General features: G+C 43.3%; 4 protein-coding genes across 5 annotated transcripts in view; 1 reads left to right on the plus strand and 3 right to left on the minus strand.

Moving 5' to 3' along the window:
* Nucleotides 1-12,099: 12,099 nt before the first annotated feature.
* Nucleotides 12,100-35,021, plus strand: fshr (follicle stimulating hormone receptor). The gene is made up of 10 exons (XM_060938878.1): nucleotides 12,100-12,281; nucleotides 20,372-20,443; nucleotides 20,883-20,957; nucleotides 21,162-21,236; nucleotides 21,453-21,527; nucleotides 24,029-24,109; nucleotides 24,237-24,305; nucleotides 24,398-24,472; nucleotides 25,805-25,990; nucleotides 33,899-35,021. Exons 1-10 carry the CDS (start codon nucleotides 12,100-12,102, stop codon nucleotides 35,019-35,021), a joined length of 2,013 nt encoding a protein of 670 aa, XP_060794861.1.
* A 4,878-nt stretch (nucleotides 35,022-39,899) lies between these two features.
* On the minus strand, nucleotides 39,900-70,315 carry foxn2b (forkhead box N2b). Its single transcript, XM_060940204.1, is given in 7 exon segments — nucleotides 39,900-42,513; nucleotides 44,244-44,312; nucleotides 44,691-44,746; nucleotides 47,976-48,100; nucleotides 56,211-56,230; nucleotides 56,233-56,802; nucleotides 69,781-70,315. Coding segments are annotated over 7 exon segments (1,176 nt in total). The 5' UTR covers nucleotides 69,791-70,315; the 3' UTR covers nucleotides 39,900-42,187.
* A 7,503-nt stretch (nucleotides 70,316-77,818) lies between these two features.
* fbxo11b (F-box protein 11b) lies at nucleotides 77,819-93,295 on the minus strand. Its single transcript, XM_060940205.1, is given in 25 exon segments — nucleotides 77,819-79,567; nucleotides 80,661-80,759; nucleotides 80,875-80,983; nucleotides 81,072-81,179; nucleotides 81,267-81,377; nucleotides 81,490-81,633; nucleotides 81,870-81,946; nucleotides 82,100-82,185; nucleotides 82,272-82,394; nucleotides 82,525-82,705; nucleotides 82,944-83,161; nucleotides 83,251-83,388; nucleotides 85,594-85,700; nucleotides 85,995-86,106; nucleotides 86,223-86,329; nucleotides 86,421-86,553; nucleotides 86,653-86,669; nucleotides 86,672-86,735; nucleotides 86,861-86,893; nucleotides 86,895-86,975; nucleotides 86,977-86,992; nucleotides 88,993-89,137; nucleotides 89,852-89,933; nucleotides 90,174-90,301; nucleotides 92,781-93,295. Coding segments are annotated over 25 exon segments (2,637 nt in total). The 5' UTR covers nucleotides 92,869-93,295; the 3' UTR covers nucleotides 77,819-79,437.
* A 38,639-nt stretch (nucleotides 93,296-131,934) lies between these two features.
* Nucleotides 131,935-144,179, minus strand: part of msh2 (mutS homolog 2 (E. coli)) — a 55,131-nt gene continuing 42,886 nt past the window's right edge. For both annotated transcript variants that reach the window (XM_060940206.1, XM_060940207.1), the window contains exons 12-16: nucleotides 144,170-144,179; nucleotides 137,054-137,258; nucleotides 136,657-136,904; nucleotides 132,374-132,540; nucleotides 131,935-132,251 (exon numbers count right to left, since the gene is read on the minus strand). The exon at nucleotides 144,170-144,179 is cut by the window's right edge and continues 236 nt beyond it. In XM_060940206.1, the coding sequence (XP_060796189.1) occupies nucleotides 132,069-132,251; nucleotides 132,374-132,540; nucleotides 136,657-136,904; nucleotides 137,054-137,258; nucleotides 144,170-144,179 (813 nt within the window). In that variant the 3' untranslated portion in view covers nucleotides 131,935-132,068. The remainder of the gene's footprint in view (nucleotides 132,252-132,373; nucleotides 132,541-136,656; nucleotides 136,905-137,053; nucleotides 137,259-144,169) is intronic.

Consider the following 144,179-nt stretch of genomic DNA (forward strand, 5'->3'; position numbering starts at 1 on the left):
GAGCATGCATATCATGAATGTTGGGTCTGTTGGTTTTCTATGACTCTACTACACCTACTGGTAAATTATTTGCCATGTAGTAATATAATTTCCACCAAAAACAGTGATTGATCTGGTTAGTCGTGTTGGACTGCTATTATTTTGAACACAAGTGTATGTGAGAAAGCATTGTTAAAAGTGGCATGAAGTCATGTTATACAAAGAAAGTCTTTCTCAGTTTTTTCCCCCAGATACTGGTTATTCCCTTAACTCCTTCAGCCCAAATCTGTGGTTTCTACTGAACAAATTACATCAGTGAAGTTGGACTGTAAGACCGGAGTGACCCTCAGACACTGTCACTACATATTTACACATATTTTGGGACCATAGTGTGATTAAGTTTGGAACAATGTCTCATTAAAATGATTGGATTTGACTGAAACTCCTGTTGTTAAGAACCCTCGTCTGTGTTTACTACAGGGTGACAGATCTTTTAACTTCACACTTTCTCAAAACTGTTTGGTTTTTGCTGGTTTAACTGCTGCTGAAAAACTTATTTGACATAATTGTTTGACTATGGTTGAAAAAAATGGTTGTTATTCTGTGACAATGTTCTCTCTCTTGAGTTCACTACTGCTATGCAGTGTTGTATTCAAGTCACTAAACCTTGAATCCAAATCCAGTCTCGAGTCCCCAGTGTTCAAGTCCAATTCATTAAAAAAATTTCGAGTCAAGTCCACTGTTGATCCGAGTCAAGTCCAATACTCCAACCGCACCATTTGACGGTGGCTGTTTCAGTGCCATTAACATTAGTTTGTTCCTGAACATGACGTATGAACAGGTGAATGTCAAGTCAAGTCAAGTTTATTTGTATAGCGCTTTTAACAATAGACATTGTCACAAAGCAGCTTTACAGAATTTGAAATGAATTAAAACATGAGCTAATTTTATCCCTAATCTATCCCCAATGAGCAAGCCTGTGGCGATGGTGGCAAGTAAAAACTCCCTCAGATGACATGAGGAAGAAACCTCGAGAGGAGCCAGACTCAAAAGGGAACCCATCCTCATTTTGGAATGTGCTTCTCTTTGTCAGGGAGTGCAAAGTATTCTGTCAGAGATAGTTGGGAAATGGATGTAAGTGCGGAAGGTGTTTTTATTAATACAAGTGAAGACAGGTAAACAATCCAGAACAGCAGGCAAAATCATAAAAACAGTGAAACAACAGGCTATTGTAGACTCGGCAGAATCAAAGATGAAAAACAGGAAATCGGGGATCAGGAAACCAAACAAGGAAATAAGGCTCTTTAATGTGTCAGCAACGCAGCTCAATACTTCGCAAAGTAAGTGTGTTTTCACAGTTTTTATAGAGGCACGCTGATTGCGCCTTAATCCTGTGCAGGTGCGAGTCGTTTACGGCGTGCGTGCAAGAGTCCGCTTGGAGTGCGCGCTGTCCGGAACATGCCCGAGAGTCTATCTGATGCACACGCCAAGGCACGCAGGTGTGACGCTCTTGCACGAAATTAGTACAAAATTAATATAGATATAAATATCTTATGCCAAATTATTATGGCATGTTACAAAAAATAAAGAAAAAATTCAAGTCCTAGTCTTCAATTTACAAGTCCGAACGCAGTTAATGCATGAGTCCAAGTCTGAGTCATCAGTGCTCAAGTCCAAATCAAGTCACGAGTCCTTAAAATTAGGGCACAAGTCAGACTTGAGTCCAAGTCCTGGACTCAAGTACTACAAGCCTGCTGCTATGATTAATAAACCTAACAAACTACAATATCTGCAATGACAAGGATTGCATCATCCCTTATAGGCTTAATGTTATCGCATTAATAAACACCCTGAATAATCCAACCTCTATATGTAGTAAAAGGAACCATGAAATTATTATTATTATTATTATTATTATTATTATTCTCTCAGAAAATAAAGTACATTACTGTCCCTTTAGCGGTACAACGGCTTGTCACTGGGGCATTATCCTCCAAGGTACTTATTTCTACCCTTTATATACTGCTTGGGAACATATATGTGCCTTTTTGGCCCTGAAAAGGTACACATGGTTACCTTGAGGTCAAATAATGAGCCCTAGGGGTTACGTTAGTGTAGACTGTACCTTGGAATACAGAAATGTACGGTCTTTGTCAGATGGTATGACAGTTTGTGTTATTATGTTCATGTCATGTGATTGTGTTATGGAGAACAGGGTGCATCAGTTGCCCCCTAAAAATGAAAAGTTCCTCCGATCATGATGCATTTTTGTTTTTATGCTCCTTTTGGTAAGAAAACACACTGGGTGAAATATTTTGACAAAATTCAAAAGTTTAATGGTGGCACCAGGAGCTCAAAGTTATGGAAAAAGCTGCTATTTTATGACTTTTATGACAAAATTTCGATCACTTTTCATGAAACATTATGGCACCTTATAGAGTATACCAAATATCTTAGATACACATTTTTAGTACATATTCTAAATATATTCTCAAGCACAGTTTGAGTTTTAGCTGTTCATTGAATCATTGTTCAACTACTTTTAAACAATACAAATGTATTATCAATCACATTAATGCTTCTCAATCCCTTGCAAAGGTTCTTAACATGATCTCTGGGTCACAAGAAATCAATAAATGGAGTCCAATATTGTGATTCAAACCTTACGCGAAAACATAAAATAAGCGTTTTTTTGGCAAAAAAATGAACCTCATGGTGCCGCCATTAGACTTTTGAATATGGTCAAAAAATTTCACAGGATGTCTTTATTGGTGAAAAGGAACACCCAAACAAAAATGCATCAGATTTTATGAAAGTGAGGGCAACTAATGCACCCTAATGGAGAACTAATATAAAATTACAAGTCCTGGAAGGCATATGCTATCTATTTGTAACTAATAAAACACTTGAACACAAAATATATAAATGACCCTCAAAATGCACATTGGAGGGCTCTTTGGATAGTTATTGGTTTTTAGCTTCCTAAAATGGTTCTTCTTGGGGCCCTTGACATTTAGATCTTTAGTCATTAATTTACAGCAACAGCAAATCTATTCATTAGGCTAACGTAAAGTGTCACAAAGTCAAGGACAAGTAACAGCCAGTTTTAAAAAAGGGGTGGGGGTTTTTTGTTTTTTGAAAATACTAAACAACTTTTGGTTTCCTGCGATTGCCACAAGGGACGTCTTGATGCCAAACGGGTCACGCTGTGATCAGCAATCTGTGCTGTGGCATAAATTAAGCATGAATGTATTAGTTCTGACATTCTACAAAAATCTGAGGGAAGTGAGCAGATACTGATGATTTATTTGCAGATTCATAAAATGTACTACAAAGTTTACCCACTATTTATTTTAAAAAATATCCATGGCTAATAAAAACTAAATAAAAAAAAAAGAATGCTGCATGCAAGAAAACATGCTGGACAGCTATCCATTTTGCAAGAAATGTATAATGCAGTTTTTTCACATAGCACGCAATTCTTGCTTGACACATTTACCATCTTGTAGAATTCATGTCTTAGTAAATTCATTTTTGTAAAAGTGAAATAAAACTATCCATCCATCCATCATCTGTAACCGCTTATCCTGTGCAGGGTCACGGGCAAGCTGGAGCCTATCCCAGCTGACTATGGGTGAGAGGCAGGGTACACCCTGGACAAGTCACCAGGTCATCACAAAGAGACAAACAACCATTCACACCTACGGTCAATTTAGAGCCACCAGTTAACCTAACCTGCATGTCTTTGGACTGTGGGGGAAACCGGAGCACCCGGAGGAAACCCACGCGGACACGGGGAGAACATGCAAACTCCACACAGAAAGGCCCTCGCCGGCCACGGGGCTCGAACCCAGAACCTTCTTGCTGTGAGGCAACAGTGCTAACCACTACACCACCGTGCCGCCTGAAATAAAGCTACAGAATGTTAAATTACTCTAGTTACTAATAAGCCAAGGGAAATGATCTCTGACTAGCAAACATATGCTAATGTAAATGACTTCAAACAGCATAACGATTAGCATGTTAACATGAATTACCTCAGACTACACAGTGAATGCTAATGTAAATTGCCATGGATTAGTTTGTGAAAGCTAATGTAATGTACCCCAGACTAGCTAGCAAATGCGAACACAAATTACTTCAAAGCAGCTATACAAATCGAAATTATCAGAAACCCAGATTTGGTGATTGCAGACCTAAATAACCATAAATCGGGTACTGAATGCTTGCCTAAATGTGTATGTTACGAGTGGTTGTTTGAGGAAATGTAAACTTCCTGTCAGTTCAAACTAGTTTGGCCATTTTGTTGGTGGGTTTTTTTTTTGCAGTTGTGTAAACTCTCGAAGCCCGATCAACCATGCCATGGTTGAAGTCTCTGAGATAACTTTTTTTTTTCCTGATTGTTGTGTTTGATGTGAACGTTAACTGAAGCTCTTGATGTGTATCTGCATCATTTTATGGAACTCTCTACTGCCACAAGATCGCCAGATCGGATCTGGTGTTCCTAATAAAGTTATCAGTGTCTGTATAGACCCTTTTCAGTCACGTGACCTTCGTAAACGCGACCACCATTTTGGACATGTAGCGGACTTCGGCTCGAATTGGTTTGAATGCGAGGAAGGCGACAAACGGAGAACATACAAGAAAAAGGAGCGAGATGCAGAAAACACCTTCGCTATCCAGCGACGTAGGGCATTTACAGGGCGAGCAGAGGGAGAAATAACAACAGTAACGACACATTAGCAACGCCGTACAGAAATAACGGTTTATGGCACAGACCCTTTCGGTTCTTGCTCATCTAGCTGCTACAATGACTGCTTAGACTGCAACAATAATACCTAACACACATTTAAGTATCCGTCGTAAAGACGTGAAACTCGTCGAGTGACGAGTGTGTTCATTGATAAGCTAACACAATCTAAAAGTAGACATACCATCACACTGCCCTGGCGCTGTGTACAGTTTCCCTTCTATGGTTTGTGCACTCGCTATTTGCCATTACTTTCTCCAACCGTTGTTACAGATTACAGGGAACGGCCTGGATTTAAGAGACAAATACATGTTCCTCTTGTTTTGAACACTTATTTGTAGGCAGTGCTTAATTTGTAAAGTGGGAGGTCCCGGAGCGCAGAGGATGAGCGGCTCTGGTGCGGAAAAAAAGAGGGGGGGGGGGGGCGGCGCTGTGCTTCTGGGCATGTTTTGTAATAACACTGCAAATTAAGTTCATCTGCAGATATTTTGTGGATGTCGTTTCATGAGAGAAATCACCAACAAGACAGATATCAAAATCAGACATTAACACTAAATAAACTTGCATTTTTTTATTTAATTATTTGTGTTTGTTTTTTTTGTTACATAGTCAAAAGAGGTGTCGGATCACCGGATCCAGTGTAAATAGCTGCCGGAGCCAACGCCCGAGGTTCCGGAGCGCGCTCCGGCTTGCTCCCCCTCAAATTAAGCGCTGTTTGTAGGACACTGCCTCTGATCTGTCCTACAGTCTACCAACAGCAAAGGAACACAACGCTAGCTAATAGCTACTACAGAAGAACAAAGAGGTTACAATGAGTTATTTTAGCCTATTTGGTTACACACTCGCCGCCACAGAATGTTAACAGCAATGTAATGCCTTTTCTGGCTAATTTTATTCGTCTTACCTCCAACAAAGTGGTCACTACACAAGCGTTGGTGTGCCGCTATCCATCTTCTCCGTCGGTCAGCATCTACCGGGATCCGATAAAATGATAACCCTTGCCTTGTTTGTTGATGGTTACTACATCCAGGTGCACAACAATATAGTGGCATGATGGAAGTCTTGCTGAAAATAAACACTTTCTTTGCTGCCGTTCCTCAATGCTGGCTGTGGTAAACTACTGGTAGTACACGTCCAAAATGGCGGCCGCATTTGTCATGACATCACGTGAAAAGGGTCCATAGGGGAGAGTAGGGAGACTTGGGACAGTTTGTATTCCCATTAGGGTGCATCAGTTGCCCTCACTTTCATAAAATCTGATGCATTTTTGTTGGGTGTTCCTTTTCACCAATAAAGACATCCTGTAAAATTTTTTGACCATATTCAAAAGTCTAATGGTGGCACCATGAGGTTCATTTTTTGCCAAAAACCGCTTATTTTATGTTTTCGCGTAAGGTTTGAATCACAATGTTGGACTCCATTTATTGATTTCTTGTGACCCAGAGATCATGTTAAGAACCTTTGCAAGGGATTGAGAAGCATTAATGTGATTCATAATCCATTTGTATTGTTTAAAAGTAGTTGAACAATGATTCAATGAACAGCTAAAACTCAAACTGTGCTTGATAATATATTTAGAATATGCACTAAAAATGTCTATCTAAGATATTTGGTATACTCTATAAGGTGCCATAATGTTTCATGAAAAGTAATCGAAATTTTGTCATAAAATAGCAGCTTTTTCCATAACTTTGAGCTCCTGGTGCCACCATTAAACTTTTGAATTTTGTCAAAATATTTCACCCAGTGTGTTTTCTTACCAAAAGGAACATAAAAACAAAAATGCATCATGATCGGAGGAACTTTTCATTTTTAGGGGGCAACTGATGCACCCTAATTCCCATTAATTAATTTCAGCCAACCAGGTTTTCGATGACATCCGAAGTTAGACGTTGCCCCTTAGAGTAACCTACTTCGTTTGGAGACACAAAGCTCAACACTGCAGAAAGTTTTGTGCAGTTAAATATTTTTGTCAACCAAAACTTGTATTTTCTACTTCACCTCCATTCTATGGTGTAATGTATGCTGGTGAATTCAGGATTTGTTAGGAATTAAGGTATGTAGCCTAGAGTTATCATATATAGTATTATTTATTAAACTTAAATTCTGGGGGGAAAATTAAGGATTTGTTTCAAAATGGCTAGATGGGGAGAATTAGGACAGTTCATGATGTTACTGTTTTTTTCTTGTGGTTTACAAATATAAAATTATTTAAAATGTTCGTTAAAAATGTTGGTGTGTCCCTGCATGAGGATTAAACTTACTTCATTCCTTCTTGAGAATGGAACTGTTTTGTCTCGTCAGATTTTGGGTAAATTGACATTTTTCTATCACTGTATCAGCATTGTGTGCTCATACAGTTCATATGTTACAAGTTTTGATAATAAATAAAAATAAAGCATGTAAGATTAAGCTATGCATTTTATTTTTGTTCCATGTCTCCCCACTATGTTCCAAGTCTCCCAACATAATGTCCCATATCTCCCCTCAATGGCTCAAGCCTCCCTGCAAAATAATGACAGAAAAAGTGAAGCCTGACGGCCAGTATACAGTATGTGACAATCTGAGAAATTAAAGATAGACTGCCTTTCAGATTTTTCAACTATAGGTCATAAAAAGAATTTTCCCTGACATCCAGTTATTTTTTTAATGGACTGAAAGCTACTGAATTCGAATCACAGACTTCCAATTTTATTAGTTTTCTTTAACAGAACAATTAATGAATTTAGGGCCACATGGCCCTAAATTCTCAGCTATTTTTTCCTGCTTCACCATGACCCAGTTCAAGATACTACATCATGCATCACGTGGTGGGCTTTCCCCGTTCGCACAAGGCATTGTGAGATACAAATTTGAAACAGGAGAGGGAAATGGAGGGCGCGAGCTAGAGGTCTGCGCGGGTCGGATTTTTCAGTCCTGCTCCCGCCTGCACCCGCATTGTGCAGTCCCACTCCCGCTCGCGCCCGCAAAGAATTATGATTTTCAGTCCCGCTCCCGCCCGTGCCTGCCATATTTTGTCCCGCTCCCGCCTGCAAATCCCGCATGATGCAGACGTTCGCGTTATTTCTCAGGAAAGTTCTTGTCTTGACACAGTGTGATGGTGCCCCGCCCCCTACTTTGAGTGGATTTGAGCATAAATATCTACAGCTCACATTCACGTTTGTTATTATTTACCTTGTTTCTGAATTCAGCATGTAGTGTCTCTAATAATAATAAGTGCTGTCAAGCGATTAAAATATTTAATCACGAATCGCACATTTTTGTCACATGAGAAACCATTGTAATTCTCTGATCAGAATAAAAAAGTGAATGAGCTTGCTTTGTATCAGTGTGTTTTGTTTTTTTTTAAATTGCAAAGCAGAGCTAGCAAAAGAACCATGAGTGAAGTGATTTACTGTTTGAGTTAGTCTACAACTCTAATCAGAGAGACAGGTTACACAGTGACGGTAGGCTTGACTCAATGCTATCCCAGAAATCCTTCCTGTAATATGCAAATTTGGCCACCTCTGATTGGACAGCCAAATTTGCATATTACAGGAAGGATTTCTGGGAGAGCATTGAGTCAAGCCTACCGTCACTGTGTAACCTGTTTAAAACACGTTTTTAGTTAGCGGGACTGCAGCTTATCACTGATCGCTTCTCGGCCTTTTGGCTAAGATCAAGTGTAGTGTAGTCAGCTTATCACCGCTCCCGCCCGCGCCACATATGTGCACTCCCGCTCCCGCCCGCATATGTGCACTTCCGGTCCCGCCCGCGCCCGCAATGAGCTTTCAAAATTTGTCCCGCACCGCACTGCTTTGCGGCGGGTCCCGCGGGACACCCGCGGGAGTGCAGGGCTCTAGCGCGAGCTTGCGAATGAAACGTGAAAGACTGACTACAGTACTGGAAAGCGAGAAGAAAAGATGTTATGTTGTGAAGGAAAGGAAACGCAGGACCAAACTAATAAATATCAGCGGTCAGCGAGCACCTCGGTGTGATCAGCTGTTCGTTTAGCAACAGAATGATGTAATGGTCAGTGCACGGTCAAAGGTAAACCTGTAGATGGCAGTAATGCAACACTGTGGATGGCAGCTGCTGTAAAACCCAAAAAAAGAAAGTGGTAAACCTGCACATGTGTCCATGGACTTCCTCTTTCTGCTTGAATGCACAAAGCGAGCAATTTCATGCATATTATTTGCTCGGGAATCCCCTCAAATTAAATAACTTTCTAGCCACAGAATGGCCTGATATTTTGAGAGATATTACAGAAATAAACGTCTCTCACAATGACCAAATTTCAGAGGGAACTAAATTTCACCGATTTTATGAAATCAAAAGGCCGTCTAGCTTTAATGTTGTGGAAAGAGGGTGTAGTAAATACTCTCTAATGCAATATGACTGTGACACCACATGCAAAGAATTTCACACCATCTACAAAAGCTGAACATGTGTCCCAAGTCTCCCTGATCTCCCCTATAGATAACAAACATATAATGCTGGGGAAACCAACACTGCCAGGAGGATCAAGATTTCCTTTAGACATGGCAGAAAATATAAACGAAAAGACTCTGTATAAGTAAAATCCAACTGAAATGAACAACAAACACAAGCTACGTTTCATTGGGAGATGACAAATTAGAAATTTTGATTTACCAACCTCTGAATTTGTGAATGAGATGAGACAAGAAGAGATGAGATAAGATAACTGATCCCAAGGAGATCATTCTAACAGCATACATAAAAGACCAACACACACACATGCACACACATAAATAAAGTAAGAATAAAATAAAGTTAAAATAAGATAACGTGAACTAAATATTGAAAAGGTTAAATAAAATGTAAAAAAAAATTGTTAAAAGTGTGCATAGCATAGATTATAAATAGTAAACTAGTAAATAGTAATAAATAATCAAATAGAACAGAGTGTGCATATCTTCTACATGGAATCCATTTTAAAGTGCATATATTAGCAGTGAAGTTGTGTTGTATATAATAAAGGGACTCCAAATAATTATCAACTAGCTGGGAAGGTATTGGAAACAGCCTCTGAAACTTTCGATCTCGGGGTGGTTGTTTCTAATAAGCTCACGTGGGCTACCCATATTGAGGAACTTTGTGCTAAGGGAAACAAATGCTGCTTTTCCACTACAAACGCGGCTGAGTCGGGCTGAGCCGTGCCGTGCTGAGTCGAGCTGAGCGGGGCTGTTGGAGTTGCATTTCGACTACAACCGCGCTGAACCGTGCTGGCTGGAAGTGGGTGGACACATTGGGTGGAGTTAGCGAAAGTGGGTGGACGTCAGGTGATGTCGTTAAGCAGCGCAAACAGTGACATCAGTGATCTTTTAAGCGGTAGTCTCACGACCCGAATAGTAAACAATAAACATGGAGTCGTTAGTGTTGCTGGTCTTGGTGCTGTGGCTTGTTGTCACCGACAACGCGGACAGATACTGGCAAGAGCGTATAGATGAGGCGAGGCACATAAGGCTTCAGAAATTCTCGTAATTCTTCTTCTTCCGGGTTTGCGGTGTTTACAGATCCCAGCGCGCTCGCGGGGTGTGTGTGGGCATGTGAGGACACTCCTCCTCACCAATCAGTGCACAGGGGAGTGTCTGCTCACGCCTCCAGCCTCACTCGGCTCGCTTTGGCTCGCTTCAGCCCCACTCCAAAACGGTGCGAGTTTTAGGGGCTAAGCAGGGCTGAAGCGAGCTGAGTCATGCTGGTTTTTGGTAGTCGAAACGCGAGCCGTGTCGGGCTGAAGTGAGCTGAAGTGAGCTGAAAAAGGGTAGTGGAAAAGGGCCATTAGTGTTAGGTCTTGTGAAGCGCGTTTGTGGGCGTGATATTTACGATGTATCAACTAGGCAGTTACTGTATATGACTTTAGTTAGGCCAATATTAGAATATGCATCACCTTTGTGGTCCCTTTATACAGTTAAACATCGAAAGCTGTTGGAAAACATCCAGCGTCGCGCCACAAAGTTTATTCTAAACTATCCGGCCATAGAGTTAACATACGACAGGCTGTGTAAGCTAAATTTACTCCCTCTAGAATTTCGTAGGGAGATACATGACTTAGTCCTCCTATTCAAATTCAAGTTTGGGATAATAACAGCAAATTTTGTCAATTTTTTGTCACCTGCAACCAGCCATTATAGAACTCGTAACTATGATTCTAACAACTTTTGTCCTCTTACGTCGCATAAGCAAGATTATTTCACTAACTCGTATTTTCCTCGAACTATAAAATTATGGAACAGTCTCCCTAGTTATATAAAGAAGTCTACGTCAGTTCCTGAGTTCAAAAAACTACTTCGTAGCCATTATAATTCAAGATTGTACTCATAGCGGGCACTATGACCTATATTTATTTAACTTGGATATTTTTGTTACTTAGTCAATTGATAATTATTTTTTCTATTTATTGTTTTTCTTGTTTTTAATCATCTAAATATGTTTTGTAATGTTTTGTATTTTGTTAAGGGGTTGAATGTTAATTGGGGCTTTGCCCTGTATTCTTCTCCTGCCACTTTTGCTATTTATGTATTTATTGTGGCAAATCTCAATAAAAGAAAAAAAAGAAAAATAATAATCTCAGAAAACCACGCTCATGTAACCTGTTGTGCTGATATAATATTGTCATATTGCTCAGCACCAATTCTGCACTTGTGTTTCAAGTCAAAACTCTTTACACAGGAAGTTATTGAAGAAAGTAAGGGAACACATTGTTCACTACTATCACGTACTTTTGACACACACACACACACACACGGAAATTTTAAGACTAAACAGTGCAGGTCAACACAGAACCTCAAGTGCCTCCATTCAAGTAAGGGTTGCTGCAAACATGTTATTATATGCTATAAGAAAACATTATGTCCACCATCCATGATAGTTTAAAGAATTAATCAATATATTATGTGAAATCCCACCTCTGGAGAAAGATCTAGAGATTTGGTTCTACCTGTGAAACAATGATGAATGCTAGCATGCTGAACTTGGCCAAGTTTGAGTGTGAGAATCTTGGTAAGAAACGGGAGGAAGGATTGTGGAAAAAGGGATGTGATCGGAGTAGAGGAGAAGAAGGAGGAAGGCAAGACAGCTGGGAATAGAAAGAAGCATTACATACAGCTGTTATCAGAGGTTGTCTCTCTCAAGGTCTTCAATGGCTTTGGCTGTAGTACTCTGAACCAACCACACTGCTCAGCAAGAATCGCCCTTCCCACAAACCCAGCCACAATACACCGAACATGTAGCATCCCAAGCACCACAAATCCACAAACAGCCCCGACTCTTACCTGGAGTGTGGATTGTGGCTTTAACAGAATAAAATAAGCCATCGCTCAACCACACAGGACAGAAAGAGTGTACTGGGTGTGCATTTCTCCATCACAATGAAGAAGATGGTCTGGGCATCTATGCTGCGCTTCATCCTCTCTTGGCTCATGATGCACACCGGGAATATGTTTTTGGGATCTTATGCTTGTTTGGCTAATGGGACGACACGCTCCTTCTTGTGTCTTGGCAGCAAAGTGCATCAGATGCCATGCTATATACCAAAAAACACCACATACGTGTGAGTATATGCACTTTATACATTACAAACTTGTCACAATACGCTGTCTTTTTAATTTAACATCATAGGTATAGTGTTGCAAAAATACAATGTTAGATGATACTGAATTGGTAGAAATTGATATGCTTCCAAAAAAAAAAAAGTGTGAAATGAAACCATTTGTAATATAAAGAAATGTACAATAAAATATGGTAAAGAATAAAAGCGCAATCTGATTCAAAATTTGGTGGGAATCAGCATTCGTTCTCTTAGGTCCACTTTTATACAGTTTCATAAGGAAGTCATTGTTTAGATCTACGGTCTTTGTTTCACTTATTTCTGTTACTACAGCTCCCAGGGAAACTGGATAATTCTGAAAACTATTCTATTACTTCATATAGTATGTTATTTTCTTTAAAGACTTACAATTCAATGCAATATAATTGGGGGAGGGGGGGTGATTTTTTTTTTTTTGAAAATAAAAAAAAAATGTAAATTATTTATATAATATTTTTTCTACTGACACGCTAATGCTGGAGGCTTAAAATATAGGACAATAATATATAGCATGTATGCAAATGTATATAAAATATAGGGCACCTACTGTACTGTGGCTTTCGCACGGTACTGCACAGTACAACAAATACATAATTAAGCAATTGGATAAAGAATGATCTGACAATTGTCATGAAAACCTGTTGTACAGCAGGAACGTTTTATTGTTTTGAAGCCGATTGGTTTTTTTTTTTTTTTAATTTTGAGAACTTTGACTGACAACAAAATTATGCTGCTGTTGTGATTCCTGAAGCATCTATTTTGCAATCTCAAGGCTGTTGGACTCCACACACACAGTTCAGCCTTGGACTGGTGGGGTGGGTGGTAATTGCCTGTTTTTCATTAATCACTAAAATAAAAAATAAAAACTCACACTTTTTTCCCCCCAGCACAAAAAAAAAAAAAAAACGCTCTCGTTCAGCATGTTTGACTCTGATTGGGAATGAGAAGGAAGAAGGGAGAGAAGAGCACATGCTCAGCTTGAAGGCTCATTAAGCCCGGGAGGTTTTTTTTTTTTTTTAGGTTCTATTTCTGTGAGCTGTTCGTGCTCAGATCAGGTGACGTCACTCTCAAAGACACCTGCCTCTGTAGCTATTAGCATTAAGCCCAGTGCCGTCCCTCACACTGTCCAAGTTACACCATGTTCCACTTCTGCATACTTTTCAAGAATAGGGCTTTATGTTCAATATGGCAATTTTTTTTTTTTTTTTAATTTCAGCCATTACTGCGCAAGTGCAGGGACAAATACAGGAGGCCTGCAGCATGTGTCTAAGTAACACAAATTTGCTACTTAGCTAGAACATACAGTTCTGTTCTTGATAGGAGCTGATAGAGAAGACAAAGTGCTGCAGATGGCTCTTTTCATTCTGAAGAATATCTTAACCGCAGACAATCCAGGCACATTCCTATGCTGACAAACCCATGGGAAACACTGTTCGAATATCCCCAAGATGTACAGAGAATATCACCTGGTTTTTGGTTTTTTAAGTGGATTTATCATAATCATAAAAGCAGAAGTAATAAAAACGTCATAATTCTTGGCATGATTAAGATAACCGTTTCAAAACAAAGATAAAGAAACATAATAAATAAGAAATACGTTGAGACAAGTGGATCTTTCGGACTGCAAAAATGTGTTAAATGAAGTGTGCTCGAAAACTCAAAAACATCTCAGTGTGTAGTTTTTTTTTTTTTTAAATAAATGATTAGTACATTAGGGAGAAATCTAGCTGCAGTGACATATTGTGGCGCAAATGAAGCTCCTGTATGTGTTCTGTACTTTCTGATATTTTCAACAATGAGGCATGGGGGGTATGTTCACATCGACCCATCTGAAGAAGTCAATTTCAATCCTTCTGAGTACCGGTTTCTCCCCAACCCTATACCCATCCACACAAATCAATCTACTCTAACAAGAAGACGAGAGAACACTAGCACATGTTTTACTTGTCCCTGACATTCTGTAATGTAGGAAATGATAGGAGCTCTTCCTGTTTTGTTTTTAATTTAGCAAAAGCATATCAAATTTGCACTGGCAAGTCCAGGCACAAATACTTTCAAGTTAATGATTTTATCCTGACAGGACGAGGCATTTCATTTTCTCACTTTAACATGAAGAGAACATTTACGACTTGGAGTCGTCTTTTCTACTTTGCATTTGGTTGTGCGTCATGTCAGCCCATTGCTCATCGCATCTTTTTTTCCCCTTTCTTTCTTTTTTTAAATCTTCATATCCATTGTTAATCCTCCGGTGCTGCAGTTTGAATGAGATGTAATAAGATTTCCTTCTTTTTATCTGAGTCACTCAGTTTTCGTAATAATTTTCATCAATGCTGTTCATCCTATTTACTGTGTAATGAACATAAACTGTGAATGAACAGTTTATCAGTCAAACGGTCATCTGGTGTAATGGATACGTACACACCGATCAGCCATAACATTCTGAGCACTGACAGGTGAAGTGAATGACATTGATTATTTCATTACAGTGGCACCTGTCAAGGGGCGGGATACATCAGGCAGCAAGAGAACAGTCAGTTCTTGAAGTTGATGTGTTGGAAGTAGGAAAAATGGGCAAGTGTAAGGAACTGAGCAACTTTGACAAGGGCCAAATTGTGATGGTGAGATGACTGGGTCTGAGCATCTCCAAAATGGCACACCTTGTGGAGTGTTCCCGGTATGCAGTGGTTAGTACCTACCAAACATGGTCCAAGGAAGGACAACCAGTGAACTGGTGACAGGGTCATGGCAGCGGTGTAGTCGAGTCACTAAACCTCAAGTCCAGTCTCGAGTCCCCAGTGTCCAAGTCAAATCCAAGTCATTAAAAAAAAAAAAATTCCGTCCGAGTCGAGTCTGCTATTGATCCAAGTCGAGTCCAACACTCCAACTGCACCATTTGACGGTGTCTGTTTTAGCCACATTAACATTAGTTTGTTCATGAACATGATGTATGAACAGGTGAATGTGCATTCTCTTTGTCAGAGAGTGTGAAGTATTCTGTCAGAGATGGTTGGGGGACGGATGTAAGTGCAGAAGGTGTGTTTATTAATACAAGTGAAGATGGTAAACAATCCAGAACGGCAGGCAAAATCATAAAACCTTGAAACAGGCAGTAGATCAAGCGAGGCACAAACAGGCTATCGTAGACTCAGCAGAATCAAAGATGAGAAACAGGAAATCAGGGATCAGGAAACCAAACAAGGAAATAAGGCTCGGTAATGCGTCAGCAACGCAACTCAATACTTCGCAAAGTAAGTGTGTTTTCACAGTTTTTATATTGGTGTGCTGATTGCGCCTTAATCCTGTGCAGGTGTGAGTCATTTACGACATGCGCGAGAGAGTCCGCTTGGAGTGTGCGCTGTCCGGAGCGCACCCCAGAGTCTATCTGATGCATGCGCCAAGGTGTGCAGGTGTGACACTCTTACATGAAATTAGTACAAAATTAATGTCGATATAAATATCTTATGCCAAATTATTATGGCATGTTACTAAAAAAATAAAGAAAAAATCCGAGTCCTCGTCTCCATTTTCCGAGTCCTAATGCAGTTAATGCACAAGTCCGAGTCCACATCCAAGTCATCAGCGCTAAAGTCTGAGTCAAGTCACAAGTCGGACTCGGGTCCGAGTCCTGGACTCGAGTACTACAAGCCTGAGTCATGGGTGTTGAAGGCTCAGTGATTCACATGGGGCGCAAAGACTAGCCCATATGGTCCAATCTCACAGAAGAGCTACTGAAGCGCAAACCGCTGAAAAAGTTAATTCTGACACCTTTCTGTTTTAGCTAGCATTAACGTTTTCAGCAGTTTGTGCTACAGTAGCTCTTCTGCGAGACTGGACCAAATGGGGTAGCCTTTGTGTCCAATGCAAATCATAACCCTGTCGCCGGTTCATCGGTTGTCCTTTCTTCAACCACTTTTGGTAGGTACTAACCACTGTGCACCATGAACACCCCACAAGATGTGCCATTTTGGAGATGCTCAGACCCAGTCATCTCACCATCACAATTTGGCCCTTGTCAAAGTCACTCAGATCCTTACACTTGCCCATTTTTCCTGCTTCCAACACATCAACTTCAAGAACTGACACACGTATATATATATACACACAGACACACACACACACACACACTACCGTTCAAAAGTTTGGGGTCACCCAGACAATTTTGTGTTTTCCATGCAAAGTCACACTTTTATTTACCACCATAAGTTCTCATCTCATCTCATCTCATTATCTCTAGCCGCTTTATCCTTCTACAGGGTCGCAGGCAAGCTGGAGCCTATCCCAGCTGACTACGGGCGAAAGGCGGGGTACACCCTGGACAAGTCACCAGGTCATCACAGGGCTGACACATAGACACAGACAACCATTCACACTCACATTCACACCTACGGTCAATTTAGAGTCACCAGTTAACCTAACCTGCATGTCTTTGGACTGTGGGGGAAACCGGAGCACCCGGAGGAAACCCACGCGGACACGGGGAGAACATGCAAACTCCACACAGAAAGGCCCTCGCCGGCCCCGGGGCTCGAACCCAGGGCCTTCTTGCTGTGAGGCGACAGCGCTAACCACTACACCACCGTGCCGCCCCCACCATAAGTTGTAAAATGAATAGAAAATATAATCAAGACATTTTTCTGGCCATTTTGAGCATTTAATCGACCCCACAAATGTGATGCTCCAGAAACTCAATCTGCTCAAAGGAAGGTCAGTTTTATAGCTTCTCTAAAGAGCTAAACTGTTTTCAGCTGTGCTAACATGATTGTACAAGGGTTTTCTAATCATCCATTAGCCTTCTGAGGCAATGAGCAAACACATTGTACCATTAGAACACTGGAGTGAGAGTTGCTGGAAATGGGCCTCTATACACCTATGGAGATATCGCACCAAAAACCAGACATTTGCAGCTAGAATAGTCATTTACCACATTAGCAATGTATAGAGTGGATTTCTGATTAGTTTAAAGTGATCTTCATTGAAAAGAACAGTGCTTTTCTTTCAAAAATAAGGACATTTCAAAGTGACCCCAAACTTTTGAATGGTAGTGTATATATAAACTTTTGAATTCTAGCTTTTTTGTGCTGTTAAAATTTTGGGTAACAATTTACTTAAACTGTTCATAAACCTCCTATGGAAGACATTATATGCTGTTACAAGTCACTAAGATTTAAAGCATTTATGCTCAGTTGTATATGTCAGGGTCATGTTTGTTCTCTAGGCGGCACGGTGGTGTAGTGGTTAGCGCTGTCGCCTCACAGCAAGAAGGTCCTGGGTTCGAGCCCCAGGGCCGGCGAGGGCCTTTCTGTGTGGAGTTTGCATGTTCTCCCCGTGTCCGCGTGGGTTTCCTCCGGGTGCTCCGGTTTCCCCCACAGTCCAAAGACATGCAGGTTAGGTTAACTGGTGACTCTAAATTGACCGTAGGTGTGAATGTGAGTGTGAATGGTTGTCTGTGTCTATGTGTCAGCCCTGTGATGACCTGGCGACTTGTCCAGGGTGTACCCCGCCTTTCGCCCGTAGTCAGCTGGGATAGGCTCCAGCTTGCCTGCGACCCTGTAGAAGGATAAAGCGGCTAGAGATAATGAATGAATGAATGAATGTTTGTTCTCTAATGAGCATGTGGTTTATTACATGCCTTATGGCACATATCTGTACATCAACTCAACGGTCATAATGCTTGAAATAAGTGATATATTCACTTTGACCTCATAATCAAACAACACCTGACATGCATAGCTCATAAAATGTGCTCTTTCATGGCATGTTATTGTTAGGTCTATGGCAGCATCATAAAGCCCGATATCTCACACTGTTCTCATCACTTTTTATTCCACATTTCCACATGCTCTACCTTATCAAGCAGTTGTTTCTGCACAAGTCCGTGCCAAAAGCATTAGTAAGCTTATTATTATGGTTCATTTCAACATGGGTATTTGGTGTCATGAGCACTGATTTAGAATGGTCATAACAATTTGACCTTTGACGATGTTAAAGGTGTGTTGATACAGGAAAAACTCAGACAATTATAACCAGGTTGCTTCTTATGTCATAACATCTACCATAAACTATGCTAACTACAGCACACTCAGTGAAAATTAATATTGTTTTGGCATCAGACATTACACGCATGATTACAATAATTGCCAATAATGCTATAATTACATAACAGACTTATTACTCACCACCAAATATGACATTTTCCACGATGTGCTTATGATATGGTTATGTCAGTCTTGTGACACTGGGTTTAAGTAAAGTGTTACCAACTGCACTTTGCATCTGGCATGAAAACATAAGTTAGATGTATAAAAGATTTACATTAAAAATGGGTAAATGTGGGTGGCACGATGGTGTAGTGGTTAGCACTGTTGCCTCACAGCAAGAAGGTTCTGGGTTCGAGCCCAGTGGCCAACAGGGCCTTTCTGTGCAGAGTTTGCATGTTCTCCCCGTGTCCGCGTGGGTTTCCTCCGGGTGCTCCGGTTTCCCCCACAGTCCAAAGACATGCAGGTTAGGTTAACTGGTGACTCTAAATTGACCGTAGGTGTGAATGTGAGTGTGAATGGTTGTCTGTGTCTACGTGTCAGCCCTGCGATGACCTGGCGACTTGTCCAGGGTGTACCCCGCCTTTCGCCCGTAGTCAGCTGGGATAGGCTCCAGCTTACCTGTGACCCTGTACAGCAGCTACAGATAATGGATGGATGGATGGATGGATGGATGGATGGATGGATGGATGGATGGATGGGTAAATGCATCATTGTAATGGACTGTAGTGTTGTAGTACTTGAGATCAGTGCTGGTCATGAGGCCACTTTTTGAAGGTCTCGGTCTCGTCATGGAATCAACCACATTTTTACTCGGTCTTGTCATGGTCTCAGATATAGAGGACTTGGGATTTAAATTCAGTCAAGACCATAACTGCAGGGATATCACTAAATTACATTTGCATGGTCCAATTTATTTGTTAACATCATTACATGGAAAAAGTGTATTGAATAAAAAGGTTAAGTTGATTTCAGCTCTTCATGTTTGTTTGTAAGTGGGAGTTTTTATAGGAATATAGATCTTTCAGATCAATGTGAGAAGTGCCTATGGTTTGCATGTTCCACAGTTTACCATTAGTGTCATGCAGTATGGGACACGCCCTGCATTGGTCACATCTTGGGCTCAACCCCTCAATGTCTCAGTCCAAGACGAGACCAAGATGTTGAGGAGTTAAGCCCAAGACGACACAGAGATATTGAGGGGTTGAGCCCAAGACTTGGCCATCTCGGTCTTGACTTGGGCTCAACCCCTCAACGCCTCGGTCTCGACTTGGGCTCAACCCCTCAATGCCTCGGTCTCGACCCCTCAATGTCTTGGTCTCATCTTGGGCTCAACCCCTTAACATCTCGATCTCGACCCCTCAACGTCTCAGTCTCATCTTGGGCTTGACCCCTCAACGCCTCGGTCTCAACCCCTCGGTCTTGTCTTGGGCTCAACCCCTCAACGCCTCGGTCTCGACCCCTCAACATCTCGGTCTCGTCTTGGGCTCGACCCCTCAATGTCTCGGGCTCGACCCCTCAACATCTTGATCTAGACCCCTCAACGTCTCGGTCTCGTCTCGGGCTCAACCCTTCAATGTCTTGGTCTCATCTCGAGCTCAACCCTTAAAGTCTTTGTCTTGTCTGTCTCGATACACTCTGGTCTTGGTCTCAGTTTATGTGGTCTTGACTACAACACTGATGGACTGTAAATGGCAGTAATGGGCAAATGCTTAATTGGGAAAAATATCCTCTTCTATTGCTATTCAGAACATTCCAGGTACCCAATAATAGGGTGACAATAAGACCCGTGTTTAAAAGATAACTGACACTGTAATGCTGTCCAAAGCCTTCGGCGGTCTGAGTGTAAAAGTACTTTCCAACACATTCAAGCGATCGATATATTAATATCATTGTATTTCTAAATAAATGTTATAAGTTTAATGGTAAAACAGTTAAATGCTGATTAGGGTTTTACTCTCTGTTAATGTCTTAAACACTAAAAATCATTTGATGATCAGCTTTCTATGTATTGGCCAGGGAGATCAAGCTGACTCAGATCATCACGTTTCCAAGTAGAGCCATGTCATCACTTCATGACCTCAAGCGAATGTGAGTAAAAATAAAGGAACCACACTAATGTGTATGTGTTTAAAATAGTGTTTTCCTTTTTAAAGTGAACACAAGTCACATAAATATTCAGTATTTAGTCTGGATTAAACATGTTTAGTCTTTGATACAGAGAAGGGACAAAACACATGAGATATGAATTGCAGAAATATAGCAAGCAGAAGAACAGAAGAACATATATTATAAATTAGGCTCAAGCCTTGGTTTAGAACATGACCTTAAAATTAAGAAACAAATTAAATGAAATGTGGGTTAATACTGAAAACAACCATTTCCTCAGGAAGATCGTTAAGTTTGCAAACATCTAACAGATATGTAAATGGCAGTTTCCTATAACCAAATTAGTACTTACTTTATTATTATCATTTGTGCTGATAACGCCTGTGTGAAATGATCATTATGACTGTTATTACTCTCTCAGAATGGTGTCAGAGAACGGAGCCCTCCAGCATACTGAAGCCTACGCATTTGCAAACCTGACTAATCTGGAAGAGATGTACGTATTGAGGTGGAACCGGTGGAGCCATTATATTTATTCCTTTTTAAAAATGATATGTCCTCCAAAAGGAATTGCATGCTGCGACAGAAACAGCAAATGCAATAATAAATAAACAAACAAACAAATGCATTAGTAACTATAAACACTTTAGAATTCTAATAGCACCCATTAAAATACTTCACATGGTTTTCTTCTTTATAGTACTATTACCAAATCAAAAAATCTTGTCAGTATGGACAGACGCACATTCTGGGAACTTCCAAAACTGAGATATCTGTGAGTATTTATTTTCTGTATTTTTCTAGGTCAAAAGGAATGTATTCCCATTGGAGGCTCTGTCTAAACTTTAAAAAAGCTCTGTAAAATCTCAGCAGAAGGCACAGCTCATTATACCATCAAGCTAATAATATCTCACAGGAAACAAAACCTACAAAACGTAGCATTTTGTTTGGTTTCATTAAATCTGCCTCAACATGTCTGTGTACATTTCAGGACTATTTCAAACACGGGTCTCACGGTCCTACCCGACTTCTCCAAAGTCCAGTCTGCTGCTTTTGAATTCTTGTTGTATGTATATAATATATTCCTGTACATTATATATTTCTCGATGAATGTTTGGCTTTGTGTCCATATAAAATATCCTATATATCAAGTTAGGAAAGCATACCCTTAAATATCTCATCTCATTATCTCTAGCCGCTTTATCCTGTTCTACAGGGTTGCAGGCAAGCTGGAGCCTATCCCAGCTGACTACGGGCGAAAGGCGGGGTACACCCTGGACAAGTCGCCAGGTCATCACAGGGCTGACACATAGACACAGACAACCATTCACACTCACATTCACACCTACGCTCAATTTAGAGTCACCAGTTAACCTAACCTGCATGTCTTTGGACTGTGGGGGAAACCGGAGCACCCGGAGGAAACCCACGCGGACACGGGGAGAACATGCAAACTCCACACAGAAAGGCCCTCGCCGGCCCCGGGGCTCGAACCCAGGACCTTCTTGCTGTGAGGCGACAGCGCTAACCACTACACCACCGTGCCGCCCACACTTAAACATAAGGCACAAATATTTTAATATTTTATTACACTTTTGTTAAGTATATCTTGATCAAAAGTTTAAGTATAACGTAATATACCTAGACCTTTCTATATACTTTTCAGTATAAGCCAAGTATGCTTATGTACAGTGGTGCTTGAAAGTTTGTGAACCCTTTAGAATTTTCTCTATTTCTGCATAAATATGACCTAAAACATCATCAGATTTTCACACAAGTCCTAAAAGTAGATAAAGAGAACCCAGTTACACAAATGAGACAAAAATATTATACTTGGTCATTTGTTTATTGAGGAAAACAACCCAATATTACACATCTGTGAGTGGCAAAAGTATGTGAACCTTTGCTTTCAGTATCTGGTGTGACCCCCTTGTGCAGCAATAACTGCAACTAAACGTTTCCTGTAACTGTTGATCAGTCCTGCACACCGGCTTGGAGGAATTTTAGCCCATTCCTCCATAAAGAACAGCTTCAACTCTGGGATGTTGGTGGGTTTCCTCACATGAACTGCTCGCTTCAGGTCCTTCCACAACATTTTGATTGGATTAAGGTCAGAACTTTGACTTGGACATTCTAAAACATTAACTTTATTCTTCTTTAACCATTCCTTGGTAGAACGACTTGTGTGCTTAGGGTTGTTGTCTTGCTGCATGACCCATCTTCTCTTGAGATTCAGTTCATGGACAGATGTCCTGACATTTTCCTTTAGAATTCGCTGGTATAATTCAGAATTCATCGTCCCATCAAGGATGGCAAGCCGTCCTGGCCCAGATGCAGCGAAACAGGCCCAAACCATGATACTACCACCACCATGTTTCACAGATGGGATAAGGTTCTTATGTTGGAATGCAGTGTTTTGCTTTCTCCAAACATAACGCTTCTCATTTCAACCAAAAAGTTCTATTTTGGTCTCATCTGTCCACAAAACATTTTTCCAATAGCCTTCTGGCTTGTCCACGTGATCTTTAGCAAACTGAAGATGAGAAGCAATGTTCTTTTTGGAGAACAGTGGCTTTCTCCTTGCAACCCTGCCATGCACACCATTGTTGTTCAGTGTTCTCCGGATGGTGGAATCATGAACATTAACATTAGCCAATGTAAGAGAGGCCTTCAGTTGCTTAGAAGTTACCCTGGGGTCCTTTGTGACCTCGCCAACTATTACACGCCTTACTCTTGGAGTGATCTTTGTTGGTCGACCACTTCTGGGGAGGGTAACAATGGTCTTGAATTTCCTCCATTTGTACACAATCTGTTTGACTGTGGATTGGTGGGGTCCAAACTCTTTAGAGATGGTTTTGTAACCTTATCCAGCCTGATGAGCATCAACAATGCTTTTTCTGAGGTCCTCAGAAATCTCCTTTGTTTGTGCCATGCTACACTTCCATGAACATGTGTTGTGAAGATCAGACTTTGATAGATCCCTGTTCTTTAAATAAAACAGGGTGCCCACTCACACCTGATTGTCATCCCATTGATTGAAAACACCTGACTCTAATTTCACCTTCAAATTAACTGCTAATCCTAGAGGTTCACATACTTTTGCCACTCACAGATATGTAATATTGGATCATTTTCCTCAATAAATAAATGACCAAGTAGAATATTTTTTGTTTCATTTGTTTAACTGGGTTCTCTTTATCTACTTTTAGGACTTGTGTGAAAATCTGATGATGTTTTAGGCCATATTTATGCAAAAATATAGAAAATTCTAAAGGGTTCACAAACTTTCAAGCACCACTGTATAACTTTATTAAGTACATCTCTGATAAGTAAATAAAAAGTAAACTGAAAGCGTACTCTCTTATTTTTAGTTTAAAAGAAGTATACTAGAAGCACACTTGAATAAATTTCTTTTTTGCAAGGGTACTTACTCCAGGCATTCACTAAATATCTTTTATTATAGTGTATCTATAATACTATACTCCAGTATATCTGAAAGTGTTTATTATGGCATGATGAGCTCAGACTAAACTGCTTTCGTTGAAAACTTGCTGGCTTGCTTTTTAGTGACCTAGAAGATAACATGCATATTGACGTGATACCCAGCAATGCTTTTGCAGGACTTACCAGTGGTACAATAACTGAACTGTAAGTATGTTGTGGGGGTGTAGGCATCATTCTTTCTTCCTTTATTTGAACTGCATGTTATTTGTGGTACAATAATAAAAATTGTGTGGTATCACTTTTATTACTATAATGCTATAACATCCGAAAGGAGACTGACAAAGAACGGGATCACTGAAGTGGACGAAAATGCCTTCAATGGCACCAAGATAGAAAAACTGTAAGTGGCCTTAAAACATTTTGTTATAAATACATGTATAAAAACGTCTCTATAAAAAGTTCATTTGTGAAAAAACCTCCGCCCTCCCCTAGGTTTCTCATGGGAAACCAACAGCTGAAGCGTATCCACAACTACGCCTTTCTTGGTGCTGAAGGCCCCCTCGTTCTGTAAGCATGAGCAGCTCTCACAGTCAACAACAATTCAACCTGCCAGCTGCATCACACAGTCCAGCAAGAACTTTTACACCTCTGCTTACACAGATTCCCCTTTCTGTGGTTATCATACAACAGTTTCTAAACTGTCCAACAGTTAAAATTATAATTCATAAAATATTTGGACATACCAGAATTTACTTAAAGGAATACTCTGTATATTCTGAGATTCTGTATATAAGGCAAATTCCAAACTACAAATATTAAATTAACATGAAAGGTCTTAGGATGAGAATGTCTTACTACAAAAGTCATTTAATTTGTCTTTGACAGTGGAGCAATAGAGTAAAAAAGTAGCTCCAGTTTAAAAAACGTTTAACACTATCCAAAGGTCATTAAATCTTCATTATTATTAGCTCATCCGGCTGATGGGCGATGAGCTTACACCATCATGTGTTGTCCGTCGTCCATCTGGTGTTGTCCACATTTCATGAAAATCGCTTCTTCTCTCTCAATTCGTCACCAATTTTTATTCTTTTTGGCAGCAAGGTAGGTCTGCCTGGGGTGCATATGGCTTCTACCCAAAATTTGCACAATTGCAATTAATAATGAAGATATGAAGTAATTAAGCCCTAACGAGCAGTTTCCACACAAATCGCTTCTTCTCCCTCAATTCTTCACCAATTTTGATTCTTTCTGGCATGAAGGTAGGGGTACTTAGGATGCATATAACTTCTACCCAGATTTGCTTAATTACAATTATTAATGAAGTTATGGACTAATTAAGTCTTAATGAGCAATTCAACAAAAATCGCTTCTTCTTGGTCAATTCCACGCCATTTTGGATTCTTTCTGGCAAATAGGTAGGTATTCCTAGGGTGGATATAGCTTCTATATGTAGCTTGTATATAGTGTATATAGCTTGCAACATTTATTGAACAAGGTGGCCCACTTTAGATCGTTCCTTCTGGACTAGATGGGGCTGGAGTGAGCTACGCCATCATTGATGGTCTCGTTGGTAATGTACATCCAGATATTCTACCCCCCTGAAAAAGCAGGGTGAATTATACAAAACTCTCTTTACAAATACGTTTGAATGAAAAATTCATGAAAGTGTTCTCTGGAAATGTGTTTCACGTAAACATATACTATTATCTATAGCTGACCTTTGATTTCCATTATAAAGGAGTTTTGAGTAAACCAGTTTTCCATTCTTCCTCAATACAACACTGGAATATCCTGTTTATCATCACATGCGTAATCATCAGTTGCAAATCCAAACTCCAGAAATAATACCCACGTGTTGATATTTCTCTTTACCTGAAGCAGATGTGCTTATTTGTACAGGGACATCTCCAGCACTGCGGTCAGTTCCTTGCCAGAGAACATGCTGAGCAGATTGAAGCTGTTGATTGCCACCTCGGTCTACTCTCTGAGATGGTTACCCAACCTGGAGACATTCGCAGAGCTTACTCAGGCCAACCTTACATATCCCAGCCACTGCTGTGCCTTCAAAAACTTCAAAAAGAACAAGTAAACCAATACTGCATATGGTGCACATCTCTCATCTCATCTCATTATCTCTAGCCACTTTATCCTGTTCTACAGGGTCGTAGGCAAGCTGGAACCTATCCCAGCTGACTACGGGCAAAAGGCGGGGTACACCCTGGACAAGTCGCCAGGTCATCACAGGGCTGGTGCACATATTACATTAATATTTATTCATTTGGAGGATGCTTTTATCCAAAGGGATTTAAAATTAAGACAGGAAACCATCCAATTATACAGTAGAAGGTTGAGGGCATCACCAAAGGGTCCGACTGTGGTTCTGTGGCAGTATTCGGATCGGAAATCACAACCTTGCAATCACTAGCTTAAGAACTGTCCCCAAATGGAGTTCTGACCAAAGTTTAAGAGAAAGACCACATCTAAAGCACCAGTTTAGTCAACTTCCTATAAATTGTCATTTTTCCTCTTCGCTTCCCATAACCACCACCTCCGTAGTAGTCTTCTTTTTGTGAATACAGACAATACCCTTAACTAAATGACACAGAGAGTACTGTATTTGTTGAAATGTCAAAAATGGGGAGAACTTATGGGTTTTACATGGCAGTAGATAGCCAACCAACCCCCCACCCCCCCATCAACTCTAAAGAGTCCTGGGTAGGTGGTGTTGAATACTGTACCAAGGATGAGACAAGGGTGCTGAGTGTAGAAAGATGGATATTTAACAGTTATTCCATGAAATTGATTCATACATGAGCTATAAGCCATGTATAATGAGATTGAGTGGAATAACTGTTTTATTCTATCCTCAGTCACTGGATTTTGAGAAACAGAGCATTTTTATTTTCATTTTTTGCAAATTCAATAAATAAAAACTTTCTACAAAACGCCCGGCAAAATCATTTCCTCTTAGAATGTAAAGAAACTGGCAAAATGACAGTAGCAATTTGTCAAAAATGTGATGATAATTCTTGAAAAATAAAAAAAAGATATGTTCTTACCATGGGGGCGGCATGGTGGTATAGTGGTTGGTGGTGTAGTGGTTGGCACTGTTGCCTCACAGCAAGAAGGTCCTGGGTTCGAGCCCAGCGGCAGACGGGGGCCTTTCTGTGTGGAGTTTGCATGTTCTCACTGTGTCTGTGTGGGTTTCCCCTATAGATAGTTTTCACTGACGTCACGGCATTCCGGGGAACACCCTCCAGCCACCATCTTGTGGGGCAAACAAAACGGACCATCGCTATTACCGGCTACGTTATCTCGGACGAATTTATAAAGTTATATAGTCAGTTTTCTAAAATAAAGATCAATGTCGGCAAAATCAAGCAAACGGAAGTATATGGATACATTGGACGACATCTCACGACAACGGTATGCAGCCAAACTGGCCTTGATTGGGGGAATTGAGCCCTATGAAGTGGACAAAGATGCATTTTCAAGTGACTATGCAGGGCTGCCATCCATATCGTACCCTGATATTGTGAACTATTTCATGAATAGTAAAACTGCCTACACACTTGACGACCTCAAAGCATACAAGTCGCTGGAGTCATACAATTATTTTGTCTGTGGCTGGGTCCGTGAAGTCCATCATATAAAAACAAGTGACAGTCGTGTCCTAATTACAGCCAAGGTATGTAAACATTGGAATTTTAGAGCTCTCAACACTGCATATAAATATATGTGTGTGTATAATATCGAGTTGATTTAAGGCAAGGCAAGTTTATTTATATAGCACATTTCATACACAGTGGCAGTTCAATGTGCTTTACAGAAGTAAAAGCAGAACAGTGAACAATAGAAAATAAAATTACATAAAATAATTGGGGAAGAAAAATAAGAATTAAACAATAGTAGAAATAAAATAATAAAATGAAATAAAAGTTCAAAAAAGGAATCAGCCTCGAGATTAATTATTATTATGGGTTTAACTCATAAAGCGCGCTCTTCCCGTGGCTCTTCCATGAGGATCACCAAAAATCGTCCCGCAGACAAAATCTACGAGGATCACCAAATAAAATCGTCCCGCAGACAAAATCTACGAGGATCACCAAATAAAATCGTCCCGCAGACAAAATCTACGAGGATCACCAAAAATCGTCCCACAGACAAAATCTACGAGGATCACCAAATAAAATCGTCCCGCAGACAAAATCTACGAGGATCACCAAAAATCGTCCCGCAGACAAAATCTACGAGGATCACATAAAGCATGCTCTTCCCGTGGCTCTTCCACGAGGATCACCAAAAATCGTCCTGCAGACACAATCTACGAGAATCACCAAATAAAATCGTCCCGCAGACAAAATCTACGAGGATCACCAAAAAAATCGTCCCACAGACAAAATTTAAGACAAATTTTACATCCATTAGTGGTATTACAGTACCATGTCAGTTCCAGTTAGGCATCCATTCTCCAGAGATTGTTTACACAATGTTTTGGTTTCCAAAAACAAACTTAAACACAATTGATTGTTTATTTAAACAACTTACCACTTATAAAATGATCGGAGCAGACTTTGCTGTGTTTGGAAGGCTGATAATCCTTGCGGTTGCTTCTTGCAAGCCATAGATTTCTCCTTTGTATGTTGAGTTTCTTTGTTTGCTCGCCTTCGTGCTCCCGTACAGTGGGAATTCCATAAAAGCTCCGCTTGACGTCATCATCTGACCTATTACGACAGCCGTGAATACAACAGGTGTGCACCATTGCTAGCTTTAAATAGCCTGCTTGGGTTCTTTTGAAGACTTTGTACTCGCGTGTTACAATGTGTGCTCAGTGACCCGTACGGTAAGCTTGACCCGCAAGATGGCCGCCACTAGGGAATCCCAGACTCTGTGACGTCATGTGAAAACTATCTATAGTCCAAAGACATGCAGGTTAGGCTAATTTGTGGCTCTAAATTGACCGTAGGTGTGAATGTGAGTGTGAATGGTTGTTTGTGTCTGTGTGTCAGCCCTGCAATAATCTGGCAACTTGTCCAGGGTGTACCCCGCCTTTCACCCATAGTCAGCTGGGATAGGCTCCAGCTTGCCTGCGACCCTGTAGAACAGGATAAGCAGCTCCAGATAATGGATGGATGTTCTTACCATCAAATACTTTTATTCCATATTTTGCTGCTTTTTTTTGTTTTTGTTTTTTTTGGGGGGGGGTTGTTTTCGAGTAGAGTTTTTATTTCGTCCTTGGTTGGTTCAGCAACATGTTCTGTCATTTTGTTTTTCTCTACTCAAGGTATATGAGCTGATAGCCTAGTAGTAGAGTAGCCAATCAGAGTGCGTGATTGCTCATATCCAGTGAATGTGGATAGAATAATTAATATTAACTTAACTAGGAGGGAAGCTGAGCTTCAGGCATTGTCCTCGTTCCAAACTCTGCACATTTAAAAAAGCAAAAAAAAAACACATGATCAAATATTTATTATTGAGTTCTTATAGATATTTGACTAGTCTCTTGCATTGTATGGTTTTAATCCAAACTTAAAATACAAGTAGGCCTATAAATAATGTTAAATTAGACCCAATGTGTTTTCTCAGTGGAAAGTTATCGTAGCCATATTCTCAACTATAATTTTGGATATGATTACAAAATGATAAAATATACCGGCTAGTGGCCTAGTGGTTAGTGTGTCTGCCTCTTGATCGGGAGATTGTGAGTTCTACTCACATTCGGGTCATACCAAAGACCATCGTAAAAATGGTACCTACTGCCGTCTGGCAAGGCACGCTGCAATACAGATGCGAGTAAGGAGTCAAACTCTCGCGGTTACCAGAGGACCCGCCCCCCACTGTAACCCTAGCTGTGTAATAGGCGAGAGGCTGAGGGCTATGGAAACGGAGATCAGCGCCACCACATGGTGTGGGAAGGACTTTGATTTTTGATTTTGACAAAATGCTAAAACACTAAAAATAGTATACTATATCATGAATTTGTCATCATATATTTAATATGGACTTAACTAGAAAGGAAATGGTGCTTTAGGCATGATCTTTTTCCCAAAGTCAGGTTTTCTGATAACTCAGTTTAGATGAAAGGCTCACAGGTTGTCTGGCACAAAGCTGTGCAGAACTGTGCAGACATACTTGCCAACCCTCCCGATTTTGGCGGGAGGCTCCCGATTTTAGCCTCCGTCTCCCGCTTCCCGATCGCATTTGTTAAAAACGATAATCTCCCGGTTTTGGGAAATCCCTACCGCCAAGTTAAAAATACTCCCGATTATGTCCAATCAGAATCGTATGAGAAACACTGCTGACGTCAACCGATTTTTAACCAATCAACGAACAGAACGACAGTCACTTCCGTAATGTAGGATAAACCCAGGCTGTCCGACATTTTTTACAAGCAGTCATTCATCATGGCCACTAAACCCAATACCAAACAGCAAAAACATGAATGCAAATTCCAGGTTGCATGGAAGAATGAATTTCCATGGATAAGCAAATGTTCGACCAGCCAGTTACACATTTTAAGGTAAAGATACCTTAAATCAGAATATAATGGACATTTGAGTGTGAAATTAAACTAGTCTTCCAGACCATTTCAGAAACAAACTGTACAGCTTCTAAAGTGTTTAGTGAAATTTTGCATGACAAAGAATTTGTTTGGTGAGTGTATTTGAATAGTGTGGGAGTGTCTTAGTGCTATTTTGAATTTATGTTTGAAAGTTTTAAGTGAAAGTTTACAGGTGAATTATCTGGAAAGTGATTAATTTTGATAGAGTTTTGAGGTTTTAAAGGTCCCATGGCATGGTGGTTTGTTGATGCTTTAAACGGGCTCGTGGAGGCTTCCGGATGTTATATCCGCAGCCTTTCTCGAAATGAACCCTCGGCACGTAGATATAGCCTCCTGGGAGAAAGCCCCATTTCAGCGCTTTTCCCAGTGCGTCGTTTTGCTAATGAGAAGCAGGAGGCGGGGAAGGGTAGAGGGTGGGGGCGGGTCTTATCATTAATATTCATTACATGTAAACGTTTTACCTCTGATTGGCTAACAGCACTGTGACGCTACCTCCAGTGGGTCAGAACAAGCGGATGTGGGTGTCTTACTATGGCGAGAGAGAAGGAACAAACCGCGAAGGGAAAAATACCGCGCGCTGACGTCATTAAGGTGCGACGCGAGGAAATAAAATAAATTCAACAAATGTTTGGGTTTTTACTGAACAAACAAACAAATAAAATGAACGAGTGACTTAAAAAAAAAAGAATGTGGGTGTCTTTGTAAAAACTGTTTTGATTGGCTATTATAACAGAGCATGCTGCATGCTTTTTGGTTTTGTAGCGCAGAGTACCTGGCTAACTGCAGGAAGCGGTTAGCTGCACAGCTAATGTAGCCATTGCAAGGCTAACGTGGCACCGATTTTAAAACACGGCAAAACGACTTAACAGTTATACACTTACTTGTTTGCTGTTTGTGGCTGATGCGGCAGGGATGCTTGGTACGGACCCAGGCTTCAGTGACAGTTGATGTGCAAAACCTGCCCTGTACTGTCCCAAGTTGTGGAAACATTCATCAGGAAAATGCTTCCGACAAACATACACCGTCTTAGGTAGACTCGATGGCGTATTATTGAAGTAAATAAAATTAAGCCACTGCGTCTTCAGGGGCTCTCCCATCGGCAGTAAAAACAGACTCTTTTCTGTGTTGTCACATCCATGTACAGCGCAATTTCCATGTTTCGCTCGCTTAGGTGATGCCTTGTTGTGTCCTCTATGGTCTCCTCACTACAACTGGGTGGGCAATCTATACAGTGGGTGGGAATCCGGGGGCGTGGGGATCATCTCCCTTGCTGATGTAGTAAAGGGAAGAGTTTATCAACGCGCCGTTTTGACGCGCCATTCTCAAATGTTGGGCATAGTTTGGTTTACACATTATGAAATTTCTAGCCACTGGGGTGACTTAAGAAGATCAGAGGAACTCATTTTAACGTTAAAAAACCTCAGAAAGTGAAAATTTCATGCCATGGGACCTTTAAGTGAAAGATTACGAGTGAGTGGATTTTGGTCATACTAAAATTTTGCATTCAAGTGAATTTCTTTGCGGAGTATATTTTGATAGTATGGTAGTATTTATAGCGTCATTTTTACATTTTGTTCGAAAACTTTCAAAGTTTGCAAATGAGCAAATTCCTTTGATGCATTCCGACAGGATTTGGATAGGATTTCTAGCACTTTTTAAAAATTCTGTTGGAAAGTGTTTAGTGAGAGAGATGCATTTTAATAGTACTAAGACAGTGCAGTATTTATTTAATTGAGTTGTTACTATTTTGGTTAAATCCTATTAAAATTTTATTTATATATGATACTATAGTTCTCTGTATTTTTACATGAGCTTACAGAAGGAAAACACATTTGAAGCAACCCAATAATACTTTCATTCACTGTGACTATTTTAAGAAACGATAAACATTCTTCTAAAGCGTCACTTGGGTTATTTTCTGTGGGTCTCTGTATGTAGACAATATTCAGGCATGAGATTTTTCAGCTAAAAATCTGATTTAAGACTTCCCTTTCATTGTTATTATATTAAAATTCAAGACAAGAGTATTATTTCAGATTTCTCACTCTGAGCTCTCTCAGGCCTGATACATGAATCCCATAACCTATAGTAACTGATAGAACAATATCAACAATTAAAAAACTCTTTAATTGTATAAATTTCAAATGGTTTGCAATTAATTGGGATCCACTGTTTTTATCGTTTCAACCGCGCATCAGACCCTCGTCCAACTGAAAATGTCATTCACGCACTTTTCTCCCCCATGAGAATTTTGAAAAGTTGGCAAGTATGTGCAGAGGTTCTCAGAGGTCTTCCCCATTACAATTTTTAGTATTTGAGTGGCTAATCGTCTTTTCGTACAGCTGAACAATGAAAGACGCAGCTCAACATGGCAGAGTCAAAGGCATACAAGGGCGCCGCTGGCAGCCACCATACTACTCATGTCTGACCACGAAACACAGCTTAGATATTAGGTAATTTAGAGTAGCCAGTTAGCCTAACCTGCATGTCTTTGGACTGTGGGGGAAACCAGAGGAAACCCACACAGACACGGGGAGAACATGCAAACTCCACACAGAAAGGCCCCCGTCGGCCGCTGGGCTCAAACCCAGAACCTTCTTGCTGTGAGGCGACAGTGCTAACCACTGCACCTCTAAGAGTTTATAAAGCAATAATCTTAAAGTGGAACACGACTCCCCGGAATCAATGTTGATAAAAGCGTTGAACTGACCCCGTGTCTAAAATGGTGCCTTATTCTGTATTTCCTACAATACTATAGGTGCATTTAGGGTGTTCTATACCTGCTAAGGTACACCATTTGTTGTGCACTGTGATAACTATGGGGTTTAAGGAGTATACACATAGTACAGAGGTTCGCAACGAGGGTTTCAGTGAGCTCCCTGTGGTCCGTGAAGTATTTCCAGGGGGTCCATGTTTGACTGCTCACTTCAAATTAATAGGTTTAATTCTAATTTCCAATTTATTACAACAAATAGGCTTATAAAAATGGTGTTAACTTGAACATAATGTGCTTTGTCAATGGAAAAAGTTATAGTGGCTATATTCTCAACTATAATTTTGGATACGATTACAAAATGGAAAAACATCCAAATTACACGCTATGTACACACAACACTAAAACCACCTGCCTAATATTATGTAGATCCCCCTTGTGCAACCTAAACAGCTCGGACACATCAAGACATGGACCCCACAAGACCTCTGAAGGTGTGCTGTTGTATCAAACACCAAGACATTAGCAGCAGATCCTCAAGTCCTGTCCGCTGTGAGGTGTTGCCTTGTTTGTCCAGCACATCCCACAGATGCTTGATCAGATTGTAATCTGGGGAATTTGGAGGCCAAGTCAACACCATGAACTCGGTCATGTTTCTTAAATAATTCCTGAACAATGATTCTAAGTGAACTACTGCATGTTTTGTGTGTACATACAGGTCAGAGAAGAACCATTTGTGTAACGATTCCACCATCCGCAACCAGGAGCCATACTTCTTTGAGGAGTACTGCAAGGACGTAATCGAAGTGAGATGCTACCCCGAGCCAGATGCTTTCAACCCGTGTGAGGACATCATGGGCTTCACCTTCCTGCGTGTCCTCATCTGGTTCATCAGTGTGTTAGCCGTCTTGGGAAACATCACAGTTCTGGTAGTGCTCCTCAGTAGCCGCACAAAGCTGACAGTCCCCAGGTTCCTGATGTGCCATTTGGCATTTGCTGATTTCTGCATGGGCCTGTATTTACTGATAATCGCCTCTGTAGATGTCAAAACCCAATCGCACTACTACAACTATGGCATCAAGTGGCAAACAGGTGCCGGGTGTGGTGCAGCAGGCTTCCTCACAGTTTTTGCCAGCGAGCTTTCTGTGTACACGCTAACGGCCATCACACTCGAGCGCTGGCATACCATTACCTACGCCATGCGTCTGGAGCAGCAACTGAGGTTACACCATGCATGTGGAGTCATGGCTTTTGGTTGGCTCTTTTCGGTGCTTGCTGCTCTAATGCCAGTGATGGGTGTAAGCAGTTACATGAAGACCAGCATCTGTCTACCCATGGACGTAGAGACTGTGTCATCACAGGTCTACATTATGCTGCTGCTCATTCTCAATGTGCTCGCTTTTGTGGCTGTGTGTACTTGCTACGTGCGCATCTACGTCACAGTGCGGCATCCTGCCTCGCTGCCGGACAGTGCCAATGCCCATGTGGCGAAGCGCATGGCTGTGCTGGTCTTCACAGACTTCCTGTGCATGGCGCCAATCTCGTTCTTCGCCATCTCGGCAGCTCTCAGGCAACCGCTCATCACCGTGTCCCATGCCAAGGTGCTGCTCGTGGTCTTCTATCCTATCAATTCATGTGCCAATCCTTTCCTCTATGCCTTCTTCACCAAGAACTTCAAGCAGGACTTCTTTGTTCTCACCAGCCGCTTTGGTTGCTTCAAGTCACACACCCGTGTCTACAGTGCAGAAACATCATCTCTGCATAACGGTCCGAAGATGTGCTCACCCAAGAATAGTGATGGGACACTATACTCATTGGGGCATGTTGCTCATCCAGACTGACCCACAAAACTTTCAAAATGTATACACTGCAAGCTGCTCTTGTCTACATATGATTTGTTCTGTGCTGCTTGGACTTAAACACAAAAAGGAATTAAATATAGCTGGGCAAAATTTGCCATCATCAAATGTGTGCGCGCAAAACAGCCTCAACTAAGTGATGTTTCTTGCTTTCGTTAGCTCTTATCTCGACTCTTCGTTCGTTTAGCACATACAGTATGCTCACTGTCACAGTAACCTTGCAGCCAGAGCAGAGTCCAGAAGGGACTTGACTTGCCATGTGCCCTAAACATTCAATTTTTAGATTTACATCTGCGTCCTTGACTAAACTAGTGTGAAACATGAAGCGAAGTCTTATTGACCAGACCTGGGGTCATTCAGTGCAGACTCGAAGGCAGCTTATCTGTGCACCTGCACTCATGTTGAGCAACAAGACACAGGACAGTTGATCATTTTCTTCCTTGAAATTGTCAGTTTGGATGATAACGGTTTGGAGATGGAAGATGTGTGTCAGCTGCAGCTGGACTCTGTTGAATGAATCCACACAGGAAAAGGAATTTGGTACGATGATATGCTTCACATATCAAGGCCTGGAGTTCAAGGCTACGGGTCAAGGGCTTCGTGGACATAAAACCACACACAGCGAATATCCAAAAATATTCGGCACCAAATAATATCGCCTCTATAAAATGTATGTATCTATCCAACTATTTCATTACACATCCAGTAGCTTACTAGTAGGAATAATTAAATTCCAATCAAAGCCATCAATCTATCTGTGTATATCCTTTCATTGTGAAATGGGTAATCATGATGTATTAAAAAAAATGTAAATACAGGTTAAATAAACTTACGCTGACCATTAACGGTGCATCTCTCCCAGTCCATTTCAGCCATTTGTTTAATTTGCTACACTACCGTTCAAAAGTTTGGGGTCACTTTGAAATGTCCTTATTTTTGAAAGAAAAGCACTGTTCTTTTCAATGAAGATCACTTTAAACTAATCAGAAATCCACTCTATACATTGCTAATGTGGTAAATGACTATTCTAGCTGCACATGTCTGGTTTTTGGTGCAATATCTCCATAGGTATATAGAGGCCCATTTCCAGCAACTATCACTCCAGTGTTCTAATGGTACAATGTGTTTGCTCATTGCCTCAGAAGGCTAATGGATGATTAGAAAACCCTTGTACAGTCATGTTAGCACAGCTGAAAACAGTTGAGCTCTTTAGAGAAGCTATAAAACTGACCTTCCTTTGAGCAGATTGAGTTTCTGGAGCATCACATTTGTGGGGTCAATTAAGTGCTCAAAATGGCCAGAAAAATGTCTTGACTATATTTTCTATTCATTTTACGACTTATGGTGGTAAATAAAAGTGTGACTTTTCATGGAAAACACAAAATTGTCTGGGTGACCCCAAACTTTTGAACGGTAGTGTAGATCAGCAACAAGCTACGGTGATTACACTCATTCTGCACATGCTCAGTAGCATCCCTCTGCCTGCCTGCAAAAATACACCATATTAGCCACAGCTGTGAAGAATCTAGCATCAGACTGAGTTATGAAAGTAACTTTCCTCAACCTCATCATCAAAACACTTCGAATACATTTTGTCTGCAAATGAAACCGGACTAGTTTTGCTCAATGTCTACCGGACTATCAGTTAGCAGGATTAATAGTTGACAGTGCTAAACTGGCGAGCCAGTATATCAGATTTCCAGATGGTTGACCATGCGCTCTCAACTGTAACAGCGATACCAAAAGTGTTAAGATATTTAACCCAAAACGTAAAAGAGATTCCACTTAGTTGAAAAATGGTTTCCTTTCTACAAGAATGATTCACCTAATAAAGAATGTTTCGCCAAATAAAGTGCTTCATCTATTGCAAGCATTGTACAGCTACATGGAGTGATTTGCTGGACGAGAAAAGAAATAGCAAAAATATAATTACATCACGGGCGGCACGGTGGTGTAGTGGTTAGCGCTGTCGCCTCACAGCAAGAAGGTCCGGGTTCGAGCCCCGTGGCCGGCGAGGGCCTTTCTGTGTGGAGTTTGCATGTTCTCCCCGTATCCGCGTGGGTTTCCTCCTGCTGCTCCGGTTTCCCCCACAGTCCAAAGACATGCAGGTTAGGTTAACTGGTGACTCTAAATTGACCGTAGGTGTGAATGTGAGTGTGAATGGTTGTCTGTGTCTATGTGTCAGCCCTGTGATGACCTGGCGACTTGTCCAGGGTGTACCCCGCCTTTCGCCCGTAGTCAGCTGGGATAGGCTCCAGCTTGCCTGTGACCCTGTAGAACAGGATAAAGCGGCTAGAGATAATGAGATGAGATAATTACGTCACAGACTTAAAGGAAAATGAACCGAGATCTGAACTGAGTCAGCTGCAACGTTTCAGTTATATCAGTGGCGAACCGTTACTGGGACTTCAGACACACCGAAAAAGCAACAGGGCAAAAGATTTTGCAAGGGATTCGCGGCAAGATGCCAGGTATCTCCGTTGTATCTAGCTGTCGATGTTGATTTTAAAAGTATTCATTTCCCTATGTAATTTAAGTATGAGTGAAAACTACTGTAGTGAGCGTGTAGCGTGGAAGAAGAGTCTGAAGACAGAAATCTTAGTTTCTCGGTCGTTAGCCTGTGCTACTTGCTTTCGATAACACTGGCTTGACCGCTTTATTAGCGTTCACTAACACTACTGATGAACGCTACACCGGCTGGAAGGTCACTTCACTGCTGCGCTGACTCGCAGTTAAAGGAGATACGCAGAGCCTTTATTTTTAAATAAATTTCTGAGTGGATAGTATCTCCATCCTTGACTCTTGTATGCTGCATAAATGGGAATTTAAAAAAAAATGTATATTTTTGAGAGTTAAAATCGACCGCAAAGTTGCCATTCGAGCTGCCTCACTGAGCCAGCCAGCCCTGAGTGAGTGACGTCACAGCAGGAACCGGTTTTAAGGCCGAGGCCTTTGACAGCTATAGACCAAAGTCATATAAATAAACATTTATGGTGAAAGTAAGAAATCCCATTACCGAGTTGCTCAACTAAGACTGATTTGACTTCATTGATTGTGGGTTGACTCTCATTAAAACAGGATAGGTGTTATAACTTATGCAACATGCATGCATTTTCACTGATAAAACGTAAAAGGCTAATTAAATAATCAGATGAACTGAGAATCACATTCTGAAGCAAATTAAATCATCTTATACTGGTAACTTAAACACAATACAAGCTACATGTATTAATCTGAATGCAGGTAAACAACATGTTTTTTTTTTTTAATCCAAATGAGAGTTAGAGCTTACCCGTCTGTGTTCTCGCTTCCTGAAGGCTGATTGTTTTTGAAACAATCTGACTTTCAGTTGTTTGTTCAATTCTCCATTCATTCACTTCTTCCACATAAGGGCGAGATGGCAGCGATATCCAGTTTAGAAATCAGACAGCTGCTCCACTCATTCACTTTTCTCCATACTGTGTACTCCGCCATTACTGCTCGGCTCAGACAATTACTAAAACCCGGGACGGAACGGGATGTCACCGGTTTTAGCAACAACTGCAGGGAGGTCACTGGCTGAGCAATATGTCCCATCCCGGGTTTTAGCAACAACCCTCGGCTCACTCTGGGAGGACTGGTGCAACTGAACTCACTTTCCTTTGAAATAAATAAATAAATAAATAAATAAAATACTTTTCTTTTCCTTTAATTGTTGGTACTGCACCCCCTTTCAATACGGGCTTATAGCCAATGTTCTTCAACAGATCAAAGGTCTCGTACGAGTCTTCAGTAAAACGTGCAGGGCAGAGGACAGACCACGTCGTAGGCGCCCAATGTGCCCGTGAACTTCTCGCAAAACGTGTCCAAATCTTTGCAGTTTGAACATTTTTGGGCCATGACTGCAACGTAAATCCACCTTCTGTCGTGTTGCTGCACCCGCCAGCAACACATCTACGCGGCATGGCGATAAATTAGCTCAAAATGGAGGCTCGGAGTTGCAGTCAGCTCCATGTTTTAGTATAGCGGAAATGGCGATGAGACCGATAACCTTCCTGCAGTGACGTTACGGACGTCAAGGTCATTCACTCAGACCGCTACCTATATAAATCACTTTTAATCGTAAAAATTACTATATTAGATTTATTCTTAACGCTTAAAACTATTCCTGTGCCATTCTTGAGGTCTCAAGGCATTTATAAACAAAAAGTGATGCCATGGCTCTGCGTATACGCTCGTGTTGGCCTTCGAGAGGCCGAGGGCGATAAATTTTTCGTCCCTTTCACTATAAATCAAAACCTGATCGGTTAATTCATCCGTCACTTCCTACATAAACATACACTGACATGGCCTTCTGTCCCGGCAATGAAGTCCTAACCAGCGAGTGAGCCAGCTCGAAACTCTTCTCAGCCTCGAAACAACAAACAAAAAAACCTCACTGGATAACTAACATTTTCAGGACAGTGACCCTTTCATTTCCGAAGCAAACTTAATAGAAAATGAGGCCGAATTAGATTAGAATAATTATAATGAAATTATGAAAGAAATAAAATATAACATTTGACATACTGATACGTTTGGGCCTTAAGGCCTAGACGGATCCCCACGGATTTATATATTAACAAGGGGTGTTTATTTACGCTGAACGGTTATTAAATGTAAGAAGGTATCATGTGTCAAAGAAATGGAGCTTTAGGATGTTTTAGTCGTCGGATTTACCTAACGTGACAACTGACGCTGCTCTCCCCTACATCCTCAATTACTCAAAAGCCACCGATCAACTTTTACCAGTTTTAAACACCAGGTGGCCTCACTGCTCAATGAAGCCAATAATATAACCCCCTTTTTTATTTCCCTTCAAAAATCAGACAGCTGCAGGCATAAAAGAAACCCTTTTTTATTTTAATACCATATATAATGCAACAATTGCATATCTTTGGCAAAAATAAACTTTATAAACATTTTATTAACAGAGGTTAGCTTACAAAACCAAAAGATGGAAGTCTGTCAGACAGACATGGCAGACAAATGCAAGCAAACTGATTGGCAGCTCTGAATTAGTGGAGCATCATAATAATAATAATAATAATAATAATAATAATAATAAAACAATTATCACTATGCTGTATCACACACAGAGAGATAGAGAGAGAGGTCAGATATTCAGAAGTCAATATTACTGTTTTGGGAGAAGCACATGGCTGCTTTATAAGGTTTAAAATCCAACAGTACAGCCCTGTCGCTCTCCTCTAAACCTCCTCTAGTAATACTTGCATCCTGTGTCATCACTATGTACAAATCGAGGGGAAATTGGCAGCCTTGGCAAAAAAGTGTGTTTGGGCAGCAACTTCACAATGGCAACAGTTAAAGTGATGCGATTAAACAGGGACGAGTTAAGAGATCACATCAGTGATTTGCTGAACAGCTTCACAGGTACCACAGGACGAGTGAGCTCGCACACAGAGAGGACACGTGACGTGTCCGAATAGATTAGACAGATTACTAGCACCATGGTTCGACAGGCTCTGTTGTTAGTTAGTTGCTCGAGGTGCAATCGCTCCCGATTAGAGCTTAATTTATCCATCACTAGAGAGATGAGTGGTATTTCGATTATTTCGGCAGTTAAACTTGAACTCGACCTGAAGCAAGAACCAAAAAAAAAAACGATGAGGGTTGCAAAGACGGCCGTGATACCCCTGACAGTTTCATGGAAACATAAGCCAAAGTGTGAGTTTCGAAAGAGTCTGAAAAGTCCAGTGCTTGCGCCAAACCCGGTCCTGCTAGTAGCAGGCTCTGAGGAGATCAGCTTCCTGTTTCATCAGTTTAGCTTCCTGTAGGTCCGTTCCCATGACTTCCTCATTTACAGAGCTGCAGAAAGGCAAGTGTTTTTTCCTTTCTTTCTTCCCACAGCCACTTTTCTTCCAGAGTCCACATTGTCTCCAGTTTCCTCTTGAGCCAGAGCAACTCTATCGAGGTCATCTGTGCAGCAGAGTGCTACATCCAAGCTCGAAGCGCAAACCCCATGCATGCATACATACAGCTCCTACTAATGTCCACTGAGAAGTTTTTTTTTTTTTTTTTAAACCCTGCCCCTCGGACTTCTCTCAGCGCTCATATCACATCAGCTCGAAGTTGAGACATGGATAATAACGATGCTTACAGAAACGGGCTGCTGAAGAGAGAGAAAAAAAAGTTCTTGGTTAAATCCACCTCACCGCATTGTGTCCTATACTTGTTTAAATGCTGAAGTGACACACGTGTAAACGCATGTGGGAATTAATTCTGGATACGTAATGGCACGGGACTACACTTACTACAGAGATAATCGATCGTCAGATAAATACTGAAGTGAACGCAAAGAACCACAGCTCTGTTTTCATGCTGTTCTCTCCACTACAATGATACTGCTCAGGGAGGTTGGGGTTAGGGCACTGATCCAAACAGGATGAAGAGGAAAGTCACATGGGTTTGACATCATAGCTACGAGTGCACGGGGCTCCAGGGGACACGTCATCTCGACCAGACGAAATACAAAAAACAGCAGTACAAAAATAAAATAACTACAAGTATTTAGGTCAACTAATTATTGCATTTATCTTTGTATCATATTTCTGAACTGAAGTCTTATGATCCAAAATCAATGGCACTTTTATATATAATTTTTTTTTTTTTAATTTTCCCTTATCTAACTTTTCGTCTTTACGCTGAAGCCCAAGCCACTTGTGAAAGTCATGCATTCATTCTCAAGATATATACATTTGTGTGTTTTTTGTTTTGTTTTTTAAAGAGGTGGAAGCATGCAAATCTCCTCTGAGTTTTTTTTCCCCCGCCCCTCCTCAAAGTTCTCTTTTTTTTTTTTTTTCTCCCCTCAAACTGTTTTAGTTGTGAAATGTAAGTTGGTGGATAATTAGATTTTGTTTGCTTGTTTTTTCCTCCTGCTAATCTTTTCTGTACAACAAAAGAAATCTTCAGTATGGCTTTTCTCTCCTGTGTTTGTGTTAGTATTGCCTGTTGGATGAGATGATTGGAATATTTTGAGAAAACAAAGGATTAATTCCAAACAAATTAACTTCAACCAGAGGAGAGAGGCCGGGACAGGCCACAGGAACGAGTCACATAGTGAGGGGTGTAAAGGGAAATAAAAGGTGAGTTGGCTAAGAAGCCCGACTTCATTTCCTGTCCAGCTTCCTGCTCTTGCGTCTTGAGGCACCGAGGCTGGTGCGAATGCCTGCTAGGTGCAGGAGCGAGCCAGCTGCCTCTTTCAACTCATCATCCACCTCAGGCTTGGGATCGTGTCTGGCCCTCTTTAATGGAGGGTGGCTACCATTTGCCCAGCCTGATCTCTCTTGTTGCCCGTGTGGGGCGACACTGGAACCCGTCGTTTGCCGAAGAGAGGGAGGTACGGGGACACTGCTGTAGTTGTGGTCTTGTTTGGGATCCCGGCTTACCACCACCAGATCCCTCCGGGAAAGATCAATCGGACCCTCTTGCTCATCTGAGACAGAAAGATGATCAGAGCAATTTGTGAAGATCTAATCCGAGCCTCGACAAAGAGATAATGAATACGTGGGCCATTCTAGAATCCGGGGTACATTTATTTCGCGTCTCTAAATGAGATAAACCTTTTGTTATTTTCCACAAAAGAACTCTTTATTGAATCAGTTTTGAACAGTATTGCATATGACGACAAACTTTCACCAACGGCGATGCTCGACGTGCATTTTAGACCCAATTTATCCATCAAACATTAACTAAATAACTCCCACATTATTGGCTGCCTTCAGTCTAACAAATGTTTTTGGGGGGCTTATTCTATTAACTGTTATAAAATCAGCTGCACAGAAAGTCTATTTTCTGTATTATGTGACATTTCAGTCATAAAAAAATACATTTTTTTAAATCTGTCCCAATGTTCTTGTCAACTGTGCTATAAAACCGCATAAAATCCACAAAGACTTTTAATAATGCGCACGATCCCTGCACCAAGAGAGGTCACTTCCTCTGGCGGGGAGGAAACTTCAGAAAGGCAGTGAGGTATGTTTCTTCTCTCGTTAATTTAACCACAATTTTGAGGATACACCAAGAGTAGATTAAATCTGTTATGGTGATATCGGAGTGAATCTCACTCATTTTAAAAAAACAAAAAAAACCCGATATGATTAAAAATCCATAAAATGCTGTTTTTAATACATGCCACGTGGTAGCTAGTTAGTCTGAGGTTAGCGTGTGGAGTTCAGACTAGGGATCGCGAAAACTAAAAAAAATCTTGACCGACCACCGAGCCTCATTAGCCAGTTAACCGGCGCGCCTTTTGGCAGATGCCGCCTTTTTCACAGCTGAATCGTGCAGATCTGATTTTTTTTTTTTTTTTTGGGGGGGGGGGGGCGTTGGAGTGTCTGAATAATTTCATCAGAGTAAATTCTGTATTTAATTTTAATACAGAATTTACTCTGATGAAATTATTCAGACACTCCAACGCCCCCCCTTAAAAAAAAAAAAAAAAAATCGGATCTGCACGATTCAGCCGTGAAAAAGTCGGCATCTGCGCCTTTAGTTTGCGTGGAGAGATATGATCTGCAATAACATGCATTGTTGGCTACAGACTGAAACATACTTTCAGAATGCACTGGCCAAGGCAGGACTAAACTCCATGTGCCTTCTAATAATAATTAAAAAAAAAAAAAAAGAATAGTAATTTGTAAGCTAAAAAGCCTGTGTCTACACTTTTCTTTCGCCGAGTGGCAGCTGTGTTCAACTGGGGCGGGACATGACTGAATGGGTGTTTCTGATTTGTCAGCTGTCGTCCTTACACCGCATGGCATGCCCCAAGCGTTTACAACACAGAATTCCAGGTTCTCCGCTCCAAAATCGGCAGCTTCAAAACGATTGATTTTTTTTTTAACCGACAACCAAAAAAAAAAATTAACCAGTTGACGTTGATTCGGTCAACCACCGGTCAAACGGTCATCGGTTAACATCCCTAGTTCAGACACAAAATGGTGGAAAGCGTCGACTCTGTTGTCGTCGCCAATTCCGTCAATGGATTTAAGCCGGTTTAATGATAACGGAGCTGACGATGACTAACAGAGTTAAGGCTTGAACTGTACCCGCGGTTATAGAATGGGCCGCGTATGTCTAGACAAAACAACAGATGTAGATGTACAAAAGTAGAGGAGAGAAAATGACAGAAAGATGGATGACATCTGTATAATGGCGCTCTCTTACATGGGTCAATGTTCTGCTCTGAGGCAGACTTTAACAGCATCATGGCAGTGGCAGCATCAAAATCACTTTCTGAAACGAGAAAAAAAAAAGAAAAGAAAAAAAATCGAATGGACACAGGTTGGACTGTCAGTGCACCAGTCTTGGTTTGTGTGTGTGTGTGTGTGTGTGTGTGTGTATATATATGAATGAGCCACTTTCAGCCAGAGCGATCCTTCATTACAAAAGCACCAGTGCCTTGGTTGTCAAGGTTACAAAATACAGGCAAGAGATGGCATTTGCACTCGGTGTGGCCCAGCAGAGGATGAGCAGAACAAAAGGAGCTGAGATGAGTGATCTGCTTAAAGGTGTAATGATAGATCTGCTAAATGGTATATGAAGGATATGACCCACTTAAAGTCCTTCAGAAGAGGACGGATGCTTGGAGGCACTGCAGTTAAGTCCACTTACCCTTTAGAGAGTAGCCTTGCTCCAAGGAGAACAGGTGACAAGGAGGAGATGAGGCACTGCGGAGAACAGAGACACATTTATTACACACGGTACTGGCACTGTGGCTTCAGGGCTGGACAAAATGGACAAAAATAGCATACGGTCATTACATTGCTAAACATATACCTTGTAATATTTCTGTCTCGCAGCATTTTTGGATGTTGGGGTCTGTTTCTGTCCAACCTAACAATCAGTGCTGAACCAACTCAACCTTGAACAAACCTGGCTTTATACAGTCACATGTCTTGTGAAACAAAAACACACAATCTTCAATACGACGACAACAGATTGGTTTAAAACGAGGATGCACTGCATGCTTGGCAGAGCACTTTAAAACACTACTAATACATGAACAGCTGCCAGCTTCGTTTGGGTTTTTTTTATTTTATATTGAATTAAACAGCCATTTAAAAAGAACATTTCCAAGCCAAATTCATTTTATTCTATCCGCATTCACTGGATATGAGCAATCGCGTGCTCTAATTGGCTACTCTACTACTTAGCTATCAGCTCATATACCATGAGTAGAGAAAAACAAAATGGCGGCGTGTGTTGCTGAACCAGCCAAGGATGAAATAAAAACTTTACTTGAAAACAAAACCCCCCCCAAAAAAACACAGAATGAAAAGCATTTGATGGTAAGAACATATCTTTTTTTTTTCAAAAATTATTATTATTATTATTATTATTATTATTGCATTTTTCACAAATTGCTCCCGTCATTTCACCGGTTTGTTTAGATTCTAAGCGGGAATTATTTTGTCGGACGTTTTGTATAAAATTTATCGAACTTGCGAAAAATAAAAATGCTCCGTTTATCAAAATCCAGTGAATGCGGATAGAATAAAACGGTTACTCCACTCAATCTCGTCGTACTTAAGGCCAATTTATGCTGACAACCCAGTCCTCGCAGATGGCGCCGCAGATAGCGTCTGCATAGCCCCCCCACCTTCGCAGACGCTCTGCGCGCACCTCCCAAAAATTGTGACCACCGCAGAAGCCTCGCAGACAGCGTCGCAGACAAGAGGGCTCCGATTGGTCCACTCTACATCCGCTGTACACGCACTTCCGCTTCCCTACTTTCCCGGTTTGGTTTGTTTTCACGACCGGCATTTTTAAAAACACGAGCGAAGATGGAGCAGCACGAAGAGCGGTTGATCGAGGAAGTGAGGAAGTACGGACATCTATACGACTCCAGTTCTAGTCATTATAAGTAACCGGAGGATAAACACTCCACTAACCACACCCACCAACTACTCCTAGCGATTTCGTGACTTCGCGCCCCCTTGCGTTGTGGCGGTGAATAACATCGCGCACGCCTATTACTCCCCGCTCAACGATAAATTACAACTGTCTGCGAAAAGCTATCTGCGAAAGCCTTGTCGCAAGAGCATGCAGAGGCCTTTACACTGTGTCCAAAATCGCTCACTCGTTCACTACTCCCTACTCACTATATAGTGAGCTCATTGGTAAAATGAAAAAAAAAAAAACGCTTTCGGACACTACTCCGTCACGCCGTTATTTACGTCATTACTGTCGCACAATTAAAACGTGCCAGATCAGTCGGCTGGTGGGTTTTCAAAATAATAAACACATGCATGTATTTTGTGATAAATCCATATTACACTGAGCGCATTTCCCGCATTAATCAATACAAAGTACCTGCGTCTTTCAGTTCTTTTAAATCAAGGCTGAATACTTTCTTTCTTCTTTGCCGCTGCCTTTTATTAAATCAAATTTGAGGCTTTTGATTAATTCCTCGCTCTGCGCTGTAACTTTTATTCTTGTATTTTATCTCTCTCATTCTAGTTTAGCTTATTTTCTATCCTCTTACTATTTTCAATTGTACTTGAACGTCCGTTTATAACGTGTTTCTTCCTCCGTCCGTTCCCCCAACACACTTTTTATTTTTCCAGCATGACCGCAATGCATGATGGGATATATTGCTTGGTTAGTGACCACTGGTTGTACACTACTTTTCATGATGCATCGTGGGATACTTCGAGTGCACTATATAGGGTGTAATAATTCTCACTATCCATTCGGACAGCGCTGCAAAATGGCGACCTCACTATATATAGTCCACTATATAGTGAGTAGTGAGTGATTTCAGACACAGCGCTGGCTTATGGCCTACTCGGCGCTACATGCCTACTCGGCTGTCAGCTCAGGTACGACTTGATTTCGTGAAATAACTTAAATATAGACGGTGAAACAGAAATTACGACGTATTAGGCCTTCCCCTTGAGTTCTTTTGGATGGTTAACGGTTTAAGATTTCTACTCGGAAACTTAAGTGGTTCTGTTGTATGGTTCTTCTAGCCTGGGAAATCCCATGCTGCTTTGCACAATCGTTCCGATCTGAAAAGACAGCATGGAAACTATGGTCTAAAGCCTTGCCTGAGTTAGGGAGCCAATCAGAGAGTGGGGAGGGGTGGAAAGACGGTGACGCGTACTACTCGACAAACAGAAGCTTGTAGTTTATTTGGGACTGTTTACGGATCACATTTAACATGGCGGCGAGCGATACGAACCAAACTTTCGATCAAGCTTTAGACACTGTTCTGAATAGTTTAGAGCGAAAGTTTGTTTTAAAAAAAGAACAGCGTTTGGCGTTACAGTCTTTCTTTGCCTCTTCGTCGCTCTAACTACGTCACCGGGTACAACTGCCATGATTGGTCATGGGCTACGTATACGCCAAATGATAGACATTCGCAACGTCCAATAAACGGCCGTTGACAATCGTAAACCACACCTCCCCTATGAGAAATTCAATAGGCGGATTCCAGACCATATTTCACTTGTGATATGGTCTGGTGTTAACCAGCCTATGGTTCTTCATGGGTTCTCACAAAAGGGAAAAATTCCTCATGGTTTAACAAGTTGCCTGGATTCGCTTTACTAAAAGTATTTTAACGAGAATTATTTAAATAATGACTTTTTTTTTTAATTAAAATGATTAAGTAATTTAAAACCTTTATTTCAGAAGTGATTTAATAATTTAAAAACAAACCTTATAAACCGTGGTTTGTCAACAGGACCATCAGGGTTTGTTCGTTTCGAAATCTAGTATTACAACTATTAAGAAAGGATATATTTTTGTAGGTCGATAATAAATCCAAGGAAAATATGGTGGAAATTCGGGCCGCTGGTTTGGTTCATCACAAACGGACGACTGGATAAATGAACGGCTCAAACCGATGCCTACTAAGCCCTGATTTTAAAGCGTACTGCTGAAGACGGTCACCTGGGAGGAGAGGCAGGTGGCGTGCAGAAAGCCTGGGCGCTTGGGAAGTGCTGTTTCTTCAGGGCTTGCATCAGCGTGGGCCGGAACTCAGGGTGAACACACCACAGAGAGCCTTTCCCATTGGCCTGAATTAAAGAGAGGGAAGGAGCAGAATGCCAAGAAATGAGCATGACTATAGCAAGCTGTTTTCAGGAAGCACTACAAATACACTCCTTTATGTGCTTACTCATAACCACACACACACACACACACACACACACACACACAGCACCACATTATGCAATACAGGGCTAAACCTATTGTCTGTGTTGCACTCAGTCATACATAATAGCCCATTTCTGCAAAAGCCCCAGAAGCTTCCTCAGGCAACATGGTGAAGCAGCTCACAACTATACCGTGTTGTTTGTGTGCGCATGTTTGCTTGTTTGTCTACATATGCATGCGTGCGTGTCTGTGCTGGCTTGTGTACATAAAACTGGACTCATCACCTCTTTGTCTGAGGTGTGGCCCTGCAGGGTTAATATGACCTTGACTCAAATCATCAGCCGGGCTCATAAACAGGAAAGAGGAAACATCGCCATGGCAACAGACACCAGGCTGCGCCACGTGAAACCCACAGATTCACTCAGACACACACACATTAACGTAACACATCACATCATCAAGCCATCTCGCTTTCTGCAGGTCGCGCTCAAAAGAAATGGAAGCTCGACTGTAAACCTGCGCCATCGGAAGAAACACGTAGCCTGCTCTCGAACATTTTTTAATTCATTAAAAAAAAAAAAAAACACCCTCTTCTCTTTAAGCCTTGTTATAAATCTGATGATCAGTGACTTTCACAAGTCACCTAGACCCTGTTTACATATACAGCTTGTCCAAACGCATGTACGCTTGTAGACACACGTGTCCGGGTAGTCCGTTTGAAGTGTATTTGCCGCATCAGGTAAAATATGAAAATAAGCGTGACGGCTAACTTCCTGTGCCTTCGCTGTTCTTTGCAAAAAAAAAAAAAACATTTCAAATTAAACGGTCACGTTATTTTTCTAACGTTCAACTGGCAAAGTTTAACATGGCATGGAAGTCATGGACCGTGTGCATTTCAAGGACGCACACGAGGCGTTCTGGAACAGGAAAATAACAAACGACTGTGTGATGAGGTCTGACACCAAGTCGAGTTCCTGTTCCTACCTGAAGTTGAATATTTTCCATAACAGCGCAACAACAAAGTGTATGATTGTTCCTATACCACGGTAAAATGCCAACAGTGACCAATTTGTATTAATTACTGAATCATATCCTTTTTATCTGTTTATAGTCACGTTGTGGAACATTTGCGAAACAAGCTAGTTCCTGTCATCATGTATTGCTGTGTTCACACTTATACCGGTACGAAAGTGGTATAACTGTATCGATACAAAGTATACCGGCACAGTTTAGTGCATCTGTCCACACTAGCGAGAAATGTTTGCGGTTTTCTTTCACGGTAGTTGAAATGTGCGTGCGCCAGTGGCGTAGGCACATAAGGGCAACAGTGGGCCGGTGCCACTATGATTGACGGCTGGCCCACCCTATCGGAGGTGTCCAACTTGATCGACAGCTGGCTCGCCCACCATAGAGGAGGTGTTTTTAACGTGAAATTCAATGAACAGCAGGATAACAATAATGTAACACGAAACAAAACACTTTGAATTAAGTATAATGTTACAACTATTTACAGAAATTATATTTTTGTCAGTGTTTTTTTTTCTCTATAATCATTTTGATTGGCTAATGCCCGCGTTTTTGATAAGCGGCAAGAAGCAAACATCCGTTGCTATGCCAAAAAACGGAAGTCATCGCTGGTTGTATTATAAATTGGGTAACTAACTATTCATTATTACTATTTTATTCATTTATTCTACTGCATTAAATTTAGACTTCAAATGGCCATGTTTTAAAAATTCTGTTGTTCTTTTTGTGAAAAATATATTTGTTCTTGCTTACAAAACAATAGCGAATAAAGACCCGTTGTCTATAATGTAGGGTTTTTTTTTGTTTTTGTTTTTTTTTAAAGTAAGCAAAATAGGGGGGTGAAAGGGTAGGGTTGTCAACTGTCCCTTACAATACGGAATCGTCCTGTATTTCAAAACAAAAGATCTGACCTGCTCTGAGCTGAAACTTGACACAATTCTTAATCTTGCCATTAATCAGAGGGCTGTGAATCAGATGGGATTTGCTAATATATTCACCCTAAAATTGGTTAGAATGCAGGAAATTGCATCTAAGAAATACAATTTTTTTCTGGGGGAGGACCCCCAGACCCCCCGCTTACAATGGGGTCCACTCTATTTCATAGAAGTCCACAGTATTACAAATTTCTGCCTACGCCCCTGGCGTGCGCGAAATGTTTCCGTGGTTACCGAGTAACTTCCTTCCGAGAATATGGCGGATGAAACAACGTGTGTGTGCTTTTTGTTGTCAGTGTACAGTCTGTATTTCTGGTGCTCATTTATTCAGTCGAATCATATAAAACGCGCGAGGCAGTTGAGAAAGAAACAAAGAAAACGAATCGCCGTTCTTCACTATTTTATTCAGCAAAGACATCGATTGAGGTGTGTGACTTTGCGCATTATATTTGTATCGATACAGAACTGCTTCATCTGTCCACACTACAGCGAAGCGCTACAGTACCAATACGAAATCCATACATTTGTGGGTTTCGTACCGATACAGTACCGGTATAGTTGCTAGTGTGGACAGGTGTTGCGCTACAAAAGTAGTTTCATATCGGTACAAAATCCCTAGTGTGGACAGGGTATAAGTTGGAACATGTTTTGTTCATCGCACTTGAAATACATAAGGCAAAAAAAAAAAAAAAGCAGTTTGTCATGTTACCAAGAAACCACAAACTTGTTAAAGTTTCTGTTTTGATTCAGCATTAAAGTGCCATTCCACCATTGGATGTATTCTTTGGCATAAAATACAATATATTTTGACAACATATATAAATGGTATCACTAGATAGAGAAATCTTTTAGCTTCAAAATGATATATCAAACATAATTTTTTGACAACGACAAGTATATTAATTTTGCGACCAAAGTCACCTACCCTTTTAATTTCCGCACGTGATGTCATAGGCAGGTTCCCTTTCTTGTGTACCACGTGACGTGTGACGTGGCACATATTATCAGCAATGGCGGATAGAACGCGATAAAATAATACCAATAAATCTAGCTAATACCAATAAATCTAGCTAACTGAAAGATTAACTCAAAATTTTTCGCAATTTTTTTGGCCCCCATATACGAGGAGAAATGACTCTCTCACTTTGGGGGTTTCCTGGTCTAAAAATAGACCGACACGTGGTACACAAGAAGGGGAACCTGCCGATGACATCACGTTTCACTACCGCGCGGAAATTAAAAGGGTAGGTGACTTTGGTCGCAAAATGAATATACTTGTCGTTGTCAAAAAATTATGTTTGATATATCATTTTGAAGCTAAAAGATTTCTCTGTCTAGTCATCTCATCTCATTATCTGTAGCCGCTTTATCCTGTTCTACAGGGTCGCAGGCAAGCTGGAGCCTATCCCAGCTGACTACGGGCGAAAGGCGGGGTACACCCTGGACAAGTCGCCAGGTCACCACAGGGCTGACACATAGACACAGACAACCATTCACACTCACATTCACACCTACGCTCAATTTAGAGTCACCAGTTAACCTAACCTGCATGTCTTTGGACTGTGGGGGAAACCGGAGCACCCGGAGGAAACCCACGCGGACACGGGGAGAACATGCAAACTCCACACAGAAAGGCCCTCGCCGGCCCCGGGGCTCGAACCCAGGACCTTCTTGCTGTGAGGCGACAGCGCTAACCACTACACCACCATGCCGCCCCTGTCTAGTCATGTTGTCATCAAATATATTGTATTTTATGCCAAAGAATACATCCAATGGTGGAATGGCACTTTAAGTTACAGCTTTACCTGTACTGTCACAAAGCACAGACACTGGAGACTCCTTCCAAAAACGTCAAATAAACATCTCTTCATAGAAAAGTTCGACATAATCATTAGACACATTTTTTTTTTTAATCCGGTTATGCGAAACGTCCGTCAAACAAGTCCACGCGGCGGTTATTAAGAAAGAAACTATAATGTGTACGTTAATATAACCATCGCAGTTGGAACTACGGTCTGAGCTGCTGACGTATTATGTACTGTATCGACAGTGAATGTGGTTAACCCACTGTGGCTCAGGTGAGACGAGTATTTTTTTCCAACGCCTGTTAAAAATATACTGTTCCTCTCACTTCCTGATGTGGTTTGAGTGACCAGACTTAAATCTGTGTTGACACGTCTTCAGTACGACCTTTATAATCCTGATACTCAAGACTATTATGTATTCTATCCACATTCACTGGATATGAGCAATCGTGCGCTCTGATTAGCTACTCTACTACTAGGATATCAGCTCATATACTGTGAGTAGAGAAAAACAAAATGGCGGAGCGTGTTGCTGAACCAACCGAGGATGAAATAAAAACTACTTGAAAACAAAACCCCAAAAAATACAAAAAGCAATAAAAGTATTTAATGGTAAGAACATTTTTTTGTTTTTTTTCCCCCCCCAAGAATTATTACTGGAGCATTTTTCACAAATTGCTCCTGTCATTTCACCGGTTTATTTACATTCTAAGCAGAAATTATTTTGTCGGACATTTTGTATAAAGTTTTCATTTATCGAATTTGCACACACATACAAAAAAAAAAAGCTCCATTTCGCAAAATCCAGTGAATGTACACTACCGTTCAAAAGTTTGGGGTCACCCAGACAATTTTGTGTTTTCCATGAAAAGTCACCCTTTTATTTACCACCATAAGTTGTAAAATGAATAGAAAATATAGTCAAGACATTTTTCTGGCCATTTTGAGCATTTAATCGACCCCACAAACGTGATGCTCCAGAAACTCAGGCCAAGTTTACATTAGACCGTATCTGTCTCGTTTTCTTCGCGGATGCACTGTCCGTTTACATTAAAACACCTGGAAACGCCGGGAAACGGGAATCCGCCAGCGTCCACATATTCAATCCAGATCATGTCTGGTCCGGTGCTGTGTAAACATTGAGAATACGCGGATACGCTGTGCTGAGCTCTAGCTGGCGTCTCATTGGACAACGTCACTGTGACATCCACCTTCCTGATTCGCTGGCGTTGGTCATGTGACGCGACTGCTGAAAAACGGCGCGGACTTCCGCCTTGTATCACCTTTCATTAAAGAGTATAAAAGTATGAAAATACTGCAAATACTGATGCAAATACTGCCCATTGTGTAGTTATGATTGTCTTTAGGCTTGCCATCCTTCCACTTGCAAGTGGTAAGTGACGCGCATGCCCGACATGCACTGAGATCACACACACAGCGGCTCAGTCCCGAATCACTGCTTGTGCGCTTCACTCGCGCGCTCTGTGAGCTGCGCAGGGCCGGAGTGCGCACCCTCCAGAGGGCACTCGCTGTTCAGGGCGGAGTGATTTGGAGCACAGGATGCCTGCGGAGCCGAGCGTATCCGTGTATTGGCGTTGCTGTGTGCACGCGAATCGTGTATTGGCGTTGCTATGTGCACGTGAATCGTGTATTGGTGTTGCTGTGTGCACGCTAATCATTTTAAAAATGTTAATCTGATGATCCGCTGATACGGTCTAATGTAAACCCCACCTCAATCTGCTCAAAGGAAGGTCAGTTTTATAGCTTCTCTAAAGAGCTAAACTGTTTTCAGCTGTGCTAACATGATTGTACAAGGGTTTTCTAATCCTCCATTAGCAATACAATAATTTTGTAAAAGCAAATACAATATATTTTATGACAACATGACTAGACAGAGAAATCGTTTAGCTTCAAAATGATATATCAAACATAATTTTTTGACAACGACAAGTATATTCATTTTGCGACCAAAGTCACCTACCCTTTTAATTTCCGCGCGGTAGTGAAACGTGATGTCATCGGCAGGTTCCCCTTCTTGTGTACCACGTGTCGGTCTATTTTTAGACCAGGAAACCCCCAAAGTGAGAGAGTCATTTCTCCTCGTATATGGGGGCCAAAAAAATTGCGAAAAATTTTGAGTTAATCTTTCAGTTAGCTAGATTTATTGGTATTATTTTTATCGCGTTCTATCCGCCATTGCTGATAATATGTGCCACGTCACACGTCACGTGGTACACAAGAAGGGGAACCTGCCGATGACATCACGCGCGGAAATTAAAAGGGTAGGTGACTTTGGTCGCAAAATTAATATACTTGTCGTTGTCAAAAAATTATGTTTGATATATCATTTTGAAGCTAAAAGATTTCTCTATCTAGTGATACCATTTATATATGTTGTCAAAATATCTTGTATTTTATGCCAAAGAATACATCCAATGGTGGAATGGCACTTTAAAGTGATCTTCATTGAAAAGAACAGTGCTTTTCTTTCAAAAATAAGGAAAATTCAAAAAGTGACCCCAAACTTTTGAACGGTAGTGTACATATAATAAAACAGTTATTCCACTCAATCTCGTCGTTCACGGCTTATAGCCGACTCACTGCTACGTGCTTCGTCGGCTATCAGCTCATGTACGGCTCGATTTTATAGAATAACTTGTATTACAACACACGCACGACGGTGCAAAAGTCTTTGGCACCCTATTTCCCCCCCACACACAAACTTTGTTATAAATTTCTATTTTATGACTTCTACATTATCGAGTTGGCGTTTTCCAGCGCAAAATTAAATGTCACAGGAAAAAAAAAAAAATTTTCGTACCTGAGCAGCATATTCCATAAGAGAGCACTTTTCAGATTAAAAAAGAAAACAGAATGAAGGCTGCTGGGTTTTGGTGCAAAATGAAGAAGCGAGTGTGACAGTCAAAGTGTCCAGAAGAACTGGGGCTGGTTCTGGAAGATGCTCAGTAAAACCTACAGCTCATTTCCTTATAAAACTGCACTCGCTGTACCTGAGACTACCTTTTTTTTTTTTTATAGCAAAGGATTGTCCTGCACCAAATATTGACTTTATTTCATTTATTATGGCTTACTGCTTACTCATCTCATCTCATTATCTCTAGCCGCTTTATCCTGTTCTACAGGGTCGCAGGCAAGCTGGAGCCTATCCCAGCTGACTACGGGCGAAAGGCGGGGTACACCCTGGACAAGTCGCCAGGTCATCACAGGGCTGACACATAGACACATGCCCCTTTTCCACCAAAGCAGTTCCAGGGCTGGTTCGGGGCCAGGGCTTAGTTTGGAACCGGGTTTTCTGTTTCCACTGACAAAGAACTGGCTCTGGGGCCAGAAAAACCGGTTCCAGGCTAGCACCAACTCTCTGCTGGGCCAGAGGAAAGAACCGCTTACGTCAGCGGGGGGGGGGGGGGGGGGGGGGGGGGGGGCGGAGTTGTTAAGACCAACAACAATAACAAGACCGCGAAAGATCGCCATTTTTAAGCAACGAGAAGCCGCAGCTGTACAAACGCAAAGTCATCCATTATTATTATTGTTGTTGTTGCTGCTGCTGCTTCTTCCATGTTGTTTTTAACTTCGATATTCGCGCCAAGGTTTATGCAAACGTAGCGACGTAACTGACATATACAGCGACGTAATGATGTGGCTTCTGTTAGCACCACGAGCTATGGAAAAGCAAACTGGTTCTCAGCTGGCTCGCAAATTGAACGAGTTGTGAACCAGCACCAGCACTGGCCCCGAACCAGCCCTGGAACTGATTTGGTGGAAAAGGGGTATCAGACAACCATTCACACTCACATTCACACCTACGGTCAATTTAGAGTCACCAGTTAACCTAACCTGCCATGTCTTTGGACTGTGGGGGAAACCGGAGCACCCGGAGGAAACCCACGTGGACACGGAAAGAACATGCAAATTCCACACAGAAAGGCCCTCGCCGGCCCCGGGGCTCGAACCCGGACCTTCTTGCTGTGAGGCGACAGCGCTAACCACTACACCACCATGCCGCCCCTTACTGCTTACTGTTTATAGTATTTTTTTAACTTTGGTCTACAGCATTTCTTTACATGTGCCTCAGACTTTTTGCACAGTACTTAATATATATATATATATATATATATATACACACACACACACACACACACACACATATACACACACACACACACACACACAGTTGTTTGATCGAAAAACCTGTCGCAGCTAAATCTCTACCCGTCTCTGAAACAGCAGCGTTTAGATGGTCTTACCTTCCCCAAGCCGCGCTCACCTTGCGGAAACACTTGTTCAGAGACAGGTTGTGCCGCACCGAGTTCTTCCAGCCAGTGGGAGCGCTGGAGAAGTACGGGAAGTGTTCCAGGATCCAGCCGTAGATGTCCTTTACAGGAAGAGATTTACTGGGAGACTGTTCAATAGCCATGTAGATCAGAAGGGAGAAGGAAAAAGGAGGTTTGGATTTGAGGGGATCCCGTTCACTGCCTGGACTCCCAGATGAGACCGAAGAAGAGGAGGACGAGGACAGACTGTGTCCACGTGGCGAGCCCATACTGCCCTCGATGTCGAGCAAAGGCCCGTTGCAAGACTGCGCATCTCCCAGGGTGAAGTTCTGCAGTAGGTTCTCGTGGAGCCAGTTCAGATTGGTCAACTCGTCGTCCTCGGACTCAAGCCCAGACCTGCTCACGGCCCCGGATGGACCGATCCTGTCCAGACTAGTGGCGAGAGGGCTGGAAGCACTTTCTGCTTCTGGGAGAGTTCCTGCTCCGCACATACCCTGAGATCCTGGAGATTCGGCTTTCTTATCTGGAGACATCCCGATTATCGGACCCATCAAACTCGGAGGGTCTACGGAGAGAAGAGAAAAGAAGACAGAAAGGGACGTTTGTTATTAAGATTCACTTTTACAGACTGAAGGACCTAAAGCCCGATAACAGGTCTGTTATGGTTTCTATATAATTGTATGCTTCGTTGAATAATCTACAATCCCTGTTTTCGTGTAGATTTGATGAATAAATCACACCATGCTTACATGCATTGCAGCTATTAACAGTTCTCTAAATAATCCACTTATTTTGTCACGATCGTGTCATAACAGAACACTAGAACCTTAAAGCGCATATCACGGGTAAATTCAGGAGCAAGATCAATGTAATTCTCCTATTTTATATTAAACTTCGGTCAAATATCTGTCGCATTTTGCGCAATTTTTTTTACCTTGCGCAATACCAGAAAAATTCAGTTGAAATCAAGCCATTTGATGCGAATTGGTCCGCCTCGGAAAAAAACTTGGCGTTTGGATTTCCCGGCAAACATTGATTTTCGTGACGTCGCGTGCGGGACGCCTCCCTCTGAATCCTACGTCAGCGCTGGTTTGTTTATGAGAAAACGACCTGGTGGTTTCTGCAAATTTCTTCAACGTTATCGCGTAATTATTAAAATGGTTAACAGATGTATCGTAGGATGGTGTAGCAACACCAATCTTGATGGGATTAGTACTCATCGTTTTCCAAAAGACCGGACAATGAGAGAGAAACGGGAGCGCTTGGTCTACACAGGCTGTGCACTGAAACCGTGCAAAGCTCGCGCAGCCTGCTGGCGCTTCCGCAGGTAACGTCACGAATCTGGCTCCAGACTCCCTTGGGATTTTTCCAGACGCGTTTTATTTTATTTTTTTTGCTGTAGACAGATGGCCTTGTGGAAAATTACCCTTCTGGATGAGTGTGTAAAGGGACATACTTTCATATAAAAAAAATAAAAAAAACACGAAATTGGTCCAGGATATGCACTTTAATTGTACCTAACATTCTCTATTCTTCTCCTTCCACATAGCCTACTATAGCTTCATAATCCAGACACAACTATAACCACCACAGATCAGATGGCCGATCGTATCTGGAATTAGAGACAAGCCAAACTTTTAATAAAAGCTTGCAGTATTTTGCACTGCTGCATCACAAATCCGGTTACTAACCGTGTGGTGTTCTCACATGTTCTCTGCGTGTCTGTGTAAGGTTACCGGTTCCTTCCTACCCCCCAGAAACAAGCCGGTAGATGGACTCATGATGCTAAACTGTCCGTCGGTGTAAACGCGTATGCACGGAGTCTTGAGATGATCTGGCATCTCATACAAAGTGTATTCACAAAGATCTCCCGCGACAGCATGAAATAGTGACTGAAGATGAACGATGATAAAAATGGTGAATGTTCTTGCAGAGGCTGGCCAACGATGTGAGGAACCACATAGTGATTCGTCATGCACAACGTTAGTGTTTCATCTGAGTCATCGCAAGTTGTGAACACAGTACAAGTCATGCACAAGTCATCTACTGTACATAGTACCATACTGTACCAGTCAAAAGTTTGCGCACGGCTTTGAATTCAATGGTTTTTATTTATCTCATCTCATTCTCATTATCTCTAGCCGCTTTATCCTGTTCTACAGGGTCGCAGGCAAGCTGGAGCCTATCCCAGCTGACTACGGGCGAAAGGCGGGGTACACCCTGGACAAGTCGCCAGGTCATCACAGGGCTGACACATAGACACAGACAACCATTCACACTCACATTCACACCTACGGTCAATTTAGAGTCACCAGTTAACCTAACCTGCATGTCTTTGGACTGTGGGGGAAACCGGAGCACCCGGAGGAAACCCACGCGGACACGGGGAGAACATGCAAACTCCGCACAGAAAGGTCCTCGCCGGCCCCGGGGCTCGAACCCAGGACCTTCTTGCTGTGAGGCGACAGCGCTAACCACTACACCACCGTGCCGCCGGTTTTTATTTATTTTTTAAAAAAAAGACGTCATGTCTTAAAGTAATGATGGATGTCGTTTCTCTTTAGTTAGTTGAGCAGCTCTTGACATAATATGGATTACTACAGTTGTGGTGTATAATAGGACTATTTACTGTATATTTATTATTTACTATTTGATCTCAAACGCATTAAAAGTCTACAGTCCTTCCCCTGCCATGCAATCAGGCGGCACTGATCTCCGTAGCCCTCGGCCTCTCGCCTATTACATAGCTAGGGTTACAGTGGGGGGCTGGTCCTCTGGTAACCGCGAAAGTTTGACTCCCTACTCGCATCTGTACTGCAGCGTGCCTTGTCAGATGGCAGCAGGTACCATTTTTATGATGGTCTTTGGTACGACCCGACGGCGAGTAGAACGACACGCTAACCACTAGACCAACTCGCGGTCAAACGCATTAATAAGGCAAGAAATTGCACTAATTAACTTTTGACGAGGCACCTGTTAATTGAAAAGCATTCCAGGTGACGACCTCATGAAGCTGGTTAAGAAAATGCCAATAGTGTGCAAAGCGTCATCAGATACCCTGTCCACACTAGGGATTTTGTACCGATACGATACTACTTTCGTACCACAACACCTGTCCACACTAGCAACTATAACGGTACTGTATCGGTATGAAACCCACAAATGTATGGGTTTCGTACCGGTACAGTATCAGTACTGTAGCGCTTCGCTGTAGTGTGGACAGATGAAGCGGCTCTGTATCGATACAAATATAATGCGCATGCGCAAAATCACACACCTCAATCGATGTCTTCGCTGAATAAAATAGTGAAGAACGGCGATTCGTTTTCTTTGTTTCTTTCTCAACTGCCTCACGCGTTTTATACGATTCGACTGAATAAATGACCACCAGAAATACAGACTGTACATTGACAACAGAAAGCACACACACGTTGTTTCATCCGCCATATTCTCGGAAGGAAGTTACTCGGTAACCACGGAAACATTTCGCGCACGCGCATTTCAACTACCGTGAAAGAAAACCGCAAACATTTCTCGCTAGTGTGGACAGATGCACTAAACTGTACCGGTATACTTTGTATCGATACAGTTATACCACTATCGTACCGGTATATATGTGAACACAGCAAATGTAAACCGCTGGCTACTTTGAAGAATCGAAAATATGGAACATTTTGTTTTTTTATTCGCCATACGTGTTATTTCATAGTTCTGACGTCTTCGGTATTGTTGTACAATGTAGAAAGCAGTCAAACTACGGAAAACCCTAAGAATGAGTAGGGGTGCATAAACTTTTGACCGGTACCGTATAGGGAATAGTACACCGTTTCAGACAGCACTTGTCGTTCTCAGCAATAACGATGTGTGTTCTACTTTGCAATGTTAGTCAAGTCCATCATCGTGCAAGCTTTCACTTTCAGACGGTAAAAAAAAAAAAAAATCCGAGATCATGACCTTCGTTTTCTCGCAGGGCCGGTCAGGAAGCCGCCGTGTTGATCAGCACACGTGCAAGAATTCAGATTGTGAATATAATCGGATTTGATTGTTGACCTGCTGATGATTATTTATTTTTTTAAAAATACAAAATTTACACCTCACCCAGTTTCGTGTATATATTGTTTTTATTTGAATTATTAACGAATCGTCAGCCTTCGTCATACAGACGTCGCTACTGTAGACCGTCAGTCATCCATCTGATCCTCCACGTTCCCTTGCTTCTCCCTTTCCCACTCCTTTCATAAGTGAATTGAAAGGCTCTTGAAAGGGTCCTCAGCACAAGGGCCTCTTAGGACTCTACTCAAATGTCTGAAAGGACCCTGATCGTCGCCGTCGGTTTCAAAATCGCCCTGGAACCACCGAAGAAACGTGCTGCGCTGCGGTGCGGTGCGGTGCGAGCCGCTGCTCCTGGATGCGGAGCTCAGTAATGCTGCGTGTGAACAGAAGTGACAGAGAAGGACAAAGGGACGTAAGAGACAGACAGCCCGGAGGAACAGGAAGCCCCGAGAGTCCTGGCGACCAATCGGAGCGGTGCCTAGATGCAGGCTAAATGGGTTCCACTGATGGACGGCTACGGAAATCACGCCGAATACACTGATGAATAAATAATCAGCTCGAGCGAATGGGATCTGGCTGGCAGTCTGGGGGGGGAGAGTGACTGCTTCGCTCTCTTGCTACTACCACTCAAATGAGGCACTGCCATGGAAACCATACAGCTCGTCAATAAATAAATAATCACCTAAAGTGCTGCTCTGAATCACACTCTCTCCTACCTATTTCCATGCCTCTCTCGCGCTCTCTTTCAGGAAAGTGGTTTGGGGAGAGGGCAACTTGTTCCTCTTTCGTGACATTTTTGTCCCTCACACGATAGACAAAAACCTCTTCCTGTTTGGCTGAGGAACTCTTCTTGTTGACAAAATCATCGGCTCAGTTTCAGAAGAATATGGGAAAACTGTTTACTGAAACCTGAGAGCGAGCTGCTCAGAATCTCTGCTCGGGTAGCGGGGGGGAAGTGGACACTTCAAAATGTCGTTCTTCTCTACAAAAGGCCCGCATGAGCAGTTTATCCAGAGCGTGTCCGGAACAGCTCGTGTCAGTTGGTCTGCTGGCCCTGCGCTCTGCTCTGCATCACACACGCTCTTATTAACCTCCATTAGCAAGACAAAGCCAACCTGCTCGGGCGAGCTCATCAGCACATCGACGAGCTCATCATCCTCAAAAAGAAACAATGCTAATGACGCCGTTCAACGGCTCTCAGCCACTTCAAACACAAACGCAGACAATGTCTGTGGGTGGAGCAGCTGCAAAACACACACACACCTTCATTTGAATAGCCAATGTACGGGCATGGAATTTTCCAACAAACACAATCGCTAAGCTGTTTTCTCAATTAGTAATGCTCTGCCGTTTCTCTCGTGACTATAAATAAGAAACGCTGTGAAAGAAAGAGAGTCACTTGTTCTCTTCCTGTCAAACAAAAATGAAAGTCGAGTCCTCCTTGTATACCAGAGGTATCACTTCCCCAAAGAGAAAGCAACATACCTTTTAACAGAGATGAATTTTCTAAAAATAACCCCCATTTCCCTCATCGTCTTCCAGCTCTGGCGGCCTCATTTCCATCAGCGTTTAAGGGATTCGGTCACCGCCGAACTGCCTCAGCGCTATGAAAGTTATTCACGGATGGGAAAGCGAGCGCTTTTTTAGGGTCGCAAAAGCAAAGTGACGAGGAAAGCCTAATAATAATAATAATAATAATAATAATAATCTAATACCCGGCGGCACGGTGGTGTAGTGGTTAGCACTGTCGCCTCACAGCAAGAAGGTCCGGGTTCGAGCCCCGTGGCCGGTGAGGGCCTTTCTGTGCGGAGTTTGCATGTTCTCCCCGTGTCCGCGTGGGTTTCCTCCGGGTGCTCCGGTTTCCCCCACAGTCCAAAGACATGCAGGTTAGGTTAACTGGTGACTCTAAATTGACCGTAGGTGTGAATGTGAGTGTGAATGGTTGTCTGTGTCTATGTGTCAGCCCTGTGATGACCTGGCGACTTGTCCAGGGTGTACCCCGCCTTTCACCCGTAGTCAGCTGGGATAGGCTCCAGCTTGCCTGCGACCCTGTAGAACAGGATAAAGCGGCTAGAGATAATGAGATGAGATCTAATACCCTGTCCACACTAGGGATTTTGTACCGATACGAAACTACTTTCGTACCGCAACACCTGTCCACACTAGCAACTATACCGGTACTGTAGTGGTATAACTGGCCAATTTATGCTGACAACCCAGTCCTCGCAGATAGCGTCGCAGACAGCGTCTGCGTAGCCCCCCCACCTTCGCAGACGCTCTGCGCGCACCTCCCAAAAATTGTGACCACCGCAGAAGCTTCGCAGACAGCGCCGCAGACAAGAGGGCTCTGATTGGTCCACTCTACATCCGCTGTACACACACTTCCGCTTCCCTACTTTCCCGGTTTGGTTTGTTTTCACGACCGGCATTTTTAAAAACACGAGCGAAGATGGAGCAGCATGAAGAGCGGTTGATTGAGGAAGTACGTACATCTATACGACTCCAGTTCTAGTCATTATAAGTAACCGGAGGATAAACACTCCACTAACCACACCCACCAACTACTCCTAGCAACTTCGCGCCCCCTTGCGTTGTGGCGGTGAATAACATCGCGCACGCCTATTACTCCCCGCTCAACGATAAATTACAACTGTCTGCGAAAAGCTATCTGCGAAAGCCTTGTCGCAAGAGCATGCAGAGGCCTTATCGGTACGAAACCCACAAATGTATGGGTTTTGTACCGGTACAGTATCGGTACCGTAGCGCTTCGCTGAAGTGTGGACAGATGAAGCGGTTCTGTATCGATACAAATATAATGCGCAAAGTCACACACCTCAATCGATGTCTTCGCTGAATAAAATAGTGAAGAACGGAGATTCGTTTTCTTTGTTTCTTTCTCAACTGCCTCGCGCGTTTTATACGATTCGACTGAATAAATGAGCACCAGAAATACAGACTGTACATTGACAACAAAAAGCACACACACGCTGTTTCATCCGCCATATTCTCGGAAGGAAGTTACTCGGTAACCACGGAAACATTTCGCGCACGCGCATTTCAACTACCATGAAAGAAAACCGCAAACATTTCTCGCGAGTGTGGACAGATGCACTAAACTGTACAGGTATACTTTGTATCGATACAGTTATACCACTATTGTACCGGTATAAGTGTGAACACAGCATGTATGTATACGTGCAGAGCCACAGATTTACGAACAACTTAAGTGGACAGCGAGTACGGAAATCTAATTAACATTTCCAAAGCTGATTTACGCAGGACACCAAGCGCCATATACCAAGCCGTTAAACTATTAGCAGTCACTGAAGGCCTCTGCATGCTCTTGCGACAAGGCTTTCGCAGATAGCTTTTCGCAGACAGTTGTAATTTATCGTTGAGCGGGGAGTAATAGGCGTGCGCGATGTTATTCACCGCCACAACGCAAGGGGGCGCGAAATCGCTAGGAGTAGCTGGTGGGTGTGGTTAGTGGAGTGTTTATCCTCCGGTTACTTATAATGACTAGAACTGGAGTCGTATAGATGTACGTACTTCCTCACTTCCTCGATCAACCGCTCTTCGTGCTGCTCCATCTTCGCTCGTGTTTTTAAAAATGTCGGTCGTGAAAACAAACCAAACCGGGAAAGTAGGGAAGCGGAAGTGCGTGTACAGCGGATGTAGAGTGGACCAATCAGAGCCCTCTTGTCTGCGACGCTGTCTGCGAGGCTTCTGCGGTGGTCACAATTTTTGGGAGGTGCGCGCAGAGCGTTGGCGAAGGTGGGGGGGCTACGCAGACGCTGTCTGCGACGCCATCTGCGAGGACTGGGTTGTCAGCATAAATTGGCCTTTAGAACACGTCGGCAAGTCACTTTTGAGTGTAACGTTGACCCTAAACACCTCTTCACGCACGCGATTTCAGTTCGGCTGTAAAAAATTGCCATTCGGAATTTAAAACCAGAGTGAATTTATCCGAGACGTACGTGAAATGTGCACGGCGCGGCCTGGCATACGGAAATCGGCCCTCTTCGACTAATACATCACGCGCAGAAATTCTCACAGACGAGGCTTTCTGTCTTTGCGCTTATGATGTTCTTATGGCAGTCACATCAGGCGTGAGTCAGCAGCTCCTGGAGTTTCTGGAAGACTTGATCTGACTCAGCAGGACGGTCACCTAAGCCTCATTACACAGCAGCTGGAGACTAAAAACTGCCACTGATATGAAGACTTCATCACCTAAGAAAAGAATAAAAATAAATAAATAAAAATAAATACATCCCGGAGTCATGTTTTTACTTAAAAAAAAAAAAAGTCTCTAACCTTGAGAAAACGACTCATGAAGTTTCAGACGTCTTTCTCCTGTTACGTTAAACCATTTCTGACCCTGAAACTCCTTACCGGTGTTAGAAACTCACTGCCTCGTGTAGCATGAAGTCGCTAATTTGTTTAGCGTCCCATTTTGAGCACCATGTGGTCATGTTTCAAAGCCTACGCATCCCAGACTCAGACATAAAGTGTTATGGAATCTGTAAAGCTGTAATACTAAACCTCATAGTCATTGCATCAATGTGGCTCAGGTTTCTATTCTGAGCGGGTTTTGTTTTGTTTTTTTTAAAAAGGTGAATTCAAAACCTGAAACAAGAGTGCGTTATGCGGCTCAGAGATTAGGTTTTAACATTTACTGACGGAAGGCGGAGGGGGAGTAGCACTTTAATGCTAAGATTTTGTCTTCATTCACAAATCCATGAAGGCTGATGATTTTGACGTTTCGATATCTACCGTTCATCTCATCTCATCTCATCATCTGTAGCCGCTTTATCCTGTTCTACAGGGTCGCAGGCAAGCTGGAGCCTATCCCAGCTGACTACGGGCGAAAGGCGGGGTACACCCTGGACAAGTCGCCAGGTCATCACAGGGCTGACACATAGACACAGACAACCATTCACACTCACATTCACACCTACGGCCAATTTAGAGTCACCAGTTAACCTAACCTGCATGTCTTTGGATTGTGGGGGAAACCGGAGCACCCGGAGGAAACCCACGCGGACACGGGGAGAACATGCAAACTCCGCACAGAAAGGCCCTCGCCGGCCCCGGGACTCAAACCCGGACCTTCTTGCTGTGAGGCGACAGCGCTAACCACTACACCACCATATCTACCGCTGAATATAGAAATATATAGACAGACAATCTGTAACTTATACCATAAATCACAACATTAATGTGATAAACAAAAGGTATTATATAAAATAAATTAAACCTAAACACACACACACACACGTGGCTGCAGTTGTGCTGCCGTCCAAAGCCCGTATTGTTGGCGAGCAACAATCATCCACTTATCAATTAGACACTGAACAAACTATTTCGCTGGACGTTTTGAGTCGTGTGTGTACACACACAGTCCACATGGTCCTTGTGCATTCTGTCGCCTCAGCACACCGCCTGCTCCTCGTCCCGTGTCACCCTCTCACCCTGCCATCTCAATTAAACACACCCAGTTCATTCAGGCAGGAGTGACCCACACAAAGGAGGCCATTGTGCGCAGGGTGACACGGGGGGCTGCGGCTCTTCGCATCAAGGCAGCGCTCGACATTAGCATGGCCATCAATAGGCAGAGAGGCCCTGGGTTCAGAGGCAAAATCTAAATCTTTCAGAAGGAAAGAGAGGGATGGCAGAGAAAGCGAGCATGGCTGAAGATGGAAGACTCAAGGCTGGCTCGAGGCAGGATAGGAGTGGGGGCTGGGAGTGCGCGCTCTGGCCGTGGGTCGCATTTGCAAATGAAATCCAGAGCAGTGCCTCCATTTGATTACCACGCCCCAGTGTCATGGCGCAACCATAGCAACCCAAGCGTCCTGGCCTCCCGGGGACGCCAGACTGCATCTCTCGGCCCATCGCTGAGGGCACAGTGAACAAAAAGAGGCGAACTGCACATGAGAAATATGTGCAGATGGGCCATCACAAGAAGATGGGAGGAGGAGGAGGAGGAGGAGGAGGAGGGGAACACCAAACAAAGGCACGGACGTTGGTTGAAAGCAGGGACACAAGTCGAGCCCGCTTGTTCAGTGGGACCATTTGGAAATCTGGTCCACCTGGTTAGATACCATGCCGAGGACTTAAAAAGAGACTCATTTTAGGTTTTGACAGTCAAAGATTAAGTTATTTCACACCATTACCAAACGGCTATATTTGCTCGAGAGCACAACCAGCGTAACAATACTCAAAGAACACATTTAAGCCAGTCTTCCAGAAACGACCGGGAGCGACTAAAACAACCGTCTGCATTTTCTTACTCTCTGAAAGAACACTTCCATGCAAAGAAAAGCCAGAACATATCCATCTTTGTGCGAGTCATAATGAGGCTAATTAATTTCCCAGGCTTGTGTCAGGAGAGTGGCAATAAGCAAGGGATCATTTGCTGTGCCCTACAAGAGCCCTCCAGAGAGCAACACTAAAGAGACAACCATCACACCATTCAGTAATCCAGCGTGGCAGTCAGGCCTTGAGAAAACACAGTGGACAAATCCCACTCTGAAAGCGAGAGCTAACATGACCTGAATTACAAAATATAACCCCTCGAACAGAGGCTGCTGAATATCTTCCAACTCATGAGCCGTGATAGACGGCCAAACGTCAATACAACTTGGCACGGTCAAGCAAATTAAAACTGCATTCGATTTTAGCAGGGGTTCCTCTGGTTAAATAAATAAATAAATAAATAAATAAAATACCTGCCTGTAACACCGACGCCTACTTTCATTCACTTGGTCTTATTTGACACAAAGTCACTTTGGTTGGATGAGAAGAAGTTTTACGTCAAACAGACAACGAGAGAAATGGATCATCGGGATCAGGACACTTCGTCCAATAGTTGAGACATTTCGTCCCATTTATTGGTATTTCTTTTATAAATAAAAGAATTTTGCAATGCCAGCCCCTAACATGCATGAGGAAGGAGTTTTGTCGAATATTTCTTGGATTTTACATACCGTAAATACTAGGTAAGAATCCATCGTTTTGACCACACTTGCCGAGAAAGGGCGATATTTACTCAACGCTAGATTTCACAACTCGCATTTGGCAAGTGGTTAAACTACACGCTGCAAAAACGCGTCAAATTCCATACAGAATTCCTCCTTTTTTTTTTCGAACAAACACCTGAAAATAGCGCATATGAAAAAGGCTTGGGACGAAATGTCTTAACTATTGGACGAAATGACCTGTATTCCCGGTTTCCCCGACAGTCCAAAGACATGCAGGTTAGGTTAACCGGTGACTCTAAGGTGGTGTTTACATTAGACCGTATCCGTCTCGTTTTCGTCGCGGATGCACTGTCCGTTCACATTAAAACGCCGGGAAACGACTCCACAGGCGGAACAACTTGAATCCGCCAGGGCCCACGTATTCAACCCAGTACGTATCTGATCCGGTGCTGTGTAAACATTGAGAAACGAGGATACGCTGTGCTGAGCTCTAGCTGACGTCGTCATTGGACAACGTCACTGTGACATCCACCTTCCTGATTCGCTGACGTTGGTCATGCCACGTTGGTCATGTGACGCGACTGCTGAAAAACGGCGCGGACTTTCACTTCCTGCTATTTGTCCCGAATCACTGCTCGTGCGCTTCACTAGCGCACTCTGTGAGCTGCGCAGGGCCGGAGTGCGCACCCTCCAGAGGGCACTCGCTGTTCAGGGTGGAGTGATTTGGAGCGCAGGATGCCTGCGGAGCCGAGCGTATCCGTGTATTGGCGTTGCTGCGTGCACGCGAATCGTTTTAAAAACGTTAATCTGATGATCCGCTGATACGGTCTAATGTAAAGACCACCTAAATTGAGCGTAGGTGTGAATGTGAGTGTGAATGGTTGTCTGTGTCTATGTGTCAGCCCTGTGATGACCTGGCGACTTGTCCAGGGTGTACCCGGACTTTCACCCGTAGTCAGCTGGGATAGGCTCCAGCTTGCCTGCGACCCTGTAGAACAGGATAAAGCGGCTAGAGATAATGAGATGAGATGAGATGAGATGAGCTGTATTCGTATAACCCTGTCATCGTATAATCGCGCCATGACATTTGTAGACTGGAGGTTCATCTGGTGGTGGTGTTTTGGGGTTTTTTTTTTTCCAAAAGATATTGTTCGAGTGCACATTTTCGACAGTTCAACCACCAAGTCGGACCCCAGCACTGACAAAAGAGCTGTTCATCGCTGATGACTGATGATCACATCACCTAAACAACACTGCACTATTCTGTGCCATGACTGTTGTGTGTTTACAGTGTGAGGTGTTGAAGTGGATCCTCTTTCAACCATGAAACCAGAACGAAATGATATGATCATGTGACAGAAGCTACTCGTCCTCGATCCCACCCTTTTCTCTTCTCTTCTCTTCTCTCAGACCACGTGTCAGTGTCACTCACTCACTCACAGAATGCTGCCTGTACCGGAAATGCCGCCTGAACGACAGTTGTGTCGAGAGCACACTAGTGTGTTCATATGGACTTGATCAGACATATCTTAGGTTTGAAACGCCACGTACATTTACAGCCACACACCAAATGACACTAACCAGAGGACGAAATATTATAAACAACAACAACAACTCCTCACACTGTCCTCCTTAATATAATCACACACTCTTTAATACTATCACACTCAATAATAACCTTTCAATACACAAATTCGTCCTGAAAACTTTTATTCTCCTAGTTTTCGGTAGTATAAAAGTTATTTTAAAGAACCACTGCCCTCATAAAGTGTTCGTTCAACACCCCGAAACGTTCCAGAGTGTTGCTTAAACAAGTTATTCAATGTGAAATAAACCAGCCTCGTCGGCATTCGACCAAATCAGCTCAGCTAGGCTAGGCTAGGCTAAGCTAAGCTAGAAGAAGCTAACGCGCCTGTTCGGACTCCAAACGCTCTTCGTTTCTCTGAAACTATGTACACTGGGGGCTAATTATAGCTCTGAAAGGATGATAAACATTCTTTGTTGGGATAATCACGCTGTTAAACGGTGTCGAACACGGTTTAAACGGAGCACTTGAACGCACCGTGTTTAGGCTGAAAGGACAGGAGAGCAGAAATGAAATGAAATGAAATGAAATTCCTTCTTCTGATTTAACTTAAGTTAGCTAGCTGGATCACATGGTCCGAAACGATTCGTCAGACTGTTTTCTTCGCTCATGGGCAAACAAAACAAGACTGAATAAATATATATAAATATAAATATAAATATATACACACACACATAGAGAAGAGAGAGAGAAATGACGTCGAGTAAATATCCAGTCTCTATAAAACACCCGACGTGAAGTAAATTAAATTAAATTAAATTAAATTAGAGACAGTGTGACACACACAGCAGCCTGAGGTGTTTTTATTGCCCTGGAATTTTACATGACACGTTACAATGTCATTCTACAACCCTGCTTAGATCAAATGTGATCCATTTCCGCCCTGTTTTAAATCAGGAATGAGGTGAAAAAGACTCGGACTTACATTCGTGCATGCTAAGGTGGTTGGGTTTCGGACTCCTCAGCCTCGGTGTGTTTCTCTGCTGGAGCTACTGTGTCAAAAGATCAGCAGCTGCTTCCTCCATCCGCGCGCACACAGATCACGCCGCACAGCAACGCTACCGTACCCCCCCGACCGTCGCCATGGCAACACGGCCCCTCCAGCCAATCAGAGTGCAGCTCTCCGATATCCCCTGACAACTGCCGCAGCGCACTGTAGCCTTTTTTTTTTTCGTTGTTTTTTTTTAAGCAAACCTAAGCAATTGCGCTGTTCGCAGCTCATTCCTATATTTACACCACGTGTTGACTCTCAGTTGTGTTTCTTCACTGTTCACGAACACCACCATACCATCACTTATCTATCTATCTATCTATCTATCTATCTATCTATCTATCTATCTATCTATCTATCTATCTATCGATGTACACACTCTATATTAACAGATGTGATTAAAAAACGCTCGATCTGCCCTTACTTCCTCCCCTGTGTGTGAAATCGGTTGCTTTAAAATATTCAAAATCTCTGAGGGAACGTTGAGAAAAACGAGGTCAGATACTCGTGACGTCACTCGGCGGGGGAAGTCCTGGAGGCGGATCTTAAAAAAAAAAAAAAGGAATGTCGCGCGCTTGAAGGAAGTAAGAACCGTTTCAGTGTTGTTTACAAGATCGAATTCACGGAAGTAAGAAGTGTGGTGTCTGATTATAAGGCTGAAAATAATAATAATAATAATAATAATCATAATAATACAGACAACAGGGATGATCATTCAATATCACTTTGAAAACATGAACCCATGCCACCATGTCAGAAATGTATAACATGGGTTCAGTACCCAGTAGTTTTGAGTTGTCTTGGCGTTCTTCTGGGCGGCACTGTCGCCTCAGGGCAACAAGGTCCTGGGTTCGAGCCCGGCGGAGTTTGCGGGTTTCCTCCGGGTGCTCCGGTTTCCCTCGTGTGAGTGTGAATGGTTGTTTGTGTGTATGTGTCAGCCATGCGATGACCTGGCGACTTGTCCAGGGTGTACCCCGTATCTCATCCATAGTCGGCTGGGATAGGCTCCAGCTTGCCTGCGACCCTGTAGAACAGGATAAGCGGCTACAGATAATGGATGGATGGATGTCCTTCCTCATGATGGTGTAGTGGTTAGCACTGTCGCCTCACAGCAAGAAGGTCCTAGGTTCGAGCCCGGCAGAGTTTGCGTGTTCTTTCCGTGTCGGTGTGGGTTTCCTCCGGGTGCTCCGGTTTCCCTCGTGTGAGTGTGAATGGTTGTTTGTGTGTATGTGTCAGCCATGCGATGACCTGGCGACTTGTCCGGGGTGTACCCCGTATCTCATCCATAGTCGGCTGGGATAGGCTCCAGCTTGCCTGCGACCCTGTAGAACAGGATAAGCAGCTACAGATAATGGATGGATGGATGGATGTCCTTCCTCCTGGTGGCACGGTGGTGTAGTGTAGTGGTTAGCACTGTCGCCTCACAGCAAGAGTGTCCTGGGTCGAGCCCGGCGGCTGGCGAGGGCCTTTCTGTGTGGAGTTTGCATGTTCTCTCCGTGTCTGTGTGGGTTTCCTCCGAGTGCTCCGGTTTCCGTTACAGTCCAAAGACATGCAGGTTAACTTAATTGGTGGCTCTAAATTTGAATGCGCGTGTGAATGGTTGGTTGTCTCTATGTGACAGCCCTGCAATAACCTGGCGACTTGTCCAGGGCGTACCCCGCCTCTCGTCCACAGTCAGCTGGGATAGGCTCCAGCTTGCCTGCGACCCTGTAGAACAGGATAAGCGGCTACAGATAATGGATGGATGGATGTCCTTCCTCCTGGTGGCACGGTGGTGTAGTGTAGTGGTTAACACTGTCGCCTCACAGCAAGAGTGTCCTGGGTCGAGCCCGGCGGCTGGCGAGGGCCTTTCTGTGTGGAGTTTGCATGTTCTCTCCGTGTCTGTGTGGGTTTCCTCCGAGTGCTCCGGTTTCCGTTACAGTCCAAAGACATGCAGGTTAAGTTAATTGGTGGCTCTAAATTTGAATGTGCGTGTGAATGGTTGGTTGTCTCTATGTGACAGCCCTGCGATAACCTGGTGACTTGTCCAGGGCGTACCCCGCCTCTCGTCCACAGTCAGCTGGGATAGGCTCCAGCTTGCCTGCGACCCTGTAGAACAGGATAAGCGGCTACAGATAATGGATGGATGGATATCCTTCCTCCGGGTGGCACGGTGGTGTAGTGGTTTGCACTGTCGCCTCATAGCAAGAAGGTCCTGGGTTCGAACCCGGCGGAGTTTGCGTGTTCTTTCCGTGTCTGTGCGGGTTTCCCTCATGTGAGTGTGAATGGTTGTCTCTATGTGACAGCCCTGCGATAACCTGGCGACTTGTCCAGGGTGTACCCCGCCTCTCGTCCACAGTCAGCTGAGATAGGCTCCAGCTTGCCTACAACCCTGTACGGTAGAACAGGATAAGCCGCTACAGATAATGGATGTCCTTCTTCCAGCTTGGAGGAGGGTTAGTGGTTAGTGGGGTCGCCTCAGAGCAAGAGGGTTCTGGGTTCAAGCCCAGCAGTCAGTGGGGGGCTTTGTGTGTGGAGTTTGCATGTTCTACCCATGTCTGCGTGGGTTTCCTCTGGGTGCTCCGGTTTCCCCCACAGTCCAAAGACATGCAGGTTAGGCTAATTGGTGGCTCTAAATTGACCATGAGTGTGAATGGTTGTTTGTCTCTATGTGTCAGCCCTGCGATAACCTGGCGACTTGTCCAGGGTGTACCCCGCCTCTCGTCCATAGTCAGCTGGGATAGGCTTCAGCTTACCTGCGACCCTGTAGAACAGGATAAGCAGCTACAGATAATGGATGGATGTCCTTTCTCCGGGTGGCACGATGGTGTCATGGTTAGTACTGTTGCCTCACAGCAAGAGGGTCCTGGGTTCGAGCCAGTGGGGGCCTTTCTGTGTGGAGGGTGCATGTTCTACCCATGTCTGCGTGGGTTTACGCCGGTTTCGCCTACAGTTCAAAGACATGCGGTTTGGTTAATATGGGATGGCCTTGGGCTGAGGTGCCCTTGAGCGAGGCACCTAACTCCTAACTGCTCTGCAGGCACTGTTAGCATGGCTGCCCACTGCTCGGGGTATGTGTGTGTGCTCACTGCTTCAGATGGGTTAAATGGAGAGAGGAATTTCACAAGCGTGTGATGAATAAAGTTGTTGTTCTCTAAGAAACACATTGGCCATTTTGTCATGGAAGTCACATTGTGTTGGCTACAATTATTGACTCGACCAATAGGGATGTAGCCAAGTGTTGGCCAGTGCCACCCTAGTGTGAAGCCTGGCCACCTCATTCTTCTTCTTCAGGTATTTACCAGTGTCATATGACGCAAAACTGAAAGACTTGGCAAATCTTGGCTGAAAAGCAGAATGCCCGTGACAAGATCTCTAGATAAGATTCAGGCATTCATTTCATCACGTACATGTAGATAGCTACAGTAACATAGAAGTGAACTATTCCCTGCCCTCACTGACCACATTATCTGGAGGCATAACATTGGATTTTTTCACTTTATTACTAACTACGGTGGTGTAGTGGTTAGCACTGTCACCTCACAGCAAGAAGGTTCTGGGTTCGAGCCCGGTGGCCAACAGCGGCCTTTCTGTGCGGAGTTTGCATGTTCTCCCCGTGTCTGCGTGGGTTTCCTCCGGTTTCCCCCACAGTCCAAAGACATGCAGGTTAGGCTAATTGGTGACTCTAAATTGACCGTGTGAAGCTGCGACAGCTCTAGCAAGCCCGTGGTAGATCAAGTGTGCTCTTGATAGACACAGACAGCCTCATAAGAGGCTGGCAACTGACAGGCCAAATGACCTAAAGGGCGTCAGGATGGAAGAAAAAAAAATCCTACTGCTAGCTAATGGAATTGAATTTGAAACACTTGCTTCCTTTTTTTTTTTTTTTTATAAGATGTAGCCTAATGTTACATGATCTACAAATTTACATTTAAAGCACTCCATGCCTACACTCCTCACCATCTCATGAAATTACTTCAACACAACTCTCCCATTCGCAGTCTCAGATCTTCATCTTCTGGTCTGTTGTCTGTCCCCAAATTTAAATTATCCATCATGGGTGCCAGGACGTTTAAGGTTGCAGCCCCCAAGCTGTGGCATTCTCTCTCTCAGGGTGTCCAGGATCATCGTACAGTTCCTCCCAAGTTCAAGTCTCATCTTAAATCTTCTCTTTCTGCTATCCCTCATCTCCTGCTCTGTGACTCTTCTAACTTTTTCAGTGCTTTGAACAAATCTGTTATCTTTCTGCTCATGTAAATGGGCGTGTTTTTTTTTCCTTGCCTGTGTCTCCTATGGTGTTATTTTCTCTTTCACTAGTGCCATTACTTTGTTTTTTTTTTAAATGTCCTTGGGTTGGTGAAAGGCACTATATGAATTAAACTTGATATTTAGTAACTTGCTAGATGGCATACAAATGGTGTTTAGGAGTCTTCCTTTATGTCCAGCAGGGATCGTACTCAGGCCGTACACGGATAGGAATAGCCACATTATGGATGCAGATTACTGTTTTAACCCACTCTCACGCCAATAAAGTCATTGGGTCAAACTTGGCCACCTGCCCATTGTAAAAGGTCTGGTTATGCCCCGTGTAACCCATTTATTCCTAAGCACCATTTGTCAAATGCTTTCTACACTTCTAACCGGTCCATAAGACCACCACCGACCACATCGTATTTGATACAGAAGTGACATTTACATGGTAGCTGGATATTAGTTTTGTACTAGTATGTATATATCAGGGCGGCACGGTGGTGTAGTGGTTAGCGCTGTCGCCTCACAGCAAGAAGGTCCTGGGTTCGAGCCCCGGGGCCGGCGAGGGCCTTTCTGTGTGGAGTTTGCATGTTCTCCCCGTGGGTTTCCTCCGGGTACTCCGGTTTCCCCCAGGTTAGGTTAACTGGTGACTCTAAATTGACCGTAGGTGTGAATGTGAGTGTGAATGGTTGTCTGTGTCTATGTGTCAGCCCTGTGATGACCTGGCGACTTGTCCAGGGTGTACCCCGCCTTTCGCCCGTAGTCAGTTGGGATAGGCTCCAGCTTGCCTGCGACCCTGTAGAAGGATAAAGCGGCTAGAGATAATGAGATGAGATGTATATATCAGGCACACCAAACTTGCTGGGATTTTTAAACAGCTTACTGTCTCTGCTGGGCTGAGAAAAAATACACCGACTGAAAATATCCAGCTAACAGCAGCACTTTTGTCAGAAACTGACACTTAACGCACAGTGAGCATGGAAAAATCCTGTATCCACAAGATGAGATCTAATCATGTAGCCAGCAAAATATTTAAAATGACTTAAAATTCCTCATTCCACGAATGGATAAGGTCAAGGAGGGCTGATAAATTGCGCAACAACTGAGTAAATAACTCTGCTACTACAAAGTGCATCCATGTGGTACAGTAGGTTTGCCTGATAACATGGTTAATGCTAATATTACTTTTGGCAAGAAAATTGCAATAGGTGCAGACTAGGAGCACTGCTGAACGTTTTTAAATTTCGCATGCAACCAGAAAAAAAAAAAAAGTCAGTCAATCCAGTCCAGTTGATTATTATAGCTTAATTTGTATATCCCTTATCAAAAAAATTCCTGTGAGGGGATTAGCCAACGATGGCTCACATGATGTAAAATAGTTCCACCATTGATCAAGCAATGTATCTCGTGACATCAAAATTTAGAAGAAAGATGGATATGGCGCGAGTCAGTCATGGTATATCCTGGATATACGATCTCATCTCATCATCTCTAGCCGCTTTATCCTTCTACAGGGTCGCAGGCAAGCTGGAGCCTATCCCAGCTGACTACGGGTGAAAGGCGGGGTACACCCTGGACAGGTCGCCAGGTCATCACAGGGCTGACACATAGACACAGACAACCATTCACACTCACATTCACACCTACGGTCAATTTAGAGTCACCAGTTAACCTAACCTGCATGTCTTTGGACTGTGGGGGAAACCGGAGCACCCGGAGGAAACCCACGCGGACACGGGGAGAACATCCAAACTCCGCACAGAAAGGTCCTCGCCGGCCCCGGGGCTCGAACCCGGACCTTCTTGCTGTGAGGCGACAGCGCTAACCACTACACCACCGTGCCGCCCCTGGATATACGACAGCTGTGGCTCCGCGAGCATTTCTGGGTGTGTAGAGCTATGTATCATGATCGTGCCTAGCGAGGCAGGCGACAACATGGTACCGTACATTGCATGTGCGCAGGTCAAAGGTTGCGTCCTTTGACAAACTTGGCTGCCTCCAGTGAGTGAATCTTGGCATAAAATCTTAACACTTTTAGTTTGGAATTTTTGATGAGGGATATAAATCTAATATACCATGCACTGAGAGACATCGGTAATTATGGATTCTCTTTCGTAACTGGCATAGTACTATTTTCTTCAGGGCTGTGCCCCTCAATAAACAGGACTATGCCAGTCACCTCGGAGAATCCATAATTTCATCCAGTGCATGGTATATTTGATTACTAGGTTGAGTAATTTGTTTATTCCTAAGATTACAAAGCTCGTAGATAGGTTTGGATTTCCAGGAAAATTAATTTTATCCAATAAAAACTGTGTATAAAAAGACACAAGGCTGTTGTACAAACGTTCTAAACAATTCTCAAGATACTCGCTTCATTCAAAACCACTGTGCCACCAGAGCACACATTAACAGATAAGCAGCTCAAGGCCAAGAGTATGTGCAAACAATAGGTTTTCTTTCAATTAAGCACGAGTCCTGGCTGTTAGTAACGTACATATATCTAACTGAACACCACGATAATGTGAAATGTTGATGCGTGCACACACACACCTTTGAATGCCATCTACAGTATACAGCAGGAATGCAGACATTTCTCAAGGTGATTAGAAAATATCCAGCAACACAGGCATCCTTTTTGTGTTTATGACAGATCAGATTTGGGGGAAGACATGAGACAGACCCTTATGTTTAAAAAAAAAAAGTGCTAATCAAAATAAAGTCCAAACAAAATGTTAACCTCGAGAGTCATATCCTGTCCTTTTTAAATGATTTTGGTCACACATCGTGGACCATGATGGACATAAAACCAGGTTTCCAAAAATCATTCAAGCACGTTTGCTAAAATCGTCGTATACACAAGCGAGAGAAAACTTCAAGGGCCAAGTCACGCTGTAATTAAGTTTTTAACAGCAAAATTAAAAGCAAATCAATGGTTAATTATCCATAAAATAGGCCTATGGTGGGGTGGGTGGGGGGGGGATAATCAGCCGAGGCAATTGTGTGCGCTCGGATCAGTTTTATCTTGATTGCAGCTTTATACGAAATGATGATAGGCTGTGTGTGTGTCAAACCGGTCTCAGTCAACACAGCCTCTGTTGTAGAATTTGAAGGGCCCTTGTTTAGCTTGTTTGCGCAGAGAACACCCATATTTACCTGGGTGTTGAGGAAAGCCTGGGCTTTATGAATTGAGTCAATAATGACCTAGATGTCTTATCAGTGACAGGATAAAACCCTCTGGGCCAAGCTGCAGTAAAATTCTCCAATAGTGCGGAGCATTGCGGATTTAAGGACTTTGCTCTCTCAATATTTGCTTGGTGTACAAAGACTGCTCAGCGTATTGGATACTTACAGCCAGGCTACACCTGCAACCACCATGGCACTACATTTTACAGTATCAGTATCCAACACTGAGCCATGTTTATCATGCTCTTAAAAAAAAAAAAACCCACACTACTGGTCTGCTTTTATGCTGATAATATGCACGCATGGAAGAATGGCGGTAAGGAAGGCAATAAGCCAAAGGTTGATAAAACCACATAACCCAGATCTGAAGGTTTACACATTGCGGTAAGCAACAGAATAGTAGGTGTTCAATAGGTCTACAAGCAGCACCATATGAGTGGTGTGACAAGCCAAGAGTGGGGTGTTTTTGGAAAGGAAAAAAAAAAAAAAATCCAACAATAAGCTTTAAAACACACTGACATTTCTAAACAATTTGACACCAAATAAAGCCATGAGCCATGATCTAATAAAGTTTATTTTCTTAAAAATGACCAGTTTCCTTTTTCTTTTGTTTTCTAGGAAATTAAACCCTTTTTGAATTCACACTAGCATCTACGTAATGGTTATTGAATACTTCACAATATATTAAGTCTAGATGTTATGGTACATGCATACAATTGCGGCAGCATGAGAAGCCACAGTCACCACATTACACAGAGATGGGGATGAAGAGAGGGGCAAAAAGACAAATGAGGCCTTAGAGATTTGTGTTTCAGCTTCGAAGAGGCCAGGGCCTTAAAACATGGCAAACTCCAGCAATGCTTTTCAATTATTATATTCATCACACAAAAAACAGGCACATAAATGGGCCAAGAGCCAAAAGAAAAATAATATATTCTAATAAAACTGGGAGATATACTCATCACTGTCCATGAAATTAATTCTATGGACAAGAATAAAAGTGTAAGTGAAGCAGGACTTCACAAACATTATAAGTGTTCCAGTGTTCAAAAACACTTCCATTTCCTTTGGGACCTTATTAGCACTTTAAAGTCTGGTTAAATATTACTTTTTCAAACATTGAGGCAGACATTTAAAAAAAAAGTTGGAGGGGGCAAAATAAATAAAAGAAAAAAACAAAAAACTGCCACACATTTGACAACTGTTCCACACCTTGCCTATCGAAAACCATAGCTGGAGGACATTGTAGTGTTTTCCAAATCTTTTTTTTTTTCACTATTCCTCTTTCACAGAAAGAATTTATATGCTGAGACACAGTATGATTACAAGCCTAACATGCGCTAACGAAAATATTAATAACAATAATAATTATAATATATAATAAAATAAAAGACATTCAAATACTGTAAGATTTTTGCTTGAAAATACAAAACTACATGAGAAAGCATTAAAATCATATTTGTTGATCAGAATAACATTAACGTTTAAAAAAAAAGGAAAAAAAAACAAACAAAAAAAAAAAGCAAGTGCTAACCACATTTTTTTTCCATTTTTTTTTTTTAACCATACATGTAACCAGTATATCTGTTACCTAGAAACAGTTGCCAAGGAAGCCATGTCATCATGGCTCTCCCTCTTATCCAGGCAGCGTCTCTGGGGGAGGGGAGATGGCTGTGTGTTTCTGGCCACCGTTACGTCTGTACAAACCTGCAAAAGAACTTTACCTGAACCTGCACGCAACACAGAGACTGCACAGGCTTATCGGTTTGGACGTTTCCATCGTTCTTCTGCTGAAAGTTGATGCCACTGTCGTCTCTTCTCTTAATCTCCAGAATCCTGAGTCAACATATTGCTTCTCTGTGCAGCTCTTAACTCTTCCAAAGCTTTAGTCATCTAGTAACTCTCTGCAGATTGAGAGCCAACTGAAAATGAACAGGGAATCTCTCACCTCCGCTTGCATCAGAACGCTTTAAACAATATCGAGACATCTCTATCCAGCAAATAGGCAGAGATGGTTTCCTTTACCATACAACAATTTATTCAAGTTTAAAAGGTTTGTTGTCCTGTCGCTTTGTACGCAGAGTCTTTCTAAGACCAAAAAGTTATAGAAGCTCTTGCTTTGTAGACAGGATAAAATTAAAGACCAGGGTGCCGAGATGGAGAACAGGGTGAGCCTCAGTTGTGTTGTAATGTGTTAGACTCTATAGGAGGTGCCGAGTCATACAGAGTGTCCGTGTCATGTGTCGGCTCTCCAGCTAACGTGCAAGGGTTCGACAGCGTTCCCGCACCACAGTCACAGAAAAACCTACATGGATTTGGCAAAATTCAACAAAAAAAAAAGTTTCAATTATATTATTCAGTTAAAGGCAGGGTAGGTCATTTATTTTAGAAGCATTTTTGTTATACAGGCTGTTTCAAAAATTTGAGATGTAAATATCCCAAGGCGGCGGCACGGTGGTGTAGTGGTTAGCGCTGTCGCCTCACAGCAAGAAGGTCCTGGGTTCGAGCCCCGGGGCCGGCGAGGGCCTTTCTGTGTGGAGTTTGCATGTTCTCCCCGTGTCCGCGTGGGTTTCCTCCGGGTGCTCCGGTTTCCCCCACAGTCCAAAGACATGCAGGTTAGGTTAACTGGTGACTCTAAATTGACCGTAGGTGTGAATGTGAGTGTGAATGGTTGTCTGTGTCTATGTGTCAGCCCTGTGATGACCTGGCGACTTGTCCAGGGTGTACCCCGCCTTTCGCCCGTAGTCAGCTGGGATAGGCTCCAGCTTGCCTGCGACCCTGTAGAGCAGGATAAAGCGGCTAGAGATAATGAGATGAGATATCCCAAGAACGATATCAAATTTTTTGAAACGCCCTGTATTTCTTGAAATTCTATTTACATCCCGACGACAACAAATAAATCAAGTGCTCTGACAAGAAGACAACAAATCATCATCTGTAGCAGCTCCCATTTAATCACTTCATTCTGAATGAAATTATTGGACTGCCTGCCAACCTTCACGCACTCTGCCTGTGCACGTGACTGGAGTCTTACACAAGGTTAGGCAGACGCATTGCTAAGGCTAGCGAGTCTGTCGCCACCTGCGATTCCTAACAATAGCCCTATTCGTTGTTTACATTCATTATGACAAAGTAATGTGTTTTCTTGCACGTGATATATGAGGTAGTTGACCATGACACTGATGCGCTACACTCGTTCGTGAACTCGCCCACCAGCACGCGTTCGTGTGTTTTGGAGTGGCGGCTTTGAAAGGAGCGGGCGGGATTTTTCCCAAATCTAGCTTACTCTTGCTGGTTTCTCCAAAACTGCCTCCCCTGCCTTTACGGTCATATACGTTTTAGCAAATGAGTGGCATAATAGGGACATGGATTACGAACAATAAAAGCACAAGACTAACCTATCATGTCGTATAAACTCGACATCATGCCCTTGGTGGCACTTCTTAATACAGTTCACGCAGATTGCATTTCTGTCTGTTGTGTTACAGGTGTGGCACCTGAATCCGCAAAGAGAAAAAGGGGGGAAAAAAAAAAAAAAAGTACATTAACGCACAGTAAACTTAAAATTCCAGCCATGTTTCAACGATGTGATCACCACACCAGTTACCATACCTGTAAAAATCGTGCATGGGATAGCTGGTGTAACTGGAAATCTTGTACAGGCACTGACCTCTGCTCACAGCTTTCTCTATGGCATCCTGATTGTTCATAATTTTGTTGTCTGAAAGATTAACAAGGAATGGCTGCATTACAGGTCGCCCAGCAAGACGAGACAAACGGCAGTTATGGCGTTCAACAACAGCAATTACCTTTCATTGTGACGTTGACGCCAGAGGCAAGAAACAGCCCTCCAAATCGGTTATTGAATATTTGATTGCCTTCTAAAGTTGCGGTAGCATGGTTTGTTATCTCAATACCTAAAGGGAAGAAACGATAAATAAAACGACTGCTATCGTAAAGCATGTCACATGATGATTTCGTAAAGCGTACAACAGCCAACTGACCTGCAGCAAAGCCATCAAATATTCGGTTCTTCCTCAACACTGGGTGACTGTTGGTACTAATGAGGACGCCAGCCTGGGCGTTTCTGAAGATGTCATTTTCCTCCAGCAATCCTGCATGCAGAAATATTTATAGTCAGGTCCAAACCCATAATCATAGATCACACTGGTCTAACGCATTGCTGTTCATTTGCATTTGCAAAAACTTCCATTTCTTGGGCCTCACCCCTTCCGCCGTTGAATATGCAGATACCGCCATCCCGGCCGTCATGGATCTTGTTCCTGCGTAGGGTGGGGTTGCTGTCGGTCTTGATCCATACTCCTGCCATGGCATTGTCAAATATCTCATTGTCCTCAATGAAGCCCAACCCTGAAGAGGGGGAAGAAAAAAAAAAAAATGCCATAAAACGTTCGACACTGGTCTTCTGTATTACAATCAGATCCATAATCCAAAAATAGTTGCTTTAGCTGCACTGACACAGCCCTAATACATCCAAAAGAAGGAAGGTGGAGGGGAAAAAAAAAAAAGAAAAGGATTGGCCAGTTTGGGCTCAGAGCTCCATTAAGCAGGGAATGGAGGAGGGAGGTGCCACATAATTAACTTACCAGAGTTGTAAACAAGAATGCCTCCATTCTGCCCTCCCCAGATTTTGTTTCGTCTAATCTTAGGGTTGCTTCCAGTTCTGTGTCAACATGAAAAGGATTGGACATGTTGTAGGTACGCAATTTACATAAATATTTGGAACAGAGTCCTCACATACACACACAAAGACACTAAAACCCACTGACATAACAAGCATATATAACACATCTATAACTTCAGATGATTATCCTACCTGATTTGTACGCCAGAGTACATGTGGTTGTAGATATCGTTATCTTCCAATACTCCATGGCCATTATCGTAGAAATACACTCCAACCTATCAACAGAGATCACTCAGAATGAACGCGATAAAGCACAACGTAAAGTGAGACAGGAGATGGAAAAGGTGAAGGATCTCCTCACCTGCTTTCCGCTGTGTATCCTGTTCCGCCTGAGCACCGGCGTGCTCCCCGTGGTCACCCACACTCCTGCCAGAGTGTTGCTGTACACTTCATTCTCCTCAATAACACCCTGGCCCTTCTCGTGCTATAAACATGTGAGCATTACACACACACACACACACACAATAAAACATGGGTGAATATAATTACAGCCACTTTATAGCAATATCTATAAAAATATCAGCGCCCTCCTAATAAAATAAGTCTATACTCACCACATAGATTCCGCCATGCTGTCCATCATGTATCTTGTTGTGTCTGACTATAGGGCAGCTGTTGGTTCGGATCTGAATACCAGCCAGGGCGTTTCCATAAATATCATTGCCCTCTATGAGACCTCTACCATCACCAAATATGTAAACGCCCCCTTGGTTTCCATTGAAGATGGCATTACCCCTGGAGGAAAAATATAACACACAATTAAGCAACTGTAGTACTGACAAACATAAGCATCTGTAATGTAGCCAGTCTGTAATTTTAATATGAATACATACATAAGAAACCCAAACTGTAGTGAGTTTTGAATATCTACAATGCAAGCAGGTAAGACAACTCTGATAACAACCTTGTCTCAAAGTTTCACACATCCCTAAGGAGGGGAAAAAAAAAAAATGGACAGGTATGGAACACTAACCTAATGGTGGGGTCACTATTTGATGTGATCCACACACCAGCAAAGTTATTAGCGTAGATCTTATTCTCTATGAACTGGCCCCGGCCCTTCTCGTGCACGTAGATGCCTCCTGTCTGGCCGTGGTGAATTTCACAGCGCACCACTGTGGGGTTGGCATACGCCTTTACCTCAAAACCTGCAATTCTGTTTCTGTGGATGTTGCAGCTCTCAAAGTAGCCCTGTAGAGGGAGACAAAAAACAGGTATTTCACTTAATGGCTGGTAGCGAGCAATGAGATCATAAAGCCAAAATGGAGCCTTGATCCTACCATGCCATGGTCAAATGTGAAAACACCAACGTCCCTGCCATGATGGATATGGTTCCGCCGGATGATTGGGTTGCCATGGTTTTTCACCCAGATCCCCGCTAATGCATTGTTGGAGATTTCATTATCTTCATAAATGCCCTAGAAATGTCAAACAAACCCAATTATAACAACAGCTCTCTACTGTTTTTTTTTTTTTAAGTGTTCACTATCCTATATAACCAGATGTTGCCGACATATTTAATAAAATGTCTGTATTGACTTTCAGTAAATGCTGAATATTCACACCTCACTGTAAGGAAAACACTGGTTTTACACAAGGATCATGCTTAAACAATGACCAACACACAATTATGTGTAATCACAACAGCAAAACAATATGTTATTAGGCGTAATATCCTCCAGCGTTGTCTAGTTATAATGGGTATCATAAATGTCTATTGCTTAAACCTCCTGAGTCCACAAGAGGGCTCCCTTGAATAAGCAGTCATTTAGAGTAAATATTACAGTCATCTCACAAGTGTGGCAAAGATACCACCAGACTTCTAACTTTACCACACTAGCCACATTATTGCTATGACTAATTGTGAAAAGCTTGAAAAAAAATCTCATTATCTCATCTCATTATCTCTAGCCGCTTTATCCTTCTACAGGGTCGCAGGCAAGCTGGAGCCTATCCCAGCTGACTACGGGCGAAAGGCGGGGTACACCCTGGACAAGTCGCCAGGTCATCACAGGGCTGACACACAGACACAGACAACCATTCACACTCACATTCACACCTACGGTCAATTTAGAGTCACCAGTTAACCTAACCTGCATGTCTTTGGACTGTGGGGGAAACCGGAGCACCTGGAGGAAACCCACACGGACACGGGGAGAACATGCAAACTTCACACAGAAAGGCCCTCGCCGGCCCCGGGGCTCGAACCCAGGACCTTCTTGCTGTGAGGCGACAGCGCTAACCACTACACCACTGTGCGGCCCTTGAAAAAAAAATAAAGCGGTTAATTTTTACAAGCTTCAACCATGTGTATCCAAACACAGGACCAGTTGGGGGCGGCATGGTGGTGTAGTGGTTAGCGCTGCCGCCTCACAGCAAGAAGGTCCGGGTTCGAGCCCCGTAGCCGGTGAGGGCCTTTCTGTGTGGAGTTTGCATGTTCTCCCCGTGTCCGCGTGGGTTTCCTCCGGGTGCTCCGGTTTCCCCCACAGTCCAAAGACATGCAGGTTAGGTTAACTGGTGACTCTAAATTGACCGTAGGTGTGAATGTGAGTGTGAATGGTTGTCTGTGTCTATGTGTCAGCCCTGTGATGACCTGGCGACTTGTCCAGGGTGTACCCCGCCTTTCGCCCGTAGTCAGCTGGGATAGGCTCTAGCTTGCCTGCGACCCTGTAGAACAGGATAAAGCGGCTAGAGATAATGAGATGAGATGAATGAGGACCAGTTGGGACCAGGATGGCATTAGGGCAGTACCCGTGTAGCCATCTTATTTCAGCATATTGGCTATTAAACCATATGGGGCATGGGTACAGGCATGCACCCGTAGAGCTGCGCGCTGACTGACTGACAGGTTGGGGTTAATTTTGAACAATAGTTTTTTAGTTTGTATGCACCTGAATGCTCTTCAACACATTACACTGGAATTGCCTTCCATGAGACTGAGCACGTCTTCAAAACAGAAGCTAAGGTTTCATTTAGAATATTTGAAGCCGAAATCACTTCCATCTCCATAGTTTGCTTAAAAGGAACACGCGTTCAGTATTTCCAATGATCTCAAAGATATCAGCTTGCATCGACGTTCACAACTCAAAATTAGACCAAGTTGCAGAATGCAATGGAGCGACACACAACAGTTACCTTCTGTTAGTTCAGGAGGGTGTCAGCGACCAACTCGGCTCAGCTAGTTACTGATCTAAAAGATGACAAGCTCAGCTGTATTAACTGAGTATTATTAGCATTAAAGCTGAAGCTTTGTAACCCAGTCAGTCCAAGCCAGAGTGTACAGATAAGAAGGTGGGTAAGCTGGTCTCTTTAGGCAGAAATGAAGCAAGGACTAATGCCCACTGCCATCTGCATCAGCACCAAGACCCTGCTGGATGTTTTTACTCTCATGCGGGCAGTCAGAAATAAAGATCAAAGAGAATACTCACACAACTTACTTAGCCCACTGCACTGTTATAAATATTGATATGCAAGTTATTTAGTGAGTGCAGGTTTTCCCCTTTTGATAAGATCTAGATACACAATTCTAGTTGACTTCATGAATAAACAAACTGCTGCTGATGGCCCAGAAGAAAGGGAGAACCAGCTTTCCACGGTACTGCAGATTTTGCTCTGGCTCTTACCTGCGCATGGTCGGTGATGTAGAGTCCCACATTTTCACAGTCACTGATGTTGCAGTGCTTGATAGTGGGACATGCACCTTGGCCACTTACACACACTGCTGACCCCACTGTAAAACCACAGTGAGAATATCCATGAAGTAAAACACAGCCTAGTGAAGCTCAAGTAGCAAAAATATGCAAAGACTTTAAAATAATAAATTTAAAAAAAAAAATTTAGTAGTGACTTATTAGGTACATTTTGATATTTACTCCAACACAAGGAACCTACCTAAATTTACTCATTTTTCAAGCTCTTAAATGAAATCTCTCTTTTGCAAGCGTTAAAATATTAAATCACATTTTCAGCAAATGCGCCAAGCTGGGTTAATACAGAATAAAAACACACCAAGGTGTAACGTTACCTGTGCAGGTGCTGCGGATGATGCAGTGGTCAATATTCGGGCTGCAGTTCACTGTGATCTCCAGGCAGTGATGTGCATTGTGATGCTGAGCTGATTTATCATCTGGGTTGAACTGCATGTCCAAAAAAAAAAAAAAAAAAAACCAACACCAAAACACCCATTTAGACATCCTGTCACCATAGTTGGACTAAGCGGTTTAAGAAATTGGGAGGGATAAGCAAAACTTACCCTAATGGTCATGTAACCGACATATGCATCTTCTGAACCTTCCATAAACACAAATGTTGAATCTCTAGTGTTCTCAATGACAACTTTATCAGCTACTTTTCCAGGAGCTGTTAAAAAGGAGAGAAAATATTTCAAATTCATCATCTGGCACACTTCTGACATGTATTTGGATTCCTCTAAATTACAAACTAGACCCACCTGCACCAATCATTGTAATGGGGGACTCGATGTAGATCCATTCATCTGTGTAGATTCCAGAATGAACGAATATCAGCCCATCAAAGTGGGCCTCCTGAACTCCTCCCAGTGCATCCTCAATGGTGTCATAGTACTGCAAACCAGATCAAAATATGAGGATGGGTATAAGTGTTGGGCAAGTAAGCCAACTTTTTAGGAACAAACACCAGCAAAGGCAACAAGAATTTCATACCAGCATATTCTCTCTGCTTTGTATCTAGCTGGATTGCTGTAAAAATGTTCTGCAAAGCCAGGCTTTACATGTGCTCCTTTATACTGTAAAAAAAAAAAAAGGCCAATGATCAACTTATTGCATAGACTCAAAATGATGAAAGCAGCATGCTCATTGTTTAATCGTGGCCCAAACTGAAGGTGTTGAAAATTTCTCAAGACACTCATACCAGTTGCTGAAAGCTTTCCTTCCATGGATTGGGCTTGCTCATATTCTTCAGGGTTTATCTGGTAGAATTTCCCTGGCTCTGGATGCATCATGGGCCGCGTGTACTCAAACACTTCCCATGTACAATCGCTTCCTGTGGTACACATCAAGGAACAACATCCAAATTAATTGTATTTATTATTGAAATTCAAATTGTCATTAAGGTTCTTTACAGATGATCCAAAAAAATTAGCTGAATAATACACCGTGCTTCACTGTGTGAACACTTTACAGTAGCATTATTTGTAATAGCAATATTATTTGTACACATTTAATTCAAATTAGTGCCAATTTATACTAGAATATAAAGGCATATCAACATTATTATTCTATCTGCATTCACTGGATATCGCGCACTCTGATTGGCTACTCTGCTAGGCTATCAGCTCATATACCGCCAATAGAGAAAAACAAATGGCAGAGCGTTTTACTGAACCAACCAAGGAGGAAATAAAAACTATGCAAAAACAATACCTCCCCAGGAATGAAAGTTTTTTTTTTTTTTTGGGGGGGGGGGGGGGGGGGGGGGGGGGGGGGGTTCCAAGAATTATTATTATTATTATTATTACTACTACCACTACATTTTTCAAAACACACTCCTGTCATTTTGCTGGTTTGTTTACATTCTTCATCTCCAAGCATTAAAATCTGTTGAATTTATTTAGACTTGTTCAAAAGCTCAAAGTAGTTTGAAAATTACAGAACTGAAATGTCCAAGGAAGAATTAAATGTCTAAAGCTATTCTATACCTCGGCAGGATAAGGTGACACTTTCTACAAAAATAAAAAAATACATAAAACACACTAGGGATGTTAACCGATGACCATTTGACCGGTGGTTGACCGAATCAACGTCAACCGGTTAAATTTTTTTTGGTTGTCGGTGAAAAAAAAAAAATCAATCGTTTTGAAGCTGCCGATTTTGGAGCGGAGAACCTGGAATTCTGTGTTGTAAACACTTGGGGCGTGCCATGCGGTGTAAGGACGACAGCTGACAAATCAGAAACACCCATTCAGTCATGTCCCGCCCTCCCGCCCCAGTTAAAGACAGCTGACAAATCAGAAACACCCATTCAGTCATGTCCCGCCCTCCTGCTGCCACTCGGCGAAAGAAAAAAGTGTAGAGACAGGCTTTTTAGCTTACAAATTACTATTCTGTTTTTTTTTTTTAATTATTATTAGAAGGCACATGGAGTTTAGTTCTGCCTTGGCCAGTGCATTCTGAAAGTATGTTTCGGTCTTTAGCCAACAATGCATGTTATTGCAGATCATCTCTCTCCACACAAACTAAAGGCGCAGATGCCGACTTTTTCACGGCTTTTTCGTGGACTGTAACGGCATTTGCTTATGTAGTAATTTTAATACAGAATTTACTCTGATGAAATTATTCAGACACTCCAACGCCCCCCCCCCCCCAAAAAAAAATCGGATCTGCACGAGCCGTGAAAAAGGCGTGCCGTTTGCATCCCTGTTTAAACTCATAGGTTAACCGACTTTAACCGGCTAATGAGGCTCGGTGGTCGGTCAAGATTTTTTTTAGTTTTCGCCATCCCTAAAACACACCCACTAAAGTGAATTCATGCAGCCATCGATAAGTTTTTAAGAAGTCTGCTTAAACCGAAATGATTTTCTTGGACATTTTGTATAAAGTTTTTATTCATCGAATTTGCAAAAAATAAATATTCCGTTTCTCAAAATCCAGTGAATGTAGCTATAATAAAACAGTTCTTCCACCCAATCTCGTAGTACATGGCTTATAGCCGACTTGACACTACACGCCTTGTAAGCTATCGGCTCACGGACGACTCGATTTTGTGGAATAACTTAAAATATTCTTGTGATCACACTAATCTCATAATTCAACACCCTCAGACACTCATCTGGATCATCACACTGGAAAAGAAAATGTTGAGATTTGTCTGTTGGCTTATTTTCATATTACAGCTTTCTGCATTATTGGTACTGCAAAGGGCAACAAGCAACATATTTTAGCAAATACGTTGTTTGTTGTGTGCAGGAATGCAGCTTATTTAAGAGCAACAAAACTGACTGCAGTTTAGCTATAAAAACTAAAGGCCCAAAATGGATTGCTTACCAGAGAATAGGGTCGTTAGCTAGCTCACTAAAGCGCTTACAGACACAAGCAGCCTGGCATAGGTCTTGCTCCAGCAGGTAGGAAAAAATCTTCAGGACCACCTCATCTGGAAGCTTTTCTTGGAGATACTGTTCTGCAGGGGAAGCTAGAGGATAAAATAGGACAGAAATTAAACCAGAGTACTGCTGCTGTCCTTTTATTGTCCTACCTCATTTATGCTAATGTACAACAACTGACATGCCTACGATCTATGAAATTCAAATAAGACATGGACATGAAACAGAAAGAGAACAGTCCATGGCTTAATGTTGTTAAATCCACTGAGCTTCAAGCAGTTAATGAACAAAACTGCAGAGACCAGCATTTCCTGGGACTCGCAATGAGAAATCTGTACCAGGATCCCTGTACAAGTAATACGTGCATATTCTTTCAGGGGGGAAAAAAAATCTAACTTGTAGAATCTGACAGTAAGAGGACATTTTGTTGTTATTTGTCATTTGGGAGTTATGATGATGGTTCATACCTCTCCTTAGCAACAGACAAACTGTATATATGTTGGTCTTGAATGATGCAAAGAAACTACCATGTGTCCATAGATATTAAATTAACTGAATCCCTGTTAGAACACCACAGTAATGAAATATACAGATGCATTTAACAGACCAAAGACAGTACAGTACACAAATTTGTACTAATGTGCATTCTACCTATTAGTTGTTCATTAAGTGAGAGTAGTAAAAGCTAAAGTCTTCGGCATTTCTCTTCCTCAAGTGTCCTTCCCTGTCAAATCCCCATAAAAGATGCTTCTATGTCTATATTTTCAGAGCAACGAGAAGCCATCACACGTTTCTTCACTCACCTGGAAGGTCTTGGGACTTCCCTGACACTCGGACACGTTTTGCTCTGTGACCAAACGTTTCTGTCGCTGAAGTGGAGGCTCCCTGCAAACAGGAATGGAAAGACGATCCAACAACCAAAGCCACCACTAAATGTTTCAATCACTTACACTACTAAATCTCCCAAGTGTGTTCTGATTTTTAAACTATGCCACCCAGACACCTTATAGACGAAACTGTTATTATTTTCATGCCATGGTCTATTTTACAGTGTTTAAAAGAGAACGTACAAATGTACTGATACGTATGTAACGCATGGTGTTTGTTTCCCCAGTTGACGGTTACCTCCATACTGCTTTTTGTGGGACACGCGGTTCTCTTGGGCAACAAGGACTTTCTGCGGAGTTGGTATGGACTGTTTTGAGCTCCTGGACCAGATTCTTCTGCAACCACATCTGCAGGGACGTCCTCATCTGCAAAGAGGAGGGACAAAAGAAGAAAAACCTCAATCAGCTTTGCATTTCACATTCTACAGTAGGACCTCTCACCCTCGACAGCTATGCTGTATAATTATAGTACAGTTTCTCTTTTCTGGGTGATTTCAGTGAGGAAACGTTTCCTGGGGGTAAGTAACCCCTTTTGTAAGGCTGTCCTCCTGGGGAAAATGGCACAGCAAAAAACTGCGTTACTAAGAATCCCACTTAAAAAAAAAAAAAGTCAAAAGTAGATTAGCGGTCACAGAGCAAGACAGACGTGTAAAAATAGGTACACACAGAAAAATCATCCGAGGTCTACAACAAAAACCACTGATCTAAATGTAAAGGGCTAGGGACTCATGTCACTTAATCTCTGGTCAGACTTGATCTGTGTTTACACCAACCAAAAATCGCAAACATTTGAAGGAAAAAAAAAAAAAAAGAGACAAAGATCTACTTTATAAATAATATTCTGCAAATTAGGACTACCCATCAAATTCTGTCTTGACCTGAATAAGCTATTAACCGTGCAGGGTTCTGCAGGGTATTGCAGAATCCCTACCTGTTCATCACCTCTGCGTGTGAAAACCCGACCTATCTGGTGCACTGATCACCTGAGAGTTCTACAGTCTGATCCCTCCTAGTGCAAATATGGTACCTGGAAAAAGCATTCAAAACTTAAACAAAATAAATGAAGCGCTTATCTTGTGTACCGACACTGGAAATAACCCTTATCCTCTTACACCTATTTCAGGTAGACTTAATCACTGACAAGACACCGAAATGCTTACTCTTCTCCATTTAAGCGTCCATGTCAGAGTAAAGTGAGTGAGTATTGCAATACTGATGGATAAATATTAAGATCTTGGCTGGTCTTCTCGAAAAAGCAACACGTTGACAGATTTACAGCCACGTGTCGAACATGTCACAGGATGTATTTTAGCACAAGACTGGATTCGCTTGCTTAGACATATATGCCAAAATGAATGAACCAACACCTGCACGTGGATCGAAAACAGCACGAAACAGGTGTGCGTGTATAAAAGGTAAGATATTACGGTAAACCAGCGTCGGCTCTGCAAGCTTTGCAAAACATGACAGTCTTTAGGACAGTTTACGTCATGTTGTGCAAGTTAACACCACATGTCCAGAGAATACAAGGCATTCGGATACCGAGTCGGTGTTTCTGAGCAGTATCGGACCTGACAGTCGTTGCATCATGGTTATTACGGAATATGAAACGTGAGGTCACTTCTCATATGCAAAAAACACATGAAATGCACTACAGACAACTAATAATAATAATGGCAATGACAATGAATTACTTCAGATAGCAAAGGCAAACAAATGACTGATCAGCCCAACATACTCACAAGAAATATGTCTGACAGCCCCAATACAAAGTCCAACAGTATCCAGAGGTGTACCTGTCCGGTTACGTGTTTGTCAGCAAGTGAAGCCACAAAACACCCCTTAAATCCATGTTGGGTGAAAAGGGTTAAACCGATGCTTTCTGATTACACCACATAAAGTAGTCTATGACTGCAAGCAAACCGAGGCCTTGTCGAATGAGATGTTTAGTGAAACCATGGCGTTTCCAGTTAGCTACCTACTGTTGACATGACCCTTAATACCAACACTGACTGGCTTGACAGTTACCCAACATAAACAAATCATGCAATCCTGAAATACGAGCAATTTTTCTCCCCACTGCTGTGTTCAATCTGAACCCAACTGCGTAGTTGCTGGTGGCTAGTTCGCTTAATTACTCACCTCACCGAGCTAGCTAGCTAGGCTACTCAGTAATCTGTTTGAAATAAAACAGCGCATTTAAAGCAATGCTGTAACACAGCAGTAGTTACAGTTTACACCCACACACTGTGCATACGTCCTTCTTTCCTGTATCATCCATTCAGATATTTTGTTTGCCTGACAAGCTGGACGGTAGATAAATAACCAGACAGATAAATAGATATAGATAGATAGACAGTTAGCCAGTACGCTAGCTTAGCTAACATTAGCTATTACTACATATACAACCCCCCCCTTTCCAAAATGGCAGCCCACCGGCTAGCTAGCTAGCTAGCTAGCTAACCAGCTGCGCAACACAGATTTAATGTCCAAACACAAGTTTTTGTCATGTTTCCTGAACAACAAAACACACTGTTTAATATCCTTATCCAGACCGGACATCCAGGCGTCATGTATTTAAGTGAAGGTCCACGAACTTTACAATGACTCTGAGTTTTAGCTCTAATCCCAGACTTAGCCGAGAAGCTAACATTTGTAAGCCTAAACAAAGCGCGGCCTGGCCTGGCCTGTATCAGCCTCGACGTTTCCTGCTGAAGCGTCTCGTTCTTCGAGGTTTCCAAGCAGCCGGGTCGGGTAAAAACACCCCGACGGAACTGCGTTTAAAGACGATAAAATCAGGATATTGTCGTTGTATGGTGGCGCATTGAGCGCGTCTCGGTCTCACCTCTTTCGCCGTTGTTCCTCTCGGGCTGCACCGGGCGCGGCCTCGATACTCGCCTGGGTCTTCTGTTAGTCGCTCTGACGGAGTTCATTTGGCGAGTTGGCTTTTTTTTTTTTTTTTTGTGTGTGAGTGTGTGTGTGTGTGTGTGTGTTTGCTTGTTTCAAAAAATAACAACCCTTTCCTCTAACGTTCGTCTTTAGTCGTTAACATGAGGATCCTGTGTTTAAAATCAACCAAGTCAATGCGTAAACACTTCGAATTCCGCTGACGGAGAGCTAGGTTGTTGTTTTTTTTTTTTTTTTTTTTTTCGGGGTGTTGGGACAGCTGCCCCTGTGCTGCTCGACTCGGTGCTGGAGCTCGGTGTCTCTCTCTCTCTCGCGCAGGAGGAGCCATTAACGCTAACTCACTCGCAGACAGCGCGCGCGCGAGAGGGAGAGAGGGAAGTGGGGGGGCATCACAAGGGATCCCTCTATTCACCAATGAAACGCGCACTGCATCCGCTCGCGCTCCGAACCACAATGTGCACGCTCTATTCCTGCTCTATAACCTGTTAATAAACATCGCAGGAGTCATGGGCGTCATGCTCAGCATGCAGGGCGCGAGAACGTGAACGCACGACACGTCATGTCACAAGCTGGGAACTTCTTTCACAGTGCTGGGCGATATTATCAACTATCTGGAGCTGGAGCCAATCCCACCTGACTATCAGCGAGAGGCAGGGTACACCCTGGACAAGTCGCCAGGTTGTCGCCGGGCTGACACAGAGACAAACAACCATTCATACTCGCGGTCAACCGAGAGCCACCAATTAGCCTAACCTAAACCAGAGCACCTGGAGGAAACCCACACAGACACGGGGAGAACAAGCAAACTCCACAGGGAAAGGCTCGAACCCAGGACCTTCTTGCTGTGAGGCGACAGTGCCGCCACATTATTATATCGATACCACAATATTAACGACAATATTATATCCATCCATCCATTATCTGTAGCCACCTTTCCTGTTCTACAGGGTCACAGGCAAGCTGGAGCCAATCCCACCTGACTATCAGCGAAAGGCAGGGTACACCCTGGACAAGTCGCCAGGTTGTCGCCAGGCTGACACAGACACAAACAACCATTCATACTTGCCGTCAATCGAGAGCCACCAATTAGCCTAACCTAAACCGGAGCACCTGAAGGAAACCCACACAGACACAGGGAGAACATGCAAACTCCACAGAGGAAGGCTCAAACCCAGGACCTTCTTGCTGTGAGGCAACAGTGCCGCCACATTATTATATCAATACCACGATATCAACGACTATATTATATCCATCCATCCATCCATCCATCCATTATCTGTAGCCACCTTTCCTGTTCTACAGGGTCACAGGCAAGCTGGAGCCAATCCCACCTGACTATCAGCGAGAGGCAGGGTACACCCTGGACAAGTCGCCAGGTTGTCGCCGGGCTGACACAGAGACAAACAACCATTCATACTCGCGGTCAACCGAGAGCCACCAGTTAGCCTAACCTAAACCAGAGCACCTGGAGGAAACCCACACAGACACGGGGAGAACAAGCAAACTCCACAGGGAAAGGCTCGAACCCAGGACCTTCTTGCTGTGAGGCGACAGTGCCGCCACATTATTATATCGATACCACAATATTAACGACAATATTATATCCATCCATCCATTATCTGTAGCCACCTTTCCTGTTCTACAGGGTCACAGGCAAGCTGGAGCCAATCCCACCTGACTATCAGCGAGAGGCAGGGTACACCCTGGACAAGTCACCAGGTTGTCGCCGGGCTGACACAGAGACAAACAACCATTCATACTCGCGGTCAATCGAGAGCCACCAATTAGCCTAACCTAAACTGGAGCACCTGAAGGAAACCCACACAGACACGGGGAGAACATGCAAACTCCACAGGGAAAGGCTCGAACCCAGGACCTTCTTGCTGTGAGGCGACAGTGCTGCCACATTACTATATCGATACCACGATATCAATGCCAATATTACATCCATCCATCCATCCATCCATCTATCCATCCATTATCTGTAGCCACCTTTCCTGTTCTACAGGGTCACAGGCAAGCTGGAGCCAATCCCACCTGACTATCAGCGAAAGGCAGGGTACACCCTGGACAAGTCGCCAGGTTGTCGCCAGGCTGACACAGACACAAACAACCATTCATACTTGCCGTCAATCGAGAGCCACCAATTAGCCTAACCTAAACCGGAGCACCTGAAGGAAACCCACACAGACACAGGGAGAACATGCAAACTCCACAGAGGAAGGCTCAAACCCAGGACCTTCTTGCTGTGAGGCAACAGTGCCGCCACATTATTATATCAATACCACGATATCAACGACTATATTATATCCATCCATCCATCCATCCATCCATCCATCCATTATCTGTAGCCACCTTTCCTGTTCTACAGGGTCACAGGCAAGCTGGAGCCAATCCCACCTGACTATCAGCGAGAGGCAGGGTACACCCTGGACAAGTCGCCAGGTTGTCGCGGGGCTGACACAGAGACAAACAACCATTCATACTCGCGGTCAATCGAGAGCCACCAATTAGCCTAACCTAAACCGGAGCACCTGAAGGAAACCCACACAGACACGGGGAGAACATGTAAACTCCTCAGGGAAAGGCTCGAACCCAGGACCTTCTTGCTGTGACGAGACAGTGCTGCCACATTATTATATCGATACCACGATATCAACGACAATATTATATCCATCCATCCATCCATCCATCCATCCATTATCTGTAGCCACCTTTCCTGTTCTACAGAGTCGCAGGCAAGCTGGAGCCTATCCCAGCTGACTATCAGCGAGAGGCAGGGTACACCCTGGAGAAGTCGCCAGGTTGTCGCCGGGCTGACACAGAGACAAACAACCATTCATACTCGCAGTCAATCGAGAGCCACCAATTAGCCTAACCTAAACCGGAGCACCTGAAGGAAACCCACACAGACACGGGGAGAACATGCAAACTCCACAAAGAAAGGCTCGAACCCAGGACCTTCTTGCTGTGAGGCGACAGTGCCGCCACATTATTATATCAATACCACGATATCAACGACAATATTATATCCACCCATCCATCCATTATCTGTAGCCACCTATCCTGTTCTACTGGGTCGCAGGCAAGCTGGAGCCAATCCCACCTGACTATCAGCGAGAGGCAGGGTACACCCTGGACAAGTCGCCAGGTTGTCGCTGGGCTGACACAGAGACAAACAACCATTCATACTTGCGGTCAATCGAGAGCCACCAATTAGCCTAACCTAAACCGGAGCACCTGGAGGAAACCCACACAGACACGGGGAGAACATGCAAACTCCACAGGGAAAGGCTCGAGCCCAGGACCTTCTTGCTGTGAAGAGACAGTGCTGCCACATTATTATATCGATACAACGATATCAACGACAATATTATATCCATCCATACATCCATCCATTATCTGTAGCCACCTTTCCTGTTCTACAGGGTCGCAGGCAAGCTGGAGCCTATCCCAGCTGACTATCAGCGAGAGGCAGGGTACACCCTGGACAAGTCGCCAGGTTGTCGCGGGGCTGACACAGAGACAAACAACCATTCATACTCGCAGTCAATCGAGAGCCACCAATTAGCCTAACCTAAACCGGAGCACCTGAAGGAAACCCACACAGACACGGGGAGAACAAGCAAACTCCACAGAGAAAGGCTCAAACCCAAGACCATCTTGCTGTGAGGCGACAGTGCTGCCACATTATTATATTGATACCGCGATATCAATGACAATATTATATCCATCCATCCATTATCTGTAGCCACCTATCCTGTTCTACAGGGTCGCAGGCAAGCTGGAGCCAATCCCACCTGACTATGGGCGAGAGGCAGGGTACACCCTGGACAAGTCGCGGGGTTGTTGCCGGGCTGACACAGAGACAAACAACCATTCATACTCACGGTCAATTTAGAGCCACCAATTAACCTAACCTAAACCGATGCCCACACAGACACAGGGAGAACATGCAAACTCCACACAGAAAGGCTCAAACCCAGGACTTTCTTGCTGTGAGGCGACAGTGCTAACCACTACACCACCGTGCCGCCACAATATTATATCGATACCGCGATATCAACGACAATATTATATCCATCCATCCATCCATTATCTGTAGCCACCTATCCTGTTCTACAGGGTTGCAGGCAAGCTGGAGCCTATCCCAGCTGACAATGGGCGAGAGGCAGGGTACACCCTGGACAAGTTGCCAGGTTATCGCCGGGCTGACACAGAGACAAACAACCATTCATACTCACGGTCAATTTAGAGCTACCAATTAGCCTAACCTAAATCGGAGCACCTGGAGGAAACCCACGCAGACAGGGAGAACATCCAAACTCCACACAGAAAGGCCCTTGCCAGTCGCTGAGCTCGAACCCAGGACCTTCTTGATGTGAGGCGACAGTGCTAACCACTACAACACCGTGCTGCCACGATATTATATAGATACCGCGATATCAGCGACAATATTATATCCATCCAGCCATTATCTGTAGCTGCTTATCCTGTTCCACAGGGTCGCAGGCAAGCTGGAGCCTATCCCAGCTGACTATGGGCGAGAGGCAGGGTACACCCTGGACAAGTCGCCAGGTTATGGCCGGACTGACACAGAGACAAACAACCATTCATACTCATGGTCAATTTAGAGCCACCAATTAGCCTAACCTAAACCAGAGCACCTGAAGGAAACCCACGCAGACACGGGGAGAACATGCAAACTCCACACAGAAAGGCTCAAACACAGGGCCTTCTTGCTGTGAGGCGACAGTGCTAACAACTACACCACCATGCCGCCACAATATTATATCCCTACCGTGATATCAACGACAATATTATATCCATCCATCCATTATCTGTAGCCGCTTATCCTGTTCTACAAGGTCGCAGGCAAGCTGGAGCCTATCCCACCTGACTATGGGAGAGAGGCAGGGTACACCATGGACAAGTCGCCAGGTTATGGCCGGTCTGACACAGAGACAAACAATCATTCATACTCATGGTCAATTTAGAGCCACCAATTAGCCCAACCTAAAACGGAGCACCTGGAGGAAACCCATGCAGACACGGGGAGAACATGCAAACTCCATACAGAAAGGTTCGAACTCAGGACCTTCTTGCTGTGAGGCGACAGTTCTAACAACTACACCACCATGCCGCCACAATATTATATCCCTACCGTGATATCAACGACAATATTATATCCATCCATCCATTATCTGTAGCCGCTTATCCTGTTCTACAGGGTCGCAGGCAAGCTGGAGCCTATTCCGGCTGACTATGGGAGAGAGGCGGTTTACACCCTGGACAAGTCACCAGGTTATCACCAGGCTGGCACAGAGACAAACAACCATTCATATTCACAGTCAATTTAGAGCCACCAATTAGCTTAACCTAAACCGATGCACCTGGAGGAAACCCACGCAGACACAGGGAGAACATGCAAACTCCACAGAGAAAGGCTCGAACCCAGGACCTACTTGCTGTGAGGCGACAGTGCTAACAACTACACCACCGTGCTGCCACAATATTATATAGATACCGCGATATCAGCGACAATATTATATCCATCCATCCATCCATCATCTGTAGCTGCTTATCCTGTTCTACTGGGTCGCAGGCAAGCTGGAGCCTATCCCAGCTGACTATGGGAGAGAGGCAGGGTACACCCTGGACAAGTCTCCAGGTTGTCGCCGGGCTGACACAGAGACAAACAACCATTCATACTCACGGTCAATTTAGAGCCACCAATTAGCCTAACCTAAACCGGAGCACCTGGAGGAAACCCACGCAGACACGGGGAGAACATGCAAACTCCACAGAGAAAGGCTTGAACCCAGGACTTTCTTGCTGTGAGGCGACAGTGCCGCCACATTATTATATCGATACCGCGATATCAATGACAATATTATATCCATCCATCCATTATCTGTAGCCACTTATCCTGTCCTATAGGGTCGCAGGCAAGCTGGAGCCAATCCCACCTGACTATGGGCAAGAGGCGGGGTACACCCTGGACAAGTTGCCAGGTTGTCGCCGGGCTGACACAGAGACAAACAACCATTCATACTCATGGTCAATTTAGAGCCACCAATTAGCCTAACCTAAACCGGAGCACCTGGAGGAAATCCATGCAGACACAGGGAGAACATGCAAACCCCACACAGAAAGGCTCAAACGCAGGACTTTCTTGCTGTGAGGTGACAGTGCTAACCACTACACCACCATAATATTATATCGATACCACGACAATATTATATCCATCCATTATCTGTAGCCACCTATCCTGTTCTACAAGGTCACAGGCAAGCTGGAGCCTATCCCAGCTGACTATGGGAGAGAGGCAGGGTACACCCTGGACAAGTCACCAGGTTGACACAGAGACAAACAACCATTCATACTCACAGTCAATTTAGAGCTACCAATTAGCCTAACCTAAACTGAAGCAAACCCACACAGACAGAGGGAGAACATGCAAACTCAACACAGAAAGGCCCTCGCCGGCCGCTGGGCTCGAACCCAGGACCTTCTTGCTGTGAGGCGACAGTGCTAACCACTACACCACCGTGCTGCCACGATATTATATTGATACCACGATATCAACGACAATATTATATCCATCCATCCATTTTCTGTAGCTGCTTATCCTGTTCTACAGGGTCGCAGGCAAGCTGGAGCCTATCCCAGCTGACTATGGGCGAGAGGCAGGGTATACCCTGGACAAGTCGCCAGGTTATCGCAGGGCTGACACAGACACAAACAACCATTCACACTCATGGTCAATTTAGAGCCACCAATTAGCCTAACCTGCATGTCTTTGGACTGTAGAGGAAACCGGAGCACCCAGAGGAAACCCACGCAGACACAGGGAGAGCATGCAAACTCCACACACAAAGGCCCTCGCTGGCCACTGGGCTTGAACCTTCTTGCTGTGAGGCGATAGTGCTAACCACTACACCACCGTGCCGCCACAATATTATATTGTTACCACGATATCTGTTGTAGATGGACAACTGTCTGACTGGTTTCCTGTGACATCTGGTGTGCGATAGGGATGTATCATCTCACTGATCCTATTCCTGGTCACCATCGATTGGGTGATGAGGAATGCCTGTGACAAGCCCAGAGGCATCCAGTAGACCCCATTCTCCCAGCTAGAAAACCTAAACTTTGCTGATGACCTTGCTGTACTGTCCACCAAGCTTACCCACCTCCAGCAGACAACAGACAGGCTGAGTGACTTCGCTGCCAAGGTGGGGCTAACCATCAGCAGTTCCAAGACCAAAGTCATGAGCGTAAACACCAGATGTGAAACGCAGGTCACTGTGAACGGCGCTCCTCTAGAGCAGGTCAGTGACTTCCCTTATCTTGGAAGTGTTGTTAGCACAGACAATGCGGCACAGAAGGACATACAAGCTAGACTCAGCAAAGCCAGAGGTTCCTTCACCAGACTTAAGCCAATCTGGGTATCCAGGCATTACAGCACCACTACAAAAATCAGGCTGTATACCAGTTTTGTCAAACCAGTTTTGCTGTATGGCTCTGAGTGCTGGAAGGTGACCAAGAGCAACATGAAGAAGCTCAGCGTTTTCCACAACAGATGCCTCAGGAAAACGCTGGCCCATGAAAGTCTCCAACATAGAGCTCTACCAGAGAACCAGCAGCCAGGACATCACCATTAAGACCAAGCGCTGCCAGATGCGATGGTTAGGACACGTCCTCAGAATGGACCAGTCGCATACCCCAAAGATCGCACTGAAGTGGACACCACCTGGGAAAAGGAAGCAAGGACGCCTGAAAATTACATGGAGGCATACCATCATGCACAAACTGAAGGAGACGGGGCTCTCATGGGGTGAGGCACAGCATGCTGCAAACGACAGGAACAAATGGAGACGCCTTGTTGATGCCTTATGTCCCGCCCAAGACGAAGAGGACTAACTCTCTCTAACTTACTGCGATATCTTAGCATCAAGTTACACCTGTTTGAGTATTGTCAGCATTATAAAATATCACTACTTTTTTTACATCCATCCATCCTCTACCGCTTATCTGACTTTAGCAAGGCCTTCAACACCGTGGCTTACAAGACTGTTCTCTGTAAACTTCATAGGTTCAGCTTTTCTAAACGAGCATTGAAGTGGATTCTCAGTTATCTTTCTGAGCGCCAACAATATGTCCAAATTGACGACTGGAGATCAGAGGAGCTTGCAGTTACATTTGGCGTCCCTCAAGGATCCATTCTCAGACCTGTCCTTTTTAATCTTTATGTCAATGACCTCTCCTCCAGGCTCCCCGGGACAGTGACGTGTCATCAATATGCTGACGACACCACCTTCTATTCACATTGATTTAGGGAAGATGGTTTACAATGTTATGAAGAGATACAGGGAGCTATTGACAAGCTAAGCAACTGATCTTCAGACTCAAATCTTGTGTTAAACACAGAAAAAAACCAAATGCATGCTTTTTTCTATGCAGCAGATGTTGCGAGTACATGGACTAGACGATATCGACAATAAACTTTTTTCCATTGGTAGAGAGCTTGAACAACTACAGCAAATGAAGCTCCTAGGAACACATGTTCACCAGCACCTTTTATGGACAGATCATGTCAACAAGGTAACTGCATCATGCTACGCTACCCTTTCAGTGCTATGCAAGCTGAAGAATATCGCCCCTTTCTTGGTGAGGAAACAACTTGCAGAATGCCTTATCCTCAGTAAACTCGATTACAATGATGTTGTGTACCACCCTACTCTTGCCTATTTGATTAAGAGACTACAGCGAGTGCAGCTAGTGACTGCTGGATTTGTTCTTCGGCATTATGCTAACATCAGGGACATAATCCAGTTAAAATGGCTTCCTATTGAAGACCGAAGGGACTATCATCTAATGTGCCTCGCAAATAAAGCGCTGTATTCTTTGGACTGGCCATCTTATCTTCCATTCCAATGTGGCACCATCGACCGAGTACTAAGATCATCAGACATTCTACGCTTAACTGTTCCTAAGGCTGAAGGAACTTTCCAGCATTCCTGTGCCAAAGTTTTTAATGCCTTACCAAGTGAAACGAGAAACACTGTAGAGAGGGGACCTTTCCTTCGGAAAACCAAGGCGTACTTTCTCAACGCTTCCTTGAATAGGCAGTAACGCCTTTATTAAATTCTGCAGTTTTTTCTTTATCTTCTACAATAGTTTTTATTACCTATTATATTTTTATATAGCATTTTATACAGTATTTATACAGTATTTATATCGTATTTTTTATATTGCAATTTTCTATAGTTATATAGATTAGATTTTCTAGATGAAGAGCAAAATTGTATTTGGAAAGCTGGAAAAAACATTATTATTATTATTATTATTATCCAGAACTGGGTCGCAGGGGTAGCAGCCTAAGCAGAGCAGCCCACACGTCCCTCTCCCTGACCGCCTTCACCAGCTCTTCTGGGGGAATACCGAGGCGTTCCCAGGGCAGCCAAGAGATGTAATCTCTCCAGCATGTCCTGAGTCTGCCCCAGGGTCTCCTCCCAGTAGGGCATGCCCAGAAAACCTCCCTTGGGAGGCATCCAGGGGACATCCTAACAAGGTGCCCGAACCACTTCAACTGGCTCCTTTCGATGTAGAGGAGCAGCAGTTCTACTCCGAGTCTCTCCTGAATGACCAAGCTTCTCACCCTGTCTCTAACAGACAGCCCAGCCACCCTGCGGAGAAAACTCATTTCTACTGCTTGTATCTGCGATCTCATTCTTTCAGTCACTACTTTTTTACATGCGAACGAATAACTGAAACTGGACTCATCTATTTTATAGAAGTAATTAATTTATCAATCACATGGTTTTATTTAATTTATTGCTTTATTTGTTCATTTGTAAATGTTATAGCCTATAAACACGAGACATATTAATAAAAACAATTATTCACTAAATATCAGTGAATTATAACAGAGGCAAAGTTGAGGTTATTATTCACTGATATTCACTCAACCTGAAGAGGATAATTGTTTTAGTATGAATACACAGGTGATTATTTTAAAATAAATAGATAAAAATCATATTAAAAATTATTTATTTTACACTTCGAAAGTGGCATGCAAATGTAAGAAAGACGCAGTGCAGACTTGTGTCTCTTTTCTGTGCCGACTCACAAAAATATTCTTTGTTTTGAAAGAGATAAAATAAACCACAATTCCACCTCACCTTTGAATGGTTTCAGACCAAACTTCGTAGCATCTTAATGCTTTTAGGAACAGTGTTTTTGTTCATAATTTGTAATTCTTCTTCACTTATGGTGACAAAGTGATTGGCCATCATTTTGCTGAATTCCTCAAGATGATTATCAAGAAATAGTTTGAATCTCTCGACCAATCAGCGTGCACGATTTTCGATAATCACCTGTGTATTTATATAAATATACAGTTAGGTCCATATATATTTGGACACTGACACAAATTTTGTTTTTTTTACCTGTTTACTGAAACATATTCAAGTTATAGTTATATAATGGACATGGACATAAAGTCTAGACTTTCAGCTTTCATTTGAGGGTATCCACATTAAAATTAGATGAAGGGTTTAGGAGTTTCAGCTCCTCAACATGTGCCACCCTGTTTTTAAATGTTAGGGTTTTGCTGGGATTCGAACCTAGTTCACTGGTGTGATAATCCAGCAAACCCCCACTAGACCACCAGGGGGATGACTCAAGTGCAGAGGCGTGAGGCGGAAGTAGAAAAGTATCAAAAACAGTTTATTTACACTATGTACAATCCAAGGGAAAAAACAAAAAGAATAATCCAAAGCTCAGAAGATAAACAAAAATAAAATATCCCAAGGTTCAAAGTCCAAAATCCAAATAAGAAAAAAGGCAAAAACTCAAACGCTCAGAAGATCAAAAAGGTCAAAAACAAAATCCACAAAGTCCAAAAGAAAGAAGCAAAAACCAAGAATACAAAGACACAGGCAAGGTACATGGGACAGAGGGAACTAGCACTAACAGCATAACATAGGAAAAAGACTCCATGACAAGGGAACAAACAGAGGGGTATTTATACACACACTAATTAAGGAACAGGGCGGGGCAGGAAACAGGCAATGAAGACAAACACAAAAACACAGTGGTGGCCTCTAGAGGCCAAAACAAACATGACAAGATGGAAATAACAGCGGCCTCTAGAGGCCAAAACAGTTCCAGTCCTAACAGGACCCTCCCCTCTAGGAGCGTCTCCTGACGTTCCCAGGGCGATCCGGATGGGCCGAATGGAAGTCCCGGCATAGTCCTTTATCTAGAATGTCCCGGGCAGGGACCCAACAGCGTTCCTCAGGGCCATAGCCCTCCCAATCAACTAGATATTGAAGCCCGCCGCGGACCCGGCGGGAGTCAAGCAGGCGATGCACGGTGAACACAGTCTGACCCTGGAAGATGTGGGGGGTTCCGAGGGGCAGGGGCATACGTGGACGTCAGTACGGGCTGCAACAGGGAAACATGGAATGTGGGGTTGATCCTCAGAGTCCGGGGCAACTGGAGCCGATAGGAGACAGGGTTCATCCTGCACACCACCTTGAAGGGGCCAATGTAGCGAGGAGCAAGCTTGCGGTTCTCCACCCGCAGCGGAAGGTCCTTAGTGGACAGCCAAACCCGCTGCCCAGGGCGGAAAGCGTGGGCAGGTCTTCTATGGCGGTTGGCCTGAGTCTGGTTGATTCTGGAGGTCTGGATGAGGGTCTTCCTGACCTTGCTCCAGGTCTTGCGACACCGTCTCACATATTGGTTGACCGAGGGCACCCCCGTGTCCTCCTCCTGGTCCAGGAAAAGAGGTGGCTGGAACCCAAATTGGCACTGGAATGGCGACAGCTTGGTGGCCGATGACTGCAGGGTGTTGTGGGCGTACTCTGCCCATGGCAGCCAGGTGCTCCACGATGTTGGGTTATCCATAGCCAGGCCTCGCAGGGTGGTTTCCAGGTCCTGGATGAGCCTCTCCGTCTGGCCATTGGACTGTGGGTGAAACCCAGAGGAGAGGCTGGCAGTGGCTCCGATGACCTTGCAGAACCCGTGCCACACTCGGGAGGAGAACTGGGGCCCTCGGTCTGAGACAATGTCCTGCGGGAGACCAAAGACTCGGAAGACATGAGTGAATAATAGTTTAGCAGTTTCAAGAGCAGAAGGGAGCTTGCACAGTGGTAAAAAGCGGCAGGCCTTGGAGAATCTGTCAACTATGACCAATATGACAGTGTTACCTTGTGACTCAGGGAGACCCGTGATGAAGTCGACTGCCACGTGGGACCAGGGATGCCGGGGAATGGTCAGAGGATGCAGGAGACCCTGGGGGTGCTGTCGTGGGTTCTTGCTTCTGGTGCACACTTCGCAGGAAAGGACGAATGACCTCACTTCCTTCTCCATGCTAGGCCACCAGAAGCTCCTTCTCAAAAAGTCCAGGGTCCTTCGAGCTCCCGGGTGGGCGGTGAGAGGGGACGAGTGACCCCACTGGAGAACCTTGGCCCGGGCTTGATGTGGGACGTACAAGAGGCCCGGTGGCCCCGTCCCAGGACCGGGGTCCTGGCATTGGGCTCGACGGACGGCCTCCTCAATACCCCAGCAGACAGGGGCCACAATCCGGGACACAGGAATAATAGGCCCGACTTCACTCTCCCTGTTAGTGGCAGAGAACAGCCTGGACAGTGAGTCAGGTTTGGTGTTCTTGGAGCCGGGGTGGTACGATAGGGTGAAGTCAAACCAACTGAAAAACAGGGCCCACCTAGCCTGTCGTGGGTTCAGTCTCTTGGCTTGCTGGAGGTACTCCAGGTTCTTGTGGTCCGTCGAAACCAGGAATGGATGTTGCGCTCCCTCCAGCCAGTGCCTCCACTCCTCAAGGGCCAGTTTGACCGCTAGCAGTTCTCGATCCCCCACATCGTACCGGGACTCTGCAGGACTCAGGCGGTGGGAGAAGTAAGCGCAGGGGTGCAGCTTTCCTTCTGAACGTTGAGAGAGCACCGCGCCGACACCACTGTCTAAGGCGTCCACCTCCATGATGAATGGTTGGGAGGCGTCCGGGAGGACCAGAATGGGTGCCATGCAGAAGCGGTCCTTGAGGTCTTTGAACGCCTTTTCTGCCTGAGGAGACCAGACATAAGATCTACCTGTCCCTTTGGTGAGGTCCAACATGGGTGCTGCTATAGAACTAAAGTTCCTGATAAATTTGCGGTAGAAGTTAGCAAATCCTAAGAACCGCTGAACCTCTTTGACGGACTTGGGAGTGGGCCAGTCCCGGACGGCCAGGGTCTTGGCTGGGTCCATTTGGAGTTGGCCTGTCCATACAATAAAACCCAGAAAGAAGACCTCGGGAACATGAAATTCGCATTTCTGGGCCTTGGTGAACAGATTGTTCTGTAGCAGCCTCTGGAGAACCTGGCGGACATGGTGGCGGTGCTCCTGCATGGTCTTGGAAAAGATAAGGATGTCGTCGAGGTAGACAAAAACGTACAGGTTAATCATGTCCCTCAAGACGTCGTTGATTAGGGCCTGAAAAACAGCTGGTGCGTTGGTGAGTCCGAAGGGCATCACCTGGTATTCGTAGTGCCCAGACGGGGTGTTGAAGGCAATCTTCCACTCGTCTCCCTGTCGGATATGGATGAGGTGGTATGCGTTCCATAGGTCCAACTTGGTGAAGACGGTGGCGCCTTGGAGCAGGTCGAATGCTGTGGACATCAGCGGAAGGGGATATCGGTTGCGCACAGTGATCTTGTTCAGGCCCCTGTAGTCAATACATGGTCGGAGCCCCCCATCCTTCTTGCCGACAAAGAAGAAGCCGGCACCAGCGGGTGAGGTGGAAGGTCGAATGAACCCAGAGACCAGGGCGTCTTTGAGGTATTCCTCCATGGCCTTGCGTTCTGGCTGAGAGAGGGAAAACAGTCTGCCACGAGGAGGGGTAGTCCCAGGGAGCAAGTCGATGGCACAGTCGTAGGCACGGTGCGGAGGAATAACGGTGGCCCTGCTCTTGCTGAAAACTTCCTTAAGATCCCAGTACTCTGTGGGAACTTGAGATAACTCAGTGAGATCAGGAGGCTCGGCAGGAGACACAGGAGAGCTAGAGAGCAGACAAGAGGCATAGCAAGGAGGACCCCACTCCACAACCTGGCTAGTGACCCAGTCTATACGAGGGTTGTGGTGGGTAAGCCAAGGGAGACCTAGAATAACTGGGAACTCAGGTGAAGGAATCAGGTGCAGGGATATTTCTTCCTTGTGACCTTGAGACTGGAGGAAGACTGGAGAAGTTACTTGGGTGACTTTTCCATCACCTAAGGCTTGGCCATCCAGGGCAGACACAGACAGTGGGACTTCAAGAGGTGCAGTCGGGACATTGATACTTTGGGCGAAGTGAATATCCATAAAGTTTCCAGCCGCCCCGGAGTCTAACAAGGCCTGACAAGAGTGGACAGACTCACCCCAGGAGATGGAGACCGGGATGTAGACTCCTTGGCCAGGGAGTTCAGGAGAGAGGGTAGGCCCCATCACAACCCTCCCTCGGCTGGACGGGGCGGTCCTTTTCCCGAGAGTTCGGGACATGATGCTCGGAAGTGACCAGGCTTGCCACAGTAGATGCAGCACTTGTCCATCCTTCTGCGCTCCCTCTCAGATGTGGAGAGGCGAGTACGACCCACTTGCATGGGTTCTGGACAGTCACTGGAGGAGGTAGACAGGCTCCAGGTAGAGGCAGGGAGGCTGGGGAGGCTCAGGACTTGGCGGCGTTCTCTCATCCTGTTGTCCAGACGAGTAGAATGTGAGATCAGTGTTTCGAGGTCACTTGGGCATCCGATAGAAGCCAGACCGTCTTTGATGGGGTCAGACAGACCATGGTGGAAGGCTGACACCAGGGCAGTCTCGTTCCATCCACTTACTGCTGCGAGCATCCAGAACGAGATGGCGTAGTCTGCGACGCTTCCCCCTTGCCGGATGGACATGAGCTTTCTGGCTGCGTCTTTACTGATATCTGCTTGATCAAAGACACGAAGCATATCCTCAGTAAACAGCTGGAAATCAGAGCACTCAGGTCCCTGTCTTTGCCAGATAGCAGTGGCCCAGGCTCATGCCTTACCAGCTAACAAGGTTATCACAAAGGCAATCTTGCGGCGATCCATAGTGTAGGTGGTAGGCTGAAGCTCAAAGGTGAGTTGGCACTGGGTAAGGAACTCTCAACACTCACTGTGCTTGCCGCCATACCTCTGTGGTGCAGGAAGGCTGGGTTCGCGAGGTGAAGAAGGCAGCATGGCAGGAGGCACTGGAGCAGGAGCGGATGGTGGAGCAGAATCAGGCAGAGGAGATGGGACAGAGAAATCAGCTGTGCCAGGGTTTTCCCCAATCTGCTGAAGCAGTACCTCATGGCGAGTAAGGGTCTCACGTTGGCTTGCGAGAGTCCGTCCATGAGTGTCCATTGTGGATCCGAGGCATGTTAATGCAGCCATCATTCCCTGAAGGTTGGCCGGGTAGACAGATGAAGCAGCCTCTGCTGAGTCAGTCATGACGGAGTCTTTCTGTTAGGGTTTTGCTGGGATTCAAACCTGGTTTGCTGGTGTGATAATCCAGCAAACCCCCACTAGGCCACCAGAGGGATGACTCAAGTGCAAAGGCATGAGGCAGAAGTAGAAAAGTATCAAAAACAGTTTATTTACACTATGTACAATCCAAGGGAAAAAACAAAAAGAATAATCCAAAGCTCAGAAGATAAACAAAAATAAAATATCCCAAGGTTCAAAGTCCAAAATCCAAATAAGAAAAAAGGCAAAAACTCAAATGCTCAGAAGATCAAAAAGGTCAAAAACAAAATCCACAAAGTCCAAAAGAAAGAAGCAAAAACCAAGAATACAAAGACACAGGCAAGGTACATGGGACCAGAGGTGGAAAACTGGATTGACAAAGTAAAAGTCCTGCTTAGGTTTTCCTTCTGCCTGTGCTCTCAACACAGGTGATTTCACCAATTAGCTCATTAACCTGGCTAAGGGGATGTGGTAATTAGGATCAGCTGGTTCATTGAATTGGCTGGAGCAAAAATGTGGCAGGGTTTTTACTTTCTGGACCCGGGTTTTTCCACCTCTGCATGGGACAGAGGGAACTAGCACTAACAGCATAACATAGGAAAAAGACTCCGTGACAAGGGAACAAACAGAGGGGTATTTATACACACACTAATTAAGGAACAGGGCGGGGCAGGAAACAGGCAATGAAGACAAACACAAAAACACAGTGGCGGCCTCTAGAGGCCAAAACAAACATGACAAGATGGAAATAACAGCGGCCTCTAGAGGCCAAAACAGTCCCAGTCCTAACATTAAAGGGACCAAAAGTAATTGGACAATTGACTCAAAGGCTATTTCATGGGCAGGTGTGGGCAATTCCTTCATTATATCATTCTCAATTAAGCAGATAAAAGGCCTGGAGTTGATTTGAGGTGTGGTGCTTGCATTTGGAAGATTTTGCTGTGAAGAAAACATGTGGTCAAAGGAGCTCTCCATGCAGGTGAAACAAGCCATCCTTAAGCTGCGAAAACAGAAAAAACCCATCCGAGAAATTGCTACAATATTAGGAGTGGCAAAATCTACAGTTTGGTACATCCTGAGAAAGAAAGAAAGAAAGAAAGAAAGAAAGAAAGAAAGAAAGAAAGAAAGCACTGGTGAACTCATCAGTGCAAAAAGACCTGGACACCAACAGAAGTCAACAGTGGTGGATGATTGCAGAATAATTTCCATGGTGAAGAAAAACCCCTTCACAACCGCCAACCAAGTGAACAACACTCTCCAGGAGGTAGGCATATCAATATCCAAATCTACCATAAAGAGAAGACTGCATGAAAGTAAATACAGAGGGTTCACTGCATGGTGCAAGCCACTCATAAGCCTCAAGAATAAAAAGGCTAGATTGGAATTTGCTAAAAAACATCTAAACAAGCCAACACAGTTCTGGAAGAACATTCTTTGGACAGATGAAACCAAGATCAACCTCGACCAGAATGATGGAAAGAAAAAAGTATGGCGAAGGCGTGGTACAGCTCATGATCCAAAGCATACCACATCATCTGTAAAACACGGCGGAGGCAGTGTGATGGCTTGGGCATGTATGGCTGCCAGTGGCACTGGGTCACTAGTGTTTATTGATGATGTGACACAGGACAGAAGCAGCCGGATGAATTCTGAGGTATTCAGAGACATGCTGTGTGCTCAAATCCAGCCAAATGCAGCCAAACTGATTGGTCGGCATTTCATAATACAGATGAACAATGACCCAGAACATAAAGCCAAAGCAACCCAGGAGTTTATTAAAGCAAAGAAGTGGAATATTCTTGAATGGCCAAGTCAGTCACCTGATCTCAACCCAACTGAACATGCATTTCACTTGTTAAAGACTAAACTTCAGACAGAAAGGCCCACAAACAAACAGCAACTGAAAACCGCTGCAGTAAAGGCCTGGCAGAGCATTAAAAAGGAGGAAACACAGCGTCTGGTGATGTCCATGAGTTCAAGACTTCAGGCAGTCATTGCCAACAAAGGGTTTTCAACCAAGTATTAGAAATGAACATTTTATTTACAATTATTTAATTTGTCCAATTACTTTTGAACCCCTGAAATGAATGGATTGTGTTTAAAAAATGCTTTAGTTCCTCACATTTGTATGCAATCATTTTGTTCAATCCACTGAATTAAAGCTGAAAGTCTGAACTTCAACTGCATCTGAATTGTTTTGTTCAAAATTCATTGTGGTAATATACAGAACCAAAATTAGAAAAATGTTGTCTCTGTCCAAATATTTATGGACCTAACTGTATATATACAGTGGTGCTTGAAAGTTTGTGAACCCTTTAAAATTTTCTATATTTCTGCATAAATATGACCTAAAACATCATCAGATTTTCACACAAGTCCTAAAAGTAGATAAAGAGAAATCAGTTAAACAAATGAGACAAAAATATTACACTTGGTCATTTAGTTATTGAGGAAAGTGATCCAATATTACATATCTGTGAGTGGCAAAAGTATGTGAACCTTTGCTTTCAGTATCTGGTGTGACCCCCTTGTGCAGCAATAACTGCAACTAAACATTTGCGGTAACTGTTGATCAGTCCTGCACACCGGCTTGGAGGAATTTTAGCCCATTCCTCCGTACAGAACAGCTTCAACTCTGGGATGTTGGTGGGTTTCCTCACATGAACTGCTCGCTTCAGGTCCTTCCACAACATTTCAATTGGATGAAGGTCAGGACTTTGACTTGGCCATTCCAAAACATTAACTTTATTCTTCTTTAACCATTCTTTGGTAGAATGACTTGTGTGCTTAGGGTTGTTGTCTTGCTGCATGACTCACCTTCTCTTGAGATTCAGTTCATGGACAGATGTCCTGACATTTTCCTTTAGAATTCACTGGTATAATTCAGAATTCATTGTTCCATCAATGATGGCAAGCCGTCCTGGTCCAGATGCAGCAAAACAGGCCCAAACTGTGAAACTACCACCACCATGTTTCACAGATGGGATAAGGTTCTTATGCTGGAATGCAGCATTTTCCTTTCTCCAAACATAACGCTTCTCATTTAAATCAAAAAGTTCTATTTTGGTCTCATCTGTCCACAAAACATTTTTCCAATAACCTTCTGGCTTGTCCACGTGATCTTTAGCAAACTGCAGACGAGCAGCAATGTTCTTTTCGGAGAGCAGTGGCTTTCTCCTTGCAACCCTTCCATGTACACCATCGTTGTTCAGTGTTCTCCTGATGGTGGACTCATGAACATTAACATTAGCCAATGTGAGAGAGGCCTTCATTTGCTTAGAGGTTACCCTGGGGTCTTTTGTGACCTTGCCGACTATTACACACCTTGCTCTTGGAGTGATCTTTGTTGGTCGACCACTCCTGGGGAAGGTAACAATGGTCCTCCATTTGTATACAATCTGTCTGACTGTGGATTGGTGGCGTCCAAACTCTTTAGAGATGGTTTTGTAACCTTTTCCAGCCTGATGTGCATCAACAACGCTTTTTCGGAGGTCCTCAGAAATCTCCTTTGTTCGTGCCATGATACACTTCCACAAACATGTGTTGTGAAGATCAGACTTTGATAGATCCCTGTTCTTTAAATAAAACAGGGTGCCCACTCACACCTGATTGTCATCCCACTGATTGAAAAAGACCTGACTCTAATTTCACCTTCAAATTAACTGCTAATCCTAGAGGTTCACATACTTTTGCAACTCACAGATACTGTACAGTATGTAATATTGGATCATTTTCCTCAATAAATAAATGACCAAGTATAATATTTTTGTCTCCTTTGTTTAACTGGGTTCTCTTTATCTACTTTTAGGACTTGTGTGAAAATCTGATGATGTTCTAGGTCATATTTATGCAGAAATATAGAAAATTCTAAAGGGTTCACAAACTTTCAAGCACCACTGTGTGTATATATACACTGTATATATACACAGTGCTTTGCAAAAGTATTCATCCCCCTTGTATATACACAGTGCTTTGCAAAAGTATTCATCCCCCTTGGTATTTGTCCTGTTTTGGAACATTACAAGCTGGAATTAAAATGGAGTTTTGGAGGGCTAGCACCATTTAATTTACACAACATGCCTACTGCTTTAAAGGTGCACATTGTTTCTTTTTTTATTGTGACACAAACAATAATTAAGATGAAAGTGAAATCTGGAGTGTGCATAGGTATTCACCCCCCCCAAGTCAATACTTTATAGAGCCACCTTTTATTACAATTACAGCTGCAAGTCTCTTGGAGTATGTCTCTATTAGCTTAGCACATCTAGCCACTGGGATTTTTGCCCATTCCTCAAGGCAAAACTGCTCCAACTCCTTCAAGTTAGATGGGTTGCGTTGGTGTACAGCAATCTTCAAGTTATGCCACAGATTCTCAGTTGGATTGAGGTCTGGGCTTTGATTAGGCCATTCCAAGACATTTAACTGCTTCCCTTTAAAACACTCCAGTTATACTTTAGCAGTATGTTTAGGGTTATTGCTCTGCTAGAACGTGAACCTTTGTCCCAGTCTCAAACCTCTGGCTGACTCAAACAGGTTTTCCTCCAGAATTGCCCTGTATTTAGTGCCATCCATCTTTCCTTCAGTCCTGACCAGCTTTCCTGTCCCTGCAGATGAAAAACATCTCCATAGCATGATGCTGCCACCACCATGTTTCACTGTAGGAATGATGTTCTCAGGGTGTTGGGTTTGCGCCACACATGGCATTTCCCATGATGGCCAAAAAGTTAAATTTTTGTCTCATTTGACCAGAGAATCTTCTTCCATGTGTTTGGGGAGTCTGCCACATGCTGTTGGGCAAACTCCAAACGTGTTTTCTTAAGCAATTACTTTTCTGGCCACTCTTCCATAAAGCCCTGCTCTGTACAGTGTATGGCTTAAAGTGGTCCTATGGAAAGATACTCCCATCTCCACTGTGGATCTTTGCAGCTCCTTCAGTGTTATCTTTGGTGTCTTTGTTGCATCTCTGATTAATGCCCTCCTTGTCCGGTCTGTGAGTTTTGGTGAGCGGCCTTCTCTTGTCAGGTTTGTAGTGGTGACATATTCTTTCCATTTTGCTATAATGGATTTAATGGTGCTCCCTGGGATATTCAAATTTTGGGATATTTTTGTATAACCCAACCCTGATCTATACTTCTCCACAACTTTGTCTCTGACCTGTTTGGAGGCTCCTTGGTTTTCATGTTGCTTGCTTAGTAGTGTTGCAGAGTCAGGGTCCTTCCAGAACAGGTTGACTTATACAGACATCATGTGACAGATCATGTGACACTTTGATTGCACACAGGTGGATCTTAATCAACTAATTATGTGACTTATGAAGTGAATTGGTTGGACCAGCTCTTATTTAGGGGTTTCATACGAAAGGGGGTGAATACTTATGCACACTCCAGATTTCTGCTTTTTCATCTTAATTATTGTTTGTGTCACAATAAAAAAAGACAATTTGCACCTTTAAAGTGGTAGGCATATTGTGTAAATCAAATGGTGCTAACTCCCCAAAAATCCATTTTAATTCCAGCTTGTAATGCGACAAAACAGGACAAACACCAAGGGGGATGAATACTTTTGCAAAGCACTGTGTGTATATATATATATATATATATATATATATATATATATGAAAGAGAGAGCATGTAACATGGTTGTGTGATGATATGAAGCTTATCTTCAAGTGGTGAATAAAAAAAAATCTCCTTCTCACCCCCGGCGAGGGGGGTGGGGGGGTGGGGGGGTGGGGGGGTGGTATCCATGTCATCCTCAAGCTCGGGTCCTCTACCAGAGGCCTGGGAGTTTGAGGGTTTTGCGCAGTATCTTCGATGTTCCTAGGACTGCGCTCTTCTGGACTGAGGCTTCAGATGTTGTTCCTGGGATTTGCTGGAGCCACTCTCTCAGTTTGGGGGTTACTGCCCCAAGTGCCCCCACTACCACAGGGACCACGCAACCCTTGACCTTCCACATCTGTTCCAGCTGCTCTTTCAAACCTTGATACTTCTCAAGTTTCTCATGTTCCTTCTTCCTGATGTTGGCGTCAGCTGGGATCGCCACATCGATCACCACCACCCTCTTCTGCTCTCTGTCCACCACCACTATGTCCGGTTGGTTAGCCAGGATCTGTTTGTCAGTCTGGAAGCTGAAGTCCCACAGAACCTTGGCCCTGTTGTTCTCAGCCACCTTCTGTGGTATGGCCCATTGGGACTTGGGTACTTCTATTCCATACTGGTTGCAGATGTTCCTGTATACTATCCCAGCCACTTGGTTGTGCCTCTCCATGTATGCTGATCCAGCTAGCATCTTACACCCTGCTACTATGTGCTGGACTGTTTCAGGGGCTTCTTTGCACAGTCTGCATCTTGGGTCTGATCTACTCTGGTAGATCCTGGCCTCTATGGCTCTTGTGCTTATGGCCTGTTCTTGTGCTGCCATGATTAGTGCCTCTGTGCTGTCTGTCAGTCCTGCATTATCCAGCCACTGGTAGGATTTCTTGATATCAGCTACTTCCTCTATCTGACGGTGGTACATGCCATGTAGGGATTTGTCCCTCCAGGTTGTCTGTTCCTCCTCCTCCTCTGCACTCTCATCAGGGTTCTGCTGCCTGAGACATTCACTTAGCAGTTCATCCTTTGGGGCCATCTTTCTGATGTATTCTCGGATTTTCGATGTTTCATCCTGGACCGTGGTCTTGACGCTCACTAGCCCTCGGCCTCCCTCTTTCCGCTTAGTGTATAGTCTCAGGGTGCTGGACTTGGGGTGGAACCCTCCATGCATGGTGAGGAGCTTTCTAGTCTTGATATCTGTGGCTTCTATCTCCTCCTTTGGCCAGTTTATGATACCAGCTGGGTATCTGATGACTGGTAGTGCGTACATGTTGATGGCTCGGACCTTGTTCTTGCCATTCAGCTGACTTTTCAGGACCTGCCTTACTCTCTGGAGGTATTTGGCTGTGGTTGACTTCCTTGTGGCCTCTTCATGGTTTCCATTAGCCTGTGGGATGCCAAGGTACTTGTAGCTGTCTTGGATATCACCTATGTTGCCCTCTGGTAGGTCAATCCCCTCAGTCCGGATCATCTTGCCTCTCTTTGAGACCATCCGGCCACACTTGTCCAATCCGAATGACATCCCTATGTCATCACTGTAGATCCGGGTGGTGTGGATCAGCGAGTCTATTTCTCGCTCATTCCTGGCATACAGCTTGATGTCATCCATGTAGAGCAGGTGGCTGATTGTTGCCCCACTACGGAATCGGTACCCGTAGCCGCTCTTTGTGATGATCCGACTGAGGGGGTTCAGGCCTATGCAGAACAGCAGTGGTGATAGCGCATCTCCTTGGTATATGCTGCACTTGATGTTGACTTGGGCAATGGGTTTTGAGTTGGCCTCTAGGGTTGTCTTCCACATTTCCATTGAGTTCTGGATGAAGGTCCTTAGGTTCCTGTTGATCTTATACAGTTCCAGACATTCCAGTATCCATGTGTGTGGCATTGAGTCGTAGGCTTTCTTGTAGTCAATCCAGGCAGTGCACAGGTTGGTCTGTCTCTTCTTACAGTCTCGGGCGACTGTTCTATCAACCAGTAGCTGGTGCTTGGCTCCTCTGGTGTTACTGCCAATTCCTTCCTGTGCCTCGCTCATGTATTGAGCCACATGCTTACTCATTTTTGCCACAATGATGCCTGACAGGGCCTTCCATGTTGTGCAGAGACAGGTAATTGGCCGGTAGTTGGATGGGATGGGTCCCTTCTGGGGGTCCTTCATGATTAGGACTGTCCTGCCTTGGGTTAGCCATTCTGGGTGGGTCCCATCCTTCAGCAGCTGGTTCATCTGTGCTGCTAGGCGTTCATGGAGTGCAGTTAGCTTCTTCAGCCAGTATGTATGGATCATATCGGGGCCTGGTGCTGTCCAACTCTTCATCTTTGACACTCTTTCTTGGACGTCTGCCATTGAGATGGTTACTGTTCTGGGAGGTTGCTGTGGTCAGCTCTTAGGTCCACTAACCATTGGGCATTGGTGTTGCCTTTCTTTCCTATGTCTTTCCAGTATTTTTCCACCTCAGCTCTTGGTGGGTCTGACTGGTTGTTGTTCCCCTGCCACTGAGAGTACACCTTGGCTGGTTCAGTGGAGAACAGCTTGTTTATTCTCCTGGCCTCTCCCTCCTTGGTGTATCTCTTGCTGTCGCTGTTTGGCAGTTTCGAGTGCCTCTAGTATGGAGAGTGAGTTGTACTTCCTGGGTGCCCCTTTATTCACCATGTTCCCTTTCTGTAGTTCAGCTAGCTGGCTAACTTCTCTCCGTGCTGCCTTTATCTTGGCCTCCATGGTGGATACTGTTTGTTATGTCCCGAGCCCACCTTGTGTTGAGGCTTGGTACCCAATCTCTGGTTGTGGGGATGATGATGATTTCATTAATCTCTATATAATCTCTAGTTGTGATAGTAGATTTCGATTACGGATGTTGGAACACTGGGCTAATAGCTGTTTCTTTGTTAGCCTTGATTGTGGGTTTCGAAGCATCCAATGGTCCCACATTCGCTGCATGTATCCCCTCTCTCTGGGATTGCTTGTATAGTAGCATTCCAGCAAATCCGTATTTTCTGTCCTCAGACATCAATGTCTTGTTCCAGTAGCCCATTTCTCATCAGTTTGCCCTGGTTCCCTAGCAACTGACGCAGACCTTGTTGACCCGGGCGACGTCTGAGCCGGTATCAGTTATGTCTTCACTCATTCCTGAGGTAGGCTGATATATCATGAGGGGTCTTGCCTAAGGACCCTTACTGGATGATGTTTTGCCCCGACCGGGATTCAAACCCCGCTCTGCTGCATCGTAGTCAGTAAGCATTACCACTGTACTATCCAGCTGATATATATATACTGTATATATAATGTCACTACTGTATTTTCTACCTGGCCACAACCCCAGTAACTGCTATGTCCATATATGGTAAGCTTATCAGCTGTAATGGCATTGTATATATGCTATGTTTATATTCACGGCATTTTTATTATTATAGCTATCTCTTTTTGTACCACCTGTTACATCTGACAGTTGTCCACACGAGAATTGTCTACTGGTTGGTGCCGCATTGTCCTTTACGCCGGGATCGGATGACTCAAATTCCTCCTGATTTTGATAATTTTGTTGTGGCTGACAAATTTCCTGCATTGGGCCTGAATATGAATGTCAGGAACGATGAATTGGGCCTTGTCATGTAACGTTATCAAAGAACAGAGATGTGGCATCTGGGACATCTCACAACACTCCGACAAAAAGTTTAGCATGTCGAAATTTTTTTGTATTTTCTATTTTCACTTAGTTTGACAACTCTTGATGTTCCTTTTGTTGCCATGATTGACAGTTTCTTGATCCTCCTCCCCAGTGACATGCAAGGACGTGTACAATGAATGGTTGGGGTCATACATGCAGAGGTGGACAGTAACGAAGTACATTTACTTGAGTACTGTACTTAAGTACAATTTTTGAGTATCTGTACTTTACTTGAGTATTTTTTTGGCAACTTCTGACTTTAACCTCACTACATTTAAAAGACAAATATCGTACTCTTTACTCCACTACATTTCTGTCAAGGTCCTCGTTACTCGTTACGATGAAGCGGCTTTGAGAGTAGATGTTTTTTTCTTTTCTTTTCTAAAATGGTTTTTTCGCAAGTGACACTGAGAGCCTATCAGTAATCACTAGGGTCATGTCATGTCATGTCCATAGACTGTATAAAATCAAGATCAATGATTTCTCTGCAGCATTATTTAACACGATCAGTTGATGGCAGAATGGAAGGAGGCGGTTCTTCTGGGGAATGCAAGCACATCCATGGCCATACCGAGAACCTATGTTTCAGTTTTCTGAAAGGATTAAGGATTTGTTTTGTTTTAAATGTTTGCTTTGTTTGCCTAAAATGAACCACATCACAGCCTACAAAAACTTGCCGTCTGACCTGCGGAAGCATATTGAGAGATGTAAACGTTTTATTCCAAGAGAAAGCTTGCAGTGAAGTTGTCTGTGCTTTTAGAGCTAGCGATAATGTTGCAATAGCTGCAGTCTGGTGAGTCAAATGACTTTCTATGGATTTGCCCACCAAGTTGCTATCGCCTTGTCCAGGACTAACGTTAACACATAGCTAGTTAACTTGGACACTGTTAGTTAGCATGTAAAAACAGAGTTATGCTAACATGAATAATGTTAACTTATCTGAAGTGCTTTCAGAAATGTTTTAGTGTAATCTTGCCAAATAAACAAAATGTAGAAATCTTTCTTTTCTAGTAATGTTAGCTACCCAATATGATTTTGCTAGCATGTCAGGTGGTGCTTCACTGGCTAGCTAGCTTAACACAGGGAGAACATAGAAACTCCTCACAGAAAGGCCCTTGCTGGGTGTGAACCCAGAACCTTCTTGCTGTGAGGCAACAGTGCTAACCACGACACCACCATGCTACCTTAGAGTCATATGTGCATGAATACATGTGCGCGCATGTGAGACCTGTGAGATGGACAGTATTGTACTAGTCAGTCACAACAAATTGCTGGAATTTTTTGTTTTGATGTCAGATGATGGTCTTGCACTTTTTTTGTCTTGCTTAAAGCAGTGTTGCTGTTGGGCAGTTATTAAGTTAGAGGTGTGGACCTGGGTTTTAATCAGGTTGGATTGTCATTTTTATTTTCTGAGCAAGCTGCATTTACAGCTATTCCGCTGTCTTGCTGATTAACATACACATACATGTGTGCACACACTGCCAGAGCTGGGTCAGAACACTACCATGCCACTTTGTCAGGGTGGGGAGGAGTGTTACAATTAAAAAAAATGACAATGGCTCTTTTTCAGTTCAGTTGTGTTTCATTTTGTAATATTCTACCAGGCATTTATTCTACAGGTTCTACAAGTTAGTCAGTAAATCCAATCGGTTGCTTCAGATGCATTAGGTTTTGTAAGCCTTGTGGCAATAATACAACAATGCATTGACAGAAAATGCACTTTTAATACTTAAGTATTTTTAAAAGCAAGTACTTCAGTACTTTAACTTAAGTAAAAATTTGACTGTACAACTTTCACTTGTATTGAAGTAACATTTGACCAGTGGGATCTGCACTTTGACTGAAGTAATGAAGTTGGGTACTTTGTCCACCTCTGCATACATGTAGCATTACCAGTCTCCTGACCAATACACAGCAAGAATTTATGACACTATGATTGACTAACCTGACATGGTGACCATCACGAAAGACAGAAATATCTTCTAGTCTGATCCCAGCATGACTGTCTATTGTCTTATTTTCGTCATTATTGTACTATCTTGTGCTGTTTGCACATTTGCATTTTATATAGTTCTGTTGGTTTTCTCTTTCTTTCTTTTTTTTTTGTTGCACCATCAGAACCAGAATCCAAATCTGAATCAGAATCAAGTTCATTGCCAAGTATGTTCTCACATACAAGGAATTTGCTTTAGTGACTGTTGCTTAAACAGTTAAGGTAGAAGAATTTAGCAAAGACAAAGTAGCTACAGCGCCCTCCACAATTATTGGCACCCCTGGTTAAGATGTGTTAAAAGCCTTAAAATAAATTCAATTTTTATTGCAGAAGCATAATCTCACACTGAAAATTGTAGAAAAATGTAACCCTTGACTCAAGTGAATTAAAAAAAAAATCCCTGACTAAGAAATAATTATTTTTCATAAAATCACCTGTTCCACAATTATTGGCACCCATAACAATTCCTAGAAAATAAATGTAATTGAAGCATTTTTCTGTCATTTCTACTGTAGTTTATAAAGTTGATCAGAGTATCTAGGAACCTTTAATTAGTAATTCATCACATCCTGTTTCCCTGGAGTATAAATATGATGTGACACAGAGGCCTATTTCTCTTATCCACTCTTCAACATGGGAAAGACAAGAGAACACACCATTCAAGTAAGGCAGATGTGTGTCGACCTTTATAAGTCAGGCAATGGCTACAAGAAAATAGCCGCTCGCCTACACCTGCCCATATCTACAGTCAGAGGAATCATCAAGAAGTTTAAAACAACTGGAACAGTGGCAAACATGCCTAGACGAGGATGCAAGTTTATCTTGCCACCACGCACAGTGAGGAGGATGGTAAGAGAAGTACAAAGTTCTCCAAAGCTCGCTGTTAGAGAACTGCATCAAAGAGTAGCATCTTGGGGTCACAAAGTCTCCATAACAACTATCAGGTGCTATCTACATGCCAACAAGCTGTTTGGGAGGCATGCACGGAAAAAGCCTTTTCTCACTTACAAGCATAAACATAAACATCTGGAGTTCGCTAAGCGGTACTGGGACTTCAACTGGGACCATGTGCTTTGGTCAGATGAGACCAAGATAGAGCTTTTTGGCAACAAACACTCTAATACATCACAAAAGATGAGTATGTGGAAAAGCACCTCATGCCCACTGTGAAGTATGGGGGAGGATCGGTGATGCTGTGGGCCTGTTTCTCTTCCAAAGGCCCTGGGAACCTTGTTAGGGTGCACGGCATCATGAACTCTTTGAAATACCAGGACATTTTAAATCAAAATCTGGTGGCCTCTGCCCGAAAGCTGAAGATGGGTCGTCACTGGGTCTTTCAGCAAGATAATGACCCTAAACATGTGGCCAAATCTACACAAAAATAGTTCACCAGACACAAAATCAAGCTCCTCCCATGGCCATCTCAGTCCCCAGACCTCAACCCAATTGAAAACCTGTGGGGTGAGCTGAAGAGGAGAATGCATAGGAGAGGAACCAGAACTCTGGATGATTTAGAGAGATTGTGCAAAGAGGAATGGTCAAATATCCCTCTCTCTGTATTCTCCCATCTTGTGAAATGTTATAGGAGAATATAAAGTGCTGTCTTGTTGGCAAAAGGGAGTTGTACAAAGTATTAACATCAGGGGTGCCAATAATTGTGGCACACATGATTTCATGTAAAATAATTATTTCTTAATATGGGATTTTTTTTCCCACTGAATAAATGCACTTGAATTAAAGGTTGGATTTTTCTCTTTTTTTGTATTGTTGTCCTATATTATTTAAAAAAAAAAAAGAATTTATTAGAAGCCTAAGAACATATCTTAACGAGGGGTGCCAATAATTGTGGAGGGCACTGTACATACATAGAATAAAAAAAGAAGAATCTAAAATATACAAATTTGAAAAGTGGACATATTTAAGGGATATGTGCATGAGCTGTTGAAGTCCAAGCTGTACAGTATCTCCCAGAATGTGCAAAAATAGGTAACATGATGATGACGAAGAGTGGTCGTGGAAGTACATTGTTTCACTGTGTACTGTACCAGCTGTGTAAAGTTGAAATGGCAATAAAACCACTTGACATGAGGTGGAAATACGTCCAGAATAGGGCCCCAGGGCACATACATATTCACACTCATTCACGCCGAGGAGCGATTTAACATAGCCACTTCACCTGCCGGCATGGGTTTTGTTTTTGTGTGTTTTGGAGGTTGAAAGAAACTGGAGAAAGCCCACACAGGACATGAAGAGAACACTCAAACCTGTGGACTCTGGAGCTGTGAGATGGCAGTGGTACTCATGGCTCTATATTTTCATGACAGCCCTATTTTTGTGCAGTTGTTTAAGTTTCCCCTCCACTACACACTGACATTTTTTGTTAATGTTAAAAAAAATCTGTTTTGTTGGTGCTTCTTTAATGATACTTGTGAAGGATCATGAAAAAACAACAACAACACACACACACACACACACACACACACACGTAATATTTCTCACCTTTCTCACCCTGTGCAAGGTAAGCACTTAAGTGCTTGTCAATTGACTGGCCTTTTACTCAAGCATCTCCATTTCTGCTGGTCAAGGAATAGTTCCTCCTCCTCCACTTTCTTCAAGGTTGTTTCCCCTTTTCTCCAGAGTTGTTTTGATGTTATCTGTCCATCTTATCCAGGGCCTTCCCACCGGCCTGGGACCCTCAGGCTTGTAGTGGAAGTACTTCAGTCGGAGCCTGTTTTCATCCATTCTTCTGAAGTGGCCAAGCCATCTCAGTTGAAATCGCTCTATGAACTCTTCTATATCAAGTATGTTCAAGTCCTTCTTTATGTCGTTGTTCCTCACTCTGTCCATACAGGTCAGCCCTTTTACCCTTTTATGATTCTTAACACTCTCATTTCGGCAAGTGTTGAGCTTAATTTTGGTTTTAGAATATAATGCCCAAGCTTCATGTCCATATGTGAGGACTGGTCTGAGTATGGAGGTGTATAAGATGGTTTTGACTTTGACAGGGATGTTTCGGTCTTTGAGTAGGGGATATAAGAGGCCAACAGTGCTGGGTAAGTCAAAAATTTCTAAGACAAATGAAAAAAATATTTATTTATGAAAATAACAAAGCTATTTCTCTACATATCCTCCATCTAAGTCCAAACACTTCTACAAGCAGTGTTTCCATTGGAGAATTCCTTCTTTGTATTCCTTTTTCAAATTCTTTTGAATTCCTTTTGAAATTCTTAGAACTTTTTGACTTTCCCTCGTGTGTGTATATATATATATATATATATATATATATATATATATATATATATATATATATATATATATATACACACACACACACACACACACACAGAGGTGGACAAAGTACCCAACTTCATTACTTCAAAGTGCAGATCCCACTGGTCAAATGTTACTCCGATACAAGTGAAAGTTGTCCAGTCAAAATTTTACTTAAGTGAAAGTACTGAAGTACTTGCTTTTAAAAATACTTAAGTATTAAAAGTATATTTCCTGTCAACACATTGTTGTATTATTGCCACAACGCTTACAAAACCTAATGCCTCTGAAGCAACCAACTGGATTTACTGACTAACTTGTAGAATATTACAAAATGAAACACAACTGAACTGAAAAAGAGCCAGTGTCATTTTCTTTTTTTTTTTTAAAAATTGTAACACTCCTTCCCACCCTGGCAAAGTGGCATGGTAGTGTTCTGACCCAGCTCTGGCAGTGTGTGCACACATGTATGTGTATGTTAATCAGCAAGACAGCGGAATAGCTGTAAATGCAGCTTGCTCAGAAAATAAAAATGACAATCCAACCTGATTAAAACCCAGGTCCACACCTCTAACTTAATAACTGCCCAACAGCAACACTGCTTTAAGCAAGACAAAAAAAGTGCAAGACCATCATCTGACATCAAAACAAAAAATTCCAGCAATTTGTTGTGACTGACTAGTACAATACTGTCCATCTCACAGGTCTCACGTGCGCGCATGTATTCATGCACATATGAATCTGCCTGTGGAATCATGGTGGTTTAATGTTAAGCTAGCTAGTCAGTGAAGTTCCACCTGATATGGTAGTAAAATCTTTTCAAACTCGAAATCATATTGGGTAGCTAACATTATGAGAAAAGAATGATTCCTACATTTTGTTTATTTGGCAAGATTATGCTAAAAGATGGGCGGCACGGTGGTGTAATGGTTAGCGCTGTTGCCTCACAGCAAGAAGGTTCGGGTTCGAGCCCCGTGGCCGGCGAGGGCCTTTCTGTGTGGAGTTTGCATGTTCTCCCCGTGTCTACGTGGGTTTCCTCCGGGTGCTCCGGTTTCCCCCACAGTCCAAAGACATGCAGGTTAGGTTAACTGGTGACTCTAAATTGACTGTAGGTGTGAATGTGAGTGTGAATGGTTGTCTGTGTCTATGTGTCGGCCCTGTGATGACCTGGCGACTTGTCCAGGGTGTACCCCGCCTTTCGCCCGTAGTCAGCTGGGATAGGCTCCAGCTTGCCTGCGACCCTGTAGAACAGGATAAAGCGGCTAGAGATAATGAGATGAGATACTAAAAGATTTCTGAAAGCACTTCAGATAAGTTAACGTTATTCATGTTAGCACAACTCAGTTTTTACATGCTAACTAAAAGTGTCCAAGTTAACTAGCTATGTGTTTATGTTAGCTGTAGACAAGGCGATAGCAACTTGGTGGGCAAATCCAAAATCAATCACGTTTGAGAAAAGAAAAGAAAAACATTCACTTTCAAAGCTGCTTCATAATAACAAGGATCTTGATAGAAGTGTAGTGGAGAAAAAGTACGATATTTGTCTTTCAAATGTAGTGAAGTTAAAGTCATAAGTTGCCAAAAAAATTAATACTCAAGTAAAGTACAGATACTCAAAAAGTGTACTTAAGTACAGTACTCAAGTAAATGTACTTCGTTATTGTCCACCTCTGCACACACACACACACACACACATATATATGTATTTTATATACACACAGCGGTGCTTGAAAGTTTGTGAACCCTTTAGAATTTTCTATATTTCTGCATAAATATGACCTAAAAACATCATCAGATTTTCACACAAGTCCTAAAAGTAGATAAAGAGAACCCAGTTAAACAAATGAGACAAAAATATTATACTTGGTCATTTATCTCATCTCATCTCATTATCTCTAGCCGCTTTATCCTTCTACAGGGTCGCAGGCAAGCTGGAGCCTAACCCAGCTGACTACGGGCGAAAGGCGGGATACACCCTGGACAAGTCGCCAGGTCATCACAGAGCTGACACATTGACACAGACAACCATTCACACTCACATTCACACCTACGGTCAATTTAGAGTCACCAGTTAACCTAACCTGCATGTCTTTGGACTGTGGGGGAAACCGGAGCACCCGGAGGAAACCCACGCGGACACGGGGAGAACATGCAAACTCCACACAGAAAGGCCCTCGCCGGCCCCGGGGCTCGAACCCAGGACCTTCTTGCTGTGAGGCGACAGCGCTAACCACTACACCACCGTGCCGCCTTGATCATTTATTTATTGAGAAAATTGATCCAATATTACATATCTGTGAGTGGCAAAAGTATGTGAACCTCTAGGATTAGCAGTTAATTTGAAGGTGAAATTAGAGTCAGGTGTTTTCAATCAATGGGATGACAATCAGTGAGTGGGCACCCTGTTTTATTTAAAGAACAGGGATCTATCAAAGTCTGATCTTCACAACACATGTTTGTGGAAGTGTATCATGGCACGAACAAAGGAGATTTCTGAGGACCTCAGAAAAAGCGTTGTTGATGCTCATCAGGCTGGAAAAGGTTACAAAACCATCTCTGAAGAGTTTGGACTCCACCAATCCACAGTCAGACAGATTGTGTACAAATGGAGGAAATTCAAGACCATTGTTACCCTCCCCAGGAGTGGTCGACCAACAAAGATCACTCCAAGAGCAAGGCGTGTAATAGTCGGCGAGGTTACAAAGGACCCCAGGGTAACTTCTAAGCAACTGAAGGCCTCTCTCACATTTGGCTAATGTTAATATTCATGAGTTCACCATCAGGAGAACACTGAACAACAATGGTGTGCATGGCAGGGCTGCAAGGAGAAAATCACTGATCTCCAAAAAGAACATTGCTGCTCGTCTGCAGTTTACTAAAGATCACATGGACAAGCCAGAAGGCTATTGGAAAAATGTTTTGTGGATGGATGAGACCAAAATAGAACTTTTTGGTTTAAATGAGAAGCGTTATATTTGGAGAAAGGATAACACTGCATTCCAGCATAAGAACCTTATCCCATCTGTGAAACATGGTGGTGGTAGTATCATGGTTTGGGCCTGTTTTGCATCTGGGCCAGGACGGCTTGTCATCGTTGATGGAACAATGAATTCTGAATTACACCAGCGAATTCTAAAGGAAAATGTGAGGACATCTGTCCATGAACTGAATCTCAAGAGAAGGTGGGTCATGCAGCAAGACAACAACCCTAAGCACATAAGTCATTCTACCAAAGAATGGTTAAAGAAGAATAAAGTTGAAATCGTTCTGTATGGAGGAATGGGCTAAAATTCCGCCAAGCCGGTGTGCAGGACTGATCAACAGTGACCGGAAACGTTTAGTTGCAGTTATTGCTGCACAAGATGGTCACACCAGATACTGAAAGCAAAGGTTCACATACTTTTGCCACTCACAGATATGTAATATTGGATCATTTTCCTCAATAAATAAATGACCAAGTATAATATTTTTGTCTCATTTGTTTAACTGGGTTTTCTTTATCTACTTTTCGGACTTGTGTGAAAATCTGATGATGTTTTAGGTCATATTTATGCAGAAATATAGAAAATTCTAAAGGGTTCACAAACTTTCAAGCACCACTGTATGTATGTGTGTGTATAAAATATACACACTTCACATCACCCATATATTTTAATGCATATCGCATAGTTTTTAGTAATATATGTATTGTTTTATTCTGTGTTTGTACCCTTAATTAACTCGAGTGTTTCATTAAGTCATCTTCAATAACAGGAGTACAGTGGATTTGGAGCACATCTCAGTAACACTGGGTTTGATGTGAGAATACACCCTGGAAATATGCATGCACGCATTCGCATTCACACACGCGTCCCACTTCATGTCACCAAGCCACCTACCAGCAGCTTTTTCGGAAACATACATATAGAACGTGTAAAACTTTGCACAGACAGTACACCGAGTGTAGGATCAAACCAAGAACTATGATGATATGAAGCGAGGCTTCCTATAGGCGTTTTAATCAATAGTTTATTCTGCTTTGAAGTTATTGAGGTGCTGGGAGCAGTGTCTATTAAACCAAAAGCCAGCGTTTTAAACCAAAAGATACATTTCCACCCTTGCATGGACAGTCAAGTGAATCTTTTGATCAGTCAGTGATATCAATTTGTGCCCAAAAAGTGTACAGGCCCTTAGAGAAGCAGCATAAAAGCATAACTCACTGAGGATCTTTTGGGCTGAAAAGGAGTTGAATCCTAACCTCCAGCACATTACACACAGCTATATATAAAGTAAAATGTGCAATCCTGGGCGGCACGGTGGTGTAGTGGTTAGCGCTGTCGCCTCACAGCAAGAAGGTCTGGGTTCGAGCCCCGTGGCCGGCGAGGGCCTTTCTGTGTGGAGTTTGCATGTTCTCCCCGTGTCTGCGTGGGTTTCCTCCGGGTGCTCCGGTTTCCCCCACAGTCCAAAGACATGCAGGTTAGGTTAACTGGTGACTCTAAATTGAACGTAGGTGTGAATGGTTGTCTGTATCTATGTGTCAGCCCTGTGATGACCTGGCAACTTGTTGAGGGTATACCCCGCCTTTCGCCCGTAGTCAGCTGGGATAGGCTCCAGCTTGCCTGCAACCCTGTAGAACAGGATAAAGCGGCTAGAGATAATGCGATGAGAATATGCAATCCTGCATAAACCCACCATCACACTATATCTGAGGGTGCTCACACGTTAGTGTCTGTGGTTTTAAATATACGTGTAGTCTTACTCAGAAATGATCTGCGTGTAAGGTAAGGCCTGTACAGAGTTTCCACTTTCTTCATAAAAATCAATAAGTTTTAAAGATGATCTTGGATTGTTTTTTGAACTTTCAGAACCATGATACTAAGATTGCCCGAGTTTGCATCAGTACAGAAAAAAAGGGACCGTCTTTGGTGTCAGTAGTGTACACTTGTGTTCAAAATAATAGCAGTCCAACACGACTAACCAGATCAATTACTGTTTTTGGTAGAAATTATATTACTACACGGCAAATAATTTACCAGTAGGTGTAGTAGAGTCATAGAAAACCAACAGACCCAACATTCATGATATGCATGCTCCCGAGTCTGTGTAATCGAATAATTAAGTGAAAGGTACATGTTCAAAATAATAGCAGTGTGGAGTTCAATTAGTGAGGTCATTCATTCTGTGAAAAAACAGGTGTCAGTCAGGTGGCCCTAATTTAAGGATGAAGCCAGCACATGTTGTACATCCATTTCTCTCTGAAAACCTGAGAAACATGGGTCGTTCCAGACATTGTTCAGAAGAACAGCGTGCTTTGATTAAAACGTTGATTGGAGAGGTAAAACGTATACTGTAAAGAAGTGCAGAAAATGATGGGCTGCTCAGCTAAAATGATCTCCAGTGCTTTAAAATGGACAGCAAAGCCAGAGAGACATGGAAGAAAACAGAAGACTACCATTCGAATGGATCGAAGAATAGCCAGAATGGCAAAGGCTCAGCCAATGATCAGCCCCAGGGTGATCAAAGACGGTCTGAAGTTACCTGTGAGTACTGTGACAATTAGAAGATGCCTGTGTGAAGGTAATCTATCGGCAAGAAGCTCCCACAAAGTTCCACTGTTAAAAAAAAAAGACGTGCTGAAGAGGATACAATTTGCCAAAGAACACATCGACTGGCCTAAAGAGAAATGGAAAAACATTTTGTGGACTGATGAAAGTAAAATTGTTCTTTTTGGGTCCAAGAGCCGCAGACAGTTTTTCAGACGACCCCCAAACACTGAATTCAAGCCACAGTACACTCTGAAGACAGTGAAGCATGGTGGTGCAAGCATCATGATATGGGAATGTTTCTCTTACTATGGTGTTGGGCCCATTTATCACATACCAGGGATTATGGATCAGTTTGCATATGTCAAAATACTTGAGGAGGTCATGTTGCCTTATGCTGAAGAGGAAATGCCCTTGAAATGGGTGTTTCAACAAGACAACGACCCCAAACACACCAGTAAGCGAGCAGCATCAGGGTTCAAGACCAACAAAATGAAAGTTATGGAGTGGCCAGCCCAATCCCCGGACCTTAATCCGATAGAAAACTTGTGGGGTGACATCAAAAATGCTGTTTCAGAGGCAAAACCAAGAAATGCAGAGGAATTGTGGAATGTTGTCAAATCATCCTGGGCTGGAATACCTGTTCACAGGTGCCAGAAGTTCTCAGAAACCGTGGTTATACAACTAAATATTAGTTTAGTGATTCACAGGAATACTAAATCCTTAAGATTTTTTCAGTTTATACAGTAAATATTTGGAGTTTGTAATGAAAAATGCAGACACTGCTATTTTTTTGAACAGCCCAATGTTCATTTTTCTTCATGTTTTGATGTAGAATATAATGTGCAGTGTTCCCAATGCATGGAAATAAAAACTATTATAAGGATTTTGAGCTTTACTCACATTTTTAAACACACTATTTTGGACACAACTGTATATTACAGTGACAGAATATCTATACTATCTCCTACATGTTTCAGGAATGTCCATACTTCTCCTGGATTAGAAATAAGTGCCTTTTAAACAGCCATTTCTAGTCCTTTCCCACCCCAGACTTGCACACAAACCCAGATGTATGTGAAAAAAAGCTCCAAAAGGTACAGAATATATGTAATTATTCCATCAACATTCACTGGATAGGAGCAATAGCATGCTCTGATTGGCTACTCGACTACGAGGGTATCAGCTCATACTGTGTGCAGAGAAAAACAAAATGGCGGAGCGCATCGCGTTAGATATAGACTTAGACAACCTTTACTGTCAGTATGAAACAGAATGAAATTTCGTTGCAATTTGGCTCAGCACGGAATTAAATATGAAAGTGTATTAAATTACGCAGCAGCAAAAATATTAAAGTACAATCGTATAAAGTGATCTGTGGAATTAGGAATTGTTCAAGTATAAATAGAAGTTTCGAGTTTGGATTTGGAGTTCAGGAGTCTAGTGACCTGGGGGGAAAAAGCCGTTACAGAACCTGGTGGTCCTGCACCGAATGCTGTGGAACCTCTTTCCAGAGGTCAGGAGGGAGAACAGTCCATAGTGAGGGTGTGAGGGATCACTGATGATGTTTCCCCTTTTCCAAGATGGCAGCACCCTGTTTGGCTGTGACCGCATGGGCTTGCGACAGTTATGGTTTTTCCAATCATAATACGCCGCCTAGGATGTCAGTAATAGTCAACACAGTAAGTTAGTATATATTGACTTTGGGAGGTCCAGACCAAGGTCACGACCAGTTCTGATCGAGGGAGTCAAGGTGGAGGCTGTGGATTCCTACAAGTACCTCGGGCTGTGGCTGGACAGCAAGCTGGACTGGACTTGCAACACCAACCAATTGTACAGGAAGGGACAGAGCAGGCTATACTTCCTGAGGAGGCTGCGGTCCTTTAACATCTGCAGGAAACTCCTGTGGATGTTCTATCAGTCCGTGGTCACCAGTGTCCTGTTTTACACCGTGGTGTGCTGGGGGGGCAGCACATCCAAGAAGGACACATCCAGGCTGGACAAACCGATCAGGCAGGCTGGCATGAAGTTGGACTCTCTGGTGACGGTGGCAGAGTAGAGGACTATGGACAAACTATTGAACATCATGGACGATGCCAGTCACCCTCTGCACACTGTCATCAGCAACCAAGCAGAGCCTGTTCAGTGACAGAATGCTCCTTCCCAAGTGCAGGATGAACAGACTTAAAAACTCCTTTGTCCCTCACGCCATCAGACTGTACAACTCCTCTCCTCTCCGGGGGGGATAACAGGAGGACAGAGGATGGGAAGGAGCAGTAGCCTAGCCTAACAATAAGCAATACTGGACAATGTGCAATACCTCTCCTGCTGAATTTTTCATATCTTTTTAATATATTTGTATATGTAAATAATTTATTTATCTAGAAGCTTTCTAAAGACTTAATTTATCTAGAAGTTCTCTCTTTTTTCTATTCTATTCTCTGCTTATCCTATAATGATGCTACTGGAATTTTAATTTCCCTGAGGGAACCCTCCAAAAGGGATCAATAAAGTTCTATCTAATCTAATCTATATAGTCGCCAGCACTTGCTGGAATTACGATCATCCAGTGACTTCGGCTTTGTAGACACGACTACTCAGAAGTATTTGCGTAGCCTCGGGAGGGTTTGCGTAGATACATCACTTTGTTATCAAGTATTTAAAACAAACAGAAATAGCTAAAAGATTATAGTCCCCCCCCCTCCAATTCCACACTCCAGCCCAGTCGGTGGCAGTAATATGCACCTTTAAGTTGGCTTGCCAACCACCAAAAAAAAAAAGGACCATGTTACTAACCCAACCAAGGACAAAATAAACTCTACTCGAACCCCCCCCCCCCAAAAAAAAGCAACAAAATATGGAATGAAAGGATTTGATGGTAAGAATGTCTTATTTTTCAAGAATTATTGCATTTTTCACAAATTGCTGCTTGTCATTTCGCCGGTTTGTTTACATTCTAAGCAGAAATTATTTTGTTGGACATTTTGTACAAAGATTTTATTTATCAAATTTGCAAAAAATAAAAATGCTCCATTGCTCAAAATCCAGTGACTGTGGATAGAATAAAAGTTATTCCACTCAATCTCATCGTACATGGCTTACAGCCAAGTTGGTGCTACGCGCCTCATCGGTTATCAGCTCATGTACGACTCGATTTTGTGGAATAACACTTACATAACTCATGCTAGTAGGATTTAACCAATATAGATTTATTAATAATCCTGGAACAAATATTCCATAGTTAGCATCTGATGATAAAACGTGCCTGTTGTGAAATGATAAATGAATTAAGAGGGCACTTTTTCATTCATTCATTCATTTTCAAGAACTGCTTTATCCTGGTCAGGGTCACACTGCAGCCAGTTCTCTGATTTGATTCACCCACTAGATGGCAAACTTTCCTTGATTTATTTTTCTCTACGATGCAGCACTGTTGGACTGAACATGAACTAAACTATCTTCCAAGACAACCAAAAACCTCCTCATACAAAAATACCTCAAAACATTCTGGTTTCGACTCGGTTTGAAGGAAGCATCAAAACAAATAGGCAGAACACAGAATACGTTTAATAGAGAAAAAACTACAAAGCACAAAAGGACAATTCTAAAACAAATGTATGCTACAGGTTACAGTACTATACACGTAGAAAGGGAAATGGATTTCACATCACATCAAGCCTTATGCCAATGTAGTTTTTGCATTCTCAGCACGTGATACGATCTCGTTAACAAAAGCGTTGTTGTGGGCGACCACCTCGGCCTTTAGTTTGCGCAGCTCTGCTTTGATAGCCTCATCAGTCATGTCCTGGAAAGGTAGAACCTTCACCTTTTTCAGGAAATCCTCAATAATCTTCTCACCATCCTACAGGTGAACCAAAGGAAGGAAAACAAAAATGCGGTTGAAGTTTTGCAGAACATCCGATCAAGTACAGGGCATGTACACAAATGAAATAAAAACAAACGTGTACACACTGATCACCTCACCTTTTTCTCCAAGCAATGCTTTTTCGCTTCAGGTCCATCCTCGTCAACTCTGGAGAGATCCTGAAACTCCTCAAGCTCCAAAGCCTTTTCCCGAGCATCAGCAATGACATGTTTGGGGAAGTTTGCCAGCTCAGCTACGTGAATCCCAAAGCTCTGGTCACACACACCTGATCAGACAACACATCCGGATATTAAATACACAAGACTCATGGGTCAAAGGCAAAAAGGATTTTAGAATATGTAATGTGAAATAATTTCTTGATTTTACACTATATATTAAGACTATTTCCCTGTGTCCGAAATCACTCCATACTCACTATATAGGACACTATTTAGTCGGGACGCCATTTTGTAGTGCTGCCTGAAACCTTAGTGAGGATTATTTACACTCTATATAGTGCACTCAAAGTATCCCACAATGCATCACAAAAAATAGTGTACAATGGTCACTAACCAAAGCAATATAGCTCATCATGCATTGCGGTCACGCTGAAAGAAATCAAATTAAAAGTCTCAAATATGATTTAATAAAAGGCAGCGGCAAAGAAGAAAGTATTCAACCTTGATTTAAAAAGAACTGAAAGATGCAGGTACAACCCCGATTCCAAAAAAGTTGGGACAAAGTACAAATTGTAAATAAAAATGGAATGCAATGATGTGGAAGTTTCAAAATTCCATATTTTATTCAGAATAGAACATAGATTACATATCAAATGTTTAAACTGAGAAAATGTATCATTTAAAGAGAAAAATTAGGTGATTTTAAATTTCATGACAACACCACATCTCAAAAAAGTTGGGACAAGGCCATGTTTACCACTGTGAGACATCCCCTTTTCTCTTTACAACAGTCTGTAAACGTCTGGGGACTGAGGAGACAAGTTGCTCAAGTTTAGGGATAGGAACGTTAACCCATTCTTGTCTAATGTAGGATTCTAGTTGCTCAACTGTCTTAGGTCTTTTTTGTCGTATCTTCCGTTTTATGATGCGCCAAATGTTTTCTATGGGTGAAAGATCTGGACTGCAGGCTGGCCAGTTCAGTACCCGGACCCTTCTTCTACGCAGCCATGATGCTGTAATTGATGCAGTATGTGGTTTGGCATTGCATTTGGAAAATGCAAGGTCTTCCCTGAAAGAGACGTCGTCTGGATGGGAGCATATGTTGCTCTAGAACCTGGATATACCTTTCAGCATTGATCATGTCTTTCCAGATGTGTAAGCTGCCCATGCCACACGCACTAATGCAACCCCATACCATCAGAGATGCAGGCTTCTGAACTGAGCACTGATAACAACTTGGGTCGTCCTTCTCCTCTTTAGTCTGAATGACACGGCGTCCCTGATTTCCATAAAGAACTTCAAATTTTGACTCGTCTGACCACAGAACAGTTTTCCACTTTGCCACAGTCCATTTTAAATGAGCCTTGGCCCAGAGAAGACGTCTGCGCTTCTGGATCATGTTTAGATACGGCTTCTTCTTTGAACTATAGAGTTTTAGCTGGCAACGGCGGATGGCACGGTGAATTGTGTTCACAGATAATGTTCTCTGGAAATATTCCTGAGCCCATTTTGTGATTTCCAATATAGAAGCATGCCTGTATGTGATGCAGTGCCGTCTAAGGGCCTGAAGATCACGGGCGCCCAGTATGGTTTTCCGGCCTTGACCCTTACGCACGGAGATTCTTCCAGATTCTCTGAATCTTTTGATGATATTATGCACTGTAGATGATGATATGTTCAAACTCTTTGCAATTTTACACTGTCGAACTCCTTTCTGATATTGCTTCACTATTTGTCGGCGCAGAATTAGGGGGATTGGTGATCCTCTTCCCATCTTTACTTCTGAGAGCCGCTGCCACTCCAAGATGCTCTTTCTATACCCAGTCATGTTAATGACCTATTGCCAATTGACCTAATGAGTTGCAATTTGGTCCTCCAGCTGTTCCTTTTTTGTACCTTTAACTTTTCCAGCCTCTTATTGCCCCTGTCCCAACTTTTTTGAGATGTGTTGCTGCCATGAAATTTCAAAATGTCTCACTTTCGATATTTCATATGTTCTATTGTGAATACAATATCAGTTTTTGAGATTTGTAAATTATTGCATTCCGTTTTTATTTACAATTTGTATTTTGTCCCAACTTTTTTGGAATCGGGGTTGTACTTTGTGTTGATTAATGTGGGAAATACGCAAACATGCATGTATTTATTAGTTTGAAAACCCACCAGCTGACTGATCTGGCACGTTTTAATTGTGCGACAGTAATGACGTAAATACCAGCACGACGGAGTAGTGTCCGAAAGCGTTTTTTCATTTTACCAATGAGCTCACTATATAGTCCTCTATATAGTAATTCCCTATATAGGGAGTAGTGAACGAGTGAGCGATTTCAGACACAGGACATATAATTACTAAGTTCATACAAGAAAATTCTTACAACTTATACAAAAACTCCACAACTAGAATTATATGGCAGCAAAAACACTAAATTCTCCGTATTTTACTTTTATATCGACATTTGTTTTTTCTTTGTCTGTCAGACATTTTTCAAGAGCATGCCTTTTAAATTACCATTCAAAAATATTATTATAAATAAAATACTACTTACATTTGGCCTTTATACATTTCGATTATTTTTATACCTTTAAAGCCTGATTTAACGTGTATGATTTTCAGCCTGATGTTGCTGTCACAAACAAAAAGCCTCAATGAGGTTGTAGCTCATACCGGCTACTGTTGCTGTGTGTGAGCGATTTTCGTGAAATTGCATATGACCCTTGTGTCGCCGCATCCATGGCAAGTGGCGCCACCTGGCGAACAATTCTTGTTGGAATAGGTCTTTAGAGTCTTCTGGGTGAGTTTCAGTGAAAACATCCTCGCAGTTTACAAACAGTAGTGTTTGGTGTGATGAGTCATCCAAAATCTTCAAAACGCCCATAAAATCGTAACCATGACAGGTGGTGCCACCATCCGGACAACTTTTATACATACCAACCTGGGGAACATTCCATGAGCGTTTGGATCAAATTCTGATCACTCTTGTTGGAGGAGTAGCAGCGATTTTCATGAAATTGCACGTGACCCCTCTGTAGCCTCATCCATGGTAGGTGGCGCCACCTGGTGAATAACTCTTGTTGGAATATGTCTTTAGAGTCTTCTGGGCGGCGGCACGGTGGTGTAGTGGTTAGCGCTGTCGCCTCACAGCAAGAAGGTCCTGGGTTCGAGCCCCGGGGCCGGCGAGGGCCTTTCTGTGTGGAGTCTGCATGTTCTCCCCGTGTCCGCGTGGGTTTCCTCCGGGTGCTCCGGTTTCCCCCACAGTCCAAAGACATGCAGGTTAGGTTAACTGGTGACTCTAAATTGACCGTAGGTGTGAATGTGAGTGTGAATGGTTGTCTGTGTCTATGTGTCAGCCCTGTGATGACCTGGCGACTTGTCCAGGGTGTACCCCGCCTTTCGCCCGTAGTCAGCTGGGATAGGCTCCAGCTTGCCTGCGACCCTGTAGAAGGATAAAGCGGCTAGAGATAATGAGATGAGATGAGATGAGTCTTCTGGGCGAGTTTCAGTGAAAATGTCCTAGCAGTTTACGAAGAGTAGCATTTAATGTGACAAGTCACCCAAAAAATTTCAGACACCCATAAAATCATAAATATATGATGGGTGGCGCCACCGTCTGGACAACTTATGTACATCCACCTGGGGAACATTGTATGCGAGTTTGATCGAAATCCAATCAATCCTGTAGGAAGAATAGTGATTTTTGTGGATGGATGACGACGACGGACAACGCGTGATCACCGCAGGCCAGGCCGGATGAGCTAATAAAATAATTCTTTGGTCATGAGCTGAGAGCAACGGCCTTAAAGCGTACAATCAGACAAGCTTCGTCTGAGCAAATTGAGTGCAAGCGTGACCAAAGACAGCCGACAATAAACTTCTGGCAGTGGCAGAACATTTTTGATTAAAATCTCAGCGAGACAGCACTGTTTTGATGCTCGACTTAAACAAAAAACTGTCAAACTGTATACCCTACATACTAATGGACTATCATTAGAGGCTCTTCATCACATAATCTGACAAGACAAACACACACAAACACGATCACAGTTATATCACTAATTTTTTGGGATCATTTTGTACACTGTAATGAGTGCTATCCTGAAAAAGCTCGCTGTAATCAGTGTCTAAAACTGGCTTTAGTTAATAATGTGCATTTTTAACTTTAATATTAATTATGACCATGTAAACTACGCCCAACTTTAACCCTCATACTATCAAAGTTGCCAACCTGGTTTGACCCTGTAGAGCATGGTGAGAGTGCTGTCTGTGGTCAGCGCAGTGACATGCAAGTTGTTCACGATCGACACTTGCTGTGCTAAAGCGGTCAGCTCATGGAAGTGAGTAGCAAACAAGCAGAAGGACTTCAGGCGTGTGGCAATGTACTCCGAGATGGCCCAGGCCAAGCCAAATCCATCATAGGTGGAAGTCCCTCTTCCCAGTTCATCGATGATGATCAGAGAGTCCTCAGTGGCAGAACTGATCATTAAAAGGTGAAGAAAAAAAGATGATCAGGGATGGGACACTTTCCAACAAGAAAGTAACAATGCTTGATTTCGACATCCATATATTTGACTACAAAGTGGTTTCTGAAACATTTCTAATGGGATAAACACTCAAATACTGACCGTAAGATGGTGGCTGTCTCGAGCATCTCAGACATAAATGTGGACACTCCTTTAATCTGGTTGTCCCCTGCACCAACACGGGCCAGCACGCTGTCCACCACACTCACCTCCGCTTCATCACATGGCACAAAGCAGCCAATCTGCGCCATCAGAACGATCACGCCCACCTGACGGATGTAGGTGGATTTCCCACCCATATTTGGACCTACAGGGAGGAGCAGAAAAGCGCTACACAGACAGGCAACACAAAATGTGACTTGTGAATACACATTTTTAATATCTTTTGAGACTGAAATTGAATTTTTTTGGGAGTGTAGTACAGGTAGTCGTCGACTTACGACTGCGTTCGGTTACGACTGACCGGTCGTAAACCGATCTGGTCGTAAGTGGGCCTATGTTAAATGAACGCAAGTATATTGTGATGTGTAATGATATTGTAATCATCTTAAAGTCTTATTTTATCAACATTTTCTTATTTCATTACCTTGGCTCATTATTTGGTTTAAGTCAAACACTGCATACTACACTGCGTACAGTACAATTCGTTTAATATGTGCAAAACAAAAAATACGAAATACAGGTGTGAAAAACAGAAAACATTTTAGTTTGAAACATTCCAAAATACAAATGTAAAACATAGCAAAATACAAAATTTAGTGACCGCTGGCATCACTGGTGCTTGGCTGTGGGTTGTCTACGTCATCATCAGCTGTTGCAGCGCTCGGGCTGGCGGGAGCATTTGCTCGTTTCATAAACCAGGAGCTGGGGCGGAAACTGTATGACGGAGTGCGCGAGGGAGCGCGAGAGAGACTGCGCATGTGCCTGGAGCTGGGGCGGAAACTGTTGTACGCGGCGAGAGGCGCTGCCGGGAGCTGGGGCGGAAACTGTCGTATGCTCAGCTGGGAAACACTTGCCAGTCATAACCAGACGGTCGTAAAGTCGATCGGTCGTAAGTCGCAAGTCGACAACTACCTGTATTATATATTATATAATCTGTTGTAATATTGTTTTAGATAGCATTGGGCTGTAACCTCCAAGATCCCCATCTTCCCTCTACACAAAAGATGCCAAAATTTCTAACAAAAAAAAAAATCTTAGCAGGCTAAGTGAAAAATATCATTTTACCACAAAAAAAGATAAATACTAGCATGTCATTGGATGAAAAAGCTACATTTTTCACCAGATCTGCACCAAGCAAGACAAACATCTACTTAATAATTACAAGTTCCTTCTTTATAAGAAAGAAAGAAAGAAAGAAAGAAAGAAAGAAATGAATGAATGAACCCTTTATTGTCTCTGTTACCAGTGAAATTGACCATCAACCTGTCCTTACAGAGGGGGAACAGGACAGGAAGACAGGGATAAAAGAAAAAGAAACAGTAGTAACATGAGGAAAGATGAGGAAAAAAGAACCCCCCCCCCCCCCCCCCCCCACTATGCTCCTATCAGGAGTACAGTGTGGGAGCATTTAAAAACCTCCGCACAAGCACACAATAACACAAGTACACTTTAAAACATGGGACTTAAGGGGGTAGGAGGGGAGGAGGTAGAGGTAACCCAGCGCAAGCAAGCAGCCATCCGCTCCTGCAGCCATGCAAATGGCGCTGGTCACGCACCCGCTTGTCACACTGGGGGTGAAAAACGGCGACCGCGGAAAATTGGGGAAGGAATGCGAAGAATGCAAGAGTGTCTCCCAGCAGTGACCTTCTGGGGGAAATGTTTCCCCAGCAACGGCCTTAATCAAGGCCGGTGCTGTTCAGGGAGCCGAATGTCAATAAGATAAAGATTGTTTGGTCTTTTGAACAGACGCAGTCTTTACACGTCCACACCACTCATCCATATCTGTCCATTTCATCCATATCTGTCCATTTCTGTTCAATTCAATTTGGTCTCCGAAATACTTATTCCTTGCAAAGCCGAAAGCGTCTCCAAGATGACAACCATGTTATGGTTCAAGTTCTATAACCACAGTCTGAGTGCTGACAGCTTTGCCCACCGCTTTAATCATATCAGGCAGCTTTATGAGGCTTTAAACAGCTGTCACCATTATCTGATTTCCTCAATATACCAGGGCAATGCCTAATCCAATCAGCAAAAGTCTGGTAATCATGATTCCGAATAAGTAGATATCTCCAATGCCCTCCACAGACGTTCTGGCAGGACAGGTGGGTTCCCCCGAACCCAGAAACTGTGTCAATTTCATTAGGAGACCAGTTTATCAAATCCATGCTTTTTTAGTTTAGAAATTCAATGCAGAGAGTGTCTATCAAAAAAAAAGTATAAGCAGACGAGACAAAACAGAGCACAAGCAGGAAAAAAAAGGAGAGGAGAGCAGAGAAATGTGACCGCCTTCCGTGAGAGGAGGGAGGGAGGGAGGGAGGGAGGAAGGAAGGAGAAAAGAAAAAAAAAAAACCAAGCAAAACCCAGACCACAGTTCCGCCACCTTGGTTTTTAGCGGCTCACCAAACCGAGGCTTATGCAGTGGCAGATTTCAGTATGGCCAACACCTGGAGCTGCCCAGGGTGGCATCTAACTGGAGGGATCATGAGGCACCCGCTCGTTCGGTTTACTGTCGTTCATTTGCATGTCATGATGATGATATCATGTTACCGTGTGGGTGAATTAACTTGGAGTGACACCCTGATTCTAGTTTATGAGCTGGCAGGTTACTTCCTGGTATCCCACGCAGAAGTATGAAATGGGGAGGGAGGGAGGCGGAGGGGTAGGTTGGCCTCCGCTCTCCCCACCATTAGCCTGAGGTGGGGGGGATGGGAATGCATTACCTCCAACTTTGGACAGGACTAATACCATACGTGAACCCAGAAGAGCAACATGTAAAAGATAAAAGGTGTACAGCTTGGTCATCTCTTTAGAAGTATCGTATTATGCATGTAATGAAACAACACTGACGTTTGTTCACCTGTGTAATGCTATTACACATACAGTCGGGTGACAATATTCTGTTTTCTGTCCAACTAGCTTACATAACACTGGATATAATTTCACCATGATAATTTGCATACCCTGCAGCATAACAATTACCACCTAACTCGCACATTCAAATCAAAATCAAAGTCCTTCCCACGCCATGTGGCGCATAGGGCGGTGCCGATCTCCATTTCCGTAGCCCTCGGCCTCTCGCCTATCACATAGGGTTACAGTGGGGGGGCGGGTCCTCTGGTAACCGCGAGAGTTTGATTCCCCACTCATCTGTATTGCATCGTGCCTTACCAGACGGCAGTAGGTACCATTTTTACGATGGTCTGTGGTATGACCTGACCGAGAGTAGAACTCACGATCTCCCAATTGAGAGGCAGACATGCTAACCACTAGGCCAACTCACGGTCAAACTTGCACATTATCGATGATTAATGCTATTGAAGGGACATCAAAGGTTTTCTGTCCTGAGCAGAGTAAGGGGAATTTCTAATGCAGTACGTTAACATAAAAGACATCTATATTACACTGATGTTTTGTATCTTTTGTAATATACTGAATATATCTAGAATTAGCCAAGAAGGGTGTACGGTACATTTGGTTCCTATTTGGAAAGTTTGATGAATTGTGTAGAATAACATGTCTATTTCATTGTGCATCAAAGGTATTTCAGGTGTCAGATTTGTACAGGCTTTTGTATTTCACTGCAGCTTCAGAGGCACTTCTGAAATATTTTGGCGCATCCTGTGACTTCTTTTTGTGGATATGTTTTTATATTTATATAATGTTAAATGTTCTGATTAACATTTCAAGTACCTGGGGTCAACTGTGCAGGAAAACGGGGGCTGCGATAGTGAGGTGAGAAAGAGAGTGCAGGCAGGGTGGAGCAGTTGGAGAAGGATTTCGGGAGTCATTTGTGATCGGAAAGTCCCAGCAAAAGTGAAAGGTAAGATGTATAAGACAGTAGTGAGACCAGCTGTGATGTGTGGATTGGAGACCGTACCCTTAACGAAGAGACAGGAGGCGGAGTTGAGGATGTTAAGGTTTGCGATGGGAGTGACAAGGTTGGACAGGATAAGGAATGAGCACATCAGAGGGACAGCACATGTGGAGAGCTTGGGAATTAAGCTAAGAGAGATGAGACTGAGATGGTTTGGGCACATCCTGAGAAGAGATGCAGAGCATGTTGGAAGGAGAATGTTGAGGATGGAGCTGCCAGGCAAACGAAAACGCGGAAGGCCAAAGAGGAGATACATGGATGTGGTGAGAGAGGACATGAAAGTGGCAGGTGTGGTAGAGAAGGATGCTGAAGACAGGGAGGAACGGAGACGAAAGATCCGCTGTGGTGACCCCTAATCGGGAGCAGCCAAAAGAAGAAGTTAAATGTTCTGATTATTAATTTGTGATGTGTTATTTCAAATCCATACATACATCGCTGATATAATGGTGCACAGGGTTTTTTTTTGTTTGGTTTTTTTTTTTTGGGTGGGGGGTGGGGCACTGGGCTTGTGAGTGCACAGGTCAAAGTTCATCTCTTTAAAAAGTCAGTGTAAAGTGAAAAGTACCAGAAGCAAAAAAGTGCATCTTTCACATCCTGTGTCCTTGTCCATTTCAATGAATTGGCTTTTCTGCTAGGCAAATTTTATTTGCCTTTGGTCTGACCTCTGTTTTAAGTCAAAAAGCTCAAAAGAAAACCCTGAGCCATGGCAGCACGGTGGTGTAGTGGTTAGCATGGTCGCCTCACAGCAAGAAGGTTCTGGGTTCGAGCCCCGTGGCCAGCGAGGGCCCTTCTGTGTGGAGTCTGCATGTTCTCCCCGTGTCCACGTGGGTTTCCTCCGGGTGCTCCGGTTTCCCCCACAGTCCAAAGACATGCAGGTTAGGTTAACTGGTGACTCTAAATTGAGCGTAGGTGTGAATGTGAGTGTGAATGGTTGTCTGTGTCTATGTGTCAGCCCTGTGATGACCTGGCGACTTGTCCAGGGTGTACCCCGCCTTTCGCCCGTAGTCAGCTGGGATAGGCTCCAGCTTGCCTGCGACCCTGTAGAACAGGATAAAGCGGCTAGAGATAAATGAGATGAGATGAGAACCCTGTAAAGGATAAGCAGCTACAGATAATGGATGGATGGATGTTCTGAGCCTGGAACACAAGTATACCTCAAAAAAGGGTTGCCAGGCAAAACAAACCTCACCCAGTAGCGCTTATGATGAATATGAAGGAAGATATCACGCGCGCAAAAAAAAAAAAAAAAAGGTACCCTATGGGTCCATGTGGCTTATAAATAAAACTGTTTTCTGATACCATGTCCATACAGTAAATATAGCATATATATATTTACTCTATGAAGCAGTAGCAACAAAACTGAAGCGTCATCCAAAAATGAACACTTGGGGGGAAAATCACAGAAGTAAAATATACCAAGTGTCTGTACTTTATATTATTCTACTCTTACCTCTTACAGTTTTTGAAACTGAAACCTCAGAACCGAGGCCGACATACACACGCTGTCGCCATGACCCAAACTCTTATTTCCCAGAAATGGCTTGGCGCTAGAGCTCAGTGGAACGCACTTTCCCTCTGTAATAAGCATAAACATGTCTGAAAGCGATTTCTTTAGTCGAGTCCATTTATTTCGAATGGTGAACCGAATTGTATACACTCACTGGCCATTTTAATCGGAACACGTGTATGCGCATGCGCAGTGCGCGATCGTTACACTCATGTTCTTACAGCACGACGACGTAGTGGCTAGCGCCTCGATATGAGGCAGTAGCCACAACAAAAACGATTTTGACCCTTTTGGTGACCTTGACCGGATGACCCTCCAACATTTTGAGGTTCTATCTGAGACCAACGCCCATCTATCCTGAAAGTTTCATGAAGAGTGATCCAGTCGTTTTCCCGTTAACAAAAAAACAAAAACCCGACCGAAAACAATACCTCGCCCCGCTTACTCCGTAGCAGGCGAGGTAAACTACCCTTACACTTTATATTACAGTGCCCTTATTCAAGGGTCAGAAATAGTAACTAATGCAAGATAAAATCAAGTGCAGTTACAAAGTATTAAATATAGAAACTAGTGCTGTCAAGCGATTAAAATATTTAATCGCGATTAATGTCGCGACTGTCATAGTTAACTCGCGATTAATCGCAATTTAATCGCAGATTTTTGTCACATGAAAAACCATGTAATTCTCTTACCAGCATAAAAAAGTGAATGGGCTTGCTCACCGTTCGAACTACAGGGGTACTCGGGGGATCCGAGATCCCCTGAAACAGACACGAGATCCCTTGAAAACATGATTTGGGAAATGTTGGGGGGTCTCTAAAATATTGGCAAAATGATGTTTATTGACATAGCAATCGTGTGTAACGGGAAGCATTTGCATATCCGAAGTGAGCGCGCGATGGAGATCCGCGCTCTGAGACAAGCGCAAGCACCCCCCCCCCAAGGGAAAAAAGGGACCCCCGAAAATATCGGCATAGTTCGAACACTGGTTGTACCAATGTTTTTTTTTTTTTTTATTGCAGAGCATAACACGTCTTGTCACAGCCACTGCAAAGTGGGGCTGGAGCCGCCGATGGGAAAACGAAACCTAAGCCGAGCACCGTGGCTCTTCGGGGGAGGGCAGAGGACTCTGGCTGTGCGGGGCGTGGCATTACAGTCTAGCTGCTATCGTTTTTCTAAGCAAAGTCTCTGTTCCAAGTTCCTGGCAGTTTCAAAAGCTTATGAAAAACCTACATCATGTCACAGAGCGTTAATCTCGCGATAAAAAAAATTATCGCCGTTAAAATTGAGTCAAGTTAACACGTTAATAACGTGACATTTTTGACAGCACTAATAGAAACTAATATGTTTATTTATTTACACACTCCTCTAACGCCACACCTAAATTCCATGCGCTCACTTCATGCAAAGTGAATCATTCATGCGTACAGATTGTCGTTACACTGGAGATAAAGCCACTGTAATATATGACAGAAATCCACTATAGTGACTTTAATCCGTAAGTCTTTGTGCCTTATAAAGCCTTTAGAAGCCTTTGATATATTTGTAAGATTTATGTATTGTTAGCTGGTGTAGCTCAGCCCCCCGTGTAATGGCCTGCTGCTGCATCGTACTCTTCAGCCGCAAAGAACCATGAAATTGAATTTTCCAACAACAGTGGACAGCAGTGTACCTGTAATGAT

The sequence above is a fragment of the Neoarius graeffei genome, chromosome 14 (assembly GCF_027579695.1).
Source record: "Neoarius graeffei isolate fNeoGra1 chromosome 14, fNeoGra1.pri, whole genome shotgun sequence".
Classification (NCBI taxonomy): domain Eukaryota; kingdom Metazoa; phylum Chordata; class Actinopteri; order Siluriformes; family Ariidae; genus Neoarius; species Neoarius graeffei.

Coding starts and splice junctions, on each gene's coding strand:
- fshr (XM_060938878.1), top strand. CDS start 12,100: ATGAAGAAGATGGTCTGGGCATCTATGCTGCGCTTCATCCTCTCTTGG. Junction 21,237..21,452: donor CTTCCAAAACTGAGATATCT/GTGAGTATTTAT, acceptor TGTACATTTCAG/GACTATTTCAAACACGGGTC. Junction 24,306..24,397: donor GGCACCAAGATAGAAAAACT/GTAAGTGGCCTT, acceptor GCCCTCCCCTAG/GTTTCTCATGGGAAACCAAC.